We start from the raw sequence: 137,143 nt of genomic DNA on the forward strand, positions 1-137,143 counted from the left end.
GCTTAAGTTTTAAACAATAAATACATATCCAGGAAAACAGAACTGTCCAACTTCCATTTTTATTTAATCTGAAGATCATAAAATGCCCCACACATGCACACAGAGACCATGATTGCTCTTGCATATGCATTCAGTGCTTCCTTTACACCTACCATTGCTGTGATCACTAAAGGCAAGGCCTTAAAAAGTATGGACATTACAAACAGGACTTCATTCAGGAGTGGAAACTGCAGGGACACACCATCAGTGTTCTTCACACCCTTCCCCTATACATTGTGCAATACCCCTCAGCTCTGCTTGCAGCAGCCTCCATTTCAAGTTTCTCCTTCCTGGTCCTGCCCATCCAGCCAGTCACAGCAAGGTCAGAACTCCTGCTGCACACACACTCAGGGCAGGCACTTGCCTCCTTCCTACCCACATTCTCAACTGATTATCTAAGTACAGAGGCACAAAGATCTACTGCTGCCATCTATCATAGCAGCAGACCATGACAACTGTACTACAAACTCTGCAATGCTGAGGAGAGCCAGTAGCCAGACGAAAGATAAAATGTCTGGCAAAGAAGGGCATGGAAGACTTTGCTCTCTACAACATACAGCAGGCTATGAGGGCCATCTCCTTTATCCTCCTGTAAACCATGCTGCCACACAGCTTCTGTAGATGAGGCTTTTTTCATAATGCTGAATTTTAGATGGTAGGGATAAACATGGAAAAGCTCCCAGACTCACTGCCTCATCATCCACTTGTACCCAGTCACCTTCATGTGAAGTGTCTGCACAGAGGAGATGTCAGGGGTACAAGGTTTTGCTCAAGACCAGTCACTTCTAGAACTCGATTCCTTCTACTCACTGCATCACCCTGTGAGAGCAAGAAACGCTTGAGTAAGAGGTGCAACAGTAAGACTAACCCAGAGTACAGTAAGGCCTGTAACCATGGTTTTTAGCAGGCCTCTTCAACCCTGTATAACCAGGAGCATCTAACTGAAAATGTTCCTTCAGACAGCAGCAGCTCATTAGCCTCCACAGACTCCAACATAACTATAACAGAATTATCGCTTCAGATACTGGCTGAGCATACAGATACAAAATAAGCATTTTCCCCCTATTAATTTCCATCTGCTTTTAGATTTTCCAAATACTATGTAGCTTTGGTGTCAGTCAGCATGGTACAGCTTAATTTTTATTAGGTCTACAAGTTTTTCTGAATGAGGAATTTTTCTTTAACCCCTATCCACAATAACAGTTTGTAATTCTCAATATCACAGACAAGAGGGAGAAGTGCTGTGATAAGGAGGGTGGAATGTTGTGCAATTCTGCCTGCAGGAATATTTGGATAAGACTTGCACATATCAGTAGAAGAATGGCTTAATTTGTCAGCTGGAACAATAGATGACAGCTCATCATCTTGCTGCTATGCTCTTCCCTAACGAGTTGCTCATAAAAATGCTGATGTACATTTTTATTTCCTTAACAAATGAAGGAACACTACAGCAATCACCAGGAAGCCAGCAACACCATAGCTCCTAAATATTTAAGTTTGCAGTAGTAACTCTTGGAACATAAATGCACCCAAAGCACTTCCTCACATCTCCGAAAGCATTTACCACAGACTACAGTGATTAGATCTCCAGTTACTGAGGTGATGTATTTACTAGATACACTAAAGAATGCTAATATACTGCATAATGCTTTACCACTAAAGCTGAATTTTACTTGGCAAAAACCAAGAATCTGTCTGGGAAAAATAATGGCTTTCCCTTCTTACTGCTTTACATTTGCTTGTACCAGCTTTAACAGCACCTCTGTTGTTTGCTTCAGTTCTCCTACTGCCTTTACATTAATCATATTCTCTTGTGCTTAAGCCGGTATAAAGAGATTACACTTTCTTAATGACACAAGTCCTATCAGCTACCAGAAAAATCAAAAGCAAGAAACCAGCTGAGAGGACTGCTTATTGCTGGAGTGAAAGAGATAAAACACTGTGCGACAGGATCTTAGATAAGTCTGTAGACAGCAAGTACAGGAGAAAAACATAAATCCATTTTTAAATGAATTGCTTATGAATCATCTCCATCAAGTGCTATCTCTTAAATGGATGCATGAAGTTTGCAAATGCATACATCACTCATCCTATAACAGCACCATTCCCCTTTCTCTTTTCTGAAAATGCAGGTCTAAACACCAGTCCTGCTTACAGGGCAGCTGGAAAGTATGGAGAACATCTATACACTATGCCAACTCAGCAGTTCTAAGAGGAATCTCATCAATGTATACAGACACTTGAGAGGAGGGTGCAAAAGGGACGGAGTCAGACTTAGCGTTTGCTTTTTTGGTTTGGGACTGACAGGATTGAGAGCACAAGATGGAAAAAAGATGATTTCCTTTAGGTCCAAAGGGTCCTCAAGCCCTCTAACAGTGGCCTGGAGGAACCTTATGCCTCTCCTTGTTGCCTTCCAAAGAGGTCTCAGCTTTGTACACTCCAGAGATTTCCCTGGGGGTGCAGGAGGAGACAGCTTCAGGGCCATGCCAACTCCTAAACACTCTGTGAGAAACACAGTTGACAAATGCAGCGCTCAAGCAGAGCTTTCACATCATCTCTGCATTAATAACACTGAGCACATTCTGAGCCATATCCAAACCCACCTGCTACACTCCCTCCTAACATGCAGTTTCACACTCCAGGTTTGAAAGAGGTGCTCAGACATCATGAAGAAATGCAGAAAACACACTCCCACCAAAATAAAACAGTGTCTGCAACGCTTGCATCCCATTTAAGACTCTCATTTCTTTCCATCAGACCTGTCACAAAACCCCATGCAGTAAATAACAAGCCAACTCTGAAGCACTGCACCTAGTAAAAATTTAATATAATAAAACAAATTGAAAACGGCAATATTATTTTAACCATTCACAATTAAAGTGGAAAAATTATAAGGCAGCCATTCATGGAATGATTACGTGTACAAATGGTTTGGAAAAAAGACATTAAAATTACAGTTCCATACATGGAGTCAGGTAAACAGCAATGACCACACGTTTTTCCCTGGAAAGCCAAGGCTGCTAAGAGACATAATAACAGTAAGGAAAAAATATTTTAAAAATAAGTTTGATGTGAACAGGAATCTGAAATTTGTGATAAAGAATCCACTATTCATCACAAACTTCCCCATCATACTGCAATCACTCCTCCTCCTTCCACCCTCAAAAGAACACAAGTACACTTTCCTTCTCTTTTTCCCAAGTGCCAGCACAGAACAGGAAGGGACCAGCAGGAGCATTTATTCCACATCATCTCTCTTTTCTGCAATCAGTTGATACCACATGGCCACACCTGCTACTGTCAAAAGCTCCTTGAAGGCTCTGAACTAGTTCCTGAATAAACACAGTGGTTTTCCTGGGCCTCTTGGGTAAGATTAACTTTTACATAATCCACCAGGAAATAATTCTTTGGAGTCATGAGTGGGTTTCTGTGTTTAACACCCAGCCATCTGACAAGCCAAAACAATTAAAAAATCCTGTCTTGGTGTGACAGCTCTGCCATCCTTACTGAAGTTAATGTCAGTGCAGCTTCTGCTTTCTGTCATTGAATGCTGAAAAAGAAATATTTCCCTTCTTTATATAAGGAACAATAAAAGCATTGGAACAGTAGGGAAAGTACGTGAAAACATGAGGATCAACAGAAACAGCTTTAGTCCAGTTCCTACTGCCAATTAGGAAATCATTAACTGAAAAGAAAGAGGTGATGAGAAGATAATGGATTTCCTAGAGGGACTTACAGAAGTGGGACATGGCTGGCACTTGGTTTAAGCATTTACCTGCTAGACCTACTGCCACCTACCTCACAAAAGAAAAACCAGGCAAAGAGGTTATTACAGAGAGAATAAGAGGAATTTGTTTGCACCAAGGTCTCCTGAGGAGTAGAAAATGATACCAGATGGCCCTGACTACATGCAATGCTTGGATTTACCCTGACAGATGGGGAGATAGGTAGAACAAAAGGGCTATAATAAAATGGACCATTTAATTTAAATCACTAAAATACTCTGCTTCAAGAAAATAATCCTCCATTTGGTACTAAAAATTTGGAAAGGTTTGATAATAAAAAAATTTACATTCTCCCTATCAACATAACCAAAAGTTTCTTTAGTCACTGCAGTTTCAGTCACAGAATTGAAAACAGTAATTCAACAGAGATAACAGGCAGCCAAAACAAAATGCTGTTGCTACTTCTAAATGGGTAGAAATAAAAAAATCACTCAAGTCTTCTGTCACTTAAACAAATGCCAAAATAAAAAGTACGTTTTTAGAATTTTTGTGCCAATTTTAAGTTGCCAATGTTTTCATTCAAATTCCCTCATCTGCTGCTGTAGCTTGGCCTCTATATTTCATGAACCATTAAACTGAGTATTAGCATTTCTGATGGCTGCCCCAGAAATTGAAAACACGATGTGAAGGACAGGAAAATGTAAAGATGACAAGACCTCTCAAGCAGTGGCACCTGTGATTAATATGCCAGAGGTTATGTCAGCAGTGAAAAGCCTGGCTGCCACATCCTCACCCATACACATGGATCCATTTAGAAAGGTCCTATCCCCGTGCTTCAGCAGGGAACAAAAGCCAGGAAACGCCCCTTACCTCTGTCACCGTTGCTACTGTTACACACAAAGTGAGGCTGAGGAGGAATGCTGTCAGGGTCTCAACTCCAAGGGTGAGGTGCACAACCAAGTGACAGGACAGAGGTTAAAGAATAAAAACTAACTGCTTTACAAAATGCAAGCACTTAGCTTAGAGCAGCACTATCTCCCGCTCTTGCAAACCCTGCAGCTTCGGGAAACGGTTATGTGGAAAGATTAAACATGGTAAAATAGTGAGATTATCAAGGAACAAGGTAATTAGGGGGAAATCAGAAAGAACCGAACTCTGGAGTAAACACCCTGATGTATCATTTGCATGTGTTAGGAACCTGTCCTGCTGAACTTTTTAAACCAGTAATCTACCAGTTGCATTATGGATATTGTAAAAATCTCAAATCCAAAACAGACAAAAAAAATTTTGAAAACACACAGAAGAGGATCGCATCCACATAACTAACCTTGCAGTAGCTTTTCAGAACACAATATTGAAGGTCTAATAGAAAAAAAAAATGCTTGTTTAGGTCTGAAGCACTAATTCTATCTGAAAATACTGTCTTATGGGAAAATAAGACTTCTAATAATTTTGCATTGATCTTACATAGTAAAACACACAATGAACAAGCACTCCTGGGAATCAATAGTGGGTTCAATCCTGGGATACATCAGTATTATTACAGAACCAACAGAAAAAGCCATCACCAAGAGCCAGGCCATACTCATTACTTTCTCAACTAACAGACAAACAGGACAATAACAAAAATGTAAATAAGTTACGAGGCACAATGGGCTCTGCAGTTTAAGTTATAAATGGCATGACAAACAGTCGCACTCATTCATATGGAAACAAGAAGCACTTCAGTTAAGAAGATATTTCTTCAAAAATCATTTAAAAAAAAGGAAAAAATATATTTGGCAATGTAATCCTCAAAAAGTGCAGGCAAAATATAGCTTAAAAGGGGTTCAGCATTATAAAGTTTTCCCCTCATGAAAGAATTTTATGCTGATTCTGTGCATGTCAAGCACTCCTGACTTTATAATGCACATTAGAGTCGAACATGTTTTGCATAAGGGAAATGGTGCCTGGTAAGTCAAAGTCGTGCCTTGAAAATGGAGGGACATTTTACCACTCCCCTGCAGTGAGAGACATCAGCAATTGGCAGATAGCCCTCCAGTAGATTCACCAAAACTAATGCTTATCAGAGACAAATGAACAATTCCTAAAGGAAAAGCAAAATGCCTAACAGGTCCACTGGGAACCCACCAGTTTGGCTTTTTGCTTGTGGGTTTGAGTTTTTTCTGTTCAGAACTGCTTTAGAAACACTTTGTAACCTATCTGCAGCATAAATATTTAACTAAACATCTTGTTTTGTTAGCCATAATACCTTTATTTAGTGAAAAACCCACACAGCCCCGCACTGATTTCAGCAGTTCAGGTTTTTGAAAATGAGCTAATAAAGTTCTCTGGTCCCTCAACAGCTGTCTTCATCAGATTTCTACTCCTCAGAGCCCAGAACAGCTCTATTTCAAAGGGCACCATGGGTATCTCTCTCAACAGAAGCAGTAGTGTATCACAGTAGCCAATACGTAATTCCTGCGGACATTTTTGGTTCTAAACACTCGACTGACTTGGCAGAAGACTGTCTCCCAAGAAACAGTGCCTTTTTAGAATTTATTAACAATTGAACAATCAAAACACTATTCTCCTTGCTTCTATCCTTTGCCTTAAACAATGGAATACACTGCAAAACTCCTTTGCCCTGTCTTAACCAGCTGATTTCTTCCTCTAATCCTACACGTTGTCTACATAATTTCTTTCTTATCAAGTGACACTTCTGTGATAACAGCAGTGTTATGCAGAACTCCCAGTGTAGCCCATTTCTGCAATACAATTAGTGACAACCATCACAAGGGCCAGTAGCATTGCCATGACAATGTAGAACCGATGGGGGAGAGCCCCCTTCTTCATTAGTGAGACTTCAACCTCTCACAACGCAGCCATCCTCGGGTTTTGCTCTCAGCTGTGAAAGCTGAGCTGCAGGATACTTTGGTGATTGCAATTTCGTGATGAGTCGCTATGTTCTTCCCTGCTCACCTTTCTTAAACTTCAAGTTCCATCTTCCCTGAGAATAGGGCCAGAAGTAACAATTAAAATAGCAAATGTCTTCAGAAAAGAAAGTTACACAGAATTTGTGTCCGGCTGCCAAAGTACATTTTGCTACACTAAAAACTCTCCCAGTATTCCTCATTTTGCAATCAAGATTCCCTCTGAACTCCATAAAGTGGATGGGATGAATGATGGGTAAAAGAATGATAAAGAGAGCAGCAGACATTTACTGCTCATGTCTTATCGAGGAGAAGAACAGTGAAATTTGAGCGTTTAGTGATGGTGTCCAATGGACAAAACCAGAGGAATAAGGCACCCTAATACTAGGGCTGCCACCTCCAGACGACTGAGTCCTTTTCCCCCAGTTGATTCAGGTTTGTGGCTATGAGCAATTCCTCCTACTTCGGGGAGAACATGAACTGTGGCAACATAAAGGAAAGTCCCAGCAGAAAACAGCATTGCAACTCCAGTGGCATTGACTTCCGAAAGGGCTTCTTTGCTGCTCTGAAACACAAAGAGCAAAAAAAGTAAGAATAAGCAGAAGTTCTTCAATCAGTAATAAAAAAAAACTCAGTATCCAGGCACAGTAGGATTTCTAGCAAGACTCGTCTCACAATGACAATGGTTTAGTGTGACTTTTTGTGGCCTGTACCTTACATGTAGTAACTGGCACTCTGAAGTTGTGGGGGAACAAAAAGACACCCCTCCTGCTACTTATTTCACTTTGGACATCCAAAAAACAACCCTTACAAAAGAACCCTCAGAAAAGGAGAAAAGTCAGTCTGTTGAAGCATCTTGTTTGATCAGCTCACAGCTAAGATACCAAACAGGTTTAGAAAAAAAATAACACTCGTATTGCAAAGCCACAACATTTAAGGAGTATGCTCAATATTGACTTTTTTCATCCCTTTTTCTAAACAAGGGGTTCAAATAAGATGTTAACTCGAAATATCTGCTCCACTACTCTTTGGAACCAAGTCCCAAAACATCACTCATTAAATATTTCATTTGTATGTAGAAGTAAACACTCAAAACTTTTCCAGCATTTCCATGCAAACTTCATGAAGAAATGTATCTTCTGCATCAAAACTGAGCACCTCTTAATATCATTATGATATGCTAGAGACCAGTAAATGTAATGAAAGGCAAACCCACTCATATCAGATTCAAACATTTCTTCAATGCTCTCCAACTCAGGTGTAATCTTAGTTCTTACTAAGTGTAATCTTGTGTTTACTCTCAGGCCATTAAAAAAAAAAAAAAAGTAGAAGGATACGTCATCTAGAACTACAAAACCACTGTGACAGCCCTGATGCCTTATCAATTCTCTGTTCTTTCTGAAGGGCAAAATGTAAACCCAACCCTTGATGAGGACACTTCCAAAGTGCTCAAAGAGAATTATCTTTCCTATTTACAGACCCAACCCTTTTTTCTGCTGTCTTTTGTACTGTAATGTCAAATATGAATCCTATCCAGTAAGTAAAGGATTAGCCCAGATGATTTATTTAATCTTTCCTCTCATGCCTTGAGTTTTGTGAGATCACATTATATCCTTTACAACATGCCACCACAGCAGGTCACCAGCAGGACACACGGCAGCTGAGAAATACAGGAGCATCCCAGGATATGCTATGAGAAGCTGAAACATTTAATTTGGACAGAGATGACAAACTCATGTGCAGTGTCCCATTTCACAAGCCATTAGTTGTACACATTCAAGACACAAGGATGCTTTAGGGAGTAAGGCAAAAAGACTGGTGTAGTTGAGGACTCAACTTCTGACACAGACTTTGAGCATAGAGGACCACTTCTGGAATGGTGAGGTAAGACAGATTATTTCCTACCTGTATATTAAAAGAAGAATGCATGCAACAGTGCTGAAAAATTATTTATTTAAGTGGATATCACATAAAACCTGCTATATGAATACAATGTTCTCAAGTGGGGAGCAGTAGAAAGGATAAAAGACAGAAATCAGACTTAAAAAAAAATACCAAACTCTATAAAGGAGTTATGTCACTAATTCTGATGGAAATGCATGGTTTAGTATTTGTTTTGTGCATTCATATTGCTACCATTTCATCAACTTATCTTATATCTCAATCCTGCTGAATTTTCCAAGCTGTTTGGAATTATGCAATATGAAACTCACATCCCAGCTCTTTCCCCATACTTCACCACTGAGCTATATTTTGGGCAGAACAAAACCATGGACCTACCTTGCTTAGCCCTAAGTATGTCACCATGGACATAACAGGTGCTGCTAACGCAAAGACCAGCAAATGTTTTCTGATTCGATTCCGTTCTAGCCCAGCGTGCATCAGGAAGGAAACCAGGCCAAAGGCAGCTGGTGCCTGCAAAAAACAACATTCACTGCTAGTACAATACCTTCTAAAACCCCCTGAAAAATGAGAAAAGGTTGAAATGGGACTTACTACATTGAAACTGACTGAACTGGAAGACATTCAGGGCAGGCACTAGCACACTGCAGCTAACCCAAATCAAGAGCATTCTGCAGACTGCCCCACTTTAACAACCAAACCTAATGGAAATTCACGTTCTGGATATCAGAAAACACATACTTGTGTAGTCATTATAAATACTAAAATATTTATTCTGACTACAATCATTGCTATAATCCCTAACACTCCATCAGCTTAGGCCATTTCTTTTTTCATCCTGTTACTATCACACATCCTTAGATAGACAGTTTCTTCATCTGCAGTAGAAAAATTCTACGATTAACCTGAGGAGGGAAACAATTGCCCAAAGACAATCAGCCTCCATGTTAACAAAAACTTAAGAGCTCTTTTGATTAGTTCTGTCCTGTTCTCACCAGGAAGCAAACAAATACTTCCTTCTCCCTCTGCTGGCATCCAGTCTCTTATCCAAAAGGCACAGATGTCTCACTACTCACAGAATTTACTGTATTTTTGCTTGCATGAAGACAATAGCAATCCACCCTGACATTTCTGAGGTAAGACATAAAACTAAAATACCTTAAGGATTTTTATACACAGAATCTTTTTTTTTTTTTTTTAACATAGAAGGAAATCATGAGTGAAAAAATGAAAAAGAAAAAAAAAAATCAGTCAGGGTCAGAAGAATAGAAAAAAGTCACCAGAGAAGTAAGTTTCTCTTCTAATACCAAATACTCCTAGGATAAATTTCCCTCCTCTAAAATTGTGCCATTCCAGAAGTCATTTAAGAACATTAGGAATAACAAAAGCAAGTTTCACCTGGCAATAGCCCTAAGTTAAGCTCCAACATTGCCAAGGGTGACGTTACCACCCTCAAAGAAAGTTATGTAAACCACAATTACTTGTATGAACATGAGAGAAAAGACATAATAGACATAATAGATATGCATATCCTAACATTTTGAACATGTAATTATATACAAGTTCTGATGTATTTATGACTAACCAGCGTAATCCATGCACATGCTGCCATAAGGCAAATTTCATCAGCACAGGTATGTTTAGAGCCTACAAGGCCAGTGGGTTCATATTCATACAAGTATTCAGCAAAAATCTCCCCATCCTCAAGAGCCACTGTTTGCTTGTTACTATCAGCAAAACAATTGTTTTCCTACAAAAATGGTAAATGAGTGATGTTGAAGCTACTACAGAGGTAACCAGAAGTTGTAATTTAGTGCTCTGATATCCAGTGGTTTCAAAAGACTAACCCTTTAAACACAAAAAGCTTTCACAACAATTATCCTCCCCATTTTCTGATCAACATCACAGAACCAAGACTGTTGTAATCAGAATAAAACTGCTTTTCCTCCTTAAATGCACTAGCACATACTTCTGTGCCTCACCCTTTAGAACTTTGCTGAATATCTCTCGTACAGCAGTAATAATCTAGGGTTCTTCTTGTTTGTAAAATAAACACTAGCACACTAGCTTCAAAAGACGTCAGTGTGAAGCAGACACGTTTCTTCATGAGCTACTCTTCTCTCTCTGCTTTTGAGAGACTTCCCAACCTCTGTAACCATGGTAGGCAGTCAGAATTCTCTCTCACTTGCACCCCACCCAGACTTAGCATCAACCATGTGCTCTTCTGTCATACCTCATACCTGTCTTTTTTGGTCCTTGACACTGTACTAACCTCCTCATTTCAGTGGCAATAAACACTTCTGTATTACATCACTGATGAAACTGTAGATCTTTAGCAATTCCTGTGAGTGCTAACAGTCTTTTAAAGAACAAGCAAGATTTTCTGATAACTCACCTTGTGCAACATAATCGCAACAAACACTATCAACTGGACACTAGTCTGAGAAGTAGAAGCTGCTGCACCCAATGCAACACCATCAGCTGAAAAAGGAGTGCAGATTCATGAATTATATTTCTACATGAGCTTCCCACCCCCTCAAAGGCTGACAGTAGAAAACATGCTGTTTTAAGAAGCTCTGTTACTGAAAATTGCCATTAAGGATAGCAACCCAACAGAGGATTCACTCGCCTTTGTTTGTTAAGCCATAACATTACAGAGTATCAGAAAACCCTCAGCAAGAACTGTCTCATACTCCCCAAGACCATAAAAACCATAGTGGGAATCTACTCTGTATTGACACATTTCTTCAAATTAGAACAAGTAACAAGTTTAGTTGTTTTAGTCTTCTGTACTAGAAGAGACATCCTCTCTAAATTAAAAAATCTGGTCCAGATACTAAGCATTGCAAGAATTTTAATTATTACCCTTTAAATGATTTTTCAAATATAATGACTATTGTAAATATTTTTTATCACTAACAATATACTGTGTTATGAAATGAAAAATGGATACTATACTAATCCTTAATATATAGACACTTTGTTTAGTGAAGAAAGAACATCTTCTGACTTATCTAGACAACAACCTTCAGCAGGACATGAAAAGGCACCACATTTATATTACACATATATAGTGGAGAATCACAATGTGACTGTAGCTTGACTCTAACACGTAACAGTCACTCCTTGCAAGTCAGCCTAAATGTGTTTCAGTCAAGTCTTTGTGCTCCAGCTTATAATGTCCTTTTTCCCCCCTACAAGGTACTATCCTTTTAAATAAGTATTTTTAAAAAAACCCAATCAACCAATAAGCAAACCCAAAATGTTGCATACAACTTATGCAATGTATTAGCTTGTATTGAAATTTAGCAGCTAAAGCAGTCAGGAAAGGAACTGAAGAAGCAGAGAGTGAGCATCACACAATCTTTCAGATAAGAAAAATAAAAGAGTAAAGTAAAAAGAGAAAATTCTGTACCCAAGTAGAAGTCCATGAAACATGGAGCCCCCAGTTAATTCTGGGAAAGATTCTTAGTTCTCCTTGCCTTTTTTTTCCCTTTCTTTTATTAAAAGCCAGCTCCAAAAGCAAAGCCCAAATGTCTCTATCACACCTAAAGGTGACCCCCACAACAATGCATATACTTGTGAAGCACTAATAGGTCCCCCATTACCTGCAGCATGGACTACTAGTCCCAGTGTTGTGGTGATTTTGGAGTTGCCTGATCTTGCAGCCTCTGGATCTGAAACAGTCATGAGAACAGTTATGATAAAAAGATCAAATGAACAAATTATGCTGGGAAAAAAATTGTAAGTATCACTGTACATATCTCCCCCAGCTGCTTAGGTAGTTGTATTCCAAACAACCAGCTTGTGTATTTCTGCATTAGATTTACTGTAAAATAGTTTGACACTTAACACCTTCAAATCACCTGAAGTTCTGCCAACAAACAAGTGACAGATTCACAATTCTTTGCAATTTACAGGATCTCTCTCATAGGCAGAAGCAGATGTTTCTCTTAACCTCCTAAAATGAAACCTTAAAGGTCTGTGCCACCAAGAAAAAGAAAAACTACTTTTGGATCCCAAGAATCCAGAGCTGCTTTGAGAGTCAGGATGATTTTTCCCCACACAGCTCAATGTTTGTAGTTAGGTGACAGTCTGGGTCAGTTTTCGCTGCAGTGACTCCTTGGCAGTTCCTAGTAAACAATAAAGTAAACTTGTCACAGCACAGGTTGTAAAGATTTCCCTTTGACGTTACATACCACAAAGGAGAAATGCAGCCAGGGCTGTTTGAGATCCAGTGTTTTGACCAGAATTGCCTGACTTTTGCAGGTCAGCTCATTACACAGAACAACGGGGCAACATCAATATCCACCACTACACAATCAGTGGTGAAACTGTTACAAAGAATCACTGCAGGGTGGGTAAGCCCTGCACAAGTGTAGAAACATCTTATTATTCAACGGTTTAATTCCAGTTTGAAAAGCCATGACTGAATTATCCCAGTGGCCTGTAAAACAACTTGAAGCACAACTACACTGACTGCTTCACTAACTCTGCAGTGATGCCAAAACAGAAATTCCAGGCCTTTTCTTTCCTCCTGCCTGCCCTCTTACCCCTCAGTCTCTCTTCACTCCCAGGCACACATGTAGTTTCCCAATGAGTAAGCTTATCTTCTGAATGAAGGGGAGGGGAAACCATGTAAGTAATTAATTGCATAAGCTGTACTTGCATGACAACAATGGTATACTCATGTCAAACAGGAGGAGGTATTTACAAAAAACATTTCCTTTACAATTGCTTTGGATGGACCACTACTAAAAAAAGAATCACATTTGACTTTATACCTTCATTCTGGCATACTGAATTTTTCTAGTTTAGACAAAGTAACAGCTAGTCACTTGGTAGATATAAATTACAAGACATTGGTTCAAGCAAAAAGTGTTTTTCTTTAGTTGTTTTAAAAAACATTACAAAAACACTGCTACATCTCCTGTGACAGGTAGAGGCTAGATAAAACTTTACTTAATATTCTATTTTATAGTGTGTATCTCTAACAGAGATCACAGCCTTCTCCTGGTATTTGCTATGATCAGAGACATAGAAAAGGGTCTTAACCTATACAAACCAAGGAACCTTCTGGAAGTTGCTCTCCAGCATCTCCCTGACATCTTAATTGCCAGTGTTTCTTTAGAACAACTCTGAAAATCAGCTACCCATGGCTGTGGCTACATTTCTTCAGGAGTACACAGGTGACAGAGCCCCTGCACTGGCCTTTATCTGTCCCACCGCAGTAAATCCATACCAACAAGCTGCACTGTGAACTGACAAGAATCCAGCCAAAACTATCTGCCTGCCTTTGTGTGTGTTTCACTTTTCATTTAAGATCAATTCCTTATTTTTTCAGGGCCAAATTCCAGCATCAGAGGACACTGTGTGGGAGAAAATGAGCAGCCAAAGGGAATAAATTACTTCTTGAAACAACAGAACACCTTTGGTGCATTTCAAGCTACACCTTTCCTGCATGAAGTCACATGCAGGAAACAAAGGCAAATGTAGGGCATTTTTAGAGTCTTGCAAGAAGCTGACAAATCTTTACACAAAACAAAAAGTATTCTGAAGTATGTGAGGCACCAGGTTAGTGTGGGAGGTCCAGCTATGCAGTTGAAGTACCAGAGCTTACATCTAACTGTTTCTGCATCTTTCTTAAGGTAATTTGCTGTTCTTTGCAAATTTTACCTATGTATGTGACAATTAAGTAGGAAAACCAAATTAATATAAGACTAGCCTGAAGTTTTTTGGAAAGCCAAAGAAATCCCCTATGGGTGATACCATAAAACAGACAATAACTCAAGTGTCAAGTCACCCTTCACCCCCACTCCACATGTGCTCATACATGTTATTGAGGTTATGGTGAATTCTGAGATAGATTTCCAGCATAAACATATCACATGGACCCTGGTTTATGTTTTTAAAGTACCTACTGAAATTCTGGACATGACTGGACAATACATCCTGGTAACACAAGAAAAATAAAATTGCAACTTGTTAATTAAGACTAATTAGCAAGTCTAATTGAAGTGAATCTTTACCCACCATCTGTAGCGTGCACATGAGAGCTGCCTATCTGATCCACCAAGAGCATGAAGACGAAGCCGAGGACAAGGGACACGCCGATGTAGGCGTGCAGCCTGGAATGGTCGTGGCCGTGCTCGTGTACAGCCGGGATCTTGGCCACCTTCTCAGACTCCATCCCGTGCTGCACCTCGCCCGCGGGGCGATGCCTTCCTGTGACAGGCAAGCAAACACATCAGGAGACAGGACAGGACACAGTCACTTCCCTCCTCCTCTGCCAAAAGCCTTCCTCACACTTTCCTCGACATACACAAAAGTCCTTGCTTAAGGTCTTTCTTAGACAATGTTCTTAGCAAAGCCTGGTTGGTTTCTCCTCATACATCTTCAGCATGGAAAGTCAAGGGAAGTATTAATATTTTATAATTCAGGTTGCATTTTAAATACAAATTAATTCACAAAAACTGCTGTATAATTACTTTTTTAACTGATGTTGCCAGTTTTGTCAATATTCAGACATACTCTCAAGCAGTTACTTCATTATCTTCATTTAAGTGAGAAAATACAGGATGAGGAGATAAAATAGGTTCCATCCACAAAAAGATTTAATACCATCTTTAAGAAAGTGAACTGATGCTGAGATATAAACAAGCTAGTATTGATACAGACTACAATAGTTAAGTCAAGCACACAGACCTACAAATGTCAATATCATCCCAGAAAACCAAAGTTCAAGCCTTGGGGATGAATGATGTGTGGTTTCCTCCCCCTACACAAGCTATTAAAGCTTGTCCATGTTTTTTTTTTTTTCATTTTTAGAAGGATGGCAACTACTCTTCAGAAGCTTTAAAAACTTACACCAAGAACTTGACTTATCGTCACTGTCTTCCTGCAATATTCATACATCCTCTTGGATGAGACAAGTGTATGTTCATCCCACTGTCACAACGCCATTACTGCAGTCAAAGCACATCAGAATAAGCTTGGCAGCAAAGATTTCAAACAGATCTTTGCTAAACAAGATTGATCAACAGAATTACTTTGGACCACACGAGATTTTTTGCCATCTATATTATGAAGTTGACTTTGCTTCAGATCATTTCAAGCCATAAAACTGTGTAACTCAGGGCAATCTTTCTGACAGTGGTTATACAGTTTCAGCAGTTAAAACAAAGGATGGGTCAGCAAAGGAATTTTATTTGCTGGTAGTACCCAAACCAATGTTTCACTAGACAGATACACAGGTTTATGATCAAAGAATAATCCAAGTCATGATATGCTATTTTCTCTCAGCCTACAAGGTTGAAAATTAGAAGTTATTTATTCCATAGCATGTGAGTAAATACAGAAGTAATAGTAAATTACATCCATATCAATGGAAAACACTAAAAACACTTGCTAGCAAGCAACCAGTCAGAGTTAAGCTACACTTGAAAGAGGGAAAACAAAGATTTCTTTTTTTGTTTTTTTTTTTTTCCACTTATATGAACACACCTCAAGGTTTCCCTTAGTTGCACCTTTCTAGGTTTAATTATGTAAATAGGTGAACTTGAAAAAAAAGAGAGAAAGCGGTTCTCATAGTCTTAAGTTTAACTTTGAATATCCTACTTTTCTAAAAAAAAAACATTAGAAATAATTTTGCAGTTAAATCTGTAATACCCATTAATTCTACCCCTTTGCAGTTAAAAAAAAAAATCAGACAGACTGTTGTTAGACACAATACTGTCAGACATCGAATCTGAAGCTATTCACGAACTCTTTTTTCCTAGGTAAATACTTCTGCTATTACTACTGCAGTACTGTGAAGTGTCTTTCTTTTTTTTGCCATATACTAAACAAAGTTATAGCCCCTACACAGCAAGCTGTGGAGTCATGCATGAACAGTATGCCCCATTTACTGAAAAATTATTAAAACCCACAAATGTTCACAGCAATTGTATTCACTGCTAGCTGTACCTTACAAAGAGAAAATCAGTCTGCTCAGAAATAAAACTGAATGAAGAGCAAATGCACAACTACAGCTCATTAGAGACATCTGACATCAGACTGCACAAATTACAGTACAGTATGAAAGCATAATCAGAGCTTCTTTCACCTCTTGATAAAGGATGATTTTATGTATTGTCTTCTACTTATTCTAAATCTAAGCAGAACAACATAAATTTAGTGGAAGTTAAAACAGTATACATTAAAACATAATACTAAAATGAAATTTAAAAGTTTAGAAACACAAGATCCAGGACTACAGGAAAAGCAAAGGACTACAGCTACCTCTCAGTCCCAGATTAGCAACAACAATACACCAGATATTTACAAGCTCTCTACAGCCTCAATCTTCTAGTGCTTTCCCCTGCAATCAGTAAGCCATTGTCATTTACCTTCAAAGTTTTGCTTCTGTGCATACTGGAAAAATCTCTTACATGCAATGGTCATCTAATAGCACAAGTCTCCAAGCAAAAGCAAAATTTAAAGAGCACTCTAAACAGAGGTGATGAGCCCTGGCTATTCAAAACAATGTCATAACCTCAAACTGAGCTCTGTTAAAGCTTTTGGCTGTAAGACACGCTCCACACAAACATCCCTGCAGGACACAATCTCTGCTCACTTTGAGCTCCTCCTTGGAGATGATGAGGTGGTTAAGACAGTGACAGCAGACTAGAGCTGGATGCTTGAACACAGAGATTTAGATGTGTAATGTATACCACCACCCAAGAACAAATGCCTGCTACTCTGTAAATTAGCCCTACATAGCCATAATTTTTAGCTAAGTACATTAATTCCAAGATGCTTTTCAGCCTTGGAGGAAATTCTTATTAGGGCACGGACATAGATTTGTAAAACATCTCCTGCAATTGTTTTAATGAGAAGCAGTCCAATCTACAAAGAAGCAGCAAATACTTCATAATTTCATCCTCTGCCAAAGGCACCCTTACACCTCCTTTGAAGTTCCAGTGGAAGTTAAACTCTCCCCAGAATAAGGAACACTACACATGACCTGTCATAAAAGGCTGTTATTCCATGAACAGTACAGTATCCAGACCCAAAATGATTGGATACCTCAGCAAGAGTTATGAATTGCAGTCTGATCATACCCCTCCATGTGCAATATCATGCCTACAGTACTTCTGCATTTCTATGCCTTCTTTGTGTCATGCTGCTCTGAAGCTCTTCCACCAATCTCATGTTAAAAACTCTAAAAAGAAGCCTCAGTGTATCATAACAGAATCTTGAACAAGGCCATCTAGGTTTGGTTCTTACCCTCCAAAATGTCTTCATAAAGTGCATGTACTCCTTCTGGCACAATAACAGCCAAGGCAGTTCCACACAGCAGCCCAGCACCCAGAACAGTCACCAGCTTCAACCTCTCCTGCAAGTACAAAACAAGCATCATCTTTAAGAATGAAAACGCTTTCTTTACTCTCCCTTCTTAACAGAGGTTGGGGAAGCAAGTTACTTGTTAAATGAATTGAGAATTTGGAATTAAACCTTAACGACAATACATAAACAATGTTTTTATAGTAAAGAACAATAAGGTTTTATTCATATTTTTGGAAGAATTTTTATAACAAAAATAAAAAACACACATAGTTTTTCAATATCTGCTACTATTAGAGTTATCTTCCTAGTTATAGTCTAGTTTCAGGCAAAAAGCTTAGAGATACCTTCTTCCCAAACTAATTACGTTCTGTTTAATCAATAAATTCACCAACTCACTTCCTTGTGACTACGCTGACAGGCTAAAGTCAAAGCCACGTACTAAAATGCAATTACACAAACATATAACAAGGTCTGAAATATGACAGTTTGCAGAGGCCATGACTCAATTGCTGTAAGAACCCCTATCATATAACGTCTGGCAACCAGGGCAGTTTAGACCCTCCTAATAACTGTGCAGTACACGTTTACTGGCAGAACAATCATCATCTTCCGTGTTCAATGAGAAGTCTGAGTGCTACCAAAACCCTCATGTTAACTACTGAGGACCTAGAGACAGGGGTCAGCATTTGAATAACAGCAAACCATTTGTTGCATATGACTATTAAAGCCATCCAATCTCCTTCATGCACTGTAACAAATTGTTCAGTCTCAATGAAACGTGCCATGCTCACACAGAAGAAGCAGGAGGCACCAGGGAGATGCACAAGCAGCTCCCTGAAAGAAAACCAAATGTGACCATAAGGGTGCAACTGCAGCATTACTGGGGAAAACTCCAACAGTAATAAACAAGAAAGTGTAAAGTTTCAAAGCTTACACAGAAAACAAGCGTAAAGTTCCCAGAAATGTGCACTGTATACTAGCATATACAATAATCATACTTGGTAAATTGTCATACAGTGGCAATCTACACGAGAAGATAAATTTTCAACATCTGCTGTTCATAAAGTAATTGTGCAAAAATATAGTACCATACAAAGAAAAAAACAATTTTTATCTGCAACACTATAGTATTTCTTGCATACACACATGAACACAGAGGAAAGTATCAGAAGTAATACTGATTTATTACAACTGCAAATATATAGTATAGCTTGCCTTCACTTGGGCACCTGTGAATTTTAAAGATCCATGAAAAGAATACACACTAACAAGGAATCATTTCAAGGTAAGTCACCATCTCCTTTTCAGTACAAAGTAGTTAGGTGTGGTGAATACAGAAATTTAATAAGAACAGCCCACGTAGATAGGCAAAAGGAATGCAGCCTTATCCAAGAAATCAAACCATTTCTGTTAAATAGATTTTCACATGAAAAAACAAGAGCAACACAGTCAGCAGTGCTAAAATTCCATGGGAAAATCTCAAATCCGTCAAATTAGCAAACTGTTCCACTGCTCAATATTTTTTTACATCTGTATGGCATTGAAAGTCTTACTTGGACCTCACCCTACTTTCAGGAGGAAGTGGCCCCAGTTCCTGCCTCTGTTACACCACCAAAACATTCGAACTGCTACACTTTCAATGTTTTTTTAATTTTCATTTAGACTACAGTTTAAGAGACAGCCTCAGAACTGGCAGAGTGCTGTTGCCAGCCCTAAATTAGACCAACAGTCCAAAAAATTAGGATTGAGGTAGAAGGATACTTCTGCCACACAGAACTAAGGCAAAGTTCTGTTCAGTTGGCACCTTTTACCATTCAAGTTTAGTCATACCTGGCTTTCCCAGAGTTTTAAATTTTCAAGAATATCCTAATCTAATTGAAACAACAGAAGAGAGCATAGGATCAGAACACAAATAATAAATTCCATGTCGAAAAATAACCTGAAGAAACATAGTAACACTAATGAATAATTTTATTGTTCTCTAGCATCTAGGGTATATTATGCACAGCATTCACTTTTGTTTTCAACTCACTCATTACAAATGACCAGTGGGAAGAAGCATTTCTACTCATATGGGCTACTTGCAAAACTTTTTGCAAACTATAGAATGGACCATCCAAAGTCATTTCAGTTTGAAATTATCTTTGTTGCAGACTCCTAAGCAATAATTTTAAACAAAACAATTATAACTTCTAATTAGACAGTTCCAGGATTAGCTAGGATCACGTGCAGAGATATTTTGCTCTTTTAAACCAGCACTGCATGCAAACCCTTAAAAATATCTAAGGTTTAAATCAAGTGTAAAACCGAGTCAAGAACTTCTGAGGGCTAAAGATACCACAATAAACTTGACTGCACATTGCATACTGATGGTAAAATACCACACACACAAAAGGCTAATTAAGTACGTGATTACACAACAGATCTGTATTCCTGCAGCTGCTGGAAGCCTTGAAAGGTTTAGGAGACCACTGATTCAACTACACAAAGAAAACACAGACAGAACAAGAACCTTAACTTCCAACAACACGGAATATAAGTTAAGTCTTAACAGGTGACTATCAAGCACATACATGACAAAATATAAAAATAAATTCAAAAAGAGACAATATTAGCACATGAGTTGGTGCTCTCAGCAAATCTGCAAGAAAACCTTCCATGGGCTTCAGGGAAAAGTGAGTTTTAAAGAGCAAGACAGTGGAAGCAACAACACTGAAGACACATAAGGGAAGGTCCACCAAAGCATCAGATGAAGCAGTGGCAAAACAGAACTTGGTTGATGCTCACGTGAAGATGCCCGAATACACTATTAGGTTCGATTTATTTAGCTGAGTTGTACTTTTCCTAAAAGGAACAGCCTTTTCTGCCATGCTGCTCAGGGTGTACTGCTCCCAAAGCCTCCTAGTAATGATGGGACTAATAGCGAGGTGCAAGCAGCCCTCTGACTTGATGGAAGACAAAGGCACACTTCTCCAGCACCTTGCTTTCCAAAAGAAGCACTACTTGCAAGAGAAATGGGAACCTCTCATACGAGTGCTCTTACTACCTCAGAACAACTAAACTCTCACAACGCCATACCTCTATACATTAACCATCCTTTAGAAAGAGAAAAACCCCTTGGGTATCAGAGGATATTAGGAAACCTACAGAGACTGTGACAACTCTCATCATCTCAACAATTGTTTCTTAGAAGTACACGAATATGTTCAATCAGGAACTCCTGTACTGTTTGGGAACTTGCCCAGTCTATGAAAGTCGCCCTCTCCTTTAACAGTACCTTATTAAGACATAATCATTGACTTCGGCAACTTCTTAACACAAGCTTCTAAGAATAGCCATGCTTTCTCATGTCCCTAGACTACATGCCGAGACTTCGCTTCACCTATAGCAGAGGCTCGACTCAAACCTGACAAGTTTAAATGGCCACTGTGAAAAAAGCATAATTTTACACAGCCGTTTTGAATGAAGATTAACATTGCACTCATAACTTTTAAAGATAAATCTTCATCCTTAACAGCGCTGCCGTATTGCAACGGGACGGCACCAACTCCTGCTGGGACATCTCTGGTTTCTCCTTTCGCAACCAACAAGCAATTTGGCAGAGCTGGCTTACCTCGGAAAAATTCACTGCCAAGGGTATAATTCCTGCCACATAGCAGGCGACCAGCATGGCCAAGGACAGCAGGCAGATGGAGGGGAAGTCATCCATTTCGCCGCTTTCTGTCCGGTTCCTTGAAGTGAAATCCAACAGCAACTTTTCCAGCTCTCCGCACCGCACGCCTTAACCCGTGCAGACACCGAGCTCCCAGGAGAGGCTTTCAGCCATGTCTCTGTCGCCCGGCGGCAGCGGCCGGCTCGGCCCCCGGCCGGGGGTGCGCGGCCAAGGGGCGGGAGCGGCTCGGCCACCGGCAGGCGGGCCCGGCCCTCACCTGAGGCGGGGGAACCTTCACTCGCACCAAGCTGCTTTCAGGGGAGGCGGGAGGGAGGGCTGCGGGACAGCGAGCACACAGGCGGCTCCTCACGGCGGGGCAGCCTCAGACGGGGCCGAGGAGACCGTGCGGGACCAGCGCTGCCACCTCGCACCCACGGCCGCTGCCCCGGCGGCCAAGTGGCACCTCAGCGCTTCCCCTTCCGGGCCGCCCCGCCCCGCCCCGCGCGCTGCCCGACTCCGAGATGGCGGGCGGGGCGTCGGCCCGCGAGGGACAACGAGGGGCTCCCTCACCAAAGATGGCGGCGGCGGCGCCCCGCCCCCGCCAGCCTGGCCGCGTGCGCGCGCGGGCGGCGCTCTGGCGCGGGCGGCTCTATGGTGGCGGCCGTTGGCGCGGCGGCGCTTCCGGCGGGCGCGGGGGCCTGTGGGGGATCGCCGCGCGCCACTTCTGCCCGGCGGTGCTGAAGGAGCGGAGCCGCCATGGTGAGAACGGGATCGCCGGGCTGCGTGCACACCGCGCCCGCCAGGGCGGCCTTCCCTTCCCCTCATCTCCCCGTCCTCTGGGTCACTGCGGGCGGGAAGGCGGCGGCCGGCGGTGCGGGCCCGGGCGGGCGGCAGCACGTTTTGGCGGGGCAGGGCCGGACGGGGTGGGGGCACAAAGGCGGCGGCGGCGCTCGGGGAGCGGCGCGCTGGAGGCTCCCGCCCCTCTCCACCGACAGCTTCGGCCCCCGCTCGGGGCGCTGCTGGAATCGCAGCGCTCTCCCGCGAGTCTCGCCCGTCGAGCGAGCCGGCCTTAAATGGCTGATTTGCGCTTTCCATTCCGCTTTCCCTGCTCCTCTCCTCTGCTCGGAGGAGGGAAAGGCGGGAGTTTGCGTTGGATGGCTCTGGGAATGGCACGCTGAAGCTCAAAGGCCTCCCCTATCGTCGTGGTTTGTTGCGTTCATCTAATAAGTTAAGGTGTGCCGAAGCAAGTTGTTGCCGTGCGGTGGGAGGACAGCTGCTTGTCGGTTTGCAGCGAAGTTCCATACCGGCCTGGTACTGGCTCCAGTGCAGTTGGCTTCGGCCATGATGAGCAGCTACAAGCCCCGTCCCTGTTGGCCAGTGAAAGGTGGTCCTTGGACCACTTTTTCTGCCTGACTTTTATGTGTGTGCAGTATGCTGCTGGTTGATATTTGCATCACTGCACCTCTTACCCTTACAGTATGTGTTTATCTTCCACTTATATTGTTTTGGGGATTTTTTATTTTTTATTTTTTTTTACGCTTTACTGTCAAATACACTACAGTTGGTGGAAGCCTCTTTAGATAGATCTTTAGATAGATGCCACATAGCTTTTAAGTCCTGCTGGTTTGGCTCTTGGCACTGCCTTTACCAGTTTTACAGGCCTCTACCCTTAGTAGCGGGAGTAATTTCTAAAGTGCTCTCTACAAGTTCGAAATTGGTGTGATATAAACCATGTGGTGTCTCATTCCGTGGCCTGCTTAAGAGCAGCTAGTACAACTGTGCTTTTAAGGAAAATGCAAAGAAATTCAGGTTATGCATCCTGTTAATAGGGCTCCATATTGGGCTTCTCCAAGTAACCTGGATGCAAATGCAGAAAGGTTCGTGGATCTTCCCTTGTTTTTGTTTTGTCACCTATGCACATTGGGCAGGTACTAATAGTTAGAGGAGACTTCACTCAGGCTTCTGAACTTTTAATTTTTTTGTACCTACCTCATAGGACAGGACCAGCAATTTTATCAAATCAAACAATTTTTTTCCCTTTAAAGTAAAATAATGTCAAGTTCCCAAATAAGTGTTTGAAAATCATTAATTCTACAATACACATCATTCAATGGCATTATTTTAAATATTTTTCTGGGCCAGTATCGGATAATGGGTACTGTATAGTGTCTGAAATGATAAATGTTTTGAAGTCAGAAGCCCAAATGACTTCTGCTGTGAAATTCTGAAAGAACTGGCTTGCATGTCTGGCTCACTGCTTTTCCTATAATCTGATTATTTGGATAATTTCAGAATTTATACATTCATTTAGCACTCCGCAGTGACCATCTAATTAAAATGATAGTGCTGGAAAAATTGTTTTATGATAATCTTTGGCAGTCATTTAGGCTCCCTGCTAAGACATGCCTTAAGTACAATGCACTTAGGAACAGCCAGATACCATCTCCCCTTCGGGAATTCCCTTCAAATCAGTCATCCTCTGGCATAAATGAAAGTGGATTTAAATTATCTAGTCTCCTTTGTATGATTTTTGTTGTTACAGTGTGTAGCTCAGAAGTCCACTTTTTTTCCATTTTATCTTAGGAAAAGTCTTGCTCCTTATTTTTCTCTGTGTAGCATTTTCCTGAACTTCTCAGAATCTGCTACTGCTGTGTTGAGACAATTTAAAGAACTGAAAACTGTATTCCAATGATGGGAACAGTGTCAGTTATGGAATAAGAATTTGTCCTGTTATTTGTTTTTTTCCCTGTAAATCCTAATATTTGCCATTTCTCTTTCCTGTCATGGCTTTTCATGAGCACTGATTGCCAAACTATGGGTCAGGATTTTTCTGTCAGCCGCTGATGAATCTAAGCCAAATGATGTCTTACCCTGCAGTTGCCTCTACGTTGTGTGCTCACCTCGTATATTAGCACAGAAAATGTTGGATCCAATTAGCAGCACTGGAAAGGGCCATTTGCAGCATGCTTGCAAACTTTCTGTGGTATGCAACCTGTTAATTAGATCACAGATTGTGTACACTTTAAAAAACTTGCTGCTTTGCTCAAATCACTTGCTGTAGCCAAGTGAAAAATGTTATGGAAATAATGGAAGCCACAGAGTGTACAATCATCTAAGCCTTCCCTGCAGAAGAACAAGCTTATGGACTCCAAAACTGGAACCGTTTTCTGTGCCATAATTACTGTTTAAGTAAACTCATTGAAGTGTGAGAAACCAGTATATGTGTTTTGCTAGAAACAGTCTTGAGTGCTAAGTGCAGATTATTGTATCACTGGTGTTCCCTTGAAGTTAAATGGATAACACAAATTAGATATTTCTGTTAAAATCTTTCAGGTGAGGGTGACAGTGTGGTTGAGTCCCCTTCTTGCTCTTTAACTAGGGCATTGAAAATTTTACTAACAGCTCACATTTGGAATAAAAAAAGTAAATGCCACAGCTCTTATAAATTGACTTTATTGCTTTGCTTGTCTGTCTAAATAGAAACTATTTCAGTGATTTTTTTTTTTCAACACAATAGCTACTTTACTGGTGATTTTACACATTGATAGGACTCGATGGAAACAAAACTTATTAGCACAACTTATATAAATAGTAAATGCTATGTGAAAAATGTCAGTGTCCTTTATTGCGAGTCTAATGTTTTACTGTTATGCTTCTTTTTACTGCTTTCATATAATAACTTAATTAGAACAAAAATCAAAGTATGCAAGTAACCTGTATTTCTGTGTTTGTTTTGTTTTCCAGTCTCACACAATTCTACTTGTCCAGCCCACCAAGAGGCCAGAAGGCAGAACATATGCTGATTATGAATCGGTGAATGAGTGCATGGAAGGTGGGTGGATGCAGACATGACAGCTAAAAACTGTTAAGATCCTATTTTTGGCATATACACAAACTTAATAAGAAAATAAGTTGCTCTTCATGTTTTTCAAAGGTAATTCACAAAAAAAAACCCCTCTCATGCTTTTAGGTTACTAATGTTCTAGCAAACTAAAAACTAGTTATTTGTTTCTAAAACTTCATTTTTCTATTAAATGTCTGGTTTTGATTTAACTAGATGAAACCACATCCAGTTTGGGAGACTAGACAATATTCTTTCTGGGCCCATGCAGCAGACTTGTTTCAGTGCATTTCATTACAGGATCAGCAGTTAATTCTCACTACTCTTTTCTTCACACTGTAAGCAAAGACTGCTACTGGAAATAATATATTAAATAAAGGATTGTGTACAATTGAGACATAATTTGCAGTCTCATGGCACATGTGCCAGAGTAAAGATCCTGCAAAACTTTGATACACATAATGAGCATCAAAAGAAAATTGAAATATTTGAGCTGTAGTTCACTTAACGTTAATCTTGCAGAAAGTTTTGTGAGGCAAACAAAAGTGTAACAAAGACCATGTAAAGTCTCTTTGCTCATTTTATTACATTCTTCTCAAATGTATCTGAAGTATTAGTGGACTAAGTAGTTTAAATAAATAAAAGTGCTTTAAATGTATATACGGGTTTGTGCTGTCACTCTTACCTCAATATCCTGTTTGACTCTTGGATCAAGAACGATCATTCTTATGTGTTCTTCTGTTTCTCAGGTGTTTGTGCAGCAGGAATACATGTTCTAATTGCTGTCTTAAAATTATTAGCAGGAGTTCCAGATGTCCATTGGAGCTTACTGCATGGAAAGTTATATATTTGACAACTGAAACCTTTTTCCATAGATGATGAAAACTTTTCTTTCAGTTCATCTTATCTGATTTTATAGTGTTATGTTTCAATGCAAATTGGAACAAAAGAATTTCAGCTTTAGAAAATTGGATTTTTTATGGTGGTAATCTCTAAACTTTTATTTGTGGATCAAGAGCTGAAAAAGTTTCAGCTAGCACAGTTTTTTAATACTGCATTGTTAATCTTGTTTCTCTGTAGGAGTCTGTAAAATGTATGAAGAGCATCTGAAGAGAATGAATCCCAATAGTCCATCCATTACATATGATATCAGCCAATTGTTTGACTTCATTGATGACTTGGCAGACCTCAGCTGTCTTGTGTAAGTTCAGTTGGACAAGCCCATTTCAGTGCCTTAGGAAAGTCAGCAGTCTTCCCTCTAAACTCTTCTGTGTGAGTTTCACATAATGCTGTTTTATGTGGTTTTAGCAGTAACTGTAGTGCAGCAGTAGTGCAGCTGCCCTAGCAAGTTGCCCAGTCCAGTTAACTGCACAGATACAAGGCACCCCTAAAAGAAGGCTTAGAAACGAACAGTTCCACTTGCATTTTTTTCACGTTGAAGCTGACTGAAATCCAACAATTAAATACAGATGACTGTTTTATTACCACTAGAATCTGTTTAAATATGCCCTTATGCTGTTGGTCCATTTCCTCAGGAGGCAGTATGGTTACAGACTTCTTTTCAGCTGAGGGCAGTACTTGTCGTAGGGTAGAAGGCTACAGAAGTGCATTGCAGCCAAAAGTTTGTTTTGATCAAGATACAGAAAGATGAAAGTTTATCTAACAGACTGAAAATAGCCACTTGTTTTAGAAGGTAACAACTGTTTTCTAGGATAGTCTTGTGCCTTTCTTAATTAGGTTTCTAAAATCAGTGTCATTCCAAATTCTACTTCAGCTTATAGTTTTCCACCAGATGGCACACATAGCACAAGGAGTAATAGACGTGTCTTGTGCTCACAGAAATTCCTGAAGTACTTAATGTCTGCTCTGCTCTGTAGCATTATGAAGGGATTTGAGGATGGAGGGTAGAAATCGGTAACTTTTCCTGAAACTAGCATTTCTTACATCACACTGGAGCTACTGCTGTGTGAACATAGACTGAAGCTCTTTGTTTGGTCTTGATCCAATCATGCTGGGGTTTAAATAGTAAGACTTCCTTAGAAACAGTATGCTTAGGTGTTTGTCCGAAGGTAAGAACTATAAATTGTTCTGCGACTTGGGATTTTTACTCAGCTTCTTACCACTGATCATCTCGCCCTTCTTATCTGATCAGAAATAAAAGTATACCAAGATTTAAAGACTGACCAGGACTTCAGTAGTTCTTAAGTCATTCACTGAAAGTACCATCTTCATGAACAAAATATTCAGCTTTAACGACTGAGGGAGAAAGGCATGAGCCTACACAGAACTTCACTCAGGTTGCTTTCATTTTTCAGTCTCATTCTGTTTTAATTCAGTATGCCCTGGGTAACTGAATTCTCTGACCCTTGCTAGTGAACTGCTTTTATCAACTATACTTGAGTAGCAAAAAAGATAAATCTCTGGGTTCTTGTTTTCAGTTTGCTTTTTATGAAGTGTCTTTGTTAGATGTAAGCTTGCCCTCAGTGCCAGCTGGCAAGAATCCTTTGTCATCTGTCTGTGAGTCTGCCTTTGCTCCTGGAAACATTTGATCTTAATAATTTTCAAAAAAATTCCACACAGAAGTTGAACACTTGAAAACTTAAATCCTTGAAGTAATGTGGAAGCAAGTGTTTGACTCATTAAGACAACTCATTAAGACAAATTAGATTGTTTCCTGGTGGAACTATTCTTCTGCAGACTGATGTCCAGAATACTAAGATTCTCTAGTTGTTGTCTCCCTTAAGTAATTAAATGCATGAATTAAAATGTGAACACATTGTGATCCAGTCACTCAAGTAGTGCTTGAAGCATCTAGTTTTGTTTCAGGCTCAGGCTGATCTGCTGGACAATTGTTACTTAGAGAACACGATAAATCCATGTGATAAGTGGCAATTCCCACCTACTTCTGGCATTATCTTCTGTACACCACTTTCTGCCTCATACACTTAAAGGACAATTAATTGCAAAACCAGCACAGTGAAGTTCTGGTAAATGTACTAGGGAGCAGACTGACCTTTTTTTTCGTGTTTCCTGTGCAGTTACCGTGCTGATACTCAGACATACCAACCCTACAACAAAGACTGGATAAAGGAGAAGATCTACGTCCTCCTCCGCAGGCAGGCCCAGCAAGCAAGCAAATAATGAGGGCACCGTTCTACCTGGGTTTGGGGAGGGTTTGGACAACAGGTGTGTACAGAGTGTGGTAGTGAACGTTTTGTATTACAGTCATCCTGTTGCCATCTTGATAAACTTGTTAGCCAGGACTGATTGTATTTTTAGAGATACAAGGATTTTGTTGGATTTGACTTTTTTTTTTTTCAGTGTAAATGGAGAAGAACGTACATCTTCAGCAGAGTTTTGTTTTTTTTTTTCCTCCAGTTTGCTAATGGTCCTACCTTATTTGAACCCCTGGGGCTGTTCACATTGTACTTCACCACATTTGCTGTATGTGCCCCTCTGTGGGTTCTTAACATTCATGTATGTCCTTGAGATATCTTAATGGGAAATAAAAAATGACCCTTTAGTTAAATTTGAGTGCTCGATTTTGTGGTTCCTGCCAAAAAACACAAATCTTTTTTCCCTGTTAACCAAGGGATAGGGCTTGAAAGGTCATGTGGACTGAACCAACAGTTGTTTCCTGTATTACAGAACAGCTCAAATTCTGGCTTAGTCTTGGTACTGTTTTCCCTGGGCATCTTTGGGAAATACAACCACCCTCTTGAAGTGCACAGCTGATTTCTCTAGTAGGCATTTGTATATCGGTGTGTCTACTCTGGGATAGGTGATGGATAAGAACAGGCTGAATGTATCACATCACAGACCGCTTCAATTAGTTTGCTTACAACTTTCCCCTAAGAAAGGAATAGACAAAGCAGATTGTTCCCGTGAAAATCTGCCCCAAACTTAATTTCTCTTTACAGAAGTTAAAGCTTAACTCTTGGCCCACACTGTAAATTATATCTGCCCCCATCTCTCTTGAATGCTGATGTTTTTGTAATTTTGCAAGAGTGGTTCTGGGATTGACAGAGGAATGCAATTCTCTCCAATGCACTTAACTTCCTAATTACATGTCAGTAGTTTCTGATGGACCTCACAGCAAATGCAGTGGCTGAAAAGAATCTGAGGTAAAGTGACTGTCTATAGTAAAGCTTTAATGAAAGTAACTTTACTTAAGTGATAAGTAATAGCCGCTGAAGACTGGGAATCAAATTACTGAAGGAATATAAATTCTTAGAAAGAAATGAGTTGAGGGTGTTAAACTTCTCAGCACAAATACAGGTTGCAGATTAGACCTACTAGCTCTAGAATTTATAGTGACCAGAAATAAACTCAGTCTCCTAACATCAAAACATGCTTCCGTTATAATCAATAGTGATTTGCAAAAGAGTCGGTCAGAAATATATAAGAACACTTAAGATTATTAAATCTGAAAATACTTTGGCATGTAAGGTTTATATCCAGCTTGACACAGTAATACTTAGAAAATTTACTATTGCCTCTATCATGACATTCAGATTTAATACAAGCAATTTAGTTTATAGTTTATCCTGAATAGCACAAGCTAAAATAATGTTTTCTCCTAACGTTTGAGGTTAACTTTTTTTTTTTTTTTTTTTTTTTTTTTTTGGTAAAAATTCCAGTATTCTCATGGATGCAATTTTGTAGTCTTTGAATGACGCCAAATCAACATTTACCTCATTCTGTGGACTGGCTTTCAATTTAAGGAAAACCAGCAGTGTGGTCTCTTTCCTTACTGTGAAAAGCACAAAGGACTATGCTGAATCTCTAGTAGTCAGGCACTGGAACACAGCACAGCTCTTCCTTCCAAGGTACTTTCTGTTTGATCTGATTTAAAAAAATCATCCTTGTCTTTGATTTTGGCTCTACTATAATAACACTGCAAACTCAGACCAGTAAACAAGTATAAAATACAAATTTCTTATGTTAGAGCAGAGAATAGGAAGAGGGTACTTTAAAGGAGATGGTAATTCACCTTTCTGCTCTTTGAAAGGGACTTTGCAAAGGTATGTTTTTTAGTGTTTTGGAAAATAGAATGCTTGCAAGCTTTAATTTAAAGGTTAGGTCACTTCTTTTTAAAGCATACAAACTGCTGTGGTCATTTCACTAACTGAAGTTTTTACAGAATTGGAAAATGCAAGTAAGTGGTCCTTTCATACCTCTGGAGCCAGATTTAGCAGATAGAAAAATATGGAAATTTTTCACTTTAGGAGAAGAGACTTGGGCATCATGTCTTTTCCCCCTTTTCACTCAGCTACAAGTATTTTTTTCTTTTTCTGAAATAAGCTGCTACTTAAAACTAGTGCGTAGTCCTTCAGTGCATTTTACTTGATTAACTATTTATGAAAGAATATATTTGTTGCTTGGCTGAGCAGCTGACCGTATACACTGAAAAGAAGAAAGGTGCTACAGTATCTGATGTGCAAGGAGCTAGAAAGAAGAATCTGGCAAGTTGTCTCCCACTACCCACATGGTGCCTTCAGAACTTGAGTGAAGAGGGTTATGAGCACTTGGAAACCTACTACGTGCTAGTAGACTGGCACTCTAGTAATGCAGGCTGTTCTAGGAGACTGTGAAAAGAGACTTCCCTTTGCTTCTTTGCTCCTACTGAGGAGGGATGACAGCAGGGCATGTAGTACCTCCTGCAGTTGCATTTGTCCTCAGAAGCATCAGCACTTTGATAGCAAGATACTGATAATTGCCCAAGTTCAGCTACTATAAAAGAGACATTCAGTAGCAGCATTTTGTATGTAAAGCCATGAAAAATAGCATGATTACAGAAAGTGTGTCAAAAAAGAATCTGTCATGCCATGCATGCTTTGCCTTCAGCAAATTGTCTGGTGCTTCTTACATAAGGATAGAGACAAGTAATTGTGCTGGTCGTGCCTGCTCTGGTGTGGGAGTAAATGACAAAGGAAATTACATTGGCTGCTTCTGCAGGAGAGTGGTAGAGTATTTTAAAACGGATTAAGAATGGAATCCAGAGACCTAGTATTTCAAAGTGTGCGGAAATACTTAATTTTTTTAAAGGCAAATCCATTAAGGAAGCCTAGCCTCAGACCAAGGAGCTGTATGAGCTATTTGCCAGGATTACAGAGGAATTGAGGTGCCTGCCCAACTTCTGCTTGCCTTGTGGAGCCATGGGCCATGCTGCTTCTTTGTTAATCACAGACTCAGGATGTCCTCCCACAGTTTCTGGGCTGGACTGGCCCTGCCATGGACTTCAAGTTGAGACATGACCAGACTGGCACAACTCATTTCTTGGCAGGGCTATTCACTAAACAAATAAATAGTAGGGTGAAGTTATGTGAGGTGGCTGAGCTGAGGTTGCAGTTCCTTGCTGTTGAAAGGTGTAATGTACTTCACACTTTGTACCAAAGGAATACTGAGTGTTGTGGGGAAGGGGAGAACAGGACTGCTAGTCAGCACCAACAAGCAGCTGGTCACTTAAAAATAACTGATATTTTGAGAACAAGGACAAGCATGGTAGATAAAATGGTGCATATATAAAGCATCCATTTATCTATGCATTGCAAACTCCTGCCAGTCAGTAATGCACTGGGTCAGGGAGTAATCCTACTAAGATTAGAATGTGTGTTGTGTTTGACACCACAGTAATAACGGGATCACTCTTACAGGAATCCCACTCTGCAGCCTCCTTCAGTATGCTGAAGAATTGTGGAAAGCAAAACTGAGTTTGCATTCCTGCTCTCAGGGTGAAATAATAAGCTGAAATAAGCTAGGTAGTTAAAATACTTGTCTACTGTTGCTTCCATCATCACATTCTTTTAAAATAGACCAAAATCTTGACATCCATCACAATCCATTATAGGCACAGCAGGAAAGTAGCATCATTGCTAGATCAGTCTGTTCTTGTGCTTATCACCATTGTCAATATACAGTGGAGGAAAAAAGGAGTAGTCAATTCCACCTTGTTATCTTCCTTAGCAACTAATAAACCTGTTCACAGCAAGAGGATACTTGACTACGCACAGTATTTTTAAGGTTGAAAGAATTACCATATTTTTTCACTTGTATTAGAAAAGGGTAAGTTCCAAAGTTGCTGGTTGGGTTCTCATTACCATATGCCAAGCAATTTGTGCTGGTTCATGATGCACTGAAAACAAGGATGCATCTTAGGATGACTTACTCTCATCAGAGGGAAGAGAGGAAAGCTATCACTGTTAGGGACACGAAAGAATGAGCAGGCAGCAGAAAGGTCAGCAGGGAAAGCTCTCCACTTCATTTTTCTGATTCTATCTTATGTACACTTCAACAAGCAGGCAAAAGATTGGCTACACAGGTAGACTTCATTGGTGAACATCACCATCAATCATCTTTCTCCTCCCAGAGGAGAAATACATAAACAAAATAGATAAATTCTAAAAATATACATAGTTTTCTTGAAGGGGCATGAGAACAAAATGCAAACAGTGAAAAGCAGGCAAACCTGGAGTGACAGAAAACTCCAGCTTCTTGACTTTAGAGTATATAAACAGTTATGTACATTTGCAATCCTCACTGAGTAGGGGTCTGATTGTACTGGAACTCAGCTACACTGAAACCTCAGTCCATCCAATCCAAGAGCTAATAAACAGAAGAATCAAGGCTAGCTGGGTTACAAGTGCAAAATATTAAAAACCTCCTGTTTTCTAATTGCTATGAAACTGGTGTTTTCTAGACCCTGGTGAGCATTGAAACAAATTGTTTTACCATTATCATAGGTTGAGGGGGGCAGGGAGTTTATGCTAGTAATTCTCCAGCAGGAGATGGGCTGTGGGTGAGGCTGAAGATTCTCAGGCTCAGTGAGCATCTGAGCCACTCACGTTAGGTACCCATTGGCCTTTGGAGTCCAAAAGGGTTGACTTCAAGGTAAAATGATAAATAATTTGTACTACTGAAAGATAATCAGCAAGAGTACATCTGTCAAAATAGAAAGTTTTGTGCCTCTCTCATACTCATCAATTGCCTCAGGTTTTCTACACTGAGTGTATTGTCTGCTATAATGTTACTCAGTGTTGCCCAAATACAAGGTACCATTCATGGAAACAGCAGGGAAATGAATCTGCCAATGAAACTCACTGAATGGAGATGCTCAGCTTTGCATAGTACAAGGCAGCTCTCTATTATCACTCACTAATATGTGCTTCTTCCTCACTATCTCTGAAAAGGATTAAAGTAAAGCTTGTCTTGATTTGTCATACAAAAACATTAGATCGTAAGAATTAGTTTCTTATGGTAATCTGAACTATGCCTGTAGGAACATTTTATCTGGATGGAGTTTGGGCATAGCTCCAATTCATAGGTTTTATTCAAACTTTATGCTGAGTTTGCAGTGACACACAAGTGAAACTTGCATGCTGCATATGCCTGCTCAGTGGTGAGCATTAACAGGTTTTGTTACCAATTCTGTACACACCTGAGTCATCTGCTGCTGCACCCCCTGCAGTGTCTCCACAGTCCCTCACCAAGACTGTTACTGTGGACTGTTGTGTGTATCAGTGACCCACAGCTTCTGGAACTCCATAGCTGCTGCCTGCCTTGTGCTTGTGCCAGGTAAGTCAACAAGACTCACAGAAGTGAAAAATTTAGCAGTGTACTTGGAGGCTGTTATGTCTGGGCTCTACCACGGACTTGATCCAATACTTGTATTGCCCAGATCTCTTAACACACTGGTGCTTCCATCTAGTGTATTCCATTGCTGCTTCTGCATCACTTCATTAACCATGCAGAAAACAGGCTCCCAAATTTAAATAATTTTCTTAGTTACCATGGGCACTGGGTTACACACACACACCTGCTGCCCTGAGAGGTGGGGAATATCCACCCTTGGAGATGTTCAAGACCTGACTAGACACAACATTGATCTGGTTAGATTCATTATATCAACTCTGAGCAGCATTTGACTAGACGACTTCTGGACCTCTCTTCCAATCTAAATTATCCATCAGTCTATTGGAGTCACTACTAGAAAATCCCAGATCATGAAAAATGGGAAATCTGAGTCCATACTCTGACCAGTTTCAAAAGCTGCTGGAACTCAGTATTCCCCAGGCCACTGAGGACAGTGCTGAAATTGGTAGGCCATCATGTATTCATGGTGGATTTGGGCGACACAAGAGAAACATTCACCAGGCTACAAAAAGTACAACTGCTCCCCAGTGATAAGGACAGGGTGCAGAACAGTCAAATTTGATTTTGTTCTCATATTCTTTTGATATGAATGAAGGTTCATGTGGGACACTGAGAAGAATGCCTTGGCACAGAGGTTAAATTCCTAGAGTTCATCAGACTTGCCACCCAGATGCAACCCTCCATACTCTCCAAATCTTTACAGCCCTCAAGTAAAAGAAGAAAAAAAAAAAAAAAAAAAGGCCTCAGAAATCTGTGATGTAGTATTAGGAAAAGCTCAGAGATATTGCAAAATGCCAGGAGAAGGTAAGAAGCAGGCTATACATGGCTATGGAGAAAACAGCAATTGCACCTGTGCTTCCACACCAACTCCTGCTGATCTCATCGGAGGCAAAGGCATCTTCATGCAATATCAAGTAATGTACTTGCAGGGGAAAGTGGAAAGTCAGTGCTGCCAGAACTAAACATAAACCTTGTTTCACATTTCTTTTTTAACTATGTCTATTTTCAGGTTCAAGAAGGAAATGAGGAGCAGGGGAAAATTTCTTCATCTCTCAATACATTAACTTGGTCTCTGAGGGAATTCTTATTCCACTGGAACACAGTGGAAGCACTAACCAGAACATATCAAGCAGAGTCAGCATTCAAATCTTCTATTCAAAGTGCGTTCCTCAAATCCAGAATTGTTTCTTCTCCATCCCAATGTCTACAGAAATTTAGCCAGTGCCAAAACAGTGCTGCTTTCCTTGCCTAGCTTGCAATGGTCTTCTTGAACACATTTCTCAGCTCATTAGTATCCTTTTAAATTCCAGGCCAAGTGAGTTTAATTTCAATTTCTGTTTAATTTATGTTTGGCTCCTGCTGATGCTAGCAGTTTTCTGCAGGTTTTCCTGTCTGTCTTTGAACCTAGTTCAATGAAATAACCATGGTACCAGCAGCTCTAAATGAAGATTACCAGTCTTTCATACTGTGGTAATGATATTGCTTTAGTCTTAATCAGGAATTAATCATTCAATGCCCCCTAAAATTGCATGTTTTGTCTTTGTGTTTACAACACAATTGTTTGGTGACGATTCAGCACACCCTTTGTTCCTTGCCTCTATCATGTCCAAGTTAAAGCACCCATTATTTATAGAAAATTAAATAATTTCAACTAGAAAGCTTGAGAAAGAAACACATGAGAATAACCAAGTATTTGATCTTAATGAGGACACTTACCTCATATTCCAGGGAACTCAAAGCTTATCTGAAATAAGCAGAGTAGGAGCTACATTTAACTGTGTTGCTCTGTTTCTTGGCAGAAAGGCACGCAAATCAGGCCAGCCATAGCTCCAGGAGGTATTTCCCTTCTGAAAAGTCCAAAGGAAAACAGCCACATCCCTCCATCTTATAATTAATGGACTAAACATTTTGATAGCATGTTACATAACCTAGGCAGATCTCTGCTCAGTGCTGGCTTCACTATCTCACTCCTCAGACCCCCTTCTCCTTAGGTACAGGACACCTCAGCAGCTCACTTAGAGCCCCACATGCCTCTTATGAGGGAATAGCAGCCAGTAGAAATTTTATCAGCCTTCACCTGCCCCCAAAGACACCTCAAATAACACATTTTAAGCTCCTTAAATCTGACTTCTCTGTTTAAACTATCTATAGAAAATTCATGACTTCCTCCAGGCATGCTGTCTTTAGAAGTTAGACATCACTCCAACCTACTTGCAGGGAGAATAGAGGTCCAGCCTCAATGCATTTGACAGATAATTTAAAAAATTACCTGTGTGTCTTGCCCAGACTCTCCTACAGCCCCTGTAGGAACATAAAACGCAGGTCCCAGCCCAATGCCAGCTGAGGAGCTTAATAACGAGCACTTCAGTGCACTTCCTCCTTTTCCCTCCTCACACATGCATCGACCTAACTGATAATCTCCTGATAATCTCTGCCTTTGTCAAAAATCTGATACTCACCCTAACTAGCAATTAGTAGTACTGATTAGGTAATGCAGAGGATCCTCAGAGAATGGAAACACACTCTCTTCCTATTTACTTAGAGAAATCTCTTTATAAAGAGAAATCCAAAATGGCTTTAAATGCAAGGATGACAGCCCTGGCTCAGAGTGTCACTGCATCAGAAGTAACTGAGGGCCCTGGGAGTGTTTTGGGAGAGGGGCTACCATGAAATTGCCTAGACACTTGGTGTAGGTTCTTGACAGGAGCAGGTTAATAGTCTTTGTGGTGCTTGTATCTGATCAGATATACAGAGGAACTCTACTGCTGGGGAGTTTTGTTGGATTTTTTGTTTACTTGGTAAACACCTCCCACAGATATCTTGCAGGGAAGGTTAAAGGGCTTATGAAGACCTAAGGTAGAAAGGTAGTGGTTTTATCTATGTGCTTTCCATATATTTTCCTCATTGTTTCCACAAGTTTGATGTTTTGGGCATGGTGTCCTGAGAATGAGAGAACTGGTGATGATGTAACTAGCTGATACAGTTACTCTTTAGGAGCAGTTTACTCACAGGCTTCATGAAAACTCAGAAAATACTTGCCCCAGAACGCAAGTGGTGCAATAAATTAGTTGAAATATGTACTTCATGGCACTAGGTGGTTTTTAAAGTGACCCTTAACATGGCACATAACATTTTTTTGTAAACTTAAATGTAATTGATAATACTGATTTAGTCACATCCACGTGTCTTTGAAGTCCAATGCTTCAGCACTCTTGCAATTACTTCTCTAGATGAGTTCTAGGGGCCTTGGCAATTGCTTGCTGCTGCTATTTTGATCCTATGCCCTAGGAGTATAAACTCAGTTATAGAAACTCCATCTGAGTCCATTTAATGAACTATATGAATCAGAGACCTGCAGTAAAGCCCAATTAGAAATGAGTGGACAGGGAATATTGATCTCCTTAAAACCTCTTACAGCTTTCAGGATCTGCCTGGTCACTCATCACTGCAGCAGGCACTGGCCCCTTCCTGCTACTTCCCTTTCACTCACTTGCTAGGATTATGGTCAGATTAAGAGGTGATTGAACAGATCAGCTGGTAGGAACCCTGGGGTATGAGGGAGAGCCCCCAGATAACCCTTCTCACACATGCTCATAGTCCTCTGGGTCAGGTTTTATTATGAATTCAGAGGGAAATTGTACAGGAGTGCCTGCTTTTCCTCTGAGCAACACAAAAAAACCCCAAAAAACAAACAAACAAACAAAAAAAACCCCCACCCTCCGAGATTTTATCTTCCTTCTTACAAATGAACATGGTGTCTGGAGGCTCTGAGTTCACAGAGGTCACAGCTGACAGCATTACCATGCAAAGCACACCCACGAGTGTCCTGTGAACTCCCCTCGCTCTGGACCTTCAGCCTTGTTTGCAGTATATTACAGGATAAGAACCCCCGTGAACACATTATTCAAATGAGACATTTGAATAAGAAATTTAAGAAGTGTGCATTAAAGGGGATTTGTGGCATCCTAGCCAAAACACCACTCAAAGTCAGATGGTTTCAGACTCTTTTCCAGGCTGCACCCCAGATGATGTATGGTATCTTGAAGCCCATATCCAAAGGGTGTAGGTGGGATTTGAATCATTCAGATCATTAGATTTTTGGAATGATAAAAGTCTCTGTTTGGTTGTTGTCCAAAGCTGGATACACATCAGATATGCACATTTCAGTCTTCACAATTCAGGATCTGCTTCAACACCCACACAGAAGCACTCTAGTCTCAGCTGTGTTCAGACCACCTGCGCGAGTAAGTGCTAAGGAAACTCATAAAGTGTTCCTCCATTTTGCTTGATTTGGTAAGCCTCCTCCACACACAGCCATTGCAAATAAACAGAAAGACAAGAGTCAAAGCTTTCTCTATTTCACCAAACTGTATAGGCTTGTCTGGGGCTGGCAAGAGCGATGAGAGGACAAAATATTGAATGTCTTATGATGAGGGTCTTTTGAAATCCTTGGTGTGGAATATCTGGGGATGACCTGCACCAGAGGAAAAGTAATTATAGTTTTCTAGTAGCAGCTGGGGTATTTACAGGAAGGTCTTTCATTCTAGGCACTGTTCCAAAGGATGTTTATGAGCTTGAAATTAAATAGTTGCTGAATAAAAATGCAAAGTAATTCCTGAAGTAATCTTGGGCTCCAGGCCTTGTTCCAGAGACTGAAAGCTCTTCAACCACTAAGTTAGAATCTTACACCCTTTGTTCAAACCAAGGTTTATTATCACATGAAGTCCAAAGCAGAACAGCTTTAGCAGGCAGAGCTGAGAAGACTCCACCCTGAGAAACCCCAGTTTCCCAAAGAGTCTGTTCCTGCTCTGATATGTTGCGTTGGTGCAAGGGTGGGAGTGATTCCTGACAGCCACATGAGGTAAAGTGAGCAGCCACCTCCTATGGATTTTTGTGGCAGCCCTGGGGGATTCATAGTCCAGCACATGCTACAGACATCCCTGGGCAAAGGGGCTCCAGCTGTGCTGGCAGCTGCTGGTCCTGCCAAGGGCTCTTGGGTGCTGCAAGTACCCACCAGTGACCCTGCTGTTTCCTGTTCTAGCCTGGGAAAGAGAAGCTGCAAAGACAGGTAGAAGCCAACTTTTCTACAACCCTGCTGCTCCAGCCTAAGCTCGTCTCTGATTTGGGTACCTGGCTTACACTGGTGCCAGGCTAGGGTAGGTCACTGGGACAATTTATTTTTAGTAAGATCAAAATAACTTGGACGGGAGAAATGGAAGAGTTTTGAAGAAATACAGACTTATTCCCTCTCAGGACACAGCATTTGTGCTCTAGAGGCTTTCTCAGACCCTTCAGCATAAGCTCAGTACTTGCAGATATCCGACAAACTCCTGCCATGAAAGTTTAGAGTAAACAGAGGTGATGTGTGACACGTTAAATGTTGCTAATGAGCATCAGGTGTTTGCAGGGGAAAATGGCTCCTCGTCTTAGATATGGTAATTATTTTAAAGATCTATTTAGCATTTAGATTGCTTGGGGGAAAAAGAGCTTGGAAAAGTTGATTGCTTTGAAAAGCGCTCCGGTACCAAGTGGCTCTCTTTGAACATCGCTTTCATCCCCTCAGAAAGAAAGCAGAGGAGACACTTCATCTTGGGGTAATTAGAGGGACTTTGACATCACAGTCCTTGTAAACAGCGTTATAACGGGCAGCCTCCAGTTAAAGAATCATTTAAGAGAGAGAAAATTGAGAGATTGAACAAGCTGTGCTGAAGCTCTGGGAGGAGCTGTGAAAGTACTAGTTTGAACATTCACACTCCGTAATTCCACCCCCCGCAGAAGACCCTTTGGTACGCTTTTAGACTTCGCTACATCTGTTGCATTTTTAATTACATGTTTTCATCAACAGGCTGCCACATCATCAACTCTCACACGCTGAGCGATTTAGCTTAAACAAATCTCCTGGAGGTACAGGAGTATACTCCATGAAAATCCCAGATCCGCCGGGAGGTAAGAGCAAGGAACCCGATTCCTCTTCGCCAGCTCAATGTCTCCACCCACAGTCAGGTTGCACCGTGCTCGCCTGTGCCGGCAAGCCTGGTCCAGGGCATGAATTAAAACTTGTCAGGCCAAAAGGACAAAGCAGCCTGCAAGCCTAATACACCAGGCTGAGCAAACCTGGAAACTCGGAATAGGTCTGCAACAATTTGTCGCTTTTCCTCAAAAATCTGAGAAATGGCCTAAAGAAAATGACTTCTGCCTCAAACAGGTCCCTCCACACCTGAGTCATTGGAACACCACTGGCAGAGCAGCAAAGGCAGTCCAGATGATAAGCCAACACAGTCAAGCCTTCGTCTACAGCTGCACTAAGATGTTCTTATTGGGCAGAAGTATCAGTGTATTAAGCAGTATTGCAAATTAACAACTTGAGATAGGTAGGGTGTTTCAGAAGGGAACTGATGCTGGACACTGAGGGCAGATGTGTATAGAGCATCCCCTGAACAATGCCAGTACAGAATGCAGACCCTATCCAAGCATTAGCTGTATTTCTCTCCTTCCTAGTAGCCCCATTAGGATTTGATTCACCAGCTTCCCCGTGTCTGTTGAAGAAATACCAAGTAGATAACCACCAAGCTGCCCTCTAGCTCTCAATCTCACACCTGCCTTTGTCCAGGTCTTTATTGCTGCTTCTGCCACAAAGCTGGTGACTGCCAAGCAGCATTGTCCCAGCCACTCACGTTTCTTAAAGCCAATAATGTCAAAATACACAAAAGAAATTTTGATCAAGCAGGAGCAATTCAGACCGAGTCTGTTTCCCAAATCTGACAAGTGTATGCACTAATGAATAACGTCTACACAACCCTGCAAAAAGAGAAAGAAAAATGCAGCAGTGAGGAGAAAGGCCAACGTAAATTTCTGCTAAGAAAAATGCTTCTCTGTTCAGCCTCCTCACTCATAAAATCTATTTCAAGACCAGAAAGGAGGAATGCAGATGTAAGCGAAGGTGATAGCAGAACTCACGAGGACTAAATACAGCAGAATTTCATCCTGGGGCAGGCAAGGCCATTGGTGTGCACACCAGCTGCAGGGTGGTGACTGCTGTAGTTAGCACAGCAAGGGGATCAGGACAGGCAAACTGCTGCAGCTCCAGCATGGTGGCCCCAGCAGCTTGTACAGCCCAGCCTGAGGTCCAGGCAGTGCCAGCTGCGGTGCAAATAAGTGCTGAGCCTGGTGCCTGAGGGAGGGCTTCCTTTTTTCATGCTACACCATGAGCACAGAGAACTCAGACACCAATCATGCACGGAAAAAAGTCAACAATGAACTAAATGACCCACAGAAGGAGCTTTATTAGGAAACACCACCAACAAAAAAGGTTCCTATATGCTTTTCTAAGATGGCTGAATTCAAGTTCACTTCCTGTTGCAGTACTGGGATGATGTGACTGGTTTGCAGTCGCTGAGGATCACGGATGACAACAGAACACATTCTTTTTGTTCTGACCCTTGCTAAGATGAGGCAAAACTGAGAATTAACTGTCCCTATTTATGTTCTCACCACTGAAATTCCAGCTGTAGTACCAATGGTTCTTGTATATATTTGAAAAGGGAAGGAATCACTAGGGTGAGGGGTGGAAAAGATCTAGTCCAGTCCTGGCCTTGGACTGTCTGGTCCTCACTGAGATCCAGAGAAACAAGACTCAAGAAACAGTATTCAGAGACAGCAAGGAGAGAGGCAGGTGGCTCCAAGACTGGGCTGGGATATCAGCCTCAGCTCACCCCAGTACCCCACTTCCCGCTGCAGCCTGAGGTACAGACACCCTCACACCAGTGCACCCACTGCCAGTGGCATGACAACCCTTCTGTGGGAGCTGGGTTTGAAAGTCACACTCTGAGCATGTTTCTCCAAGTGCTGGCTGGCACAGGCCAAGCTGTCCCCTGAAATGGAAATGGGACAGCTTGCAGAAAGGCTGGAGGTAGCTGGCACTAGAAACAAGAGACAGTTCTATGTGCTCCTCAGAGCCTGACCCAACAGTCTTGTCCTAGAAACACCCCCAGTCATTACAGGAGGACTCCTACTCCTTTCGCATTTCTTTATTCTTCACCTTGTTGCTCTATTACTGGTTGGGCTGAAAGGCATTCATCAAGCTTCTTCCCATTTTTCCTGCAATGGAAACTATGGTCACATTTAAGTGTCCTCATACCCACTTCAGCATTTCCCCATGCACTGCTTTTCTGTCTGCCACAGCACTGGGAACAACACTGCATCTCTACAGCAAGGGTGAAATGCAAGCCATCACCTTCAAAACCTACCAGCATTGACATGATTTCTGGTTTGCCCTCATTGGATGTTGGGAGGACTGGGAAACAAGGTATTTTGGTGGGTAAAGAAATTCACACAAACTCTGTGAACTATATGTCATCTCTTCCAATAAACTGTTCTCTGTACTTCATATGCAGGTGTCCCACTTCTCTGAAACTGCTGTGGGCACTTCCAAAACACAGCCATACTGCAGGGCCAGTTCCGGTACCCAGCTGCTGAAAGGAAGCAACAGCAGACAGCAGCAGGCCCACAGGTCAGAACTAAACAACCACCAGGAGATCCCATGGCAGCCACAAGGAGCAGTGACAGGAAATGCCACGGCAGGAGGTGAAAAGGGACATCAAGAGCTGGGATGAAGCCTGGGAATGCTCACGATCACCCCAGCAGATAACAGCCACCATGCTCACAAGGAGCTCAGGCTGCTTGAGAAGGGCATACTGAGATCCACCCATCACGGGGAAAGGCAAAGCAGCCCTGCACTCTTGAACACAAAATTCAGGGAGAAGAGCCATTGGGAAAAGAAAGTAGACAGACCTGGAAGTGCAGAGGGGTTCACGGGTGGCCTTTTGGGTCAGTGAACCCATTTTATTTGCTTCATGCTCATGAATTTGTGCCTCCCCCAGGCACTGGCCAGCTCATCATCCAGCACACCACTGCTGTTACTGCCAAGCTCAGCTCTGCTGCAGGCAATGGTAAGCTGTACTAGTTTCCATGGAAATCAAAGAGAGAAGCTGGTTTCCACCAAAATCACATTCAAAACACAATTTTGTCCCAAGTGGATTATTTTGTTATCTTTTCTCTCATCCTTTTTTTTTTTTTTCCACCATGCAGTACAGATGAAACTGAATTTATTTTAATGACTCAGATTTGTAAAGCACAAGTTTCATCAATAGGTCAAGCAGAAGTAGCTATTTCCATTCAGATGGGATGATTCAAAAAAAGGAAAGTCTGAACACTTACCAATGTCATTTTCAGCACAGAAATACTACCTTGTTCTGGCCTGGTTTTAATAACTGGTCAGTCACTAATGAGATGTAAGCAGCATTTCTCAAACAGATGCAGATCAGTCAAAAGGTTGTTCACTTCTCTGATGTCCCCAGGCTTCCCTTGCCCAGTGTCTCCTTTGCAACATGCTGCAGCAAAGAAACTGTATCACAGCTGTTTGCAAAACACCATACAGAAACAAAGCCCTAGAAATGGGGATGGCTGCTACCTTGCACCCCAGCTGGGAGAGTGATGGAAAGGCAATGCCTCCTCTCCTCACATGGGTACAGAGTTGTCCACTGGAGAAGCAGAACCAGAAGCCCAGGATGCTGCAAATATCCTGTTTATTTTCAGAGGGAACTGCACTGCTGATTTTTTGCTACTATAGCAGCAAAACAAACACACTGAAAACAAGTTTTGTTCCAGGTAGATCTAAACATTTGATTTCAATATTTGCAGTTCTCCAAGGCTTCTCTGCTTCTGTTTAAAGTTCTCACAAATCATGATGAAGGAATGAATCTTAGGCCCCCTAAAAGGGAGGGATACAGGAGCTCTTCAGCTCCTGTCTGAACACTCACCAAGCATTAAAGACCAAAAGTTAAAGGGTGCAGAGAGCATGTTAGGATGCTTGCTCAAGGGAAGAGCAGCAGTCAGGTTTCCAGATGCTTCTGTACTTCTAAAATGCTGAAGAAGTCCAGTTAGAGGGCGAGAGATATCCCCTTCCACACACCCTGCAGCCCAATAGCAGAGGGTCTTGAGAATTAAGAGATGCTCCCATAAAGTCTTTGTATCAAGCAAATACCTTTTAACAAACTGCAGAAAAAGATGGTCCCTTAGCACCTAGATTTGTTACTGAATGTATCCTGGAGAATACCTCCCTTTCTAAGAAAATAATTTGCTTTGTGGGTTATCAAATAAAGTATTTAAGTATTTTTAAAACCCAACAAAAAACAAGAAATCCAAACAACACTTGATTTTCCATTTTAGATAAAGCATCTACTGAATTTGACTCAGCTGTATGACTGCTATGAACATGGTGTTTCTAGGTTTTCAGTCTCCAGCAGAGAAATTACTCCCCTATAACTTTCCTACATGATGTTCTAGTCCCTTTTGAGGCACCTGTTTCCACTCCAAATTCTTCTCTATCTTATGTAGGTGTCAGACAACTGCATGTCTGACCCTATCCTCCTCAGAGGGTAACCCAGCCCTCACCCATTTCTCCTTCACTCCCAACTGCCCTAGTCTGGCTCTTCAGAAGATCAAAACCCTATCATTTTCCTAGGCAGGACTAAAAAAAGTCTTCCCAGCCATCATTACAGCCAAAGAACCTCCTGGTTTCTAGGGCACTTTGGTGGTCATCATTCAGGGTGTGCATGGCAGGGCTCCAGGGACACAGCCCAAACATGTCCTGCTACAGGAGCAGCACTAAGAAAGCCCCAACTCTTCTCCTTCTTATTGAGCTCCCACAGCACTCAAACACCAGGCAGCATGGATAAGCAGTGGTTCCCCTCACCAGATGATTTCCAGCATACCTTCACCCTCCTTCTTTAGAGAGATTCTCTGGCACAGCTGCTTTCTGTGCAGGCAGACCCAGCTGATCCTAGTTTGAAAAAGCCTCTGCCAGGTGAACTGGCAGGTTGTTAAGCCCTGATTTTAAACTCAAAGTCTCCAAATTGGCACAGCTGTCTGTGCTTTCTTTTTTCTCTCTTTTTTTTTTTTTTTTTTTTTCCTCCCTCCTCTCTTTTTCTTTTTCACCTTTTTTTTTTTTTTTTTTTTTTTTTTTTTTTTTTTTTTAAATACTACGAGGTTAGAAAAGCCTACCAACCTCCTTGGAGAGCAACAATATTTGAAGCTCAGTGATGCACATGCTAGGAGACACCTGTGGGTGGTGATGCTTCTTTGGCCTCAAGCCAGAAGCAGAAGAAAGGTCTTTGGGAGGCTTCTGTAAAAAATAGGCAGACTGCTAGCTTAAGGAAAGTATCAAGGAGGGAGTAACAGGAGGAATTAATTCCCCACAACCCCAGCTATTTCTTTCAGCATGTAAGTCAGCCCATTAATTGCCAGGAAGGATACTTGTCTCCCTATCCAGCTGAGAAGGACTATTTCACTCCTTTTCAACTGGTACATCATTGTATCCTAGAAGCATCTCTGCCTGCTCCAGCAGTATCCCTCCTGAGGCAACTCACAAACCCATGCAAGGAACTGGAGTATGAATATCTAGGGAACAAACCCAGTGAGAGACAGAGGAGGGAACAAGACAAGAAAGGAGCCTCTTTTCCAGAAGAGGAAGCGAAGGGGAATAAGAACAGGCTGAAACGTTTATTTCAAAACGGATTTTATTCCAGGCATTAACAGATTCTGGCACATGCTTTTTTTGAAGAAAAAGGAAAACTAATATGGGTTCCACATAAATTACATCTGGCAAAAGTGCAACTTACAAGTGAGTGGGAAAAATAAATCTTTTAAAACCGATTTCTGTACAACAGTAGATTCAGCTCTTAAATAAACCCCCATTGGTTCACAACACAGGAAATTACACTGGATGCTCTGATACAGTAACAGCTTTCTTTAAGGGTATTACCAATGCAAATGCTCTGTCTTGACAGTCTAGGGGGCTGTTTAAAGTAAACAGGAAAACAAGGGTGAGCAGCTGCTTGTTCTGACTGCTAAAAATAGTCAGTTTGCTTGAAGAAGTCCTAACAGACACCTGTTACAAAACATGGCACTGTGAGGACCCTGGGGAAAAAAGTAGAGATAGCATTTTTCTTCCTTCCCTTCAGTGCAAGGGAATTGTAGAGTATGCTAATAATGAGTTTGAACAAGACTTTGTTTATTCCAAGAAGTAGTTCAGTTTGCTCACACTTGACAGCAGCCTTTTGTAATGTACCTCCTTTTCAGCAACTGCTAAAATACATTGGAAACCAACAGTTTCCAAAAGATGATGTGTGGGGAGGTCTACGTTAGGCTAAAGCAATGCTTTAGTAGACAGACGAGTGAGCAGTTGGGAGGTGACCTCAGGTGAACATGTCCAAAACCGGGTAGAAGTAAAAAATGATACTCTAGACTCCACAACTAATTTGAGTTATTGACTCCTAGCACGTGTCCACCTTTGCTCTTTCCTCCCCCAGGCCAGGGCACCTGAAGAAGGAGAGTGTCCCATCTTCAGCAGCCCCAGCTTACCCCATTTGGACGTTTCCTCCCAAATTTATCCTAAACCAAGACACAGCCCAAGAAGGATGCCAGTTCACACTCTGCCAGGAGAGCAGTAGGGAGAGAGGCACAAATCAACACAGCTAGTCCAGGTATGTCTGCTCCAGGAGCAGTCAGCAGCCTCCAGCATGGGAGCCAAACACAGTCAAGGTGTCATGATGCTGACAAGAGCCCTTTAAATTAGGGCTGGCCCAGAGCTTGGAGACTGTAAATAAGCAGAGCTTCTGTGGTCTGCAGCAGTCAGGAGCATTGTTTGTAGAGGAGCTGGGTCCTGGTCCCAGAGTGGTTATGAAGAAGGAACTGCAAGAAAGCTGCACACACAGAGTGGGAGCAGGGAGGAAGGAGGCAGTACCTGGTAGAGGAGTGAACATGCTGTTAGCTGCCACACATAAACTGCTGCAGAGTGAAATGGGGGGAGGTCAGATGGTCCACTTAGGCTTTGTTTTGACGAAAATATGTAATCCTTTCACACTTAATTGTATACAGATCTTAGAAGCAGTACCAGCTCAGTGGCCCTTCACATATCTTTGCATTAATATTTTTCAAGCCAGGTAGGTTAGACCTTCACTGTTCCTGTCTCCTACTGCATAATGATGCTATTCTGAAAGGACTGTCTCCTGTATATTCTTGTTTAAAAATGCAGTGGCTAATAGGATGGCATCTCTCCCCTCAGTGAGTCTGTCTGGCATGCTCTTGTTCCATTCCTAGGCTATTTTCCTTCCTCTCTGCCCTCTCCTGACCTCAGTGGTTCTGGCCCAAAGCATCTCTACACAGGGAAAGAGAAATCACTGCAGAGTCAGTGCCCTCATTTCCACATAGAAGAGCAGCTGCACCATTCTGTAAGGATCAAAAAGAACTCCTTTGTAAGTTTTCACAGTGCAGACAGGTCATTCTGCTGGCGAATCAGTGCTGAGATGGGGATCTGGTATCAAAGTGAAGGGGGAGACAGGATAAGAGCTCCTGCAGCATGATGGATTTAATTTTTTTTAAACAAAAAAACATTGTCCAGTTTTCACACTAAGCACATGCAATGTATGAAGAACATTATCTGTTCTTTTGTCAACTGTTCAGGCTAATATCAAGCTAAGAGAAAGAATTAAAAAGAGATATAAACATGATCAAAAGCAAACAGCTGTTCAGAATCCAAATGAACGACTTGTTTCTTCTACACCAGATCAGAAAGGATCCAGGCAAGCAATTGCCTAATTAAGAGAGTCCCACCATCTGGTTCCCCTGTCAGGTTCTTGGAAAGGAGGGTTGGTTTACAAAATCTACCTCAGGAGGAAAATTTAACAAATCTCGTTAGGAGATGGGGACTTTATTTGAACAGGTAAGCACTCCTTGGCAGGTTTAAAGACCCACACGTGCCTAGAGCTGACTGAAAACTGGGAGCATGATTGGGATGCCAGCTAGAGACCACCAGTGTCTTTGGTGTCTCCAGAACATGAAGGAGCCTCTCTTAGGGCAGGCCTGCACTGTGGCAGAATTTGTGCAGGAGGCAATTCCAGCTTCACCAGCTAACCTCTCCCCAAGGTGCTCAATGGGAAGAGAGAGGAATGTCAGAAGTAGAGCAGCCCCAGCCTTTTTGCCTCATCTTTTTTAGAGAGAAGGAAAAGCAACTAGACAGAGGAAGTAGGTGGTTTGTCATGCCAGGCTCTGTTCACAGGACTGGAGAGACAAGCATGAGAGCTGTGGCCCTGCCCAGCCAGCAGCAAGAAGTCTGCTGGACCTAGGGTCTGTCCTCTTCTGTCTATCACAATGGGGATCCAGGTGGGCTCCTGCCACAGGCCTGAGCAATGTACAGCACCTCTGTGTGTGCTGCCCACACAGCTCTGTGCACCACCTTTGGGGTGGGCTGCAGTGGGCAGTGGCTGCTAGCACCAGGAAGAGCAGCCAGAGAGCAGTCCCAGCTTCCCTAACATCCCCAAGTGTTGGCATCTGTCTCTGACTGGCTCCTCCAGAACATGGTACCCTGAACCTGCAGGCTTGGGCCACTCCTGGAGGTAGGGCTGGCCTTCCACACATAAAAAAGCTGTAAGGAAGACTTCAGCAGGAAACAATCAAGACTTCAGTCCCTGAAACAATCTCTGGTTAGGCTGGTAAAAGAGATTGTACTTTTTCAGTCTCTGTTGTCAGCACTGCCCAACCTCAGCACATTTGGCTGTAGGGCAGCTACTGTGGGCAGAGGAAGGAATGGGCCCCCCAAAAAGAGATGACAAACTTGCTCCCAGGATCTGCTAGCTGTTTTCCAGCCTCTCCACTGACCATGATAACTCTTCTGGCCAGTCCTCACTGAGAGACATACGCAACAATGATGCACAATGTTAGAGCCAAAGGCCAGGGAAGCCAAAGAGCTACCAACATTTGTACAAGCATAGCCTAAGCTGCTGGACTGAAGGCTGTGGACTCTGGATGCAGAGAAAGGAAAGGATGGGGAGACCTGCAAGTATTGGGCTGGGTCCTCCTCCACCTCTAGGTGCAGCTGTGCACAGGCATCAGCTACAAAGAAGAACTTAAGACAACAGATGGGAAGATTTTGACAACTGTCCTGATCCTTCTCATCCCCAGCTTCTTCTCTGAAAAGCTCAAAAACATCAAGTGCTCAGCTGAAATGGTGGCTTACTGATGGGCACAATGAAAACATTTAGGGTCAGACATACAAAACCATTCCTCCCTTCCTGATTCCCCTCTGTTCCCAAAGTCTCATGCACAAAGAAACAAGGAGATCTCTGTGCTACCATCATGTTGCTTGTAGCAGCTCCCACTGTTGGCCACGTACACCTGCTTGACAGGGGTTGGTCACCACTCTTCCAGTCTGGTTTTCCAGGCAGAGACCACTGACAAAGTGCTGAATGAAACTGCCTTTCATCTTCCACTTCTGTGAGAAGACACAGAAAAAACATGATGTTACTTCCATTCCCCTACAGAACTGTGACTTCAAATTGAGGGTAATCTCCAGTAAATTCCAACGAATGGGGAGAATGAAAATCTGGGTATGGGCAGCATCTCTAAACCACTGATTTCCTGTACCTGCAGTTAGGTAGGGTTAGGGTTTAGCTGAGTTACAGGGCTGGATACTCAGAAGCATCTAGAAGGTAAACGACAGTAGCGGTCACAGCACCAAGCCTTGGCTGCATTCAAGAGGCACCTGGACAACACTCTCAGGCACATGATGTAACTCTTGGGGTGTTGTGTGAAGGGCCAGGAATTGGACTCAGTGATCCAGATGGGTCTCTTCTAACCCAGCGTATTCTATGATTGTGTGATTCTATCAACACAAAAATCAGAAAGTAATAGCATTTTCAAAGCATATTATAGTCACAGTTTCCAGGCTATTCTCTGTCCTGGGTACCCAGGTTCCTGCCAAAACTTGAAACCCTCCTACGGCACATTTCCAATCCATGGAAAGCAAAGCACTGAAATGTCTCCCAACACTGAAAGCAACATGTCCACAGAAAGCAAAAATCACACTTCCAACTGTTTGACTGGGTCTCTCTCTTATCCATTGTTCTCTCATCTCTTCTTTCATCAAATTCAAAAGGTCCCATATACAACCCTTTCCTGAAGGTCCACTTTGGTCATGCTACTTACCAGGAAACAAAAATACATCCTGAGAAACGGCTGTAACTTCCATCCCTGCTGGAAAAAAGCCCCAAAACTGGGAATATTGTGGGTGATAATAAGAGAAAGAAGTAGAAACTACTCTGTGGATTTGGGATCTCCGAGATGAGGCAGCGTCCTTCATCTCTAGTGGGGCACAACTGAGCTCAACAGGTTGAGAAGATTGAGATCCCCAGGCTCCAGGGATTTTCCCTCCATTCTTTTCAGTCACACAGATGACCCAGTTAGAATTGTGGTCTGGGTGTTCAGTCAATAAAGGGCTTAGGAATATTATGAGGATGTTTTGGCTAACCCATGAGACTGATGAATAAACAGTTTGACATACTGATGGACCTCAAGAGCACTGCAGAAAAGATATACAATGGGAATTTAAGAATTTCCTGCAATATCTGGACAATGCCAAAACCTACAAACATTTTAATTCTTGGGTAGCATAGCAAAAGGACTGACACATGCTGTGTGGTTTAAGATATTCAGTTATGCTGACATATTGCTGGCAGCTGTTATGTGTCTTGGAGGGCAGGGCAGTCGCAAAGCCCAGAGCAATCTGTTGCTCCTGTATCACATATTTCTTCAAGTCTTAATACCAGAGGCAGCATCAATTTGCAGTATTGCTAGCCCTGTTTGACAAGACAACACCAAAAGAGAGCTGTTTGTGCAGCAGGAAGAAGCTGATCTTAATGGAGAAGGGGGCAGAGGAATGCAGTGATGATGGACAGGAAGATACAATGCAGTCTTTGCACTACAATGCCCTCACCAGCTGCTGTAAGCCACTGCCTACACAGGTCCCAGAGCCATCTGGCTCCCATCTGGCAGAAGCCTCCCTGCAAAGAGCTGAGGAAGAGTTAATAGCATAAAGCAGCAGCTATAATGATGGAGTGTAAAGGAGGGGGTCTTCTCCCCTGGCAAGCTGCGCTCTGTGCCTATCTAGCTGGTGCCACTGCTGCATGACAGCCTCCCACCTGTGTCCCCCAGTGTCACAGACACCCCAGTGAAGAGCCTTTTCACCTTCTCCAAAGCACACCTACTTCCTCGCCCTCCACTTTCCCTCTACCTCTCTGTATTTGTGAATTCTCAGTCTCCATGCTCCCTGTGTACGTGTGAGAGGCAGCCTGCCAGCTGCCTCTCCCACACACCCCACAGCTCACCAAAAGACCTTGCTGTAGAAGAATACGCTGTTACGAGATTTGAGATGGAGGACAAGGCCAATTACCAAGAGACACTGGTTTTCTTCTTCCCCCTTGAGTTCAGGAGAAAACTAGCACCATGGGAGCTTACCTGTGTTATTCCTTCAGATGAGAGACCTGCTACTGTGGCACCTGTCCATGCTGAGCAGGTACCCACTGTGATGTCTGTAGGGAGTCTGCAGCAACAGGCTCAGCAGGACACCAGCAAAGACTCCCCACAGCACAACTGCTGCTGCTAACAAAACCAGTCAGCTTCTCAGTGAATCACACCACTGGAAAGCCTAGTACATCAAGTCACCCCAGACCCCTTTGTTCAAAATAAAGTGGGGCCAGGATGGGGAAGAGGGAGGAGGAGAGAAGGTGAGTGGAGAAGGTGAGGCTCACCTGGGCTGCAGGGAGGTGCCATGCATGTAGCTGTTAGAAAGAATACTGAGAGTAAAAGCCAAAGTAGGGCTTCTCATCTCAGATGCATGGGGTATTTTCAGAATGATGAATATTACCTATTCTGATCAGAAACTGTGCTCTTCTGCCCTTCATGAGATACCAGAGCAGATCCTCTGCCTTCACCTGATCCTTTCACATGGCCTGACTGCAGACCACAGGATTACCAAAGGCAGCTCAGTATCCTGCCCTGCAGGGACACATCCTATCTCAGACCCTTCAGGAGGGTGGGTGGTAGGAATGGATGGAAACAGGAGATAGGACACTCATCTCCCACAGTCAGCCACCTCAGAAATGAGCAATTTAGTCTAAACCAGTTGCCTGGTGACATAGTTATGGAGGGGTCCAAGGTTTAAGTCCCTCCTGGGACAGCCCAGCTTTCTCCACAGACCACAAGGGAAGCCTGGACTGATAGTTTTAAATGATAGCAATAATGACCATCTTCAGCAAAAAATAAACAGAGTAGACACCTCCTGCAAACATGTTACACTCTCTTCTACACCCAGACATTATGACTGGCCTGTACTTGGATGGAAAGCTTTTGGAAGATACAGGCATTGCACAATCTGAAATTTTTTGGCTTGAAAATTCTCTTTGGTCTCCCTTTCTTGTGCAGATGGAGATAATACAGTTTACTGGTCAGAGTAGGTTTGGAGTGAAGATGGAGGAAGAAAAAAAAGAATCAATTTTTTCTTTGAAATACTGTGTCTTGATCCTCTTCCCCAGTGTCAACCCAAAATTTCCCCCACTTTTTTGTAAATCTCTCTCTCTCTCTTTTTCATCTAGCATTTCAATGTACTTTCAGGTGGCTGGATGGAAGCACTCCATGTACAATTACTAAGAGAAAAGTCAGAAATAGCTAGTCCTCTTCTATCCAATATATACAAGAGCTGAAATGGTTTACAGTAGCCCAATTTTTCAGGGTAATCAAAAGTTTTCTTTCAAACCCCAGTAATCCAGGCAATCCAGGGCTTCTCTCAAAATCCTAACTGTGAAACAGTAGAATTGGCCAAGCTCAGGAGGCACTGCTGAGAAAGGCAGATTTTGCCCATGAGGACTGAGATACTTCAAACAGAAATGTATGGAGAGGTGATCACTGGAGTAGCCAAGGATGCTGTAAGTTGTGATTGAGTGTATTTGCAGAGCCATGAAACTGGTCTTGAACACTAAATTTTAAATATATGAGCAGAGACAGAGGATGGAAAAGCTTACACCAGCACCCAGCAAGTACTGTCTTCCTATGAGCACTTAAATTTGTAAAACTAAACCAGAACTAAGAGAAACTCTGGTCTCCTGAAAACTACTTTCAATGTATGGCATATTTCCAGTATTGTTTTACCTACTTATTGTCATGAAGATGCTGAGTCAGGTGCTTTCAAAATAGACAGGCTTTCACTCCTTTTCTTTTCAGATACTCTACATAAAGTTGCATTCATCTTGAGGTTATATACACTGAGAAATAAAGTGGGAAAAAATTTCCCAATGGTATACAAAGGGACTCAGGATTTCAAATAGTGTTTGTCTCACAATGAAACTCAGTGTCCTCATTTTCAGGCTGAGGTCACATTCCTTCAGAACATTTTAATGAAATATAGCTGTTTAATAGGATTTCTCAGCATTTCTTGTTCTGTTGGGAAATACTGTGCCAATGTTTCTCATTTCATTCTCTTGTTTTACTGTCTGACTCTCACTTTGCCTTCTATTTGTCCTCGCTATAATACAAATTAAACCACCACTCCTACTGTCAGTCAGAGCCAAAAAACAAGGCTGAAGGCAATAATTTATTGTGCATTCAACTAAAAATGCTATTCTCCAAATAACATTATGGATAACATCCATCTGCTTTGAAATCTAGTTCTGATTATGCAGAATAGCTTTTGGCTGGTCTTCTGCTAGCACTGCCAGCTGTTGCTGTTGAATGATCAATAGGATCATGTTGCCAAATAGATTTCATTTCTGATTTCTTTCAACCCAAGGGAGTCTGACAGCACCAAAAATCATCTGACGTGTGACTACTGTCTCCTATCCTCCTGCTTGCAAAATTCTAGATTTATTTTGAGAAAATACTCTAGACACAAATCATAATACTCTAAAGCCTCTGCTAGAGTATTACCTGTATATTAGATAGACTGTTTTTAGCACTCAAAATTTACAACAAATTTAACTGTCCTTGGGACATGTTTAATGCAGAACAGCTGTGTAGCACGGGCACAGCTTCAGTACGTTGGAAAGCAGAAATCAAGTCTAGTGTGCTGCTGTCATAATGATCTAACCAATCTACTCCCAGGACACTAAAAACCAAAGCTATCACATGTACCATCTTTTGTCAAAAATGTTGCTTTTTCATGACTCAGACACAGACATGAAATCTACATGCAGAAAACCCCAAACGTCTTTCACCACAGGTCTCTGATGACAGTGACAGGAAAGATGTTCAAAGCTGGACTCACGCTGCCATCTCCTTTTAGGATATTGTACGCGTGATGTGTGTGATGCATGCTGCCCACACTCACCCTCCTCCACTCAGACCACATCATACAGTCAGGGCTCAGCTCTGCAACGTAGCTCAGCTCCCCTCCCTCTACTCAGCTCCTCTGACTTTCTGAGAAGCCCACTTGAACTGAGAAGTGGATACACTCGTGCACAAGGTGGAAGCACTGCTCCCCCCCAGCACTTGTACTCTGGGCTGTGAGTATCCATGGGGAGACAGGCAAGCTGTAGGGCAACTGAGGGAATTTGTTCCTTCCAGCTTTGCTCTTTCTTGGAAATCAACCTCTCAAATATCAGGGGGAGAGAGAATGGAATAGTTTACAAGATGACTGACTTCTAGCTAAATAAAATCTAATGTCAGCGTTAACAACAATTACTGTTGTGTTTATGGAAGGAAAGAACCATAACAACATTCCCTAGGAACACAACAAACTTGAGCACTGCAAGTAGAATTTGCCTTATAAGTAGAAATCTCTAAATGGGAGATTGAGAATACAAAAAAGACCCCAACATTTAAGAGCATTTCAACCCAAATGATATTAAAATTCAAATGCATTTCTCCCACTTCACCCCACCTTATCCCTTCAGCCTCAAGGCAGTTTGGAAAGGCAGCTGCAATTCAAAACAGTCTCTAATTATTTGAAATGCTTAAAGAAAATCCTTGCTTAGAATCAGTTGGTTAAATCATCTGCTAGGTCAAGTCCTTCATGTAAATGCAGTTTGCTCACATAAGGTAATGGAAAACAACAGCTCACACCCTTAAGTGTGTGCATGTCTTTATAATGAGCCTGTATATAATGAACACAACAAGACTCAATAAATCCTATTCCAGCAGCAGAATAAGCCTACTTGCATTACTGTGAATTAATCTCTCTTCTGGCTTCTGACACAGCTGGGACTCCACCCTCCTTGGGGGACCCTTGTCCTTCCGTGACAGAGGAAGCAGAGAAAGACAGCTGATTTTGGCAGCTGCTAAAGTCCTCTCTGCTGCCAGGGAGGAAAATACTGCGAGGCACATAAGGAGAAGCTAAGTGACCTAATTACACAGCAATGGGATGAGTGATTGCTGACAAGAAAAAGGAACAGGCAAGCACAGCCCACCTGGGATACCCTTGCAGACTAATCCAAAATCAGAGTTTTCCCAGTGTATTCATGGTGACAACTCTTTGAGGCATTTCTGCATTAACCAACCCTCTAGACAAAGATCTACACAGGTTTTCCATAAATGGGCACGACTGGATTTCAGTGCTTTCTTTCAGGAAGAACTAAATTCAAGGATTCATATAGCATTACAAAGCACTGACAAAAGAAGATGTTGCTCAGAACGGGTCAAAGCTGAGCCATCCTCTACCTTTGGGCTATCAAAACAACAAACATGTCAGAAAGCACAGAGTCAGCGTAGCCTTAGAGGACAGAAAATTTGTTTTCTCTTGGTGTGGAGAGAAGCCTGGGAGCTAGGAATGAAACAAGTCCAATCTGCTGTCTGCCAGTGTTGCATTGTGTCTTTTTGTGCCTTGCCCAGTTCTGATAAAAAAGGCACATCACATCTCTGTTGAGGGCACCCTAGCCATTGCAGAGGCCATCCCTTACCTGGTCTTGTAAGGCAAAATGATTGATTTGTCCTGACAGATCAGGGATGCACATCTTGGGAACAGCACAACTCAAAGAGCTGCATTTTGTTGGGAACATTGCTGCTGTGTATTTTTCCTCTAGGGAGCACTTCACGTGGAACATACAGTGCTTTGTATCAGTCAGTATCTCTTAAATGAGTTGCATGCACTCGGTTTTGAAGTCAGCTCTAAAGTTCTGCTCACATGTCCAAAGACAGCACAAAGGAGACCACAGCTCTCTCACTTCAAATTAACTAAACGAATGATAGCACACAGCACCCTTACTTCAGCATCTCAAATCTCACCTACCTCTCTTTAGTGCTGTGCTTCATCCATGCACCAATCTGGCTGCACATAAACTTATCCAAGAAGCAAAGTTGGGGTGCTGCTGAGCTGGAGCCAGCCATGCTGCCAAGGGCCCAGGCAGAGCAGACACTCACATACTGCTCTTCCTGCTTGGTCACACACTTTCTCATACATCCAAGCTTATGAAACACACCAGAGAGGGAGATGCAGAAGATGAAAAGGACTTTAATGTGCTTTGATAGTCCTGGGTTTGCCCCTGCTGGCTGCACTGATACAGATACACTGGAATGTGGCAATGAAGGCACTAGAAAGGTGCAGTTACCCACCTGTCTGCCGTCTTTTTGATTGCAAGCTTCCAGTGTGATTTGAGAACCAGTAGAGAAGGAGGTAATGGAAAGACACTTGTCCTGCTGTCTAATTAAAGGGTCACTGAATATCCACTCCTTTGGAATAAGAAAAAGAAAGGTTCCATTAGGATCCCAGAAGTGATCAGATGAGGGAGAGAGCGCTTTTTTATCAGATATTTTAAAAACCTGTCTTTTGTTCTCTTCCTATGAAAGGCTCCCTGGGAAGACTACCACAGCAGTTGCCACCTGATCAGAAGTTTATGCTCAGGCTTGGCGCATCATGACCATTTCAAAGCCTGGAGCTGACTCCCCTCACTATCTGAGGTGTCTGATTAACCCTGGATCCCATGCAACTCTCTGCTCTGCAGCTTTATGGATTCAGGCCTACAAAGCAAGGAGAATCCTGAGCCCAGAAATACATGATATGCAACTGCTTCTGCATATTTCACGCAGCAGACATGTTCTCCAACAGGAATCTGGGACCTATAGATTGTCAAGCAAAGCATAACACATGCAAGCATATCCATACATCACCAGCATGCATAAGGGACAATGTATTAATTTTTTCCTCCCTCTGACTAGATGGATACCTGATCCTATCAACTACTACTACTATACTTTCCCCAAGGAAGAAATACAAAATACAGTAATTTTCAGAGATTTCAAATGGTAACAACACAGAGCAATAAGTCAGGTAAACTGGCACACTGAACTCTGGCTGCAAACTAGTTTCCAGAAGTTAACGGACACGAATATGTATTTTCTGGCATAAAATACCCTACTGTGACCCTTAACTTTTTCAAGCTGCTTCCCTGCTGCTTTCAGCCACCAACAGAGAGCCTGAGTGCAGATTTTTAGGTTGTTTATACCATCACAGCTCCACTGCAGTTAGGAGAACTGCACCACGTTACCACCACTGGGGTCAGCTATTTAAACTCTATTTGTGCTTTATACGGAAACACATCTGCAATACAGCACAATTCAAGCTGGCAGAGTAAGGAATGTTTCTAATCCCCAAAAAATCTCTTACCCACATGCCAGGGTACTAGCCAAGCACAGCCCCAAAATGATTCTTAATGAGTCTGTCACTCCCTGAGCATTCAAGCACTACCTGCTGCCTCTGAGTGATGAAAACCTTCACATTCTGTGACTGACTGCTGAGTCTGTTGAGCCAACAGAGCTCTGAGAAATGGGCTTCTTTATCTGCTTACTATTCAAATCATTACAGGGTCAAATTCTTCCTTCCTTCACTTCCATGTCAACCCACCAAGGCCAGGGATTCAGGCCTCCTCATTCAGGTATAAAAAGAGTAGGAGCAGGAGCAAAGCACCAAACTGAAGCCTGCCTTACCTGAGTGACAGGTGGATTATTCACCGTCCCTTTGCAGTTTCCCATGCCAGCCAACATAGTCCCTGTGGTATCCTGTGCCTGAGACTCCAGACAGTTTCCTCCTTGTCTAATTATTCCTGGAATCAACTCTTTTTCAGGAATCCTTGAAGTAAAATGACAGTTGCATGGTACTTCATACACAGAAATGTCCAAAGTACTTTCACATTTATAAGGGTGTAATTGGCCCCTGACTGAAACACAGTCCCCTATATTCAACAGAAAATAAACAACATCATGCTACCCACTGGAAATATCTAGAGGAGGCAAAAATCAAGTGAGAACTTGGTCAGAGGACTGATACTTTTTTGTTTCAGAAGGTGTACCAGGATCTTTAGGGGTACCCTAAGCAATTTAATGTGATGATTCTGGAAGGTAGAAAGAAGCTGTTTCCAGCAAAAAGCCATATCCACACTGATTTGTTCTGCTTCTTTCTTCCCCTTTCTCAGTCTTCTCCCCAGCTAACACATGTTCTGCCTCACTGGTACGAATGCAGGGAAGATCTGTTCAGGCCAGACCACAGCTGGACATTTCAGCCTCCACTCATACTAGCCACAGACTGAGGTGTAAAGATGTGTTGTTGTCAGGGTGTGCTGGTTTGGCCATGCCAACAACAGAGCTCTACCCAGCTGAGCAAGGACACAACACTACCGTGTCCCGACCCAGGGCAGGGGAAGCCACAGGGACAGCTGGTTCTGGCATTCCTCAGAGCCTTCTCTGAACCACCCAAACCTCTGCACTGAGGCTGTCCAGTTCTACTTGGCTGAACTCCCTCCAGACAGAGCAGCCAACAGGCAGAGACCAAGTCAAAACTGGGAGGGGTGTAGTGCTCTGGCACTTGTCTACACCCCATACCTCTGAAAACACCACTGTTGCACATCTACAAGGGACAGCTGTGTGGGGCAGAACAGAAGGCAGATTTTTTGCAGAGCTGAGATAATGCAAGCCAGGAAAATACAGGAGCTTCCTCACCAAAAAGATGAACAGAGAAAATCTTTTCCAACCAAAAGTCTCTTTTGCCCACTGCTGCCAAGGCTCGTCTTCCCATTGTGACCCACTTCCCAAATCCTTCAGAGATTTCTACAAGCGAAGAACTGACTCACTTGAGTTCGGGGTAGACATTCTCCAGATACCACTGGAAGGATTTACAGTTCAGTTTGTGTCGCAGCTCCACCCGGTCTGCAACACTGGAAACAGAGGCAGTTTGCTGAGAATAAGGCAGTGAACAGGAGGGAGGGAAACAATGAAGATTGACCAGGAGGTTTCAGGGAATTATGTGACTTTTTGCCATTACTCATTCTCCCACATAATTGCTGTTGGCTTCAGAGCACTAGCAGTGACCTGAGGTGACAAGTAGGAGAGAGGCAAGTGGCAGGAAATAGAAATGGAAGACAAACACCTTCAGAGAGCTGCTCTTGCACTTCCTTTGGTTCAGCGTGATGGCAGGGCCCAGGTCCCACTTTGTTAGGTAATACATTGCAGTAAAACTGGTGTAGAATCAGGAAAGTGTTTCTGCCTCTGTGTGCCCCCGTAGAGGCATACCCTGAAACCTGCACAACAATCAGCTGCTGAAAATGCCTAGAAAGAGTCTGTGCTGCAGTACATACAGATGATTAATCTGTGTGTGCTAAAGCATGTCTCTAGCCCATAGCAGCAAGTCTAGGCTCAGGCTGGAGAACCTGGAGAATTTACTTGTTCTTAAGGAGTTTGGAGGAAGGGTGGGAGTATAAGGGGAGATCACCTCAATATCTCAGTAGCTGTCTACTGTGGGAGTCCTGCCACCGCTGATTTGTCTGGCTTTAACTGGCTGAAGAAGAGGATTTCCCTCCAGCAGTCCTACTGAGCAGTGAAACCAAGAACTCGTCTTTAAGCTATAACACTACATTTGCGTGTTGGGAAGCAATTTCAACTGTACCCGTGTACCTCTCCATTCTCAGCCTACAGACACCACATGTACATGAGGCCAGATACCTCAGGGTAATGTTCTTAGATTCTATATCCACATCAAAATTGAGGGGAAGGAGGGTGCATTTTAGGCCAAACTGTCAGTGATGGTATCAAAGGCATTTGCACCCTAAAATTTACATTTAATGCAGGTTCACAGAGCTGTTACTACAGGAAATTGCCTGAAATCAAAGTCTTATGCCCTGCTCTAGTTTTTACTCAGGCCATGCTGCCAGTAAAGTCACTAGGAAGTCTGTGTGAACAAGAACTGCAGATTTTGCCACTAAAACACGTGAGCAATATATCCAGATATAATATGCAGTATTCTGCTTTGCTCCACAAGCAGCAGGGTTACTTGCTATGTGGGCCCAGCTCAGGTGCTGCAGTCAGCTCAAGGACTGATAATTTAAGTAGGCAAAGCTATTTTTATGAAGATATGTAATGCATTATGATTATAAAGCAAAATGTACAGCAAGAAAAGTGACTTGATTGTCATAAATAAGGAGGAGATGCATCATTATCCTGTGCACGTAGCTATGCATTTGAGATACAGCCACATTTGCCAAGTCCTTACACTGCTACAACAATAACCTTTTTTTCACAGGCAGATAAAACCCACAGAAAGACATCACTCCTGGGATTTTTACATTTTTTTGGGAGCCACAGGGGTTTGAGAGCACAGACAGCAAGCTCTCCTCTCATCCCAGGTTTGGTGTCCATCACTGATTTCTGGGTCACAGAGAACTGTTAAGCTGATAACAATGAGTCCCATGTGGCCTGAAGACAGCTTTAGCAAAAGTGCTGTAAGAAGCACAATTCTGCAGACTGTGTTTCCAAATCTTACCATTGGCTATGCTCTCTCCTACCCTACAAACCAGGCAAACTACCCTCCATCCGTCAGGAAAGTGGGGAGTGCACCAAGAGCAGCATGCCCCATGTGCCAGCCAGCTATGCTTGCCCTGGGATTCTGCATCTTCACAGGAACTTCAGATCAAGCTCAAGATACAGCTCACATTTCCACAACAGCTGCATGCTGTGACAGAAAAACATTCCTGTCTATCCACTTAAAATGTCTGGTCTTTTAATTTCATTACAGATCCCTTTGGCCTTCTGCTAACAAATGATTTATGCACTGTTACTGGGGAAAAAAAATAAAGTGAATTAGAAGCAAACCTCATTAGTCAGACACTCAAGCTACAACCTCCCTGGCAAGCCAGGCATTCAGAGTACCTCTGTTTCTCACACTTAGCCCCAGAGAAGACCTAAAAACTCTTTCTTGCCAAGGGGCTTAGCAGAGCCCTCCTACCAAGGTCTGGGACAGCTTACCTTCCAAACGACTTGCCAATAGCCGACGGCCGGGCCTCATAGTAGTACTGCTTGTACTCATCCATCCACACCTCTGCTGTGCGCTTGGTGTTCCTGCACGGGGGAGCAGACACTGTGCTGAGGAGATGCTCTGCTGCAGAACCTGCCCTCCCAGCCAGCAGGCACTGTGGGCAGACCCAAGGCCTGTCTGCCAGGAGGTACTGGGGGACAGTTCCAAATAGGCGCTATGGATGGATAGAGACTGAATGTGTTAAGTCTACAAAGCCTTGCAAGGACACTTCAGAAATTAAAAATTTAACAGCCATAGTTTACCATGACTTTTTCACACGTACTTCCTCTGCAGAGGCACTGGGCCTGATTGTTATTATCACACGCATTTGCAGTATCCCTTCTCCCAGGTTAGAATAACGTTATGGGGTAATTCTGCCTGGAAAGAAGCTCTGTCTAACATCTAATCTCCTGCCCAAATGAGACTAGCTTCATATCAGGCCATGTTGTTCAGGGTCTTGACTGTTTTGAGTTTTGAAATCTCCAACTGTGGAGATTTCATCACCTCTCTGGGGCCCTGCAGCAATGCTTGACCATTTTCATTGTCAGACACTTCATCTCATCTCTTTTCTCTTTCCATCTGTCCTGCAGTAGAGGTTGTCCTCAGGCTTTGTCTCAGACCATGGAGACAACAGAGATGTCCAAGGACTGCTGAAACCCACACACATGTCACAGGGCAGCATCTGTGAATGGCCAGGGTGTCTCTCTGGCATACTGCTCCCCACTCGCTCATCAGAGACTGAGAAGGAAAAAGACACCAATACAAACAGCAGAGAAGGGAACAGGTTTTGTTCACAGAAAACAGCAACTCATCTGTCCCTTGAGAACAGATGCTCAGTCACAAGCTGTTCTCCGTTACCAGGCAAAAGCACAACAGAGAATTCAGACTTATTCAGACACGCCCAACACGAAGGTGGCCTGGCTGCTACCAGGAACTTCCCAACACCTACTTGATGTAAGTTAGTGCGTTGCCCTCAGGAAAGTCATAGGGATGGCGCTTCCTGAACACGTGTCCCACTCGACTGCAGGGAACAATCTCCAAGCTGCCACCACACATCCACACTCGGAAAGAGAGCTCTGGAAGAGACCCCAAGAGTCACACAGCTGCAACAGTTCCAAGAAGGGCAATCTTCTTACCCCTCTGCTCTAGGTGTATTGCCTGCAACAGCAAAATCAGGGAAAGCAATGCTGTGGTGAGAGAGGAGAAACTGTCCTCCCTTTGTTAAAATGGAGACAACCACTGCGGCTCAGGGACTTCCAAGCCTTCTCCAGTCCCGCTCCTCTTTGGTCTCATTTCAGTGAGACACCTTTGCATTTGACCAGGTCTTCAAGGTTGCTCAGGATGTCAGCAAGGATGCTCGGGATGGCATTTGGCAACAGACTGAGACCACTCCCCCACACAGACACTCTGTTTCAGACTTCTGTTGCTCTCACCCCTGCACGTAGATGGAATTCAGAAGGAAGAATTTACTATGTAAAGCAAATCATGTGAAGAAGAAAGGGATTTTAGAAGACAAGGGAAAAGAACGGAACAAGATGAGGGTATAGGGAGTCAATCTCTAGAGCTAAGTCCTCTCCCTCATATCTCTGTTATCTACCCTACAAGAGTTCCTTCTTCTCATTTTGGTTGGCTCTATCACTAATGAAATAGAGCAACTGACTGTGTTGCTGTTGCCTCTGCTGGGGGAACTGCTCAGAGCAGATACCAGTCTCATATAGTATTCTATGAAAATACAGAAAGGATCCTGCTACTTGAAGAAATCCACCCTATCCTGAAGCTAGATTCAACATTTTGTTAAAGGATTAGAAGAGCATGGAGCTTTGATGTGCAGGCACTGATTTGCATCATAGAAGGTATGTGACCTTGCTCAAGCTTATGGGTCTGTCCTCACAAGTTTAATCTCTGGCACACCAGAGGAGTTTTCCACTTTCAATTTATGCGGCGATGAAAAGAGAAGAAAGAAGGAAAATGAAAATTACCTGGGTGGTTTGGTAGTCTTTACCAAAAGTGTTTCTGATTGTATAGACTGATTACTTCAAAAACTTTACTGAGTTGGGATCTCCCTCCAGTAATGCCTGATTTATGTGGCTCTGATGCTTAGAAATTAAAAGAAATTATGCATCCAGATCTAATGGATGTTTGAAACCCTGTACACACACTAACACCTTCCCAAGCTTCATCTTTCTCCATAGCTTTCCTCTCTGCATACTGTCAGGTAGCTCAAACAGTGAGTTGCAGGGGGGGGGAAGATGGTCCATTTAATGTAGCTTCTCAGCAAAAAAAAATTTGATTAGACTGTATTTTGTAATATTTCTTACTAGCTCTTTTCTTTCCTGACTCTTATCCAGAACTAATTATTTTCAGATTCTTTTTAACAGAGAGTTCCAGATTTGAAGAGAGGAAGGGTTTTAGAAACAGACAAAAAAAATCCAAGACATAAGTTTCTGTGTGGTGATGTGTTCAGCTGACATTGGCTCTCCTGGAATGAGCTTCTGACTCACTTTGGCCTACAAGAAAAACAAAGCTCTCAGTCTGGCATGTGTAACTTGAAAGTGATGTCCATTTCCAAAGAGAGGATTTCTCACACCATGTTCTGGGTTGACCTGCCTCCTATCCCATATATCCATCCCATATCTTGGATACATTGTTATGTCTCGCAGCTGAATCTCACCCTCTTGAGCTTCCCACCCTAATTTGCTCCAAACCAGGACACACCATCTTAGACAGAACTACTCTCTCATCTCATCTGCAAATGAGGACCTAATTCAAACAGTCCCTTCCCACTCAAAACTGTAATATTTAGTAAAAATAATGTTTCAGAACATTATCAATATTTTTCCTTGATTGGAAAACCCAGTTTTCAATTAAGTATGGTAAACTCTTTTTTAAGAGGTTAAATTAACCATTCTGAATTCTTCAATGAATACTTTTTTGTAGTCAAATCCAGGTTGGTTTCTATCCTTCTGCTTTCAGCAGCAACAGACTTGATGGAGGATGAGGACAAGTGACAGGAGACACTGAATTTACAGAATAACCTCCTAACAAGGCAAAATGGGCAAGTCCTGTACACATGGCTGAGTTGCACACAGCCTGGCCCAGCCACTGCCAGGCTTTACAAGAGCTATTTCAAGGAGAATGAAGCAAATTCTGGGGAGCGATTCTGGGGTTTTGGTAAGCTCTGTATGGAAGAATGGCTGGGAGCATGCAAATAATTTACTTATGCTACTTACAGCAGAGAGCTCTACTTAGCATCATGCTGCTGACATATAGACCAAACTACAACACTGGATTCCCAGGTGGGCAGAAGCAGATGGAGAAAAGCCTAAAGAAATATTCTTTCTCCATTTTTGGGCTTTATAGCTTTTACACAGCCACAGCTCAGAGGCTGGCAGAATCGCCAAGTGGCTGGCTTTGCAGCTGGAGCAGGGCAAGGAGCTGAGTTTGCCTCTGCTCTTGAGGGACATAAGGGAGGAGATCCTCACATCTGGGTAAAAGCTTCTGTTACTTCTGCCACAGTGCTTAGCTGATGCTACTAGGACTGCTGAGATTCCAATGCCAGCACCATTTAATATCTCTTTTTAATATAATAGATACCATACAACAGAATCAAGATCTGGGAAAACAGAGAAGACTCATTATTAGATATTTTGTTTTTAAAATGTGGTACCTTGAGAGTCTACTATCAGCCCAAAATATTATTTAATGGTTTTAGAAAGCATCTAAAACCATTTTAGATGGTTTTTCAGAAAGAGGCAGCTCTCCCAGATGTGTTCAGAGAAACAAGTTTCCTCTTCCTGACTATTTAATTCTTTCTAATTGGTTCTCCCAGGTGCTAGGAAACACACACAAATTCTTCTTTGAAAGGTTTTATTTACAAATCTGTGACATTTATGGAACCTGTAGAAACAGATTTTTTTTTTTTTCAGTGTTAGCTACAGAAAAGCTACATAAGCTGACTACAAAAAGTAAGGCTTTTATCTCCCAGCTCCATCTGCACCATTTCTAAATGAATGCCCGGAATACCTGACGTCTCCATGAACCTCTCTTTAACATTCATCTTTCTTTTGTCATTAACACCTGGTGACATTGCTGCATCCCTCTACATGTGGCAAAGAGAGATGCCTGGAATATCTGTGCCAGTATTAAGTGCAAGCAGATGGGTTTAAGCACCATGCCCTAAAACAGCATGTGAATGGACAGACTACACTGGGTCTCTGAATTCCTCAGATGTTTCTGATGCCCTAGCCTGCTTTTAAATGTTTGCATTCTGAAACTATCTGTAACCAAATTCCACTTACAAAGAGGCTTGTTTTATTAGGAAAAATATCTCTCTGACCTGTCAAGCTGGGAGAGCAATTCAGACTCATCTGCATGAGAAGAACAGGTACAAGAAGAGGCTGCAGTAGTGGCTGCCCACTTCAGAGCTGGGGCAACACAGACTGTCATGTGAAGAACTGGAGGAATATTCTCCAAAAATAAACAACAATTTAAATATCAGGAGGTTCCTCTTTCTTTCTTATACTGTGGAAGCTCTTGTATAATAGCATATGTGCCTGTAGGAGAGTTTAGCCCTGATCACATGTACTTTATGCTGGCAGCAATACAGCTCTGACCACCTTGTGGATTACTTGACCACTACACTGATGTGCAGATTAGACCTCTCTCTCAAAAAAACAGCTCTGGTAAGAAATGAAGACCGGGAAGCAGTTCTGCATTAGTGTGCCATTCACTTGAAACATCCTTAACTTACCAAAATTTTCACCTCCCCAGATGTCCATCTGGGTATCATATTTTCCCAGGTGATTAAACCAGGACTTGTCAATCACAAAGATGCCTCCTGCTATGACAGGGGTTCTGGAAGCGAAAACAGAAATACAGAAAAAATAATCAGACATATATGTAGTACCACAAACCTAATTTTAAATGGCAGACAATTTGTCCAGGCCTCATTTAAAAGAGAAAAATAGAAGAGCTGGAACATGAACCTCCAGCAGATTTCTGAGATGATTCTCACTAGATCATCCTCATGCCTTTGTTAGATAGTCTTCAAAGCACTACAAGAGCAATGCTGTGTCTTTTGCATTTACACAAATATGCACATTGTGAAGGAATGATGGGCACTGTTTGATGACTGTGTTCACCAATTAGACAGGATGTGACAGGCTGCTGCAGGTACTGCTCTGCTGGTAGCAAGCTGGTTGCTTCTGGAGTGCAAAACAGAGGCTCACAAATTACACAGAGGAATTAAATTATACTTTTACATTACAAATAGGGAGCTGTCTGCCTATACAGATAAGTACCATAACTCTTCATATTAGGATTTGTTACACACTACATATCTCAGAGCCATGTACCCTACAGTGAGGCTGGCAACAAGTGTTCCAGCCAACAGAATCTCTTGTCCATGGACATTCAGATTTAGTAGGTGGGTGTAATTCTATGCCCACATTACTAGGTAAGATTCAGTTTTCTGATCTGCTTTACACATATGGAATAACTGTTTATCTGCTTCATTCTTTAAGCTTTAACCTGAAAGATGGAAGTAACTAAAAAACCCCAAAGCAATTTCTGAGGCATCCAGAGTGTTGAGTTAGGGAGAACACAAGAACAAATATATAGAAGAAGAGGTGGCTTGTAGAGTGGCATTCATGATAGTAAATAATCACTACTCTTACAATATTCAGAGAGCAGTACTCTCACACTTAGGGTATAGACCTCAAGGTATTCAGAAAACAACATGACGAGTTTGTCATCATCAATGACAAACAGATGTGATGCCAAAATGCCAAGTGAATGCTGTGGCATTTTGTGCTCGTTTTTGTGCCCTGTACCCTCCTTGCCACACTGGTGAAGGCTTAGTAAAGGTATTTGGAGAACTGTACTCTGTCCATCAGAGTGTACCTTATAGACTGAGTTGGGTCTGTCCTGGACATCTTCTGCTCTATAGGAATCTGTTCCCACTTAAAGTGAAGGCTCCAGTCAAACCCTGAAAAGGAAAAAGACATGCCAAATTGGTTTTCTAATTGTAAAAACAGTACTACTAGCTTCAGTGATAGTCTGCACCTTTATATCACAGGCTATCCCTGTGTTCCTTCCCTGACCTCCCTCACAGTCTACCCAAAATGGCAACAGCCTATCCTAATGTAGGCCTCCCCAGCTTCTGTCTTGGCACCATCATTCCTTGGCATTACAGATTTCTCCTCAATTTCACTCCATATTCCACACTCTCAGGAGAGTGTTGTCAGGCTGAGATGTAATTGTATTTTGGCCACTTTCTTTTACCAAAGGCAAACCCTGTCTGCCAGAGTTATGAGGATTTAATAAAGGACTTTGTGGGATGTGATATATCCTGGGAACGAAGGCCTGCGGATCACTGTAACCGCCTTGTTTTTCAAGACTACCATGTATTTACAGACGGTCTATGGCGGATAGCAGAGCACAGCACAGTCACTAACTTGATACCATTGTTAAGGGTAGCCAAAGAACAGGTAGCCTTTGGCTGGCAAGCAGTGCAGAAGTGAGCCCCAGCCATAAAAGATGTAGAAGGGCACCACGAAGTGGGGCGGACACAGGAACAGTTGCAGCAAGTTCAGCTGTGAGGGAAGAGGTGTAAATGCTTTTCAGAAGATGCCATGAGACAGCCTGGCAGATCAAAGCAGCAACTGGAAGTGCCTGCCAGACTCCATTGTACATGTAGCATAGCAAGGACATGGTGGGAAATTTAAGCAATTAACTAAGTTCTAAAACTGCTAAATGTTATCAAGTGTATCAAGTTCAAGAAAATACTAGCTGAGTTTTGTTCTAACTCTTCAAAAGATCTGACTTTGCAAGTTGTAGAGAAGAAGGGACAGATAACCTGTCAGGAAAGATCATCACTGTTTTCTTGGAAAGCTGAAGAGAACACAACTTATTTATCATGCACTATCCCTGAGGTCTAACTTACATAAGCCATTAATTATACCCACCTCCCCTCAAATCTGCTGATGCTGCCAGGTAGGCAAAATTATCCAGGCTGATAACATCAATGATTGGACTCACCACTCGGGTATAATCCTGAGGGACAGAGAGAAAGGGGGAAAAAACCGAGTCAGGGTTTCTTGAATGTCCAGCAAAGCTGCCAGAGATCAGGAAACACAAAGTTGCACATGTAAATCTTTGTCTGGTTTCTCCAATATGGTTTTGGTAGCTGTGCAAGGGATCTGTGGCCACAAAATCCAAACACAGAGATGGTGGATACTAGCCAGCTGCACTCCATAGATGTGGGGAATGGAGTCGGATTCCAGTACCTAGGAATGCTGCTAAGAAACAGCTCTTTATTTCCCGCCCAAGTCACAGGGCATCAATCACTGTCCCAAGGGTTTCGTGCTTCCTTTTGATATTTGTTGACAGCACAGCTTCTGCTCAGCCATCCTTGAATTAACTCATTATCATCACCCTAGAAATTATCAAACCCCTAATAAAACATTTTCCTAAGAAGTACTATGAATCAAGACCCCACATTTAAGATTCATGTGCAGACTTTATAATGCATATGACACAATTGTATACATTATAATATGAAGGCATTGTGAGTACTTTATTGCCATTAAGGCATATAGACATTTACAGTTTTCTTTTGCAATCCTTTTAGTAAGTAGAAGTTGAACAATTTTTCAACATCACAAGACAGGGCATTAAAGACACTGTTGTGACAGCTGACATATGAGATGAAACTGAGCTGGCAATACCAGAAACAGCACCTTGTTATTAGACAGCTGCCAGCATCCATGCCTTTCCTATCAAACCTTCATTTTGTGCCTTACAATATCTCCTCATGAGGTACCACACTTGGCTAGGATGGGACATCCTTGGTAAGAGGATTCATGTTTTTTCCCCTCTGAGCTGTGATGGTTGCCCAGCCAGAGTGTGTCTGCCCAGCTTGAGACTCCAGCACCCACCTGGCAGCCTGGTGTGCCAGCCACTACTCCAACCAATCTGTGCCAGGACTGGCTAGGGCAAGACTGAAATCTGAAATAGGATGCACATCAAAAATGTAGGAAGTAGGTCAGAAATAGGTTGACTTGAAATCTTCTCACCAAAAAATTTGTATACTAGAATTAGCACACAGGCTTTTGCAATTCAGATCCCTCCCTAAAGAAATGAGTGAGGTTTTTCTGCTTAGGAACCCCTATGCTGGTGCTGCAGTGTGACTTAAACACCAATATGTAAAGTAAACATTTATGGGCTTTATTGAACAAGAATAAAAAGCAGAAGCTTTTATTTCATCATTTCTGAAGTTTCACCTACATCTGCTCTTTCATATTAAGCCAATAAGACATGATTACAAAGCACTATTAAAGCCTCCACCCCTTCTCCTGAGCCCTGTTACTTCATGGGATCCTCCTTTCAAAGGGGAACAATCACAGCCACTTGCAAGCAGGGCTTCTTCCATCACCTCTCCCCTGCCTTTTCTTACAGCAGAGCTGTATGATCTCTCCCTACAGCTCTACAGTGCAGTCGGGGTGACAGCTGCTAATATTTCTGCCTCGTTTTCATTCTTCCAGCCTTACATCAATCCTTTGCCAAGTGAACCATCAAAGGGAGTTCCCTGCACTCACAGGCAGCTTCTCTGTGATTGGAAGCTGCCTGTATGCAGGTGATGTATGGTGGCAACTCAGTGGGAACATTAATGGAACAAAAATTTTTGCAGTGACAAGGCAGAGGGGAGGGTCCAGTAGCAAGGGAGATGGAAACCATGGGAAAATTGCACAATGGATGCTGCCCAATGGGCTGTCCTACATACAGGTGCACAGGACGAGGAAGCACAATGCCTGCAGGAGACAAGAGGGACAAGTTGGTGGGTCCAGCATTCAGCACTGCATCCCATCACTCTGCACCTCCTGCCTTATCCCACTGGCAGAATCCCATCAGGGATCTGTTGCCCATCCAGCTCAGGCTGTACCTCGCTCTGTAACAGTCTGCCTGAGGAGTACCTTGGCAGGCCCTGTTATCACCAGCTCTGCTGATGCATGTGAGGGCAAAGAATCCAACAGCACAAGACAGGGCAGCTCCATCCATCCCAGAGCAGGACATGGTGCTCACCTCTTTCACTCTCTGAAGCATTGGCTGCAGCCACTCGCTGTTGACCTCACAGTGACTGTCCAAGAAGGTGAGGATGTCAGCAGCTGCCACTTCAGCTCCTCGCACCCGAGAGCGAATCAGCCCTGCCAGGAGAAAAGGACAGCAAAGGGGCAGGAAGGTTAGGAAAGGAAATGTTTGAGCCTCCTTCAGAAAAAATACTTTGTGTGGCTTTTACAGGGGAAGAGCAGGTGATTCTCCTACATCCCATCTCTATCAGGAGCAGAGAGCAGCTTCAGACAGGGCATACCCTGGGGGCAGTCAGATGAGCCCTCCCAGCACACAATGAATGACCTCTCCTATCACTTCTGTCCATGACACAGAACTTCCACCTGGCTCCTTGCTCCTCCCTTTCAGCCCTCCCCACAGACCCCTGGCTGCTGCCTGTTCACTCTCTCTCCGTTGAGCACCCTGCTGCCTCCATCACAAATTCCCCACAGCCAAATTCTCCTCTCTGCTTTTTGCCTTCCTTACTGCTTATCTGCTTTATTCCCATTTGTCCTTTACTCTACCCCGCAGAGATATCAGCCTGGCTCTCAGATTACTCCTTTCTTACAGACCACTCCACTGCGTGGGATGCTCTTTATGAACTAAACAGTCATTTTTGTCTCTCCTTCCAGATCCTGGCTCCAAACCTGGTGTGCACTGACAGCTTCAGAAATAAGCCAGCACATGTGAGTCAAACTAAAGAGCAGCTGGGAAAGTCAGAGTCATTTATGCACATAGCAGATATATGAGGAAAAACTTCCCTTAATTGTACCTCTTTATGGTAAATACATGATTGTTTTTTCTTCTCCTGTGTCTCCTACACAGCTTGTTATCTTGTGCTTGACAGTGCAAGAGTCAGCTTGTGTTTAAAAGGACAAGACTTACATCTGGATCTTTATTCACAAAGATCTTAAAATGTAGTATTTGTTCCAGCCAAGACCTCTGAACACCACTTGTCATTGTTTAAGTATTACATGAGACCCCTGAAGCCTCGGAGTTGATAAGCTGTGTTCTCCCTCCACAGAGCTTCCAAATGCTTATACTGAAAAAAACAAACCCTAAGAAACTGCATGCATGCAGCTGGGAGGCAATCAGGGGCATGTGGAAAAATAGGCAAAATCTTTCTACTGAGGAAATTTTGCACACTCACCTTCTCGATGGGTGTTTCGTAGACACTTGACCTTTGGGATCTTGGTAAGGAGCTGGCAGTCCTCAGCTTGGGGAAGGCAAAAAAGACATTTAGTACACATGCATGAATTATTTGGCTTCAACAGAGAGTCCCAATTAATTGTCCTCCTGCTTCTCCATGGGAGGAGAGATTCTGCTTTCACTTAACATCACATTAATCAGCCTGATGGCTTCAGTCCTGTTGTCTATAGAGTACACACAAGAGCACTGCCTGCTTGCTGTCCTCCTCAGGCAGCTGAGCCCATGTTTCCCAACCCTCTGAGCAGCCAGGCCTCCATCTCCTCTACTCAGCATTTCACAAGAACAATGGGGCATGTGCCAGCAGTGTGACACTGGGCACTAATGAAATGGAGGGAACACAGGGAAGCAGGACTGCAAATCACCAAAGAGCCAAGGAAAAGAGAGTTCTGTAACAAAAAGTGATCTTATTCGTTCTCTTTGCCTCCAGTGGCTCATCTGGGCATTTCCTGCCATTTGTTCTCAGGGCAGTTTCCACTTGATTTTATTTAATAAAGGTCACTGGGATATGACCTGCTTCCTTGGAGATACCATCACTTTGACACACAGATGCCTGACCAAGGGCTTTGGTGGCAGCTTGCCAGAAACTCCTGGCATCCCTCACTCACATTACCTAGGGAAGATGAGGGAGAGGAACAGTTACCTGCTCCAGCCAGATACCAAAGAGCACGGAGTCTTTCTGTTCTCTGTCATCCTCTCTATTCATGCTTTAGCAGATGTCATAGGAACACCAATTTCTAACTTGCTCTTTTTTTTTGCTCCATCAAATTCACCCCAATTTCCATGTTTATTACATATTCCTTTTCATGTCTCATGCTCCCTCTTTCCTGCTGTCATCTTCCTACAGACTGAGCACTCTGAGGAGAATGCCAAGGCCCTTAGCCAAAGTGCACCTCTCAGCACGTTCCTGTACAAGCATTTCCATTCTCGAGGATACGAGCAATCTGAAACACTGCTCTTACATCGGCACTTTGGCAGATGCTGCATCATCCAAGGAAAGTGGCAGGTGTGCTGACCTATAGAACATCAAGATTTTGCTGGAACTCTGCTACAAGGGAAGGCAATGCTCTTCTCTTTGCCAAGTCACAGCTTCAGGTATGAGAATCCTTATTCAGTTGTTCGCTCCGCAGGAGCGGAGCACATCACTCTGCCTGTAGCTACTTGATAAAGACAATAGACTCTCAGTATATATGGAGAAACTGAGGCAGGTATTAAAGGAAAGTGTCAGAACTCAAATGTGCTGAACTGCCTCGATGAACGTGCCTCAGAGAAGTGACTACGTCCACAAATACCCAGCTGCCAGTGAAAAAATAAGAGCTGTGACAGGACGGAGCCTTTTAAAAATCTTTCTATTAACTGAAGAGCCTAAATGGGAGTGTCTGGTTGAACCCCATGCAGAACAGGTACCAGAAATCCATCACTGTTGATCTGGAACACTTTGCCCCTTAAAACCTGAATTTTTAGGTGCAGAATGTGGAACACCTAGGATTGTTTGCCAGAAGTGCTCAGAAACAAATTAAACAGCTGAGCACAGCTCAGTACTGATTCAAAACACACTGTAAGGCCCTCAGAAACTTAAATCCCTCATCTCAGCATCCACCTTCAAAAACGTTTTTTTGCGGCCAAAGCTACATGAGCATTTAGCTTCAAAATCAAAACAACATTGCTTCCTTACCTCAGCAGGCCAAGGTGGGCATTCGCAGCTATCTGTAAAGTGCTCTGGAGGAGTAATTATCAATTATTATAAATGGTACATAACTCAATTGACCTTGAATCTAGAACACATCATGGGAGAAGCAAGAAGTCTTCTATCCCCACCACCTCACAACTACACAACAGCCAGGAGCAAGAGCAACCGTACAGACAGAAAGACTCCAGAGCCTCCAGTCTGCAGGTCTGGTGGAACTGATGCAATAGACACTCCGTCCCTGTGCCAAGCTGCAGAGGGAAGTATGGTGCTGTCCAAAGCAGTAATTCTGCCACAGCTTCCCACACAGTCATCTGGGATCCCAGGCACACGGAGGCAGACAGCCAGTCTCACCTAGGCCTGCCTGCAGGACCCCAGGCAGAAATTTTCTGTATGCTCCACTGCATCCTCTTCTTGTCCCTTGTTCTGTAAATACCTGCTCTGCTCATGTACACCATTGCTACATATAAATCTTACTAAACAGCTCACCAAATGGTGCATAATGAAACTTGACAGAGATCTCTGGCAACCTAGCAAAATCTGCCACACTGACAGAAAAGGAAGACCCAATGGAAAGAAAAAGAGAGGAAGAAGCTCTGGCCTCTGCCATGCATGGACACTAAACACACACTTCTTCTCTTTTTCTCCTGCATACAGACAAGAGGGAATCTGTGAGGGAGGAGGACTCCACAGAGCAAACAAAAAACAGGAAAACAGAAGGGAAGAAATAAGTGTAAAGGAAGTAGGTCCAAACTTACGATCTGAGCTGAAGTCATCGACCAAAATGATCTCCTGGATGAGACTGGGAGGGGTGCGGTTCAGAACACTGCAGGGACACAGAAAAGAAAAAGCCACTGTGAGCTGCCACAATAATGACCATGTTCGGACTGATAGAAATCTGCTGTGCTATGCGTTACAGCAGGAATACCAAACTCCAGTGAAGTGGAAGCAGTGCCCTTGCCCTTGTAACAGCGTTCACTGGCAGGCCCAAACTACAAGTGAGAATATCCCAGAGAGCTATGGCATCTCAGCCAGACCTTAGAAGGACCCACAGCCAGGAGCTGACTGTGGGACTTGCCTGGGGCAGCTAGCAAAGGATGCTGCAGCATGCTCTGCCCCTAAAGAGACGTGAAATGGAGAGAAGCACCTGTCCCGAGGCAGCCCGATGGTAGTTCCCATATGCCAGCCTCTCAGTAAAAGTCATCACTGCTGGAGAGCATAAAGAGCTGCCACTTTCCCCAGCAAGGATCTCTATCTCAATGCAACAGGTGTGACTTGCTTGGGTTTTCTCATCAATTCCCTTCCTTGGAAGGAAACATTGTCAGTATTCTGGATTTGGATTTTTTTCCCTGTCTTTTGGTTGTTACCTGTCTGTCTTTCAAACCAGCACCACACTCACTGAAAGCACCTCCTTTCCTCAGGCTGGTTGTACCACACCATGTAATACCCTTGAGTCTGCACTGAGTTTGCATCCACAGGACACACATGAGGAAAGCAGAAAAAAGCTTCTGCCCTCCTCAGATGTCAAAGCATTGTGGTACTCTGGAGTCTGAGTGGTTCAGTTCTGACTCCTTTATCAGTCTCATTCATTTAAAATGCTTGAACTCTTTTTCCATGGCTTTACTACCATCACATAACACATTCCCCCTTCAAGCCTCCTCCAACAAGCCTCCTCCTCTGTGCACAGGCAGGTCCTCATTAACTTGAACAAGGTTGCTCAGTGATGCTTAGGCAGTCCAATGAAGAGGGCAGTTATGCAAATTTTAATACTGAAAATAGAAGCAAACACTGCCCTCCTAGTTCTAGCAACCTGTCTCATTTTAGTGGCACCTGCTCTTTTGAGCAATACCGGAGAAAATTTTGGGGCTTTTTTTCTCTTTTGGATTTTGTTGTTGGTGTGGTTGCTTTATACAGGAAATAGACAAGAAGAATAGCCCCATACTTCCAGAAATGAAGGTGTAGAGAAATAAATTGCCATCTCGTTAAGTAACACCACTGATGGCTTTGCATACAGAACCAAAGCTCCCTCAGTTTGGAAGAGTTTTCTGCTTTCTCATACAGCACAATTCTGACTGTTCTGCTGCTCAGTATCACATCCCACACTATTTCAGATTCACGTTGCTTTATACGCCTCTGATAGTATTTGTATTTTGAGCTTACATGTCCCTAGATGACTGAGCTTGCATTTTCCAATGCTGAATCTCATTTGCTTCTCTTGGTTTATGTCTCTCTGGATCCTCTAGTATGGTGGGGTGGGAGGTGGGGGGATGTTCCTGTGCCATTCTAAGTGCAGCTTCTCCCAGAACAACCATCATCTGCATATTTTACAGACAAGGTTGCCCTGCACTGAAATTCTTGTCTGTGCAAACACAACGCAAAACAAGCCAGACAGACTGCAGTATAATGGCTGCAAAATAGTATTCTACACCTTCTTGCACTAGCTTGACTACTGGCAATGCTTACATTTTCTCCACAAGTTTCAGGTCTTCCAACTCAACGTAACTGGGAAAAAAGCCTCATTTTGTTCTCTGTTGTTCACTTGCCCACTGATTCCCCAGCAGAAAGAACATATCCCTTGAGGAGTTCACAGCTCATTGTACAGTGCCCTGTTCTTCTCTCAGCTCTGCAATAACTTGTTGTAAATCCTTGGGAAAGGTACTTAATCTTCTTTGCACTTTGTTGTCTCTGTCTTTTTAACAAGGAGCACAGTAGTCCTAATATCTCCCCTCACTGAGGTGTAGAGACTGCCATGACAAACATTTTTAGGCACAAAAATGTATTATTAGAATTCTAAAATCCAAATGACAATTGGCTTTTACAGCAGAAACATGGAATGTTCCCCCTTCATCTCATGGATTCCCTGTCTCCTTTGCCTTTTCTCACAGCTTCCTTCTTTCAGTATCAGATTCATTTCTCTCTTGCATGAACATGACATCAGCTCTGCCAATGAGTTTGTCTCCTCTGTCCATCCCCCCTGAGTTCACAGATAATCTTGTTTATTCTGGATGTTACCAGAAGAGTATATTTTTTCCCCTTGCTCTAAAATAATATCTTTTTTGCCATTATTTAAATTGTTCTTGTAATGAGATGCTACACCAAATGCTCTCGCATTACAGCAGCATTCTCTTAATCAGAATTTTTACAGGCCCTCTGCATTGCACTGAACCACTGACAGCTGTTCAAATCCATTGACTTAGAGCCTGATAATTCACCTTTACATTTGCATCAAAACCAAAAGGTTCCTGCAATAACAACTTTCTGAAATCAGAAAGAGAAAGAGAGGGACCAAAAAACAAAGCACTTGACTTTTTCTTCTGCAAGAATAGTCACAGCAGCAGAAGTGACGGTATGGCTTAATGATTAATCATGCATAGACATCAATCATATAAAATGCCTTTTGAGTGACAATTGTTTCTGAAGGAGAACAGGATGCCAAGCAAGTGACTGATGTGAGAGTGACAGCTATGTCCTAGCAAGGAAAGGAGATCAAGGCAGGCAAGCAGCTCTTGACTGACACACGTCTCCTGCAGGACTGAGGATGCCAACAACAAGCCATTTGAACTGGCATCTTCAAGGTTTTGTCTGACAGCCCATTTCCCATTCCCCCCCGCCCCCCGCTGCTATTCTCCTTCTTTAGACTCTTGCTGGATATTTTTAACCGGTTGTCTCCCTCTACACTGAAAACATATGGCTGAAGCCTACACCAGAAGGCAGGTATGCAGCCCGTGCTGCCTCTAAGACCAGGAGGGACAAGCAACAGTGCTTGAGGGAATACATGATTCCTCCTCACGGTCACTCCTCTATTTCGCCGTCTCCCTCGCACACAAACATTTCTCCCATTCGCAAGGAGCAACAACAGCGCATCATTCTGGTTGCTTCCACCCAGCAGCAGAGATCCCAGAGACAGGAGGGAGAAGTAGGCAACTGCTGAGGTGCCAGAGGCGTTTAAGTCCACGTGTTCACATGTGCATGTGAGGTTAGCAAGAAGGGTGTCCAGATCAGGATCTGGCCCCTAAAGCCACCAGCTTTAGATTACCTTGAAACAAGCCTGTGATATGGGAGTATCATCCCTGGGTCACTTCCCAAGATATTTTGGTACCAGCACTGCTACCTCATTGAGTTACCTCGCAGTAGGCCAGTATCTGGCTCAGGGGAGTGCATTTGGGCTCCCTTTGGGTTTAAGATCAGTTCAATCCCAGTACCTTTTTCATATACTTCATTCTAGAATTTCTCAAAATCTTATGGCTGGTTTTTGAGTGCCCAAATTCAGACACTTAAAAGCCACACTTGCAAAGACCTCACGTATGAAAATTTCCACTGGTAATACATTTTCTACTCATCTCAAAAGATTAGGCCTCTAAAATGTTTTCAGAAAATTTTGCTTTTAGTTCTGCTCATTTCCATCAGTTTTCCTCCTTGACACCCATTTCTCTTATAGCACCCTCACAGTGTAATCATGATAAATGAACTTGGGAAAAGGCCTATAATAACAGTGGAATCATATTTAACTTTCACCAGATGCATCTCAAATGGTTCATTCTAATTATCCAAATAACCATGCTCTACCTGGTTTAAGAAACCTTTTACAGATATAGAAATAATGACAAGCTGCAAGCCTGACTAGTCATCAGGTAAGCAAGCAGTGCAATTATACACTTCCTGTTGCTTAATATCACTGTGGTCCTCAGCAGACTGACAGCCAGGTCATAAACCCAACAGAACAGAACAGTCCTGTCCCTTTGATACTTGACTTATCCTGAAGTGCCAGGGATGCAAAGTAATTACATAGCACTGGTGCACTCGCTGTGTATGTGACTTGAGCAACAATTACACTCACAGCAGTAATTCAGCCTGGCACATTCAGATGAGTTTTGCTGAAAGATGGGACTCTCAGGTTACAGAAGAGGCCCTGAAGAGCTCTGTCAAATCCCTCTATAACATCAGTGTCAACCTGATGTTGTAAGTCAGACTTATGCCTATGCCTCTTCTAGCAGTGCAGCCATGATGTGAACCTGTACCTCTGTACCTCTTCAGTGCTCACAGTCGAGGCTGCTGGCCAATGCTTGGTTGTGTGGCACTGCAAATACTGTAAAGACCAAGGAGAACTCAGCCTTCAGGAGCTCTCATGAGACAGGGATCAATTATTGGCACTTCTGATGTGATTTAAGAAAGGAGTAAATCCATCACATGCACTGGCTGTAAACAGTCTGGCAATGAAGACCCCAGCTCTGGCCAGTGGTCTGAGAGGAAATTCCATCGACAGCACCATACACAGCAGAGTGCAGCCAGTTCCTCACAACAGCACTCCTCCAGTGGCAGCAGCATTGCAGGGACCAATCTGAAAAGGTGGGTCACCCAATTTTCAAGGTCTTTCTTGGGAGCTCTGGTTGCAGGAGACTAAATCTGAGAGACTGGTAATATCACATCTTAAGTGCTGTGTCCAGTTCTGGGCATTCCAGGACAAGAAAAAGTAGGACATACTACCATGGTTTCTCAGCAGCTATTTACTGTCTGACCTATGACTGGAAAGACAGAAATCTCCCCCAGCTGCCCTAGCAGCACCATGATTCCAAACAAGTCTGCCTGTTTTCTGGACAGTGACTCTGTAGGACTCATTGTATGGTTCAAATGAAAGGAAAATAACAGAAATAAAAAGACAAAACATGTCAATGTAATATATACAGGTCTCTGGAAACTCAATAACATCAAACTTGGTGGCAGAAACCCAGCCTGCCAGACATGAGAACAACTGGAAAACACCTGTTCTTTATTCACATAGCACATTTCTTTAAGTCCACAGGACCTGTCAAGGGCAAGAAGTGGCAATGACGAATAATGCATTGCTGTTAGTGATACCATCAGCTCAAACTGTTACACAGACAATTCAGTCCCCCTTCAGCCTCAACGGGCTGTTCCTGGGCCTGCTTGCAGGCTTCAGACAGGTTGAGAAATTACTTAATAAGTTAGAGAAGCCAGAGAGTTTTTTTTCTGTGGAAACTAAAAGGAAAAGAGCCTCCCTGGGTTCTGTGGGGGGGCGATGGAAGAGGGCAGTGAAGGAACAGCTGGAACATCACTTTCTGGTACAGATGACTGCAAGCCTCCATGTATCTGGGGTTGCTGACAGACCCTATGCCACCAATTTACTTAGCTAGAATTGGCCACTGCGGATACTCAGATATGATGAGACACTGGTACAAGATAGCAAGTGTTCTGCAGGCTCAGCAGGAGCTGTGTGCAAAGCCCCAGGGAGCACCTGGTGGGCCATCAGGTTCAGCAACTATTTACCAGCCAGGGACCCTGTGCAAGAACTCGGTCTCCCTGAGACTTTGTACTTGAGAGACTTGCAAGCTACACTCCTGCCCGCACTGAGCCAGCCTCAGCACCTGTAACACGTGCCCCAGCTGGGAGCTGGCCGCTCATTCCTGTTTATGGAACACAGCCCCTCCCAAGCCTCCACCCTTCTGCTGCTCCTAGCAACACCCAGTGTTCCCTTTGGTGCCTCCTCACTCTTCCAAGCCAAGCTCACACAGACTGTTCTCACCTGTGGATGCAGGCTCAGCTACCCTTTCTTGCTGCTCATGATTCCCCGGATTGGATCCGTACAGTGGCTAACTGCAGACATGCTGTGCATTTGCAGATATGCCCACAATGCCAATCCAAGCCTCTGGCCTGTCCTAGTGGGCCAGCTTGAGAGCAGAACGCTATCACACAGGGAACTGCAGCCACCCTGCTTGTGTAGCTGCAGCAAAATGCCCAATTTTCCACTGGGGCACTCCCAGACTCTCCCATCCAGGCCCGGCAGCCCAGCTGAACTCACCTCTTCACCGTGCGGAGCAGGGTGGACCGCGCCTCGTTGTGGAAGGTGATGATGAGACTGGTGGCTGGCAGGTCAGTGTCATAATGTACAGAAGTGCACCTGCAGAGAGAAGTGTGAGCAGAAGTGTGAGCCAAACATTACCCAACAGTAGCCACTGCAGCAGTGTACCTGGGATGTCTAAAAAGAGACAATGCTAAAATATGCGAAAATCAGAATCAGCACAGTTGAGCTGCAGCAAGGGAGGCCTCTGCAGGCCCTGCACCAAGGCTGGCAGAGCTTAAAAAGAACTGTGCCTATTGAAAAGCAATGTTTGGAGGCTGTGATACCTAAACTCACAAAGCTACATGCTAAGGAGGCCATGTAGGTTTTATAGTAAACTAAGTTTCAGTAGTGGATTCTAGTCCCTGGATTTACCTGTGATTCACAAAACATCTTGTTTATTCATGCACAGGACATAGACAAGCTAATGATGCATGGAGCTGGTTTACCCAGGCATTGCTGTATAAAGCACTTCAAATTCTTTGAACACAAAACTTCATAGAAAGTAAAACACTAACTAGTTCTGTGATCTGCATTAGGGAGTTTCTGAGGCTCAACACTAATGGACCCGCTGGCAATGAAGAGCAATTCTTTCTATCTTTTCATCTGACTTGGTAATGTTAGGTACATACATACATTCTCACACTCACAACCAAGTATTAACTTGCACCAGGCAGCTTCTCCCTGTGGAGAACCAAGTTTCTGTGAGGGGAACAACTCACAGATGTGAATCCTGAATGCAGTTCTGGCAGATGCTAAGCATGGCTCATTTGGGCTGCCCTGCTCCTCCAAAGCGTCTGCCTTCTTAACTTTCAGACAGTGCCAGACTGCAATCAGACTGCTCTAATTTCCTGCTTGATGAAGACATACCTTCTTGTAACAACTCAAGGCTTTACATAGACTGAATCTCCATCCTGAGAGGGAATACAATGCACTTTTTAGACCCATTACTTGTACTTCCACACTTACTTACTATTCTTTAATGAGTATTGCTAAACTGTTATTGGTTTTATCATCACTTTCAATCCTACTGGTTTGACTTTTTCATTGCAGTGTTTTATTAAGGAGACAGCAACTTCACACAGCAATTTCCAAACATACAGAGAAACCTGATAAAGTGGACAATGTGAGAACAGACCTGAGATCAACCATATTTATTATTGTTTTAAAGTAACTCCATGATGTAATGCATACAAAATGTATTAAGGAATCAGGAAGTGGAAAAGCAGAAGAGGCTGATGTATGTGCTACTTGGGGAAGTTTTCCCAATATTTCAGCATTACTGCAGCATCACAGAGAACAAGGACAAGGTCTGTGCTTGAAAGTTGACCCTCTCTTTGCTTTGGATCAAAGAAACAGCTATGCTAAGACAGAAGGAGCTTGTAGGATGTGAAGCCAAGTATGTCCATGCTCTGCCCTGGGCGCCTGAGGAAAAATTGACATTTTAGTGACCTACAGACTTTCCCCACTCCTTAAACAAAGAGCCAGGTCCACACTCTAACTTCTATCAGCTGAAATAAGTCCTCATCCTGAGCTGCCATCCCAGCAACTATTCCAATATTGTTGTGACATAAGATAGTGAAGCACAGATCACTCATTTCCAAATTGCTCTCTATAAAAGGGAGAAACATGGAAATTGGTTTCTTTGTTCTGATTATTTAGTACTTTGGACTCTCCATTACTCAAGGGAATCCTTGAAAAGCTGGGTCTGAAATGGCTATACATTTGCAGGGAATCACATGTATTTTGCTCTTCTGACTGAAGTGCACAGATGAGGCTCTTCACAAAAAGCATGCTCTGTATGGTATTACAGATCAAAATAAACAATAATTCACCTTGGAAGTGAGCTGGTTTTAGGCCAGAACATGACAGCAGATTAAGAGAAAACAGCGATTTTGCATGGCAGGGAGACTTGTCAGCAACACAGAACACGGAACCATTGCCTCTGAGTCACCAGGAAGCCAGTCCCAGATACTGTGCTGGAGAACAGCAGCACAACACTTGGATCCCATAACAATTGTCCTGACTGCTTGCCTTCAAAAAGCACTCTGAGGGCTGTCAGTGCTGGCAGGCTCTCCATGTCTCCTGGCATCCCTTTCACAATTTCAATCAAATTAGATGCCTGGTTTCCTGCTCACATCAGCTGTGAAATGTTGCTTTGCAACCATACATACCTAGAACCATAGATTGTTCTAGGTAGAGTCTACGACTGAAGTAGACCATTGTACACTATCCTATTACTATTAAACCTACAGTTTTCAAGAATCTTTTTGTACTAAAGCATTACCTTCTTGTACTCCAGAAACTACAAAATAGTTACCCAAGCACTAACAGCAATTTAAGGGCGACTTTTTTTCAGCAGAATAAATACACCCTCAGTGAAACAAGGACAGAACAACAAGCACTTTGCAAGACACAAAACACACTGCATTTGCATGTTAGTTTCATCCCTACCCCAGCAGCCCTCATGCAGTGATGTTCAGGCTGGAAAGAAGCACCAAGCCAGCTTCAGGCAGCCAGGGCACAGCAGGTGAGGAACACCAGACTAAAGCAAGGCTGCAACAAAGGTGTACTTTGCAGCCAGGGCAGAAGGATGCTGAGAGAAGCTATGAGTGTGGGAGCAGCTGGGCAAAAAAAAAAATTGTCCAAGGAGCAATCCGAGCTGCAGTGGAGGGTGTGCTAAAACAAGATGATGTCTGGACCTGGAAAAAGAGATGTTAGAAAAGTCTCAAGCTGCGACTGAATTAGTCAAGGTTCTCCAAGCATTTGAGACCCTTCCAGAAGAACCATGAAATTCAGTGAAACAGTGGACCCCAGCTGGCAAAGAAAAACCCCAAATATCCTTTGCCAACATTGCGGACCGCCAGTGGGGAGCAGTGCCTCCTGCAGCAAGCAGCAGCCAGGGCTGGGAGCAGGGGCTGCGGGGTACCTGTAGTGCCTGGTGTCCCGGATGGGTCGGTCGCTGCTGAGCTTGTCACTCTCCAGCTGGTTAAAGGCGTGCTGGCGGTAGGGGTCCTCTCCGGCCTGCAGCACCTTGGAGGACAGGTAAGCCTTCTCGTCAAAACCCCGCCGGCTGCTCTTCTCTCCCTGGGGAGCCCTCGTCATCTAGAGCAGAGACAAGCATCACAGCATCAGGGAGAGCAGCTGGCCCACGTTTAGACAGAGGTAATAAGTTCAGATGTTGCCACACATCTGGACTTCACTCAGGTATGGGGGAAGGCAGGACAGGCAAGAGCTTGGAGAGGAAAGCAGGAGTCCTCACAGATAGGGTGCTAAAACTGCCATCTCTGAGGAAGATTGCAGGCTTCGCTATCCTTACTGACTGAGCTTAGGATGAAAGCTGCTGTTCCTGATGGCTCAGGCAGAGCCAAATTCCCTTTAGCACCTGTTACACAGAATGTGTGAGACTGCAGGCATTTGGAAATCCTTCCAGGCAATGAACGTCTGAGAGCAGTCTCCAGCCAAGGTGGATGAGACACCGGATTTTGAGGAAAAGCAGTTTCAGCCTTTCAACAATCACTACCGCATACAAACACCGAGGCAGCTGATTTACTAGGTGCCCTGCTGGGCCTTGCTCAGACTTACCCAGTCTCACAGATGTTCCTGATACAGCTGAAAGCTGCACATGACCATCCTCAGCACCCCACAAAAGTTAAAAGTCCAGGACCACCCCTCTCCTCTCCTAATTTTCCTCTAACTTTCCTAGGCCCCAGAGTCAGTACAATATCAATGCCTGAAAACCATTCATTAGGATCATAAGCTCTAGCCCTCTCTTAGGTACATGATTCTGTTTGGAAACAACCTACAAACTCTAAAAATATTTGCTCAAAGCAATCAAGACTGTTTATACAATAAAAGTAGTTTAACAAATTATCTGTGGTAGCTGCTTGATAGACCAAATAATGAAGATGACAAAGTACTTCCAGCCTTGCAAGGGAATGCTAGAGCTCCCTAAAACTGCTGCAAGAGGCAGATACGAGCACCTACACATCTCATTCAAAGCACTAGATAATCCCCAGATCTTGAGATCCTTTTATGTAAAATAGCTTGGATACTCTTTAATACTAGGTTTGAATCACATTTCTCCCTCTGCTAAAGGTCTCCTTCTAGGAGTTACAGAGGGCAGGAGACCAGAGAATGGGCCCCAGTAACACACAGCATGTTGGTTGAGCCATCCTAGTGGGTTGAGAAAGAATTCAAGAGACCCAACACCACAGCAAATTACTTAAGCAGGAGAGTGCTTAGAAGAGCATTCATCTCTGCAACTTTCTCTGACAAGGGCTACCCTTCAGTGCAGACAGCCCTAGCAGAACCAGACCATCAGATAAGATGATGGCAAATGAAATTCAGCATAGAGAAGTGCAAGACAATGAACATTAGAAAAAATAAATTGAACCACTGATGTACATCGATGGATTTCAAATGAACCGTGACCACTCAGGCTAGAGATCTGAGCATCCCCGTGGACAGCTCAAATGAAACCCTGCACTCAGTCTGCTGAAATGGGAAATGCAGCAAATTGAGTGCACTGCAAATAGGACAGAGAAAACTGAAACCGTCGTGAGCGGTTATATGAAATCAGTGACAGCTCAGCAGCCATGGCCAGAGCACTAGCTTTGTCAAGCCTGTGTCTGGAAGGAAGCTACTGGAGGATGAAGAGAAATTAGAGGTTAGGACTATTCCATTTGGAGAGAAGATTAATTAAGTCAGAAAAAAAAAATTAAGGTGGGCCATAAAATTATACCTTATACAGCCAAAGTTAGCCTGATGCTAAGATTTCCCTTCCTCACCATACAAGAATGAGGCAAACATCTTTTCATGGGGAAAAAAATAAAAAGAGCTATTCTTTTCAACACTGAGGAATTCTGTCAGCCACTGCACAACCAAGCCAATGTTTATGGATCTGCCCTTGTGTAGGACACACATAGGCACACTCCAGTGGGTGAGTCTGCCTCTGTTCTGCTCCTCCAGGAGACTGCCCTGCTCTGCCACCCCTTCTCCAGGGATGCTGCTGACATCCCCTCTGCCCCTTGCAGCCACCACCACATCACCTGGGCATGGTGCTGGGTTACAGGAACATCTTGGAACAACTGTTATGGCTGGTTGAACAGCCTGCTGCCTAGAACCTCCCTTGAATTTGTATTTTCAGTATGATGAGAAAATAATTGCTTTCATACCTCTAAAAACTGAAATGTATTCTTTCCTCAAATCATACAAGGAGTATTGTCAAACTCAGCTTCCATTTCTCTTTCTCCTTTTGCCCTAGAAAACAATGCTGTTTTGAAGCAAAAGCCCAGTTTATCACACACCTTTAAATATTTTGCAGTCATTTGCTTGCCCTTTGATACCCGTCTCTTGTCCCTCCAAGTCCCATAAAAGCGACAGCTGTTTTTGGTTTATGTTGCCAGGAACATACTAGAAAATGCTAGAAATGACAACAGATCTTTAGGAGACATTTTTCCCAGGACAGTGTGAGGGATGGGGGTCCCTATAGTGGGGAGCAGGGTCTGGCAGCCGAGGACAATCCTACACCCCAGAAGTGGGCACCGGGGCAGGGGCACCAGGGCAGCCTCACCCCGGGAATCAGGCACCTCTCTGGGGAAGGGCAGGATGAGGGCCCACCTTTGGCTGGGCCCATGGCTGGGCAGGGCAAGGATATTGGGAATTGGAGACCAGCCCTGCTGCAGCATCACTGGGGCAGGGGCTGTGGGACCCTGGGGTCCTGGCCAAAGGCAGGGAGGGGAGAGTCCCAGGGAGTGGACAGGGACAGGGAGGCCTTTTATTGCCCTAAAAACCATGACATACTTCAACTTGAACTATCAGGGGTAATTCTTCTAGATACCATGGTAGTCACATTACTTACACAACCAAAAGTGGTAAAATATCACTGGGAAATGACTGTCAGTTAAGAGTTAAGTCCCACTTGTGGTTTTATCTCAGATAGTATCTCTATGTGCTCTCTTCAAATGGGGAAAAGATAGGATTCAGAAGATGATAGCTAGGAGGGCCTGGCCTCAGCTTCCAGAAAGACAGCTAATCAATAGATAATCAACAAGTAACCCAACATCCATCTATAAGCACCAAGAAGATAACAAGGTAATAAATAGGAGCTAACTGAGATTTGTCAAGACCGAGTCATGTCAGGCCAAACTAATCTTCTTCTGTGATGGAGTAATCAGGTTCAAGGGTATGGAGAAGCAGGAGACAGATACATCATGACTTTGATAATGCTTTTGGTAGGGGCTGTTAAGATGCTGTCATTAGCAAGCAGAAAAAAAAATACTCTGGATGAAACTACTGCAGAATGGGTGAAACTGGTTGGAAAGCTACTAGTGGAGCATAATTATTAGCTGTTCACTGTCAAAGCAGAGGGCTAAGAGCAGGTCCTAGGGGTTTGTTCTGGATCCAGCACTATTCAGTATTTTCATAAATTCCTTGGATATTCAGACACAGTATGTTTGTCAAATCCATAGGAAATCCAGAAAAAATGTTAGACTCATTGGGTAACAGGATTAGAATTCAAAATTATCTCAATACATGGAAAATACATTTGAAAACAATAAAAGCAATTCAGTAAGAGCACTGCAGACCTTTATAGTTCACCAAGTCTGTGCTGGCACAGAACATGGCAGAGACAGCATGGTAACAACTCCCCAGAAAAGCCCTAGACATTCCAGCTCATTACAAACCACACGACAGCAAAGTCAGATTGAAAAAGCAGAGCAAACACAATCCTGAGTGGAGCCTAGACAGCTATGAACTAGCCTGACAAAGCAAATATAAAGCTTAGCTTTAAGGACTGACTTGCTTTAACAGATTATATTCCTAGAATGTAGATGTTGCACTACAGGACATTTATTGCTGTGAAGTCAAATGATACTTGACAGGAACAGTACAGGTTCTCTATGAAACCCTGCCAAACACTGTGAGAAGGGCAGACTAATGTCTACCCCCCTGTTTCCTGTCTCTTCACCTTAACACCTCTCACTTCAGGAAGCAGTCAATATAAGCAGATATTAGCTTTAGTATATTAAAGGCATATTATGTACAGCTGAGTGCAGAGTCAAGACTTTTACCATACCAACTGGACAGTTCATACTCCTAGGTCCTTTATGTAGTTACACACCCTGTATCCCCACGCCTGGGGCTGGAACTACAAGTGTGAGTTAGGGGAGCAGAAGAGCCCAGTCCCAGTTCCTTATGACTGACGATCTCTGATAGATCAAAGGGGAAAAAAAGCTATATGAAAGCAGAAATAAAGATGAATAGGCACTGGAAATGTCAATGTCTAGACTAGGGATTAGCAAACAGTTTGCACAAATTAAGTTTTGTCCCAAACATTGCTGAGACCTCCAAAATAATCACATATCAAAATTTCAGGAAATACTGTAATCTTTCTAATCTTATTTCACCCTTTCTTATTTTCATATATGATTTTTCCTTTCAGTGACAGAATGGACTCAGGTGCTTTTCTGCTGTTGAAAGCATGTTCTGATTTGTGTTTTGATATGGTTCAAGAGACCAGAAACTATTTAAATAGCAAAATTAACTTTGTAAGCGAGGGATTAAGGTAAAGGAATTAATGCCATGCATGTCTATGAAAACTTGAGAGCCTCATTTCTCAACTAACACAGGGATATTCCTCTAGGCATGACTCCTTGTGAAATAGCAAGACTATAATAGAGACAGTGCCATTCATCTCTGGCATCTCTCTGCCATCAGACACAGGCACACCAGCTGCCACATCGTGCTAACAGCCACTAAAACCAGAGCTAGGGAATTCAGGGTCCCAAGGTGCATTTTTTTAACAGCAGTCTTGGCCAAACTCAAAAAGAATAACCATACTCCAGGGGTCATGAGGAACCACTACTTAATTAGAGTAAGGTATGTAAAACTCTCAAAGGTAAGTGCAATTAATCATTTAACAGTTACTGTGAAATTAGTCCAGCAGCAGTTTTACATGACAGGATATACTTTGCAGCTCTTGCACTTCCTACAAGCGTTAGTGCCAGTACAACAAATGGAGCAGGGGGTGCCATGCTTCTCCTTCGTTTCAAGCTCATTTTCACAATTGCCTCAGCTCTGTCAAAACCCGGAAGTGAAAAGCATCAATTCCAAGCCATCCCCACTAAGTGTATTTCCATGGAAGACCTAACTGACCAGGAAGGTCTAATTGACCAATATGGACACAAAGCAAGCCAGGGAGTAACAACTTCACCAAACCTTCTTCCCTCTTGAGGCCCCCCTTCAATTTACCCTGCTGCTGTGTCCCCCGACCCTGCCAGCACCTCCCTCCCCGCCACCTCTGTCCAACTCCCCCCAGCAGATTTCTCTCCTCTGAACTGGTTTAATGCCAGTTGCAACCCATCATACTGAGATACAAAGAGATACGTGTCTGGCTATGCAAATCCTCATCCCTCAGAACAAAGGTAAGAGCGAGTTCCCCTCTGCAAACCCCGCTGGTGGTATCGGGGCCTGCAAGGCGTGACATTTCTCTGCAGGCTCACTGCACATGCACCACACACTGTCCCAGTGACCTGAAGCCAAGTCCCAGAGAGGACAAGCCAGCACAGCACAGCCACCAGCAGTGAGCTGCTGGGAAGCACAGCAGCCCTTGGGGATGCTGCAGGGACGGGTGCTGCTGAGCTCTGTAACCCATATGCTGGCACAGGGATGGGCTGTGACCCGCACAGATCACAGCCCACCACTGAGGGCTGCAGCAATTCTCAGAAAATTCCAAGGGTGCAAGCTACTCTCTATGGGCTGAACCTGGAAGATCACATGAGCTAAATGCCTGTTGCCAAAAAGCATTTGCTTTAGAGGGTGTGTTGCATTTCCAGTCCACACTAGGAGCCCCAGTGCGCACATGGCTTTTGTTACGTCTCATGAAATAGTCTGTACAGTTCTCCAAAAAACTGTTCCTAGTCCTTAGAGACAAAAGCCTGTGCCTGACAGCACAGGGCCTATTTTATTCACGCTTTGTTAAACTGTGTAAAGCATTTTAAATGTGGTTTGGGAACCATGCACTTATGGAACTTCTACAATGAAATTTTAATAAAAATTACCACAGTTAAATAGAACCATCACTGTTCTTTGAGAAGTGCAAGTGCTGACAGCAGAGCCCAGAGACCAATTTGAATGTTTCATTCGTAGCTTGCATAAACTGGAGTAACACAATGGAAAAAGTAAAGCAACTTGATCAGCTCCCATGGCACCTAACTAGTCACCAAAATAATTCCTACTGCCATTAACACTGGGCAATCTTGAGGCCTGCTGCCAGTTCCAAACTGGAGACCAGCAGCAGATGCCCAGCAGGGGCTATTTCCAATGCCCTCTGAGAAGAACCCATGGTCACCAGCTCACAGGGCTTCTCCAGGCCCTGAGACAGAGCTGTAGTTGCCATAGGATGGTGAAAGCGAGAAACAGGTTGTCTGCTGGGGTTTGCTTTCCAGTACTGATGCTTACCCAAAGTACCTCTCCACCTCTGTTCTTTTCCACAGTCTCTGGGAATTTATGGCCTTCCATGCATGCAGAGGCAATTCCCTGTCAGATCTGCAAGACTTGCATCTCAGCTCTCGTCTGGTTTTGCCATTCTCTCTATGCTTGCCTCATGACTAGAAAGTCACGCCATTGCATCAAGTATTTTCTATTCTGTTCTTCATTTCTTCCCTCAAAGTTTTGCCAGACATGAGTTGTTGACAAAGAAAGGGTCCTCAAAAATATGCCCTGCAAAGTTGGAAATTCTGTACAAGATAGGAAAGGAGAAACAACTACATTTCTGTGTTTTGTCTCAGCAAATGTTCTCTCCACAACCAGCAATTTTTGGATGCAACTTTCAGACCCTCCTCCAAGAGATACAGAAGATGGCACAAAGTATTCCATATTATTGCCTACAGCATGGATTAGGCGAACATCACAGGCTACTATGATGTCTGCCACAAGCAGACATGGGTTGGTGGTGTGAAGAATTTAGAAACAGGATGTTGCTGACTTAGAGGCCACAACAGGGTGTTGATGGACACGGTTTGGTCACTAACCTTCAAGCAGACTTATCATGGTTTGACTGCTGGTCTTTTGGGCAGTTTAACGGAAGAAAGCAACACATGAGAGCAAAACAGTGTGTGGGAAGTTTACAGGGAGAGAAGCAAAAAAAAAACCTTGAGTAATTAAATTTCTCTATCATGAGCAGTGGTTCCCTGATACCCTCATCCAACTTCTCAGCACAGGAGGGTGGTGTCTGTCCTACCACACTCTCAACTCCTTGCTTTCTTGTGTAAGTACTCGCAGTCTTGCTTCTGAGGCACCCATGTGGCCTCTGCCTAATGTCCCTACTTAGCCTCCTCCTTAGTGTCTCTGTGGAGAAGCATCCTTCCCATAATATTTCATCCAGATCCTGCATGTCCTTGTCTACAGGAGGGAAGAGATGCTTCCAGGAAGCATGGCTGGATCACTTTGCCCAGCTCTCAAGGACATGCAATGCAGCATGGGTTGACAACTGGAGGATGTCCAAAAGAAACACAGAGTGTGCAAGTGCCAGCACTACAGCACACATCAGAGTCATCCATTTTGCAAACAGCAGCCCCAGAGAGCGTGGGGTACTTGCTGCTGTGCTGGTTACACGAGCTCTGCACCACACTGTGTGCAAAGAAGTCACTTCCACATGCAGTGACTGGCCTCCACACCAACTAACCTCTCTCCACGCCCACGTACATTAACAATCAATGCATAAATCCTGCCAACTTGGATTACCCTCGGAATACAGTCCTGATGTATATTCATTGTAGAATGATAACCTGAGAAGCTGGAATTTATTATACAATCTCTCACATGACAGGTGCACAACACTACTGTTTAGCCTACTCTGCTGCTGGCCAAGGCAGATATAGTACATATAGATGTAACATATAGCATAAGGAGATGACTTCTATCAAGTATGTCCATCCTTGACCCAGCTGTTCAACCCTGAAGAGACTTTCAACAGTTAACAAGGGTTAGACCCTAAACAGTGTTCTGGCCCAGTTGCCCAGAGGCAGGAAGACATTGCCCAAAACTGGAGAGAGGGGACAGGATGCCCTAAGGTATCCTTCTGGTCTTTTGTTTTCAGGAGTGCTGAATAAAGCAAGGCAATGGAAGCAAAAAGGGCTTCAAAGACAGATGCCTGAGGGCACTCTCTTCCAAACAGCTTGGAGGAAATGAGCCTGCTCAGAATCATAGAAATTCAGACCCCAGATGAGGTAATGCAGTTGCCAAGGTGCTTTCCTTCCCTCAGTCTGAAGTCTAATGCACATAGATGTCTATTATGAAAATGTACAATATAATTTTTTGTTTTAATATATGTATGATATTTACATACATTAATTTTTGTATAAACACCCACATGTCCAGACTTGCATACATCTGGCTTCTATGTTTGTTCAGTCTTTATCTCATACCCTGGAATAATGCCATTTGTTCCCCATTCAGCAAACTTCGTTGTGACTATGAACACTGCATAGAAACATTTATGGTGTTGTATTCCACTCCAGGAGAAAAACAATGTGGAAAACCCCAGGAGAAATAGTGAGGGGATGGTTTTCAAAATTGCTGACTACCAGCACAAGAAGGAAGTGTGAGGTCTGTAGGGTTGCTGTTGCCTGAAACAGCACTTGTTTTCCAAGCACATTTCCCTGTATCCATAAATATCCATGACAACATCTGGTGTCAGGGAGAAGACAGACAGGACAGCACATTCTTTGAATACCTAAGGGACTAGGCTGTTCATGCTGGCACCCACACCAAAGCAGCAGTACTGTCAGAAAGAGATCCCAGCAGGTAGCTGGGGTCACAGCGCCTCTGGGTATGAAGGTTTTGCACAGAGAAGATGGTCACATGGACATGAAGCTGTCTGCATTCAGACATCTGTTCAGTATCACACAGGAAATCTGCTCAGCAAAAGTCATCCAGGTTACTTACTGTATGTATGAATACTGCTCTGCTAAAGGTCATACCTACACAATCTTTAAAAGAGTGTTTTGAAGTCCTTCCGAGTATAAAGGGTGCTATGTGAAGAAGTATTTTCTCTTTTGGAAAAATATCCTTGTCTTCATAGACATTTAAATATGCAAAGAATGCCTCTGGTTTCCCAGTGATTTTGAACTAGGAAAACAAAGAAGAAAAAGGAACAATATTCTGTTATTTGTATTCCAACCGTTAGATACTCAGTGGCCACTTGGATGTTACCTGAACCCTGATTTATAGCACCTGTATCAAGGCAGACTGACATAGAGCATTCTGTATTAAAATGATGTCCCCACGGTGACCTGGTAACTGCCAAAAAGCCAACAAGACAGCTCAAATGAGGGTGGTCCATGTCTTCATAAATCACCAGTCACATAAACTGCATCTCTCTCTGCCCACTCCTCCACCTATGCTGTCTGCAGAGACAAAACCTGGGTATGTCCCTGCCCTGCTGATGTACTAATCTATTCCCTTTGAACTCCAGTGACCTACATTCAGTCCCTTCCTCCCAGTGAATCACAACTGTCTGGAGTGACAGATGCTGCCACAGATATTTTCCACAGAAAAGGAGAAAGCAACTTTAGTCCTCATAAGCTGCTAACACAGTAAGCAGTGAACTGGTTACCTAAGAGATGAGCAGAGGTCAGCTGGCACTGACAAGTGGGCACCACTCACCCAAAGTATTAAAGTATTTAATCATGTTAAGCTTGGGGCTCATTTTCTTTGCCTTCAAGATGACGCTGTAAAGGCTTTTTGCTAAGGCTACAGAAAGGAAGCTAAAGTGCCTTTTTAATCATTCATCCTCAAGAGTTGGAGCTTTAAATGGAGATTAGAAGATTAAGAATAAAATAGTTCAGTTTTGCAACAAGCCAACATTCACACTCATAAAAATACTGTGCACATGCACAGATGAGCCAGGAAGACAAAGGGACACCTCAGGACATTTCACACCCCCTCCAGGGACAAAGCCAGCCCCACAGCAGGAGGTGGGAGATTCTCCTTGTCTTCCAACAAAAAAGGATTTTTCCCTAATGTGTTTTTGTTAGCAGGTCTTGCTCAAACAGTCATGATTTTAAATACAAACCAGTTCTGCACCAACTCTCCCCCTCTCTTCCCATGTTATTCAGCAGACTGATCCTGCCACACCTCTCACAGGTAGCTGCACCAGGCAGGCGAGAAGCACTGCACATCCTCCAGATGGAGCTGGGTGGCAGTGTGGCCTCAGGAGCCACACTCCTTCCTGCCTCTGTGCCAGCTGGGCCCAGTACCTTGCTGCTTCTGGAGGCTGGCCCACAGCCCCAGAGCCTGCATGGACCTCTTCTTCCCAGAAGATAACACCTGAGCAGGATCTGATCTTGACGAGTCAAGTAATTTGTCTCAATGCTCCACACAGCTCCTCCTCACATTAGCTTTTGAACATCACAAAGAAAGGCTTTAGGCAGGACGTATTGTTTGGGAGTTAGACAGACCAAATATGAAAATGCAAATTGTCTGTAAACCAACAACCAAAGTGACATTTAGCAGTGTGACTTAATATAGCTTCTCATGTCACTGCTGAATCATGACCTGGTTTCTTAGAGAATTTCAAGAATGACCTTCAGCTCACAATGTAAACTTGTATTTTGGAGGCTTGAAGCTATGAGACCTACTCCCAAAAACTGTACTGACATTTCTTCTGTAGTGACAACAGTGACGGTACATATACTTCCATGATTTATTACAAAAATTAGTCTCTTTGTATAAAACTTTCTTCACTCAGACATCCTTGCTAGGCATTCAGCCCTGCAGCATGTAACATTGTTTTCTAATAGTGGAAGAACTCACTGCCTATTCGTCCATGAAGATTTGAGACTATCAGGCCATTGCCATTTTGTTTAGGAGCCAAATGATATTCCATTTTAATTGATTAATTTTTCAGTTACTGCATTGCTCCAATTTCAGGACTTAGCAATCAATGTGAACTGACAAAACCCTCAGAGCTGCACTCTGCTTCTGTTTGGGTCTCCATTTGTGAAGGCATTAAATTCACCTCCCCAACAGCAAATTTAATCAAGGATGCATACCAATGAAGAATCATGCAATGGGCTCATATCTGCCTGTCAAATAAGAAAAACACCTGTGTTATGCTATGCAGGTCTCTATCATTCTAGACTTCAATCACACTAATAATAGAGGCTCCCTCAACAGCCCCTCGGCTCTGCAGTTTAGTCACTGTCAACCAGGAAAAAGCTGGGCACATAAGGAAAAGCAGAACCACAGAAGCATCACACAAATACACTCAGGACAGGTATTGCCACAAACACTGCTCATGGAAATACAGTTCTACCCATGTACAAAGTGGCACAGCCCCTCACACCACCTCTTGCCTCATTCTGCAGGTGCAAAATGCAGCAAAACCAAGTCAGTGATAGTGAGGATCTTTAAAATCCACTACTCAATCAATCCCTGTCCAATACAAAGGGCATCATCTGATTCTGCACACACAATGCTCAAATTTCTGTATTGTAAAAACATCTTGTAAAGATACAACTCCTGGATTATGTTGTTAGGAGAACTTACAGTTTTTCTATGGATAGGATAATTTTTTGCTGTCACAGTTGCAAAAAAGAAAAAGGTGAATATCTAGAATTTCAAAAGCCAGAAGGAAAAGAGCACAGAATTCGATTTTCAAATCAAGTAATGTTTGAATGGCTTGTGGTCAGCAGTAACACCACTACAGAAACCTTAGGCTATAGCTGTTTCTTTTGGCCTGGCTGAACCATAAATCTGACCAGGCAGATTTTGGGAGCTGCTGGTTTTGAGTTCATTTATGAAAAGGTATATCTGGCATTTTTCTCCACGTATTTAACTAATGAAATTTTGCCCAAATTCCATTTCTAAAAAGCTCCCAGGGTCATGCAACCAAGTCCCACTTCCCTCTCACCCAAAAACGGCACTTCTGGCATACCAGACTCCTCTCCTGGCCACCCAGCCATCAGCTCAGCAGTTTCCACTCTTTGAGCAAGATTTCACTTCTCAAATTTCATTCATGGGTCACAGCAAGAAATGTGGGTGTCTGTTTCTGATAGCTGGGGCTGTGATCCTAATCTTTGGCTTCTCAAAGCGTGTTGTGTGAGTATAACCAATACTGTCAAGAAAATAATTTTTCCTTCTCAAGATCCATCAGACGCTTTTAAAAAAAATATCCTCTTCCAAAGTATGATAGTTGAGAATAGCCAGCAGGACTGGGTGACCTCCACTCATAAGCCTGAGCAACACAACAGCCTCACTTACCTCCCATGGTCTAAAGGTGCATTTTCCACCACACAGACCTCTTTCACCAAAGAGAGAGAACAGCTTCAAAAAGCCACTGGTCAAAGAACCTTGCCCAGACCTTCAGCAGCCTTCCTAAATATGAATGAAAAATAAACATAGACACATCCAGTCTTGTCACAGCTCCATGAAACCCACAGCGTTGTTCATGAGGATAAGCACTGCTCAGTGAGTTCTGCCTTCTCCTCTCCACACAAAGCTGCATGAAGTGCACAGGCTTCGTTCATGTTCGAAAGAACACAATGTAAAAGTCTGAGTGACTGTAAATTACTAGTTAAATTCAGTGGTAAAATTGCCAGTGACAACATCAGAATTTCAGCCACAACAAAAATTCAAACAGTGAGAAACAAACACGCACAGAGTACTCACAGAGGACCCAATTTCCTGCTATCTTTTAGAATTTTGGAAAAATTAAACTGCTTAGCACACTAAGGTTCCCTTTCTTACAACTCTTTATTTGTTCTGGAAAATGGCTTTTGTTTAGAAACCATTTTAGCTATGTTGTTAATGGCCTTCATTACCCAGAAGACAAATAATGTATAAATTTCTGGCTGGAGGTTGTGGTGGTGATGTAAAGATTAAAAGCAAAACAGCTTGTTCAAGGTATGGAGTCTGTAAAACAGCTCATTTTGGCCCAAACAGAAAAAACAAGTTGAGACATTCTTAGCATTTCTGGCTCCACAAAGGAATATCGGCGATGAACAAACATGAACAAAGGAAATGTGCTGAGAGGTTTGCTCAAAGTAGATTAAAAAAAAAAAAATTAAAAAATCATAAAACCATAAGCAGAACTGGGGTTGCAAGCATCAAAGATATCACAAAATAAACTTAAAAACTCTCCAAACCCTGAAAACCCACAACAACTTGAAAGGCCTGTTATAGGCAACAAGATGCAGGAGGCCTGTCCTCAGATTACAAAAGGTTAATAAGAAAGAGAAATCAGCCTGTAATTCTGCACCAGTTTGGAATAAGCATTTCTTACCTTAGCTGGTTGCATGTAAAAAGTATTCTGTATGGGCCTGACCATAGCAAGACCATGGACTAACGGCACCCTGGCAGTGTATTCATCTCCATACCCCATTCCAGGCAGTTTCCCTCTGCCAGTGCTGAAGGTGGTTGGACCAGCAACACACTCAAATGTCAATAAAGAGCAATAAACCCTTTAGCAGAGCACCTTGCACTGAACAAAAGAGACTTAACTGTTCAAATCTTGTATTTGATTAGCACAAAGGCAGCTGCCAGTGAGCTTCCTGCAACCGGAACGTGAACAGTAGCGCTCATGCCCAGCAGCATTCACCACTCACAATCCAGCCAACTGCCAAGACAGAATTCTTCAATCTTTCTCCTCAATTAAGATATTTAAGTAACATGCACTGATGAAGGACTCTTCATGATCTGTCAATATATACAGCTCTTTATACAGCTGTCACTCAAACAGCTTACAGCTCTCTCTCTCTTTTGTCCCTTCTTCCCCAAGCCAATCTAAAAAAGGCATATTTAAGGTTGTAGGGTTAGGCACTCAGCAAAAAAGGCAATCCTGAATTTTAAGTGTCAATACAAAGCTGCCTCTACCATGGACATCCACTAAAAGCTTTAACTGGCATGAGCGCACATAATTACATGCCAATGTGTGCCCTCATGCAGGAGAGTGAACTCTCTGGAGTTCTTCCTCTGCTTCCGTGCAATCATGTGCAAACTACAGGAGAAACAAGTGGCATGCCAAAAGTGTCCAGATCAAGGTCCCACCAATATCTCACACACAGTAGCTTTAAAAAACCTGAAGCCTGAAATCGTAATCAGGCCTGCAACGTGGTCCCAAGGGGAGCCAGAGCAGCACTAAGGCAGAGAAATCTCTGCATTACAAGAGGCAGCTTTCTTTACACATGCTAGGATCCTGCTAGGATCACTCTTACAGAGGGATGTAGGAAATGAGACTTTTCTTTTTTAGGAGGCAGCATTTTCACAGAATCACAGAATGGGCAAAGTTAGAAGGGCCCATAGTGGGTGATCTGGTCCAAGCAGGGTCATCCTAGAGCACATGGCATAGGATTGTGTCCAAATGGCTCTTGAATATCGCCAGTGAGGAAGACTCCACAACCTCTCTGAGCATCTGTTCCATGTGGATGGTCACCTGCAGAGAACAGAAGTTCCTCCTCATGTTTAAGTGCATCATTTCCTGCCCATTGCCTCTTTTCCTATTGCTCAGCACCATGGAGCAGAGCCTGGCTCCATTCTCTGACACTCTCCCTTCGAGACTGAAAAGGTCCTCTCTCAATCATCTCTTCTGGAGGCTGAGCAGGCCCAGCTCTCTCAGCGTTTCCTTACAAGAGAGATGGTCCAGTTCCTTCATCGTCTGTTATTTTGAGGTCTTCTCCTCGTCAAAGCCAGGCCTTCTCAGGACAGGCCTTTCCCTCTTCTAACATCAGCCTCTATAATTACAGCAGGGTCCTCTACACCTCTGTAATTGCAATTCTGGAAGCTCCTTCCCTTCTTCTCTTTATTTATTGGCCAGTCCTGCAATATTTTCCAGTGGATGCCAGTGGAGAGGAAAATGGCTATCCAACCTACCAAGAAACCCCATGCCATAGGCATGCTGTGGAAGGACCTGCTCCATCTCTGTCAGAAACTCAGTGTGCTCTGCTACTGGTACCTTCCCCCTAGCAGGATTTTAACACTGCCCAAAACAGTGGAAAAATTGAAAACAAGACTGAAAGCAAAGCAAAACCCAGAACTATTGCACACACAAATAAGCACCACACCAGGGAAGAAGCTGAACTCCTTTTGCTTTCTCCCCAGTCTGCCAGTGAATGTGTGACTGGAAGCAGCAAATTATACCCATTTCCTTCAACGAGTCTAAGCCCTCCAAATGTCTGATGAAGGACCCAAGCTATTCTTAAACTCAAACTGCAGGACATTCCAGTGCTGCAGAATGCATTTGGCTGCTCATCCCTCATTGCCTGGATGGGTAGTGAACAGGCAGTGACAGGCACACACCAACAGCCTGCAACTACTCCTAGCCTGCCTCAAGCAGAGGGAGCAGTAGGTCTCATATTTGGAAAGATCCCAAGGTATCATAAACCTCCTGCTGTTTCCCTTTACAGCACATTTCTGTCTCTGATTGCATATGCAACCACCAGGGCACAGGCTATAAAGCCCAAGGCCACAGTTAAAACAGAGATCTGCCTGCATTTCTAGATGTTTGTTACCATAGCAATACCACAGTACTTTTTAGCTTGTTTTGTTGCTTTTAGTTTTTTTTAAAGCTAAGTCCTTATCCAGTGCACACAGAGCCAGTTCCCAGCTATGCGAGAAGGAAACCTCACAGTGTGCTGTGCATGTGGCACAGCCTCCTCCCTGGGAGCAGGGTGCTGAGAGGAGATGCTCAGCTCCTGCCTCAGCCCCACTGCTGATTGCAGGGCTCTGCCCCCTTCATTCACCAAGGCCATTTCTGACGCCTGCACCCAGCATGGTGCTGCTTCCCACCCACGCTGATCAGCACCACATCACTCACCGCACTTCTCACCTCTTGGGGAGCTCCTGTGATTAACTTTTCTCAGAACACCCATCAAATTCTTAGGAGCATCCACTTTCAGCTTCTTCCTCAAACAGCTTAGCCAAAAGCAGCTTACAAGACCAGCACAAATAAAGCCAACTTTTCCTTCAATGCTAGAGTTTACTTCAGGGTCTGGTAGTGATCTACAGAAGCCTTTAAACAACTATCATAAGACTGTTTTCCAGGCCTGCCATATCAACACACAGCTTGGACAACAGCTTGTTTTTCAGCATACCACTTACAGGCTACTCCAAAGATTGTGAAAAAGATAAAAATGTTGACTGGCAGCTATTTACTGCTCAAATTTAACTAATTCTAGCCATGTTCAGAATCAAGGCTACCCACAGGAGAAGCCTTCCAGAAGCAGAAAGAAATATATTATTTCTTTTATATTTTTTTATAAAAATATAAAAGCAGATTTCTTTTATATTTTTTTAAGAGCCAAACACTTGGTACATTTGGGTAATTTTGGAAAGCTGTCACTTTAGCAACCAATGCCCTAAGCTGGTGCAACAGAAGATCTTAGCAGCACACTTCATTAGAAACCAGTGAAGTTAAACAATAGAAAATTGTCATTCCCCATCAAACCTTTGTGAGGTATATCCATCATAAAATGGAGCAATTTTTGCACACCTATCTTGCTGATGCACTTGGACTGCACACAACCCGTGCCTGTATGCCAGTTCACAGTGGGTAACTGCCTGGTATTGTTCCTGCAAATGAATAATCATTCCTTAAACACAGGCAGCACAGCAACACTAAACGAATTGATAGGTATCTGTCAGTCATGCAGAACAAGAAAATAAGTAATTTCATTAGAGGACAGTAGAAAGGTATCTTTCAAAAGTTCACTCATCTTTAGTCACAGATTAGGGAAGAAATTGTGTTTCTCATTGCAGAAAAGTGATTTTCCTCGCTGAAAGCAAAATTGTAATATGAGAAAGACTGCTTCAGAAATGGCTACCTTTGAGAGAGACAATTGACACAGACCATGCACTGTGGTGAAGGCAATGCAATAGCAATTTATATCTCTGCATTAAGCAGTGTCAACAGTTCAAATCCGACTGTGCCAGGTCTAAGACACGCTCATAGGTGTCAAGAGAACAGATACCTATCTCAAGGAGGCTGATTAACTTGGGAACACTAAAAAAATCCATTAAAACCTCATGGGCAGAGGTACTACAACTCTCATAGCAATCACAAGTAAATGCTCATTTGTTGTGGTTTTAATCCACGGAGTTGAAAGTGTTTCACTAGTTTTTGCTGGTGAGGCCTCTGCTGCAAGGCTCAGAGAACGCCTCCAGCTAAAGAGGGGTCTACCCACTGCAAGCCACTAGTGACTTTATCAAAGGATATATGTGTGAGTGATCCCATCTTGAGCAAGCTCACCATCACACAAGACAGTAACCTGGCTTGTCCCCAGCTTTTGGATGCCCCAAATCCTACTTATGGGTGCCCAAGACAAGAGACGCTTGAGAGGAAGGAAGGCAGCCGAGTCCCAGAGCTGCTTGCTCCATCATCCGTTTCTGCAGGATGCCTCTGGGGCTTTTAAACTAAAGGTATTCAAGATGAACCTCTGCCTGATGGGGATGAAAGTGCATCAGCCAAATTGATCAGGTTTGGCATCTTATTAGGTAAGTATGTCAATTCTTTTGGTAAATTCAGGAAGGCATTCTGATCTCCAGTACTTTTGCTCAGGTGTCCAAATGGCTTGCCAGTATTTTGTTTGTACCACTCAAAGTGTAGGAGAAACAACAGATCTGAATTACTACTTTGGACAAAACAGGAAAAGAAGCACAAAGATGATAAAAATCCTCTGTACTGAAAAAAAAGTCTCTGCAACAAGAACCTCAGGGCTTTCAGAATATACCCACACAAATAACATGTACAAATCTCCCAGACAACTCAGTTCAGAAACTGTGAATGTAGCCATATCTTTGGTTTCCCAAAGAAAAATTGTCCCTCTTTTTCCTCATCTGAAAGTGAGGAAGGTCTACAGATAAATAGTTGCTGTTACATGCAGCCTAGAGCCAGGGGGAAAAGCACAAGGAAACAGAGCTGGTCCTATCTTGCTACTTACAATATGCTTCCCCTCTAAATTAGCTTTCTTTATCCATTCTGCCAGGCCCCCTGCAAGCTCTTCCCATGCTATGTCACTTAGATTGTCTGAGTCAGAGGCTCTCAGACTTTTCTATCTATAGGTTAATATTAACTCTCTGAGTTATGGAGCCATTTAGCCCAGTGGCTCAACATGCAAGGATATTCCAGCAAGGCTGCTCCAGCTGCCCTTAGAGCTGAACTGAGAGGTCCTAGTGCCAGGACCTTTCCACACTGTCCTCCACACAGTGCTCAGCTGGAGCTGGGGTGCAGCAACTGGCCCAGCAAACAACCTGGTAACATCTTAACAGATGAAAGATCCTATACTTACTCCCTCACCCATCAGATACGCCTTTAACAGACTCCTTCTCTTATAACGTACAGAGCAATATTGCCAGAACCAATTTCCAAAGGACTAATAAATTTTGTAGGGAAGCAGCAAGTGGGAAAAGCATATATAGAACACCCATCCTCACCCTCTGTTTTCCTACACACATTCACCCCTTCAATCTCTTCCCAGAGCACTGTGTTAACCTGTGTGAAGCAGTAATTTTTTAACCAAGAGGGAGAAGAACTCTCTCAACTTCTTTTAGTTAATAATGACTTTATGGTACCCTTCACTGCACACTTTCATGTTACCAGGCAAGTAACAGACATCATCCCTTCTCATATCTCCTGGTTAATACCAGGCTAACAACAGGAATTTTCTTTGCAGTCAACCCACCTGAAGCAAAACATTACCAGAGTGGCACCTTCCCCTCCACCCAAGTGCTTTAACCTTGAGTACAAACAAACATCATGGCAGCGGAGCAAAAATAGTTTTCCTCAGGGTCCACAGCCAGCATCTGGTAGAGAAAACCTGGCTTTTGCTTCTCCTGTTTCCCCCCACACTCCATCCAAATACAACTAACATCCCTAAATGTCTTCTCAGTCCAGCTATTGGAAGATGACCTCTGTCTCTAGACCTAGCAGGGCCCACATCTCCTGCAGGTATGCACGGACTGCACTGACTCAGCCTCTGCCTCTCTCACAGCCCAAAGGGGAGGCAGTACCCAGGGACAAGGAAATACTGGCATTATTTGCAGACAGATAGAGGGATGTCTCAGTAAGACTAGTTTCTCCTGTGTTTCATGACCTCCCAAGCAGTGTCCCTACCAGCAGCTGGCAAAATCTGGCAGAATGGCACAGTTACTCATTGTAACCTGCAGAGCAAAATATAAGATTAGTGCATTCTCAGACCAAGAAGACCAGTAATAATTGCCTGCAGCTTCTCAAATCAAATATTCTCACTTCTTTCAGCAAGCCACCACAGCTGTTTGCCCTTTCCACCATTTTTGATCTTTTGGAGGACGCAGTCGATGTTCACAAGACTGCAGTCATGTCTTGCAGCGCCCTTGAGAAATGATTAACGCTCCCTTTCCATCTCAGCTTAAAGGGAAAACTGCAAAGCACAAAACAGCTTCATCAAACATCTACTTCCAGATCTACCCAAATCCTTCACCCAAAAGACCTTGCCAGTCTAAACCCCACAGTGTTTTATTTATTTAACTGCTTCCAGCAGTGCAAAGCAGCCACTGAAGAGCCGGTCTTCATTAAACACATGGACAAATATTTGTCTCCTCTCCAGTAACACCATTGATCACCTAGCTTTTATGTTTAAAGGACAGAAGCAGCTGAAAATACCAGCTTTGACATACTGTGAGAGCCAGAGTGGGATCTGTCCCACTACAGTACGAGTGAGCCCACCTGCTACAACACTGGCCTTCTCAAAACACACTCTCTTCTCCCTGTAAGCCGCCTCTCTGGGCTTCCCCATCTGCCTCTGCCACACTGGTATTAATCCTCAAGGCTCCAGGGTTGAGGGCAAAGTCTTTGCCAAGTTAGAAGAGTGCTCAAAACTCATGTCTGAGACAGCTTCCATACGTTCACTTCCTTTTTAGTCAGGAAAGGAAACGTTTCGCCTTAGCCATCTGTTAATACCATGATATCCATCTGGAGAGGAAGAAAGGACACAAACCAGCTAAAAGAAAATTTCCCCAGGGAGATAAATGGGGTTTATTGGCTAAAAAAACCCCACCAAAAATCAATTCTGCAGTAGTCCAACAGTTCCTAGCTTAGGAGGAGGGCCCTGCTGCACCCTCGGCAAACATTTCAAATAAGGCTGAGGTGCTTTGCAGCCTACAAGACGTTCTTGCTTTATTCTCTGTGAAAGACACAGACCCTCCAAAACCTGAAGATAAGCAATTAATCCCTGGTGCTGGAAGCTAGGTTTCACATAGAAGAACCTAATAAGCCATTTTTAACTTCTAATTCTTGAACTTTACACAGACAATGGACTTTCTCTTCTTTGAATGCTTTCAAAATGGCCACCTGAGGGAGGGCAGAGAGAAAAAGCAGGGTGAAAGATGTACCCCAAACCAAGGTGTTAATTTTTAAATTATCATAGCAAATTATTTTCTTGCATTCTATCCCTTCCCTTCTAGTGGCAGTATGGGAGAAGAGAATGTAGATGTTTTAGGAGAGGGCTGTTGTTAAAAATTTAAACATGCCATGATTTTCCCCCTTTATCTCTGCAGATCTAGATATTTTTGAATATGCAAGTTTTAAGCATTTGCTGATACGCAGATAGCAAGCCCTGTGGAACTACCTCAACTCAAAAGTCACTAGTTCATTAACTAATTAAAAGCATAATAATGGTAGCACAGCAATATCATAAGGAACCTCATCTTCCTGCACACATCATGGATTGCCAGTTTCATAGAAATAGTAAACAACACAGACACATTCCGGAGGAATTTCTGAGGATGTGATTAATCTCTATCCCCTGCCATAACAACAAGAGAAAGATGCCCATGTTTATGATGAATTCTTCTAATTAAGAACCCTGTGCAAATGGCATGTATTTCACACAAGGGATTTTGTCTAAACCAGGAACCAAGTTCAAGGATAAAATTCAATTACATAGCTAGGAAAGCACAAATCACAGTGACATTCTTCCTTCTTTCAGGCAGGAGCCAATGAACCATTCCTGGACAACTCATTACTGTCTGCCTCATTTGAGCCACTCATTACAAGGGCCTTCACCTCGCAGCACTGCAAGATGCCCTGCTTGCAAATAGGGACCTGAGCACTCTCAATGCTGCCTTCTAAAGATACCCAATGAGGAAAAGCATCATCCTGGGGGAGCAAAGAATGCCGGCACTGCGCATCAGCAAGGTATATTCACTTCAATTTTCCTTATTACCCCTGCCTTCCCTGCAGAAGAGCCATGACTATTTAAACATGCACTGAAGCTCTAAGGAAGGGGATGTCAGTTAAATGCCCAGCGGGAAAGACATTCAAAGAGAAAGTCAATGGAGCCTGAGCAATCAGTGTAAATCAAGACTTTAACCTTTCTGAGCCTCCTTCAGACTCTTGATCCATAAAAGAAGATGCTTAAACACTTACCACATTCTGAAGAGTCAAGTGCACATGACCTGCCAATTGAAAAAATGTTTATTACTGAAAGTACCAATTGAAGTGTTTCAATCTTATTGTCTGTGGACTACTTTCCCTGTGAAAATCATCGGGCAGAACAGATGCCACTACAAATCTGTTTAATGTAGATATATGGATTCACTTTCAACATGTACATCGCTAGTAGATAGATCCTTAGCTTGATGCAATATCCAAGTCCTAACTAATTTGACACTAGTAATTAAGTCATAACTACAGCAGCCAGTACCCCAGAAACTGCATAAAACCACAGTTTCTGTTTATTGACTAGCAGAGAGAAATCTTCCTGCCAGGAGGCTGAATCAGATGAGAGCAGTCCCTTTCCAATGCAGCAAAGAAAACTTTCAAGGGAAATCATCCTCTATCCACTGTTCTCTGGGGTAACACAATTAGGCCATGACATACAGACAGGTCATTTAATACAATAGGAAAAAATCCACTGATAGCATTTCCCTTGCCTGAATGGAAATGCAGCCTGTTAAATTAGCTCTGAAGAAGCAGACAGGCCCCTCTAACAGCAATCCTCTCCTCCCAAACCACACATCTTCAAAGGGCAGCCAGCTTCAGCCCAGTCACATTGAATTCTATTCTGTAACCCCAGCATCCTTAAATAATCCTTCCTGCTGCTTCCAGACATGGGTTCCAATGTGGCTCAAAACAGACTAAAACCATAATATTGTGCTTACTGCGTTTCATATTGGCAACCTATTTAATGGGACAGGGGAAAGGAAGAGCTATCAGATGGTTTCTGTACCTTCCAAAGCAAGTCAGAAGGTCCAGGAGCCATGGAGCCATTTCTGCAGGAGGCAGTCAGCATCTGTAGGGAGGCTGTAGTAATTTTAAGGCAATATTAGGAGTCTATATTTCAGTGAACTTTCAAATATTTTAAATTTATTTAAATTGTTCTAAATATATTTTAATATTTCCACACTTTCTCTATACTAGGAGAACACAATAAAGACAAAAAAAAGTCCTTGCACTCAGCATTTCTTCATACACCTTTCTCATCCCAAGGGAGCACCAAGAAAGCTCCTCCAATTCAGATAAGCCAGTTCAGCAAATCAAGGAGAATATTGCCATCACGCCATCACACTCTCAGAAATGTACCAAATCAATTTCATTAAAGCTAATAGAGATTTTTAAAAACATGTTTTGGGAAATGCACAGTGACAAGTTCTTTCAGGTCAACACTTACTAAAGTACAGTATAAATACCTTCCTCCTTGCCAGACTTCATGTCTGTCCTGAGAACAGATGGCTGAGCTGCCCTCTAACATAGAAGACATTCCCATGCAGTTGTTTTTCACACACTCTTTGGTAACACTGGAGGTACTGAACAGGAAGGAGAATTGCACATAGCTCTTCTGGAAGCATAGCCTATAGGGAACCTGAATGGTACTACCAAACAGGTGAGGATTTTTTATTCATCCTTTTCAGGAGCAAAGATATTTCTTTTCAGTCATCAGGCTTTTGATCTATTTTGGCCATGTTTTCCCCTCAAGTAAGTCCAGAGAGCCCATTTCTGCTTACAGTGCAGGGCCATTCTGAAAAACCAATTCTGCAGAATAGTCCCACTCGCACTACCCCAATAGCACCATGTGGAGATATTCAAGAAGCTATAGCAAGTCTGCGTCAAACAGGACAGACTTACTGAAGGATGCTGAGTTGCACTTGTTAGGAGTTTTCCTGAGGTGGCATATTGCTGCTGACCCAGAAACACTACTGCTCACCCCTCTGATCAGGAGAGGTGCTCTCCAGCATGCACAGAGTGGGTTATCCAGCCCAGGTACAGGCTGTACCTTGGGGCCCCACACTTTGACTGCCAAGTTTTCCCTGCCTCCATCACAGAATTATTGGCAGTATTACCCCATATCACTCGCCAAAACAACGGTGGTTAAGGCCTGGCCATCCAGTTGTAACTTTTCATCTCCCAGCTGATGTTGTCCAGACTGCTGGAGCCTGAACTAGCCCTTGAAAGTACCCCTTTTCAACACAAAGCCAGGTCTGCAGTGGCAGCAGCAAATGCACGACATTTAGACTCCTACCTGAAGGAAAACGAGAACAACCAGCTAAATTCACCCCTGTAAAACTCTGCTCCTACAAAAGTAGACAATGTTGCTGTACTTGCATTTGACTATTAATAACTTGTGGGGAAAAGGCCATATGCCTGGTCAGATGGTAGTGCCTGTGACAACTTGTGCCACGTGCCACTGGCCAGGCATATAATCATTTCAGCACTCCTGTTTTCATTTTTCTTTGTAAAGAACCGGGTAGCAAGACAATAACAAGTACATGCCACAAAGGCCAGGAACATATTCCCCGATGAAAACATTCTTTTTTATGTCAAGAGAACGATTAAAAATGTTAGTCAGAAGAGCAAAATACACAGAATACTGGTTTAAGCACCTGGTTGAGCATGTCATTTGGCATTGAAAACAATGTAAGATGGGGAACTTCACTTTACCCTGATGAAGTTGAGATGTAAGTCTTCAAAAGGAGAATGGAGAATGAAGAAGCACCATCAGCCCCAAGGAGCCCTGCTGTTCATCACCCCAGCCAGTTAAGGAGTGTCTCAAGACCATTCAGCAGTTGGGCTGAGGTGGGAGAAGCTGAGTTCAGCTTCCAGAGCTCAGCAAACACCCTGAAATTTATTCCAGTACAGCATGGCAAGGCAGTTAATCATTATGAGAAGTCATGTTGCTACCCGGTAACAGGTTTAATGATTAACATTTACACATCTCTTAGAAGTTTTTTTTCTAACCTGTCTCCTGTCCTAGCAGCTTAGTCTGAAATGCTACTTATTCCCCAAAAATGAACATGCAGAAAGAAATGCACACCAAAATCCAAGTTGGCATTTGAGGTAACTGAGGTAATCCATGAGAGGGGATATCCCAAGACATTCCCTCCAGCCACAAGCCAAATTTGTTTCCCTCAGGGTGTCCCAGCCCACTCAGGTTACACACAATATGTGCCAAAGTGGTTTCAGATGGCCAACCCATCACTGGTCATAGAATTACAGGGGGTGGGGAGGTGGTCCAAATATATTATCAATGCAAAATGTAATGGGGGATGGCCAATTACAATAGGAGCTACCACAGGACAGAGGGTTAATTTCCTCTGGGGTAGTAACAGGAATCCAGTAGCAAATTCATTGAATATGTGAATATGTGAATTAATATCCAAGCTGTCTTGGCTTCACTGCTATTTTCGTCAGAGTTAATAACCAGAGGGGAGCAGTTCCGAATAATGCTTTGTTTCAGCAGAGCTCAAGGCTTCATCTCAGCTCTCCATCAGGGGAATGGGGGAAAGAATGCTTTCTATCCCCAACGTTTTATCTCTCTCATGTACAGAGGTTATAAACTACAGGACAGAAGATGTCTTTTCTGTTCACATTTGCACAAAAGAGCCTGCAGTATGGATAGCCAGAGAGATCTGCAGATACACAGGAAGCACCCAGCAGTACAGGCCTTGTGTGAGGTCTTGGAGAGGAGCAAGACAAATAGGAGACCTCACGAAACTTTTACATGCAAATTGCTTGAAAAATTATGGCAAGGCAACTGGTAACTCCAAGCAGGCTTGTGGCAGCCCCGAATGGTTTATTATTCAACAAGTCTTCCTATCTCACTCTCCCTTCACAAAAGGGCCCCAAATATGTCCTTCACATACAGAAAGAACCTGCTACAGAGACACATATCCAGCTGTGAGCTTTGCACACCCCTGGTACACAGAGTTACACCTAGGGCAGGGAAAAGGACTTTTCATAAGAGAACAGCTCCTCTCCATGTCTCTCCTTTTGTACCTGAACCCTCAGCACACTGCCAACCCTCACCCAGCTCCTGCCAAGCACTTCCAGGTAATGGCTGGAGTCACCCCCACTGCAAATCTGATCTCTGCATTGCACACACATGCTGAGCCCACCCCAGGATAAACAGCATCTGGCTCAAATGGCTCCCAACTGATAGGCACTGATGAAAATGCATCTAAATTTACCCCTATCAGATATGGGACAGTGATATGGGAATTTATATTGGGAGGAAAAATACTGAACAGAAAATTTAAAGCAAATTGACGTCAATTGATCTGATCTCAATGGAAATATTTTCCATTCGTATTCAACTCCCCTACTGAAGACCAGAAAGATATAAATTGCCTCTAATGATTCAAAATAACCTTCTGGCAACATGCTTCATGGCTGTCCTTGCCACAGAGAATGGTGAAGACCACACTTCGAGCTCAGCCCAGGGCCAGCAGATTAAACATAGCAGTGGGACATGTATTTCTAGCAGAATTATAAAAGCACTAACAGAAAGCTGGACAAGAAAATTGATGATGTATTGTGGATACTCAAAATTTACATTGTCTTTATGAATCTGTCACAAGACTTAGTTTAGCAATTTCCAGGATATTTAATAAATACCACGTGCAGCATTAGTCCCTAAGTTCTTAGATTCACTGCTACATGAACTAGGGAATCCCAATGGTCAGGCTGCATTTCTACTTTGTAACACTTTATGTACTCTTCATGGTGAAAAGCACCACCCAGCTATACCACTCCCCTCCTGTCCCCCCAAAAAAACAAGTCAAGGTGCTTGATTTAAAGTTTAGATCTTGGATTCTGCTAAAGCCAAGCTGAAAGAACTGTGCAGAACCGTGTACTGGGTTTTCTGAACATGCAGCCCACTGGCAGGAGCAAGTTCCTCCTGTACACTGGTGACCTGGGGAGCCTTACACCTCTCCTATGTGGTACAGGAGGCACAGAAGAATAAGAAGGGAATCTCCTCATACACTCAGTTCCTATCACCACTCTCCCTTCCTACAGCTGCTGGTCCTGCCCAGCTGAGTGCCCAGGGTCAGTGCTCCTGCCTCCAGGCAATCTGCAGACACAGACTAATGCTGCTGTGTGGGGCAGCTGGCACAGCTCAGGAGGTCATCAGCATCCTGTGCAGACCCTGCAATAATGCAGGCACAGCAGGGTAGGGACAGTTTTCTCACCTTTCCTTCAGCACTTGCAGTGGTGCTAATACCTGTTTATCCATTCTTGGCCATTCTTTATGATGTCTTTTAGGAGAGATTGGGCAAAAGCAGAAGAAAAATACAGAGCATTCCAATCCCCTTTAAGCTCAATGCGACAATTTTAATCCTCTAACTAAAAGGAAAGGGGGAAAAATGAGATGGACTGTGACAGGTTGGAAGGACTAAATCCCCGTTAACTAGGGCACCAAGACTTAAGGGGCGCAGCTTTGCACACATCAAATGTCTCTCACAAGGTCCTCACAGAAGACTGCCCCTTCCAATTCCTCAGCGTAGGTGGAGACCCACTGCCCCAAGGATGCTGGTGGTGGGCAAGAGAACACTACTGCCCTGACATTGCCATGCCATGACTGATGCATCCAAACCCATGGGGGTGGCAGGTAGCCCTTCTGAGTCACAGATACAAGGGGTAGCAAAGGTACCAACCACACAGGGCAGTAATGTACAATTAACAGCTGAACAGCAGCAGAGAGAAGAATGCAGCCATAACCTGCATTTCACATTAGCCCTGACACTCACAATGATTTGTATCACCCCACCATGCTTCCTTTCAACTCCAACATGTCTTTCCTGAAAGTGAAGCTTTGGGCCCAAGAAAATTAATGAGTAAATAATTTACAATGCATATTTTTTAATAATGCTGTAAGGAGAATGATGCAGGCAGATGAGCAGATTTTTCCTATTACCCGATGTGACTCAATCTGTATCGTGTGCTGTAAGGACAGTGTTTGCTTTCACTATTAACCACCTCCTCACAGCTTGCCTAACATGTAGCATGAGATTGATGTCTGTTCAAGGACCCGACCTGAGCCAGCAGTCCAACTGCTCACTTAAAATCCTTTCACACTCAGCCAAAAGCAGCTTTTGATAGGTGCTTGGGCAGCTTCTCCAAGGCCAGACCTCACCTGACCTCATCTCATCACTGCCTGCCCTGACAGATTCACAGTTAGTCCTGATGGAATGCTCATTTCCCAGCCCTTCCCAAAATTTCTTTTGGGCCGCCCAGCCAGTGTAGTCCAGTTTTCCCAGCACAGACTGGAAGTGCCCCAAAATGTCCCATGGAGCCACTCAGCTGGCAGACATGACACACAAATCCGGCTTTCCAAGGCATGGCACAACCAGACTCAGACTACCCAAGCACAGGGAAGATACAAACAGATGCCAAGTTCATTCGGATTTGCTCCAACAGAATTTTTGAAAGAGTTACCTCCTTGCAGAGCATCCAACCCAAGCTGAGTATAAACATGACCCTGCATCCAAGCAATGAGAGAAACACCCCTGCGCTCACCCCAGCCTGCCCCTGACAGAGGAGCCAGCTCTGCAAGTGAAGCACCAACAGGGATGTGGCAACTGAACATGCCTAGGCCAGAGATATAGGGCTATGCCCCTACTGTCAGTGCTCCTGCCAACCCCTCAGAGGCCTCTGTGAGAGGCTGTTCCCTATTTTTAGGCATAAAACAGGTAGTTCAGCCAAGTGGAGACATTTCAGGAAGTTGGGAGACAAATACAGACAAATAAATTTGGGAGACAAATACCTACTCCATCAGCAACCTGGTGTCTGGTGATTCCTACCACACAACCAGATCTGAATAAATCTCACTGAAAGGTACAAAGAAGAAAATAATCCACCAAAAATGACATGCTATTACAACACCTGGGAAATACAGCATAATCACACAAACCAGGACCTGGCAGTGAATGGCTTGCACCATTCACAGTTTTTAACTCCAATACCTTAATATTATTTTTTTACAATTTCAAAAGACTACCGGGAACTACACAGAAAGCACACAATTGTTTCAGTTTCATTATGTGGATGTGATGGCTTCCATTTGCACTGCCACTGTATCAGGATTCCCGTACTCAGAGGCTAACTGACCAGCTACCCAAGGAGCTGCACTGCTTTTTGCAGCTCTTATACACTCCTCCTTATTCATTATGCTTTTTACTGCATACTTGGTACCAAAAGGCACAAAGTTACAGCCTGGCATTACTGGGCATGATATTACTGGGCATGACATTCCCTGGCACCAAATACTTTGTTTAGGGCACTCAGCATGCAAGCAGATGGAAAGCATCATTTTTCCAATTTTTGTCCTGCAGAAAGATTTTTTCAGAGAACCTCTGAAGACACTTTCATTGGTTAGAAGCACTTTTCCAGCCAAGCCCTAGCTGTTTCAGGGCAGTTATCCAAAACAATAAAGGCAAGAAAAATAGTCCTTTTTTTTCCTCACAGGCTCACAAAATGCCTGATACAGATTTCAGCACAGGTGCTTTCCCTCTCTGCTACTGTTAAACAAAGCCTCCTCAAAAAGATCGTATTACAGCTTACAAGGTGAAAAATTTGTTAAGTGGGAGAATTGAAAACAAGAGGTTAAAGCAGATAATTTTCTGCAGCTTTAGCCAAATGTCACCAGTGACCACACTGTAACAGTCAGAAGTTAGAGCACGGCCTCAGCCCAGCCATGGCAGCCTTGAAGCCTGAATTGCCCAGTCAATCCTCCAGCCCCACCATGGCAGGACAACCAGCCAAACATCATCTGAGCAGCCAGAACAGCTTCCCAGCCCAGGGGGAGCACACGTGACAGCTTCATTCACAGCCTGGGGATGCGCAGGGACACTGAGAGCGCTGTGAGACCTGCTGTGGCACTGCAGAGGGAGCTGAGGCAGGTCTCTGCAGGGATGATGTCCCCGAAGGAGGCAAACCAAAGTAGCACCAAAGGGAGCATGCAGCTGCCTATCAAAAACCTGGTCTCTACCGACACTGAGGAATTACCCATATGCTCAAAGCACATCACAACACGGGTAATTTCTCTGCAGAGATAGGGCCCAAGAGACCACTATATTCTTTTTTACTTTGTTTCTGATTTTGTTTTAAATGTACTGCCATATATCTCACTGTCTCCACAGCCCCAAGCACAACTGGGACATGAAAAATCTGAAGTGGACAGTCCACCTCCAGTCCTTTATCACTTTTATTAGTTGCAAGAATATGTGCTTGTAAAGACACAGCAAAATACAGCACCAGGTAATAGACAGCCTTTTCTAACAAAACCTATTGTTCAGTGCATGGAGCAGCCTGTGCTGTGCCTTCAACACCTTCCTCTTGCAGCAGATCAGCCCTGACCTGCTACACTTCTGCTAATCTGCTAGGTTTCTGCTAGGTTGGATATTAGGATGAAATTTTCCACAGAAAGAGTGATTAAATACTTAAATAGTCTGCCCAGGGAGGTGGTGGAGTCACCATCCCTGGATATATTTACAAAACAGACTGGATGTGGCACTCGATGCCATGATCTAGTTGAGGTGTTAGGGCTGGGTTGAACTCAATGATCTTGAAGGTCTCTTCCATCCAACACATTCTGTGATTTTGTAATCCTGCTCCTTGTTCAGAGGGTACACAAAGGGAGAACTCAACCACACGTTTTGCTAAGGTTATCTCTCTCATCTCCAGCCCTTTACAAAACTTGCAAGCTAAGTTGCCCAAAAACCCTGTGAAGTAGATAAAATTTTCCTTTTAGTCTTTGGGGAAACTGAGGCACATGAAGACCCTGTAAGAAGATGAGTTCAGCTTGCTCAGTTGTGCTGCTCAACTCCCACTCCACGGGCGTCACCGTGGCTCAATCTTTACGCTAATGCAATGGTACGGGATGTGCTGTGGATCGTGGCCTCTGTGCTAGGAGTGGACAGACAGAGCGGCAGTGACAGCTGACAAGACAACCCCAACGGGCCTACAAGCTACTGCAGGAGCATACACAACCAAAACAGGAAAGAGAAAGCAAGGTCCTGGGACTTGCACTGAGGTGACATAGAATAGCTGGAACAACCAGCTGGCATTCTCTGGGAAGCCAAGGAAGAGCAAGAGACCTCACCTTGCTGGGCTCTGCCCTGGGGCTTCCCCTGCAGAAGTGAGACAATGCACAGGTGAGCTAGGGTCCCCTGCTGTCCCACATGCTTCATCCCCAGCACATTTGCCTCTGTTTCATTGCCTTTATGCTCTGCATGTTTTTCTAACAGGAATAATTAAGTCAATTTTCAGTGCTCCAAAACGGGCAGTCCCAGTTGAGTACCACTGAAACAAAACATCTCCCCTTGCCTTTTAAATGACTCTCAACCTGCCTGCCTTGGGATGAAGTGTCTGGACCAAGTCTCACCACGGAAAAAAGCAACCTGAGATGTCTATCAAAGCTTTCTGTTTCTAGCAACACTGCTAAAGTTTTAGTCTTTAAATCTTAAGACAGTTTAGTACATACAAAGACAAATCTAACTGAGGAAGCAGCTGCATACTAAAGAATGTTTCAGCTCACTAAAACTTGCAACTGCTTCACCCACTGATTTAATGAAAAGACTCCAGTAAAATATATCATGTTCAGGAGCACTGCATTGGGCCTCCCCTCACTTCTACATACTGTCCCAGGCTGCCCAGACCACCACGTTTCCCAAGCTCCAGCTACCTCACTGCAGCTACAGCATCATTTTGATTAACAATTAAGGCCAGTGCTGCCAACTGGATTTTATTAATATTACTATTGTGAGTAATTTATTCTATTTTTCTTTTATTTTTAATGCATCCCTTGGGACAAATTAAGTATAAAATCATTTTCTGCCACTTAGGCAAACAGCAGCCATTCCCCCATTTTTAAAACATAATCACTGTAAATAGAATAATGAACCATCAAGCTGTCACTGAATCTTCCTCCTGCAGTAACACCTTTAGAGAAAAAGTTACCAAGCCATCCTTTCCCAGGGAGCTGGCACAGGCCATGTGCCATAAGAGAGATGCCACAGAGAGTCCAAAAAAATCAGTGTTGCAGGGATCAGGCCACAGTAGGAATGGCTGTCACAAAACCCCATGCATTAAGGGCTGTGTCCCCCACCCTGATACAAACTGGGAAGAGCAGAGGCCATAGAGGTGCTGGGAAGAGCCAGACAGGTGCTGAATATTGGCAGTGGAATGGGCCAGGCTGAACAGCACAGACAAACCCACCAACTGGCAGGGGCACCTTCACCTGCAAAACAGCTGGCACTGCAACCTGCAGCTTCTTTTCCATCTCATTTCCTACACCTCAGATATCTGCAGGGCCACAGGGAGCAGAGCTGCTTTGCAGGCTAGTAGGATGGAGACGTGAAATTTCCTCCACTTTTCCTTTAACTTGAAAGGAAGATGTTTTAAGAAAACAAGAGCATTTTGTGAGCTGTTGAATGTGGCAACTTCACTGGTTTGCTCACTGTACCTTCCTGCCCTCAAGCTCCTGCTGCTGCAGCCATGGTGGTCTGGCTTACAGGCAGCATCACAGCCCTGGGGGGACCACACAGCCTCCTGTGCTCTGTCCACATGTGTGCAAACTCAGACACTCAGCATAAGAGCAGAAAGAAACTACAGTGCCATATGCCCGATCCTTGCCCCAAAAGGCAGGAGACTCAAGAGGGACCAACCTGCTATGAGTAAAATGGTAAGGAAGCTGCTGAAATAAACTGTGGCACCTCATTAAAAATTAGGCCTTTTCTCTCCATAGCACAGCAGGTTATGAAATTAAGCCTGGAAATATGCCAATGCAAGGAAATAGTGCTGATCCCCCTCTTGTGATTGTTGGGGGTTTTTCTATTTTATTTAGGATCCACCTCAGTTTCTGGAGTTATATGCCTGAGGCTACAAAACCTGCCTCCAGCAGGCACACATGCACAAGCCTCACGGGACATAGGTCCCTGAAAAATGATATCATTTAGCAAACCATGAAAGTTGCAGCTTATCCCAGTTGTGAGGAATACAGCATCCTCTGAAAGCTGCATACAGAGGAAATGCAATGAAGGGATGAGAATAAAATCATTCATGAACATGCAGTGAACATCAGCCAGCACCTGCTCTGTGGGATACAGCTACCCAGGAGCCAAAGGCAACACAAAACAAAAACAGCAGAGTGTGCTGTTAATGAGATGTTCCAGGGTCTGAAGAGCATACATCAAGGTGGGCTTACTAGGTGGCAAATACAAGCATGCCTAAATGTGCCGGTTTGGCAATTCAGAGAAGCAGGTAAAGCTCAGCCACTGCCTATTTTCCAGATAAACAAGATGTGGGAATTAAACAATTGACATCTTTCCTCACCAACTTGTTCTTTGCCTACACACACCACCTGTTCTGAGCAAAGCATCCCAGTGGAGTCTCCCGGTTGCTGTCTCACCACAAGGCAGGTGACACGCAGTTCAGTGATGCTTGCAGAGCATTTAGAAACCCTTTGCTACAAGGAAAAAGGATGCCTTGATCTCATCTCCCCAGTGCTCATAGCACATGGCTGAGCACAGAGGTAGGGAGCAGCCAGGAGGGCTGAGCCCAGGCCACCTGACCAGCATTACAGTGCAGGGCCTCTCCACTGCCAAACTGGCTCCAGCGGGCTCACAGAAAGCGACACAGGTCACCAAGCTGGCAGGAGGAAGACAAGAGACAACATACCGGCTCCAAAGAGCAATCGACAAAGATAAGAGGCATCACACGTGCTCCAAAGAGCAACAGGGCATCAGCCTAACACAATTTAGATTATTTAAATAAGGATACTTTTGTCTCCAACTTCCAGGAACGTTGCTGCTTCCCTGCCACCACAGAGAAGCCAGCAAGCTGGAGAATCCTGTGGGCAGCCTCACATCCTGCTTTTGACTAGGGAATAAGAGCAAATACTCCCACCCTCAGCTCACAGTCAGCCAACAGAAAAATTTCTCTTTTAAAGCTGCCTACCAACCATCCCTCTCCCTAACAAGCTTTGCCCACACTGCAGCAATGGCCTCGCTCTCTTCACTGGGACACACGTGTGCTGGGTGAGCTTCCCATGCTGCAGTCTTTAGGCAGAGAAGAACAGAGCCCTGGGCTCTGCTCATCAGTGCAGATATGCAGCACATGGTGAACAATTAACCACCTGTACATAGTGCAGGAACCATGCCAAAACCCTTCCAAAGACACATAGCACAGCTTCTGGCCTTTGGAAACCTCCTGGAGACAGACAAGCTTTTGCCTAGAAGAGACAGAAAAGAGTCTAGAGAAGAAGCTTATCTTCCAAAAACACACAAACCAACTGTCAGAGGTCTTAGGGCTCCTTCTAATCAATATGAAACTCTGCTGCACTCCAGAGAAAAAATGCATTTCTAGGAGTGTGGTACTCACTCGTGTTTCTACTCTCTGCGGTAAGTAGAAGGAGAAGCATGCAGAGGCTTGTCATGTCACCAAGTTAGCCCTGCCATTTGCTAATATCTGAATTTTCATTTCAAGCATCTGTAGAGCCTGTTTGTGAAGAGCCCATTGCAGAGATGCCACATGTCAAGATTTCTATATATAAAGCAGGTATCTGTAGGATCACGAGCTGTTTCTGGAACATTGATCTCTGACAGCTCTATGCCCCAGCTTAAATATTCAAAGATTTCCCTGCTGACTCCAGGAATCAGACATCCAGATTTTAGGTTCAAAGTTGTGCTAATAAATATGAGGTCAACAAATAAAAACCAGTTTCAAGCTGAGACTTGCAATTGACTACAGTGTTCACCTGAGGTGATTTTTATTCTTCACATTAAGAGAGAATAAAGAAGAAAAACACAAGCCCAGAAAGCATTTCAGTTTTTAAACCCATGCAATACACCTTCACTTGCCCAGGATTTGAAATGTCATAGCATAGATGCAAGAGCAGAACTCTTGGACTCACTCATCCAAAAGAAAGATTTTTTTTTTTATTTTTCCCAGACAGAAAAGCAGCCAATTTTAGAAAACTGAAAAAAATATTTTTCCAGAGACCCATAAGTCATGTGAGTCACCCTTATTTGCAGATGAGCCTAAACCTGAACTCCAACACCATCACTCATGCAGAGCAGAGGAAACCAGAAGCTGCACCAAAATGGGCAGCTTGTCTCAGTGGCTCTGCAGAAAGCCAAGGGATAGAGAAGCACACAGAGCACAGGCACGTCTCCCCTTATACATGACTGCCATCATACATTAAGTCAAATAATATGACTTTGAGGGGAATGAACTCAGGGTTGAGGGCTCTGCGCTGTCAAAGGACAGCTGCTTCTCTAGACTCCAGTGGGGCAGTAGAACTGGCACATTTCCTGTGCTGGCTGTGCTGGGGAACAAAGCTGGACGCATGCTGAGGGCTGTCTACACAGCTGCTGCCCCAGCCTGGCCAGCCCTCAGGCTCACACATGCAGCTCACACCACCAGACGCACTGCTCAGACCCTGCTAGATGCCACGCCCTGAGGGACAGTGCCATCCCCAGACCTCCACCAGCCTTCCTGCCCCGTGCCCACGCGCAGTCACTACCCTGCTTCTGCCCCAGCAGCGCAGGCAGAGGCCAAGGCTGGGACAGCTCCATGTGCACATCACTGCTAAGCCTGTTTGGCTCCCCACAGCCATAGCACTGCACAGTTACAGGAGTACACACTGCATTTCACCACCTTGCCTCTCACGGCAACCCACCAAACCTGCATGCATGAGGGAAAGCCCAAACACCACAAACCCTTCCTGTTTCCCTTCTCCATACAAATACACCATGGCAGGTCAGAATGTGAAATTTCCACCATGCCCCACTGCCAGGTGCATCAGGAGAGGGTCCTCCCTCATCTCAGCTGCTACTGAGAGCCCTACTGGGAGGGCTGGCACATCCTGGGACTCCAGTTACAGAGGGACTTGAGATGCAAAGATGATTTTTTTCCTTGCTATAGGATCTCTGGCATGGAGCAGAGCTGGAATGGTTTGCATGGTTTTGAGAGCAGGACCAGGTTTGGTGTGGCTGTTGTGTGGCACTATCTTGTAAGGAGAGGCTTTGTGGTTAGCCATGAGCACATACTTTCCCTCCGTCAAACAGCAGCAATATAACAACGTGTAGCACTGCCACAGCATCCTCCTCATGAGGATTTTAAGGTGCTTGGCAGACGATATGGATTCATGTAACCTCACAAGCCCTCTGAGAGGGAGTAAAGTAAATGCTATAAAAAAAAACAGAAGGGATAGCGGGGGAACAGAGAAATAAAACTGCTAGAGCAGCATGTTCAAGCTCACACAAGAAATCAGAGGCTCAGGGTCAGCTTCCTCTGCCACTAAGGTGGAATCAAAAGAGCAGGAGTGCTCCAAATCCTCCGTTTGTTCAACTCAGCCCTAGCCAGCCTAAGAGCATTACCGAGTGCACCCAAAGGGCTACAGCAATATTAGCATCCTCACCATACTCATTTCCACAGTCCTGCTCCATAGACAGTGCAAAGCAGAGCAGCCCGAACTGCTGGCAGCCTCCAGCCCTAGTGAGCACCAAATAACAGAAGCGTTCTGCCCAAGAGCCTCAGCCTTGACTTTTGAGTTTCAGCAGCCGCAAGCAATGGCCAAGGAGCTCGGCTGAAGAGTTTCCAGCCTGCTGCCTGAGGGTTGGGACTGCTCTTTCTGCATGTTCCAAACATTTACAGGGCTTCCCAAACACCTATACACACACTTCCCATCTCTGCTTTACAGGTGAAAAAAAGTGAAACACAGACCAAAAAATCCCAGTGCCAGCCACGGTGGGAAGCGGGCAGCCCTGGCGCCTGGCCCCTGCTCTGACTCTGACCGGGCTGCTGCTTTTGTTCGCTTCCATGTGTGCGTAACCAGCTGACAAATGGATTCGCAGCCAAAGAGTGACACACAGTGCAGTTCCCGAACTGCTTCAGCTGGATCACTCCTGGGAACGGTATTGCTGGGCAACTTCTTGCTCCAGGGGCTGATTTATTTTTTATGAAGCGATTGCCTAGAGTTGGGAGAGCTTTATTGATGCTATTATACAGGCTGAAGGGAGGACAAATCACCCCCATGGACAGAGCAGAAAGGTCCTCATCATCCTCAAGTCAAGAGCTCAATTTTATCCCCCTTGCTGAGCCCACAGATATCCAAGGTAGGCAGTGTGGGGCTTTCAACAAAACTGAAGTAGCACATCAGGACACTGCTACCACTCCTCGGGTTAGGAACGGAGCCCTGGGGGCTCCCGCCATCTCCCTGCCCAAATCCCAGCATGACCCCGACCCAGACTGCTGCCTCTGGCTTGAAAGAGACAGAAGTCCCGAGTGGCGCCCAGTTCGCCCATCTGGCAGCCAGGCAGAGGGGGCCGAGGCAGAGGTTGGTACCAGCTGTACAGTCACTCACATCCCCCGGCCCGATGCTCGGTGCCCGGCTGGCCGGAGGAAGGGCTTGTTAGAGGTCATGGCTCCCAGCTGGTCCTGACGGGAAAGCACTGTGATCACATACATTCGTGGGTGCGCACATATCCGTATGCGTGCACCTTCTGAACGCGAACCAAAAATCTGCCAGCTGTTTTACGCGCCTTTTTCCTCGGCCAAGGGCAGCAGCTCTCAGCCGGAGGAGCAGAGCCCGGGCTGAGAGCGGCGGAGACAACTCGCAAACACTTTACCCACGGCATTACTCTATTCCCCCGAGAGTGCCCACCCTGCTCCCCGATTGTAGCGGCTGCCATGGTGACAAGCACGAATGCTAAAATAAACAGAAAGCATCCTGAAGGCAAAGCGCAGCCCTCCGCCGGCGCCCCCCGCGCCCGCCGCGGCGGCTCCCTCCCCGAGCATCCTCCCGGCCGCGGCAGGACGGGATGCTGCCGGCCGCCGCTCACTCACGATGAGGGGGATGGTCCTCTCCTCCCGGCGCAGCTCCAGCCTGCCGGCCGCCCTCTGCCCGCTCCGGGCGCCGCCGCTACCGCCTCCGGCGGACCTGCCGGCAGCCGCCGAGCGGGGCTTGTTGTCCTGCCATAAGTAGTAGAAAGTGCCCAAGATCCAGGCGACGGTCAGGATGGCGATGGCATTAGCCCTGATCCTCCTCATGCCGAGCGCCCCGGGGGAGCCTGGGAGCGCTGCCTCGACGGGCAGGGGCGGCTGCGGGAGGAAGAAGAAGAGAGGAGGAGGCGGCGGCGGCACGGCTCCCCCGCCCCGCACCGCTCCGGCCCCGGCCCGCGCCGCCCAGCCGCCGCCGGGTCCTAACGCCTCGCCCGCTCCGCCGCAGGGGGCGGAGGGCTCCGCGCCTCCTCCCGCTCCTCCTCCTCCCGGCCTGGCCGGCGCGGGGAGCGGGGGCAGCGGCCCGCCGGGATGCTCTCGGCGCCGCAGCTGCAGCGGGGACGGGGCGGCAGGGTTCCCGCGGCGGCAGGGTTCCCGCGGCGGCAGGGTTCCCGCGGCGGCAGGGTTCCCGCGGCGGGGAGCGGGTGACACGGGCTCAGCCCCAGGAGATGGCTGCTGGGACGCGGGCAGCGCAGCAGACTGCCCTCCTGCACCGCTGCCCCGCTGGGACTCGTGTCTGTACTGCCATAGTCTAAGGCAGGCCGCCAGCGAATACACCGTGGCAGCCCACGGCAGATCCAGGCACCCACTCCACGGAGATGAGCCCATCTCCCACCGAAGCTGTGGTGGTTGGCGGGAGCAAGGCTCTCGGGCTGACGATGGAGCTGCCCAAGAAACGCTCCCATCGCTGCGGTCACACTGGTGGCACAAGCGCTGGGCGCCTGGGCCCGCCACAGCCTCCAGGCCTCTGGAGCCCTGCCGGAGGACAAGCACGGCAGTGGAGAGGCAACGATGATACAATTCCACATTACAGGGCGCTGCTAAAACTGTAGCAGAAAAAAGCTCACTGAATCCAGCCCTGCGGGCAGCTTGAACAACAGAGCATGCAGCTTGTGACATTTAGGCATAGTGCAGCTGCTGTGCAACTACGGCTTTAAGGTTTGCAAGAGCAGGAGGTACTGAGAAAACTTACAGGGAAAACAAATGTTTAGAAAACAAAAGGCGGTTCCAAGGCACCTGATACTGGGGCTAGATAGAAAATGTGGGTGCTTCCGAGGCACTCAGTGAGGGGATAAGGGTATTTGCGTTACAGTATGGAAAATGTCATCTGGGCTTCTAAATAGGTTTTGCCCTACTTTCCTCCTAACCAAGTTTCTCTAAGTGTAATTGCAACTTGCCCTGCTAAATTGCCCTTTGAGATTTACCTGCACAGTGCTTGTTTCCTCAAGTACAGCATAGTACAAAATTCATTCCTCAGACTAATTCTGTGAGAACTCAGGGCAGAATGCTGTTTCTAGCACCACCACTTCCCACAGCTGCAGCATGGTTCCATATCAACCTCCCTGCAAAGCACATTGCACGCCTGATGTAGAAAATGTTAGAAAAGCATCTCACATCCTCCCAGGCACTTTCCCCAATGACCTGTCAACCATACACAGCTTCCCAGGCTGACTAGTCATGGTCAGGGAGTCAAGAGGAAGTTTAAGACACTTAAGGCAAAATTAAAGTCTTCCAAGGGATCAACAAAAACATAATGAGTCTAAGCTGCCCGGTCCACATCCTGTGGAAGCTGGGCTCCCACTATTTTCAGTCTCTTTCACAGTCTTACTGGAAAAAGTGCATCTGCTCTCCCATGTGGGTTTGGATCCAGCAGCTGCCTGGGCTGCTGAGGGACATGAAGAGAGGCAGAGGAGCTGTACCAAGGATTCAGAAAAGAGGGAGGCAGGGAGTAAGATGTTCTCATACCCATGTGATAGCAAAGCCAGGCAGAGTGTCTTCTCTTTCACCACTGTGCAGATCATATCAGACTATGCTTGATTCCTTCTTAGTCTTTTCTCACCTTTTGGTGGAATTCACTACAGAAAAGCAAATCACGAACAGCAATGGAGACTTCTGTGTAAAACAGGAGAAAATCCTCTGCACCAAGACCTGAACTAAACAGACTGCCTTCTGCTTTTCCAAGCACATTGCTTCCCTTTTCCATTGCAGCCATTCCTTTTCTTCCTGTGTTACCCCCCACTCTGCTAGCACACCCTATAAACTGCCATACAAACACCATTGCCTCTCAAGGGGTGGCATGTAGGGAAGTCTCAGAAATGAGCAGTGCTCTGTAGGCAAGCTTCAGCAGAGTCCCAGACAGAAGCCAGGTCAAGAGATCTTTCCTAGGGGGCATTTGTTTTTACTCCCCTCTCGCTGCAGGAATCAGCAGTAGAAAGCAGGGTCTGTTCCTGCAGAAACCCATTCAGAGTGCTGGGTAGGGAAGCTCTGCTCTAGCCCACAATCACAGTGCAGAACACAGTAAAAGCCGTGTGACCCACCCTCAGAGCAGCTCACTATGCCAGCAGATCCAGTTCAGCACAGACAAACCAGATTTGCAGACGTCCTTTATTTATGTTGCCTCAGCTTTGGGGCCTATTTGAGCTGAACGGTGTTAGGAGGTGCTGGGGCACTAGAGCTAGCTGACCTAAGGAGACAGGACCTTCAGAACAGCTCCAGCAGAAAAAGCATGTACTTACACAGAACCAAGTTTCCACATGCTTTGAAAGTATCTCTGCAGCAATGTTTCATCTCCAGGGCTCAGATACCTCACTGTAGGATTACTAGCTTGCAGGTCTGAGCTACTGGTACTGAAGGTTTCATTTTCTGCAGCCAGAACTTGAAATGATTTAATCTCTGACCACTAAGCTTTGCTCCAGAATCTCATCTTTGTTTTAAAAGACAATACTCTTCTAACCTGATGTTCTACATGGATCTCTGACAATATAAATTGTTCAATTTAGATATAGCTGTACTGTAAGCTGCAATGCTGCATGCAGATATTAGCACCAGCCCATCAAAGATAAGAATACCAGAAGCAGTCTGGCATGGAGATATCTACACCACACAACTGGCAATGTAAACATACAATGAATATTAACAGTGATAATAAATACCTCAGTGCTGATCCTTGCAAAACCATCAACTAATTCAATAAATGCCCTATGAGAAGTGACCTGAGAAACATAATATAATCAACTAAACAAATCAAAATTATTCAAACCCCAGAGCAGAATTATGGGATCTTATCACCACATTTGTTCTTTTTTCAGTTCCATCACAGACACGTTAAATCTTTTCTTATTTTGTGACAAACTTTGTACAGTGGAATAAGGAACCTCATGACATCCCAGGTGGCTGTTTTTTTAGCATAAAGTAAGTATCTGGTGAATAATAAGGATACAGAACAAGAGGAGGAATATAACCAGCTACAAGAAGCATTTTGTGTGTGGTTCAAGAACCTTATTTTTTTTTTATAAACACCAAGGCCCTAACCAGCATCACCTTTAATGAAAGGAGATCTCCTAAGGCCATGAATATTAAAAGGTGCTCTTGAGTAGCCAGTTTTGTCTTTGGCTGACAGATTAGGTCACATCATCTAGAAGAACAGACTTGTTTCAAATTGCCCAGATAAAACTGAGATGATCATTATTGCAGGAGAAAAGACAAGCATCATCTAGATTTGTCTTCAGAAAAATGAAGTGTGGCTGCTTTATAGTTACGAGACACAGTGCATGTTTTTGCAGTCATTTGATTTAAAATGTGGCTGAGCTTTTGACTATGAAACATCTGGAGAACGCCAAAAGGTTTTTTCTTAGCACTACTCTGATCTGAAAAATCAGGTCTGCTATATTTGTGGCTTCCAGGCAAGGAAGTGCCATCTGAAGCATGAACATAAGGTCTGTCTGGACCCTGGAAACTTTGAGTAAATTCATACAGAGTTTGGTTAAGAACATTTGAACAAAAATAGCATTAGAGTTCAGGGGCTGAAGCAGGTCATGCTCCAGAGAGAAACAGGACTAGCATGTCATGATGATGAGATGGGATGAGAAGACTTGCCCACAGCCAGCCAGGAGCTGAGCCCCACTTTGCATCTAGGGAAGAGCACCCCCAGTTCAGGGACTTTTCAGGGATTTTTCACAAAAGATCACTCTTCAGAGAGCTCCTGCTGCGTGGGCAGGGCAGGGTGTAAAGAAGGCGAGACATCTTACTCTGGTTTTCTCTGAACTTGCTGCCACCCAGTGACTCCTTCCTCTGGCCCACCCCTAGGCTTGGACACTCACCCTCCCTGGTGCAGCTCCTGTTCTTTTCCCAATCAGGGGCAGCGGTCTACTTCCAGGTCAGGAAGAGATTGGTAGGAGTGGGTGAAAGCAATTGAAGGGACAGGACTCACAGCTCATCCCTGCTTTCAATTCAAGAAAAAGAGGGAGAAGGGAAAATATTTGTTTCAATGGACAGAAAGAACTGAAGTTCTTGCCCCGTAGTGGATGAGAGGTACCTCTGACAGTTTGACCATGACATCTCATCATGCTCTTCAACCAGATCCAGATCTTACGCCTATAAAACCTCTGAGACATGTTCACCCATACTGTAATGCCAAGATGAGAGTGTGTGCCATCATCCTCTGTGATACAGATGTTGAAAAGAAAAAGAAAAATGTTATCTTCATGACTCATCTACATTGGCCAAATTTCTACACTGCCTGAAGTACTCTCTTTGTCTGAAAAAGCTTTCTTATATTGGTCAGAGGGCATGGGTGTGCATGTGGGCTTCTGAAAATCCATATTGCTGTCATATATCACCCTCCACATCCCTGGCCTCAGACACCACTGGGAAACCACAAGGTGCACCAAAAGTCCAACAGCTTGTCTTGAGCATGCCCTGCCCCTACACTGTTCAAGTAGTCTCCAGCCCTTTACTGCTGCAGGCACCAAAGGCCAGTCAGATAAATTACTTCCCTAGGAATGGCTCAATTTATCCTGATGCCCAGCCAGAATAGGTACAGATGGTAGATGCCAACTAGTTCTTAGTGCATTTAACAGAAGACAAGGTGTCTGGGGTGTCATATATGCTGACCAAGACAGAAATGTCTTCTGGGTCCTTGTTTCTGGCCAGCATGTAAACAAGAAAGGTGGTGGAGAGCAGCAACTCAGACCCAAAGTAAGGCAAATAGCACAGAGTTAACTGGGAACCAGGATTTCAGTTGCTTTAAATTGTACAATTAAACATTGTCATAAGTGCTGTTAAGGTCACTGTGATTTTAACATAATTTCATGAGCATGTTTCTTAAAGGAAAATGAGATCATAGAGAAGACTTCACAGTAAGCTGTAATTAACAGTTCCCGGTTGCACTTGTGCTTTTCAAGTATGAAGAGAAAAACATCTGTTAAAAGGCTAACAGTGGCAAGAGGAATCTGCTTTGACAGTGTGTAAGAGCCAGGAATGCCTTCAGAGTGTTTGGCTGGGATTCAGGATGGAAGATGGTGCCATTAATCCCCTCTAAGCCAGGGAACCCACCTGTCAGTCACCACATGACAAGGTGGGCCTTAGGGAGAAGTGGAGTTATGGTAGAATCAGGCAAGAGTGTGATCAACAGCCCAGAAAAATGCTCAAAGTTCATATAACCCTTTTAAAGTGTAGAAACAGAATAAATATTTAAGTAGTAATAATTACATATTAGTACAATTTATTGACTAGAAGATCCACATATAATCAACCTGATTCACTTTATGAGCCTGATACAAATTTTTGCTCTCACTCCTAGCTACTTTTCTTATCTCCTTTTCTTACTCCAAGCCATTTGCTTCACTTCCTTGCTGCATCTTTTCTAGGACACAGATTTATTTCCCAGTTTCATGGTAAAGCACATAGCCCTTTTTCTGGTGCTCAGAATTAATTAACAATAAAAATCTTTTTATTACGATCTGAGAACAATTTGCTCTCCTTTACTGGCATCCCATCACAGCCATGACTGCGACCTTAACTGCAATTTAATCCTCATAGAAATTCAAAGCTTTTACAGCTCAGTGTGGCTACCAGCTTAGTGCTCGTAACAGTCCTCTTGGCTGCAAAGGAGAAGCAGTTTGAGATTCTCATCTGGCAAAATGATGAAACTCCCATCTTCCACTACAGAGGAATTTCATGTGAAAACACAACAATCTGAGAAATAACCTGTGAAAAACATTCAACCCAGTTTCTCACACATCCCATAAAAGGAGCTTGCACTCTGCACAGCAGACTGGGTTTGAATAGAGTGCAATGAAAAATGTTTAGGTTTCCTAAAAATCACAGCAATATATTTCTTTTTGAAGCTCTATCACTGAAAATAGCTTGGATAATTAACGGAAAAGTTTCCAAAACATTCCAGCCCTGGCACTAAGCACGAGAAACTCCAGGCTGAAGGAAGGCCAGAAATAGGAGCCATGGATCACTCAATTCTGAGGTACTGCAGTGTTATTTCAGTGAGCCTGATGCCATAATCCATCTACTGGGATCCAGGTCCATCTCCAAGTGGAACCTGAAATGTGTAAAAAAGCCAGGAAAGGGCTTGGAGTTCAGAGGACATCAGGCATCCCTGTAATGTCAGGAGCATAGTTGAGGCAGATCAACCTAATATTAAATATTTATAGGTTTCTACCATTTCCGTCTGCGTTCTGTTGGAACATCTTTACTTCCAGGTGGGTGAAGCAGACAGCAAGGATGGCAAGAGTATTTATTGAAATTACAGGCTTGGTAGAATTGCAACCATAAAGAACTGCTGATCTGCATCAGACCAGGAAGCAGCTGTGTCAGTCTGGAAGGCACCAGGGGCTTCATGGAGCAGCACAGAGACAACTCTCAGCATGACACCACTTCTGGTTGAAGAATAAGGCACACAGTCTGAGCCTGGCAGCGTCCCTCTCTATAAACAGCAATCCAGGTATCACTAAGCTTCCACAAACATTAAAAATTCTTTTGAAGCTCTTGCAGAAATGGAGCTGCTGTCCTTTTCATGACTTTGGAAAGTACTTCTTTAAATATTCACATTTTAGGACAAGTATTTTTATCCCCCCCTAAAGGTAAATGCTTTAGATGTGCTGAACAAAATGGCCTCCACCACTTTTGCATAGAAAGGGGGATGGGAACTGTGAAGCAAAAAAATTCATTATTTATAAAAATTATCCCTAATTTTTCCTCATAATTATCTTCAGTACTTGAATGCATGGTTTGGCAATGAAGAGCTGTCACTGTGGAGCACAGCAGCCAGAAAAAGGAGTGAGAAATGGCAGAAAATGCTCAAGCCACTGTGAATGGAAGTGGTACTCTGATTTGAAGACTTGCACGTCGGCAGAGACACTCAGCACATCACTGCAGCATTTTCAGATGCAGAGATACATCATGGCATGCATTTACAGGCACGCACAGGTGTTTCACACCCCTAGATTTGTTCCAAGTCTAACTCAAGTTTGCAGCAGATCCCACTTTCTCTGGTGCTGGCTGGAGATGAGGAAAATATCTCCCAGAAGGAGCTAAGAACCATTGCAAGCCTAACCATTTCTGTTTGAAAGTCACAGCAAGATCCAAGAAATGTGCCATATCTAGCAAATAAATAAGTAATTCCTTTACAAATGTGTCCACTGCAGCATACCATTCCCCACAGACAGAGGATGAAAAGGGCTCTGTGCAACAATTATAACCCCATTGCTTAATGGCATACTGAGGTACATTTAAAGGTTATTTTACTGTAGTAAAATCTATCTAGACAAAAATTACCATATCTATAGGTCCAAGTTTTAAAGTCCCATGTACAGCACATGCAATCCCAGCCTGCCAACAGTTATGCTACCATGCATAAGTGCCATCCTGGTCTTTCCTGCTTCATTGCCTGGCTTTGTTTCTGCTCCAAGCAGCCAGCTCAGCCAGGCAGGCTTTGTCCCAACTCCAGCACAGAGCAAGCTCAGACTCCACCATCACAGCACTTCATGGGTTCTCATGTGCCACGTTCCTGCCTCAGCTGGGCAGCATCAGCTCTGTACCTGTGTCTCCAGGTATGGGAGGCAGCTCTTCCCTACTTGGCAGCCCCAGGGGCAGCTGAGTGCAGCAGACACAGAGGGAAGGAGGCACCAGGTTCTTTTTATCATCACATGCAGGGAGGAGATCAACAGACAGGTATGATTCACAGGCACATTTGGCCCCCAACAACTCCAAAGGATGAGTTTGCTTTGACATTTTTCCAGCCCTCAGGAACTTCTGCAACCTCCCTAAGCAGGAAGAAACAAATGCTGCACATCTTTCCATCTGCCTGTCTTATCTTTCTTTATGTTCTTCGTGGCACCTGGATCAAAAACCAAAAAAAAAAAAAAAAAAGCTCAGAATAATCCAAGTGAGTGTGATCAACAGTGAAGGAAGAGATGTGTTTTCTGCTTGCTAGCAGAAAACTAGCCTTAGATAGAAAATTTACAAATCAGAAGTTGAAGGCCCTCTGTGATGCAAGGAAGCGGGAAATTGAAGGTCTGAACTAGTAAAGCTGAGAATGTCAAATGGGAATCACAATGAAAAATATCAGATCTGGAACTTAAAAGTCCAGCATCACAGAGTCTCAGAGGGACGTGCAACAAGAAACTGCTCACCAGAGGAGTGATATTGGAGAAAACTAAGAATTCCTCAGTCAGGTGTCCCATGCATTGCAAGGAAAATCCAAGAGGCTGTTCCTCTCCCAGACAGACTCAGTACTGCACTGGCTGCCTCAGAACAAGTCTGCTGTAAAGAGGAAGTCCAGTTACAAAAGCGATGGTGAATCTGGGGTCCCCTGGGAGAAGAAAAATAATGACAGACCATCTGCTATGTGGGGCGCAACTAGCACCATATTCATATAAATCTGAAGTTGTTTTAAATCATCTGCAACAGAAATTATTTGTGATGACATCAGACTATTAGGTCATTGTCTATTCATCATGAGCTGGGGCTCACCCAAATTTCCATCCATAGTTAGACCACCAGCCACTACAGTGTAAATAACAAAACCTGTAATTCATTTTTGGCTCATATGCAGTTCTTTCACTAAAAAAACATTGAAGTCAGTGACCTGGCACTGTCTTCCATGGACTGAACTGAGGCAGACTGTGCACATTCATTTTTTTGCCCCCAGACTGAGCAGAAGTCAATAAATGAGCTATAGCCAGTGCATTGAGATTAAGAAGGGTTTGATTGTACTTCTTATTTTATACCTCTGCTGAATTTGTAATTTCTTGACCTCAGCCCACGCATCATGCTTTGGATGTGGATTTATTGAAGTCAAGATTTCACAGCTTTGAGCAAGATTCAGAATACAGTTTATGGATGCAAGAGAAATGAAGAACTGGGACACAAGAGACACACCTTAAGGAAACAACTTTCCTCCTGTCTCTGAAGACTGAGCAGCTGTGGCTCTGAAAATCCTGTTCAGTAGCTTGGTCTCCTCAAAATGCCCCAATCTCACTCTATTTCTGTTCCCCAAACCCCAAGTATTCTGCTGCATTTGGGAGTAATTTTTTCCAGCCCTGTTACACTACTTCCAGCTGTGCTGCACCTGAGGTGCAATGCCCTACCACCACCCCACCTGCTGAAGCATGAGCTCAGCTACTGAGGCAGCACCCCTTTCCAAGGACTTGAGGTTTTAGAAATTACAAGAACAAACTTCCCCACGGAAGCTGCCTGAAGGAGCAGTGGTATATTTCCTACATTCATTGTGTGTGTTTTGGATCTCCTAGATATGAAAGTAACAGGGAACAGGAGCAACATTTGAAATCATGAGGTCTGCAATGACTGAAGTCAAGAGGTCCATTCCCTGGTACTGCCTCTTACTCCTCCACTCCTGCTGGCCCCCGGTGATGGCCCCACCTTCCACCTCAGTTCAGTGACACTCCAGTGCCCAATTCCCTAGCATGCTCCTTTGTACCAGGTTGCTGTATCTCAGCAGAAATCCAGGATGCCAGAAGTGCATAAATGCACATAGCCTGGAGCCTATGGTGGAGACACACAGATGTAATGCCTTTTATTCTCTTCTGTCAGAAAAATGTAATTTACTTCCTGCTACAATTCACTGTTAAAAGAGAGAGGAGTTTGTCAATAGTAATACTGCTTTAATATACTGATAGCATTAAACCAATGCAACTTCCTCAGGATGGACACAGCTGCTGGATTCAAGGTGTTTATAGCATGACATTGCCAGGGGAATGAGCTATAAATACATAACAGGCCCCTTGACAGCATCAGGTCACATTTCAGTTAGACAAACAAAAAGACCATCCAAAAGTCTGCCTCCAATCAAAATAATATTTAATGCTATACAAGTGAGGTCTGAATTTTTGCCTATCATGACAAAGACAGATGCATCTAGAGGGTCCTCTCCAGATGGCCTGTACTAGCTTAGAATGATGCATCTCAGTGGGCATTAACAGGCCACAGCCAGTGAAGACCATTGACATTTAAGTACTTCACTGCTGAAGACACAGCCATGGTGTTGCTCAAGCCTGAACAAATGATACCTGTTCATCTGTCTCCTTGTCACTAATGTCCATCTCCCCAACTGGATCATCATCCAGCTACCTTGCAAGTGTCTTGTTCACACAGTGCTGCTGTTGATAGGCAGGCAGTTTCAGCAGGGGCAATAAGGACCACAAAAAGAGCTCTAATGCCTTTTTTGTCTCCTTCATGTGAAATCTGCAGAGCAGTGAGGTTAGCACAATAGAATGAGTTTCTACTCGTCTGCCACACACTGAAATTGGGAAGTCTGGTTATGTGCCTCTGACAATGTTCCCCAACATCTTTTCATGTCACTATCACCACAGTCCACTGAAAAATACAGGAAGGAAGGTGGAAAAGCCACATTTTTCCTTATCAAATGAGCACACCTAGAGCACAGTCTTTGGGGTTAAAACATGAAAAATAGCTTGTTACCACCAAACCTGCCTGAACACCAGCATTTCATCCACAGACTCTCTCCAGGTTTACTATTACTCTCTGCATCACCCATCTTTAAAAGAAACAAAGAGTCTAGAGCATAGAATACTTCGAAGTTCACTCTGCAAAAAGACTTTGAAGTCCTTCCTCGTAAAATGCTCTGTTAACTGACCAACAGTTCCTCTGTGCAGGAGCCCTTCTGAAGCAAACTGAAGCAGTATTGTATCATTGGGGACTTCCTCCTCCCTCATCAAACCCTCAATGCAGTTTGGGAATTCCTGCTGGCAGAAACACGTGCAGTCACTTAGGCTGGCATTTTTCAGACAGGCAACTCATTGAGAGTCTACTCACTCCTGGGTATTTAGAGAGGGGAAGGTGAAATTAAATCCTGCTGGCCATACAGCTCAGTCCCAGCAAAGCAGGCACTGCCCCATGTCTTGGTGATAGGAAGCTTGTTAAAAAAATTCTGCCTAGCCCTCCTCAAACTAACAAAGGAAATACCAGTCAGTTTTCACCCTGAAAACATGAAATGTGTAAAGCAAACTATCTGGGAGAACCAAGCTCACACTACTAAGGTCAGTGAAACTGTCTTGAACTAACTAGATTTTGGCTTTAGTCCAGCACAGCAATTCCTACGTCTATCCTTGCCCTCATGGAGGGAGGTGGTTTTTTTTGTAGTGTACCTAACATACAGCACTCCACGGCTTTTGGAATTCCTTTCAAGTTGATTGTATTTTTCAGGCTTTCTCCTTCATCCTTGTTCAAGATGCAAGTGAGAAAATCATGCTTGTTTTACTGGCATGTATTTCCCATCTGGATTCCAGCACATTTTTTTTCTTTTTACAGTAGTTCCATTTAACTTCTTAGAGTGGGGATGCTAGTGAAATCTCCCCAGCAAACTCTCAGGAATTTTACAGAAGAATAAGGCTTGTGAGGTTATTGACTCCATTGTCTTCCCTAAGTGAAGTTCTGAGATTTAAAAAAAATGAGCACATACGTGGGAAAGTTTTTTAGGTCTGGAGGTCTGTTTTGCAATTTTTCTCAAGGAAGCAGGGATTTTTAGAAAACTACTAAGTTGCATTAAAAAAAAAATCCTCATTTGGCTTCTATGTCCTTTTTTGAAGCATTTGACTGGAAGTGCCAAGTGTGGTGTTAACACAGTGTGAGGAGTGAAGGGAAGGGAACACGTGCCAAGGTCACCTCCTCAGCTGTAGAAATGGCGAGCTTCACAGCAGTGATATAAAACCTCCCTCTGATAAAAGATACCACTCACAGCTACTTTTTAAGAGCTATAAAAATACAGAGCAGGCACATATTAATTAAAGCAGTTCAAAGAGAAGCTCTGCGTGTCTGTCTTGGCAGCAGGTGACTGAAGGGCACATAGCACGTTGGGGAGCAGAATGTCCGTGCACAGAGTTAGCTAAAATATTTTAGTTTTATCACCTCCAGGTTTGTCAGTGGGCAGCACAGATGGTTTGCAGCTGGGGAGCCAGTCAGTGTGCTGCTAAGAAAGCAATGTGACCTGTGCTGTGAAGCAGTGCATACTGTAAGGAAGCTTTTCTTCATGACTTGCACAAATCTCCTTCATTGACATTTAAGTCCATAACCTCCTGTCCTAGCTAGACTAGAAAACACTCCACAAAATTCCCCCTCCTCGTCAGCACATGTTTCTTATTTACCTCCTTTCCCTTTGTTGTTTCCCCAGAACAAGAGAAACCCTGTTTTTCTACATTTTGCTCATAAGCCACATTTCCACACTGATGTTCCCTGCAGAGCAAAGGACTCACCTTCCAGAGTGACAAGTTCTCCGTAAAAGAGGCAGTGATGAGGACAAGAACCCAGTCAGGCTTCCCTCTGCTCCTTTCCCTTGAAGTTCAGGGCAAGGCAGGCCAAGAGATAGTCAAGGTTAGTAGCCAACCCACTAGCTATGTCCATATCTTCCCCTTGACCCCTACTGCTGCCCACCATGAGAATAAGCTTTTGCTGTGAACTCACTGCCTGGACACAGCTGGCAGTGAAACACATCCAGTTAGCAGGAACTAGGAACTAGGCTAGCAGGAACTAGGAACCATTTTTTAACTGGTGATTATTCCAGTTGAGTGAAATACAGATAACCCACCTTTTTTAGCTCTTATGTTTATCTATCTGTATTCACCTCACCTGCTGGCTTCTTTGTCTAAAACTGGAGCAGCCCTTACACACCCCGGTATTTCACTATGCACTGGAAACCTTGAAAGCAGCAGAACACAACTGGGGTATGGAGCCAGTGGGACTAGAGCCCAGCGACAGTAAGAGTCCCAGTACTCATTTGCAAGGCAGAGAAAAAAGGGGTATTTGAGTATTCTTGAGGATCTAACATTCGCCATCACCTGTGGTGCGCAGAAGATGCACTTGAAGGCAGTTTTCTCCCTCATAAACACTTTGTCAAGAGACAGGCAGTCTAGTCTGATGTTTTCCAGAGCTCTGTAAGGATTTCTTAGGTTCCAACTGTACTGCTTGGACCAACTCTGCTTCTAGTATGGAGAAAATATCTGTAAAATGGAGCTGGTCTTTAAGACATCAGCACAGTACTTTGAGACATGCAACTGAAAAACATCTAATCTTGCTACTCATATATCACAGGAGAACCACAGGGGGACAGAAGATAGTATAAAGCTTTTAAAACATATGGAAAACATTATCTGAATAGCAAAAATATGACATAAAACTATACACACATACTTAGAGCTCCGATTTGAACTCTCCATAGCCCTTGCTAGATAAGTAGGGATAATGATTTTTTTATTCATAGTGCACTGGAAGGGAGTCTCACTCATATTTTCACACGCCCCAGCAGTCAGACAGTCTCTGCTTTTATTTACGGCTAGAAGCCCTGGACAGAGTCATGGCACAGAGGAAAAAGGAAAAGCAACTGGCAGATCTCAGCTAATGCAAAGTACTGGCTGACATTTTTCAAAGAACAATCAATTGGAAAGGACTTGCTGTTCATCAATGTGAAACAGATACATTTCAGATCCCTGCAGAGCATGATACAATGTGAAGCAGCTTCTTAGAGCAGCAGGGTTTTTGTGAAGGGAGTTTGGACAGGCAGTTTTTCTCTTAAGCCTGCATTTCTGACAGCTGCCTAGTACCCTTTTCACAGGCTTGTCACATTTGTGCCGAGATATATAAATGCCTTCTCCTTTTTTCCTTTTTAACCACTGCACAATCTTTCACTTTTTTAAGAAAAGGAAGATAGAAGTCATATTTCCTATCATCTCTAGATGAAGCTGAAGTTTTTCCTGTACAAGCAAATGGCTTGTTATCTGAAGATGACATCTGTATTTTACAGTAAAAGCCTACATCCTCTTTTTTTTCTGTTCTTTTTACTCCCCCCATCTCAAAGCTGAACTTATCCAATAGCTTGCAAAGGAAAGTAATAAGAGAAAGATGGTTTTGCCTTGTTTCCTGGTGACCAACACCACTGACATCCCAGGTAGCATCACGCTGGCTAATTCAAGACAGAAACAAGTTCCATTACAGTTAAGTGGGAAGAGAGGATGCAGCACTAACCTTGGCACAGAAAATCCGTGCCAGAGCTGCCTGCTCTTCATGGCAGAATTTACAGTGATAGAGGAATATGTTTTGATTAAGAGAAATTATGTTCCATGCATGTTCATTTGGCTTTTGGGGTTTTTTTCCTTTTACTAAGCTTAACCATGTTGGGTCACTTGCATTATCCTCTTTACCTGTAAAAGCATTTAACATAACCCCTTTGATGCAAGGCTAATACAAGAGGACTCACTCGTGGCTCCTTTAGTAAGTCCCAGAGAAAGCTGGGTATATCTCCTTTGCACTTAGCTCAAACTGCCTCTGCCTTTCTCCAGAACAATGTAACCCTCAGCGTGAGGGAAAGTCCTTATACCAATGGTACGCTGCTACTACGTAGAAGAAAGTTCTTTGTAATTGCCTCTACTCCCAAAGAACGTCAAAGGGGATGGCAGCCTGTGGGAATGAAGGTCTTACAGGTCTGGACAACTGTGGAGGCCCCAAAAAAAGAGGAGATCAAGGAGCAGTGATGAGAATTGACTTTCTGGTTCAGACCAGAGGTGCCTCTAAGCCCATACAGAACACTGCAGACAGGCGGTGACTCCTTGTTACAGAGGCTCCCTTTGCATGTGAAAAGACTCAGTTTTGCATGTGAAAAGACTCTGCTCCTCCAAGACATTCAGGCACGGGGCCAAGGCAGTGAGGTACTTCTCAAGGCAACCACATTGCCTTAATGGAAAAACTCCCACCAAAACCATGTTACAAACAGTGCAGAGTTCAGATACTCTCTAAGGAGCCAGAGCAATAGAAATGCAACAGTTACAGAGCTTCCCATCCCTGCCATTACTGAATACCAAACAGAGAAAAATAAATGCAAGCCCACAGGGATATGGTGTCTTCAGTCCTGTCAGTCGCAGATGTGACAGCTGGGACCTTTAGAGCCTGTCAAAGGAGGAAAACCAAGGCACTCCAAATGCCAAGACTGTCAGCAGCATAATTAACATGTCAATGTATGGTCTGCTCAAAAGTACGGCACCTACTGTACCTCCAACAGACAATGCTGCCCAGCTGGTAAATCATGCACCTTGCAATGATGTCTAAGTTACTGAAAAATCAAGAAAAAACACAAACAGTAGTGTTTGTAGCCCACAGAGGAAGGGCTTCAAGGACCATTGCTTCTCCCACTCCAGAGGTGTGTCTCTGGAAATTTGTACCCAGTTATATTCTTACAGAAGAACATCTGTTTCACATGGTCAAAACACATGAAACAAAAGGGATGGAATCAAGCTCTGCAGGGAATTCATAAGCCAAGACAGGTTTGGGGATCTCAGCAGATGAGGTGTGCTCTCCACTAACCTGCAAGGACCACTTAGAGGCAGGTGGCACCAAGCACCAAGTAAAAAGGAAAAATTCTCTCCCCCATCTCTGGCAGCATACTTTGGACAAACTTAAAAATGTGAAGTGACAAGCAAGAGAAAGAAAAATGCAATGGTGTGAAAGCCAGCCCATATAGAGAGCATTGCCAATTCTCTCCCTGCACAGACAAAATGGATGTGTGTGTGGTTAAGTGCAGGACTGTCCCAGTTAAGGTAAAATACTTGGGGCAACCTAGATGAACGCTCAGGCTGAGAAAAATCTAAGGTTTCATCTGAGCAAATGTAGATCTGTAGCTATGCTTGACCAAAATGACCAGGCCAAGGAGAGCACCTGAATCCACCAATCAAACATACCTGAGCAAGCTCACTATCCCATTGTGTAGAAGTACAGTATTGCTGCTAGCATGGGCTCCTCCACAGCTGATCTCTGACACGCAAATCAGGGCAGGCACTGGAAAGGGAAACTCAGAGGTGAGGTCCAGGTGCTACTGTTAGAAACAAAGGACCTGTAAGGACTGGGTAAGACACAAGGAAAGAAGAGAAAAAGCAAGCATGGAAGAAAGGAACAAAAGAACTTCAGAAGTGGTAAGTCTGGTAAAAAGAGTAAATTTTTATAGAATGTAACAATTAGCAATGGAGACATACAAAGAAATTTTATCTATAGACTGGTAGAAAATTTAAAATCATAATAAAATAAAGCCAATCTATATCTGCTTAATAAATATATTGCTTCCTCTCTTCTCTCAGATTGAATTAAAATTATGCAAATTAGGGACAAACAACAAAGAATCTTAGTTTAGAAAGTATTTGTGAAGGAAGTTCTCCTTGTTAGTTTCTATTTCTGAGCAAGTGGTTTGGAAAAAACTCTCTTCAATGATACCACTGGCTCCTTAAAAATAGAGGACCTGCAGTCCAGTTCTTGTCTCCACATTACTTTTTTGTCTCACAAACAGAGAAGACCTGACCCTGTGGTCAGCCAATCGGTTCCATTACAGAGTTTGATCAGGAGTTCCTATATCAGAACAAAGGGAGAAAAAATGAAGTAGAACAAAGAGGTGAGATGGACACCTTGTACTCCTGATGACAGAAAAGGAGTTTCTGAGTCATGCAGAGAGCTCTCAACACCCTGATCAGATGGAGACAGGATATAGCACTATCTGAACACACACTCAAAATGCTTTGGAGA

At 43.7% G+C, this 137,143-nt stretch overlaps 3 protein-coding genes across 4 annotated transcripts; 1 reads left to right on the forward strand and 2 right to left on the reverse strand.

Annotated features, from left to right (window-relative positions):
* Nucleotides 1-2,842: 2,842 nt before the first annotated feature.
* Nucleotides 2,843-22,033, reverse strand: SLC39A9 (solute carrier family 39 member 9). Its single transcript, XM_066321353.1, has 7 exons — nt 21,519-22,033; nt 17,846-17,954; nt 14,612-14,803; nt 12,187-12,255; nt 10,974-11,059; nt 8,957-9,091; nt 2,843-7,241 (listed from the first exon to the last, which is right to left on the reverse strand). Exons 1-7 carry the CDS (start codon nt 21,612-21,614, stop codon nt 7,011-7,013), a joined length of 918 nt encoding a protein of 305 aa, XP_066177450.1. The 5' UTR covers nt 21,615-22,033; the 3' UTR covers nt 2,843-7,010.
* A 138-nt stretch (nt 22,034-22,171) lies between these two features.
* ERH (ERH mRNA splicing and mitosis factor) lies at nt 22,172-28,927 on the forward strand. Its single transcript, XM_066321354.1, has 4 exons — nt 22,172-22,316; nt 25,302-25,389; nt 26,479-26,599; nt 28,437-28,927. The coding sequence occupies exons 1-4, from the start codon at nt 22,314-22,316 to the stop codon at nt 28,537-28,539; spliced, it is 315 nt and encodes a 104-aa protein (XP_066177451.1). The 5' UTR covers nt 22,172-22,313; the 3' UTR covers nt 28,540-28,927.
* A 16,681-nt stretch (nt 28,928-45,608) lies between these two features.
* Nucleotides 45,609-120,438, reverse strand: GALNT16 (polypeptide N-acetylgalactosaminyltransferase 16). 2 transcript variants are annotated; one of them, XM_066321366.1, is made up of 16 exons: nt 120,164-120,438; nt 82,991-83,166; nt 80,023-80,121; nt 73,964-74,031; nt 71,463-71,528; nt 70,289-70,410; nt 68,173-68,260; nt 67,109-67,193; nt 65,958-66,061; nt 62,157-62,283; nt 61,159-61,251; nt 58,992-59,075; nt 57,853-57,994; nt 56,482-56,598; nt 49,239-49,378; nt 45,609-46,852 (listed from the first exon to the last, which is right to left on the reverse strand). In XM_066321366.1, exons 1-15 carry the CDS (start codon nt 120,365-120,367, stop codon nt 49,241-49,243), a joined length of 1,713 nt encoding a protein of 570 aa, XP_066177463.1. In that variant the 5' UTR covers nt 120,368-120,438; the 3' UTR covers nt 45,609-46,852; nt 49,239-49,240. The 2 variants fall into 2 exon arrangements, with proteins under 2 accessions (XP_066177463.1, XP_066177462.1); XM_066321365.1 differs by having other exon boundaries at nt 45,609-49,378.
* Between the last annotated feature and the right edge of the window lie 16,705 nt (nt 120,439-137,143).

The sequence above is a fragment of the Sylvia atricapilla genome, chromosome 6 (genome assembly GCF_009819655.1).
Source record: "Sylvia atricapilla isolate bSylAtr1 chromosome 6, bSylAtr1.pri, whole genome shotgun sequence".
Classification (NCBI taxonomy): Eukaryota; Metazoa; Chordata; class Aves; order Passeriformes; family Sylviidae; genus Sylvia; species Sylvia atricapilla.

Excerpts from the sequence above, each read along its gene's own strand:
- SLC39A9 (XM_066321353.1), bottom strand. The coding sequence starts at position 21,614 with ATGGATGACTTCCCCTCCATCTGCCTGCTGTCCTTGGCCATGCTGGTC. Across the intron at positions 17,955-21,518 it reads TGGCAGTGAATTTTTCCGAG|GAGAGGTTGAAGCTGGTGAC; the intron begins GTAAGCCAGCTC and ends TTGTACTTGCAG. Across the intron at positions 9,092-10,973 it reads TTGCGATTATGTTGCACAAG|GCACCAGCTGCCTTTGGCCT; the intron begins GTGAGTTATCAG and ends TGTTTTTTGCAG.
- GALNT16 (XM_066321366.1), bottom strand. The coding sequence starts at position 120,367 with ATGAGGAGGATCAGGGCTAATGCCATCGCCATCCTGACCGTCGCCTGG. Across the intron at positions 83,167-120,163 it reads AGAGGACCATCCCCCTCATC|ATGACGAGGGCTCCCCAGGG; the intron begins GTGAGTGAGCGG and ends TCTCTGCTCTAG. Across the intron at positions 71,529-73,963 it reads CGATGACTTCAGCTCAGATC|CTGAGGACTGCCAGCTCCTT; the intron begins GTAAGTTTGGAC and ends GCCTTCCCCAAG.
- ERH (XM_066321354.1), top strand. Across the intron at positions 25,390-26,478 it reads GGTGAATGAGTGCATGGAAG|GAGTCTGTAAAATGTATGAA; the intron begins GTGGGTGGATGC and ends GTTTCTCTGTAG. Across the intron at positions 26,600-28,436 it reads GCAGACCTCAGCTGTCTTGT|TTACCGTGCTGATACTCAGA; the intron begins GTAAGTTCAGTT and ends TTTCCTGTGCAG.